The 106,936-nt window shown below is 50.6% G+C and overlaps 8 protein-coding genes across 13 annotated transcripts; 5 read left to right on the forward strand and 3 right to left on the reverse strand.

Annotated features, from left to right (window-relative positions):
- Nucleotides 1-12,578: 12,578 nt before the first annotated feature.
- On the forward strand, nt 12,579-28,182 carry CAMK1G (calcium/calmodulin dependent protein kinase IG). 2 transcript variants are annotated; one of them, XM_050326710.1, is made up of 13 exons: nt 12,579-13,092; nt 16,868-16,985; nt 19,538-19,666; nt 20,393-20,467; nt 21,128-21,266; nt 21,383-21,506; nt 22,041-22,116; nt 22,637-22,749; nt 23,988-24,066; nt 24,460-24,547; nt 25,553-25,974; nt 26,449-26,577; nt 27,566-28,182. In XM_050326710.1, exons 2-12 carry the CDS (start codon nt 16,894-16,896, stop codon nt 26,540-26,542), a joined length of 1,431 nt encoding a protein of 476 aa, XP_050182667.1. In that variant the 5' UTR covers nt 12,579-13,092; nt 16,868-16,893; the 3' UTR covers nt 26,543-26,577; nt 27,566-28,182. The 2 variants fall into 2 exon arrangements, with proteins under 2 accessions (XP_050182667.1, XP_050182668.1); XM_050326711.1 differs by lacking the exon at nt 12,579-13,092 and adding an exon at nt 13,783-13,900.
- A 224-nt stretch (nt 28,183-28,406) lies between these two features.
- LAMB3 (laminin subunit beta 3) lies at nt 28,407-52,611 on the reverse strand. Its single transcript, XM_050326690.1, has 22 exons — nt 52,563-52,611; nt 51,948-52,102; nt 43,251-43,365; nt 42,999-43,072; nt 42,357-42,539; nt 42,150-42,213; nt 41,669-41,844; nt 40,944-41,064; nt 40,436-40,624; nt 40,146-40,301; nt 39,391-39,587; nt 38,454-38,565; nt 37,642-38,014; nt 36,997-37,157; nt 35,815-36,023; nt 34,638-34,841; nt 33,831-33,975; nt 31,805-32,012; nt 30,668-30,809; nt 30,011-30,187; nt 29,375-29,528; nt 28,407-28,961 (listed from the first exon to the last, which is right to left on the reverse strand). The coding sequence occupies exons 1-22, from the start codon at nt 52,609-52,611 to the stop codon at nt 28,825-28,827; spliced, it is 3,501 nt and encodes a 1,166-aa protein (XP_050182647.1). The 3' UTR covers nt 28,407-28,824.
- A 10,884-nt stretch (nt 52,612-63,495) lies between these two features.
- On the forward strand, nt 63,496-64,491 carry G0S2 (G0/G1 switch 2). Its single transcript, XM_050326732.1, has 2 exons — nt 63,496-63,621; nt 63,855-64,491. The coding sequence occupies exon 2, from the start codon at nt 63,908-63,910 to the stop codon at nt 64,220-64,222; it is 315 nt and encodes a 104-aa protein (XP_050182689.1). The 5' UTR covers nt 63,496-63,621; nt 63,855-63,907; the 3' UTR covers nt 64,223-64,491.
- Nucleotides 64,492-70,396: 5,905 nt separating this feature from the next.
- Nucleotides 70,397-74,342, forward strand: LOC126645887 (11-beta-hydroxysteroid dehydrogenase 1-like). 2 transcript variants are annotated; one of them, XM_050326717.1, is made up of 7 exons: nt 70,397-70,541; nt 70,660-70,751; nt 71,351-71,481; nt 72,027-72,138; nt 72,758-72,943; nt 73,506-73,649; nt 73,933-74,342. In XM_050326717.1, the coding sequence occupies exons 2-7, from the start codon at nt 70,664-70,666 to the stop codon at nt 74,166-74,168; spliced, it is 897 nt and encodes a 298-aa protein (XP_050182674.1). In that variant the 5' UTR covers nt 70,397-70,541; nt 70,660-70,663; the 3' UTR covers nt 74,169-74,342. The 2 variants fall into 2 exon arrangements, with proteins under 2 accessions (XP_050182674.1, XP_050182676.1); XM_050326719.1 differs by having other exon boundaries at nt 71,351-71,466.
- A 1,383-nt stretch (nt 74,343-75,725) lies between these two features.
- LOC126645888 (11-beta-hydroxysteroid dehydrogenase 1-like) lies at nt 75,726-79,236 on the forward strand. Its single transcript, XM_050326720.1, has 6 exons — nt 75,726-75,921; nt 76,476-76,606; nt 77,132-77,243; nt 77,377-77,562; nt 78,034-78,177; nt 78,577-79,236. The coding sequence occupies exons 1-6, from the start codon at nt 75,834-75,836 to the stop codon at nt 78,792-78,794; spliced, it is 879 nt and encodes a 292-aa protein (XP_050182677.1). The 5' UTR covers nt 75,726-75,833; the 3' UTR covers nt 78,795-79,236.
- A 522-nt stretch (nt 79,237-79,758) lies between these two features.
- TRAF3IP3 (TRAF3 interacting protein 3) lies at nt 79,759-92,460 on the forward strand. Its single transcript, XM_050326733.1, has 17 exons — nt 79,759-79,878; nt 79,988-80,194; nt 81,340-81,654; nt 82,753-82,861; nt 83,300-83,357; nt 83,572-83,596; nt 84,205-84,238; nt 84,380-84,471; nt 86,658-86,729; nt 86,996-87,136; nt 87,919-88,056; nt 88,270-88,405; nt 89,148-89,210; nt 89,289-89,342; nt 89,880-90,034; nt 91,176-91,445; nt 91,847-92,460. Exons 3-17 carry the CDS (start codon nt 81,382-81,384, stop codon nt 91,928-91,930), a joined length of 1,704 nt encoding a protein of 567 aa, XP_050182690.1. The 5' UTR covers nt 79,759-79,878; nt 79,988-80,194; nt 81,340-81,381; the 3' UTR covers nt 91,931-92,460.
- A 78-nt stretch (nt 92,461-92,538) lies between these two features.
- On the reverse strand, nt 92,539-93,686 carry CUNH1orf74 (chromosome unknown C1orf74 homolog). Its single transcript, XM_050326680.1, has one exon. It carries the CDS (start codon nt 93,684-93,686, stop codon nt 92,853-92,855), a length of 834 nt encoding a protein of 277 aa, XP_050182637.1. The 3' UTR covers nt 92,539-92,852.
- Nucleotides 93,687-94,554: 868 nt separating this feature from the next.
- IRF6 (interferon regulatory factor 6) lies at nt 94,555-102,197 on the reverse strand. Of its 4 annotated transcripts, XM_050326706.1 has the most exons (9): nt 99,408-99,533; nt 99,177-99,318; nt 98,924-99,100; nt 97,836-98,040; nt 97,413-97,535; nt 97,163-97,309; nt 95,953-96,345; nt 95,482-95,600; nt 94,555-95,107 (listed from the first exon to the last, which is right to left on the reverse strand). In XM_050326706.1, exons 2-9 carry the CDS (start codon nt 99,249-99,251, stop codon nt 94,886-94,888), a joined length of 1,461 nt encoding a protein of 486 aa, XP_050182663.1. In that variant the 5' UTR covers nt 99,252-99,318; nt 99,408-99,533; the 3' UTR covers nt 94,555-94,885. The 4 variants fall into 4 exon arrangements, with proteins under 4 accessions (XP_050182663.1, XP_050182665.1, XP_050182664.1 ...); XM_050326708.1 differs by lacking the exons at nt 99,177-99,318; nt 99,408-99,533 and adding an exon at nt 102,177-102,197; XM_050326707.1 differs by lacking the exons at nt 99,177-99,318; nt 99,408-99,533 and adding an exon at nt 99,538-99,648.
- Between the last annotated feature and the right edge of the window lie 4,739 nt (nt 102,198-106,936).

The following is a 106,936-nucleotide window of genomic DNA, read 5'->3' on the forward strand; positions in this document are numbered from 1 at the left end:
AAGAAAACACCCAAAACACAGCACCCAGAACCCCCTGTTTTACAAGCATCTGATTCCACAACCTTTAATCCTTTCTGTCAGCCCTGCAAGATCAGGTATTAACATCTCTGTAACCTCTTGTACTAATTAAGATACCAGATCTTTGGTATTCACCTCTGCACCAGCTTCAAAGCCCAGCACTGACAGGTCACTGAAGTGGTTTTGTGCTCTTCAGTGAGCGGCCCTTGTAAAACAGAAATCATAATGAACACACCACAGGAAGCTTTAATAAACGTGATCAGCCATTATGAAATGATTGGGGCTAAAAAAATTTGAGTTCAGCTTTGGGAAATTCCCAGGTGGGAAGGTTTGTGCTATGGGAAGCAGCCCCTGGGACACTCTGTCCGGGATCTGTCCTTTCTACAAAGCCACATTTAAATGCCCCAGGCCTTTTTTCCTCCTCCCACGTGTGCCTAACAGTACAACCAACCTTCAAAGCAGCAGTGGCTTCTAGCAGAGCCTGAGAAGAGAAGCCAAAGCAGTCTGAGGTAATCACAGGAGCAGGGAGTCTTCTTTTCCAGAGCTGAAGGGGTTTTTAGGAGGATTTCACAGAGACACAGCCCGAGTGTTTTAGTATCAAACTCATTTCTCGCAGACTTTTGCAATGTTTCTCTGCTCCAAGAAGCTCTTTCTCCTCCCCCAGGGACCCCTCCTCACCCACCCACCAGAGCAGCAGCTCAACTCCCCCCAGACAGCCCCAGCTTTTGGGTTCAGGCAGCACTAACCAGGTCAGGAAGGTTTGACCCAGCTGGAGATGAGGTTTGAGCTTAAGGCACAGCCTGGGATACAGGATTGAGTCAAGTTTAAATCCTGCAAGCTGCTTAAGACTTAGTATTGCTATTTTTCGCTTGTCTGTACCCAGGCACCCTGCACTGGCCAGAGAGCAAGCACTTTCTCCTCTTGAAGTTTGAGAACCACATTTACAGGGAAAAGGAAGTATAAAAGATGCTTTTTTTCTGTATAAAAATCAACAACTCCCTGGACAAACATCTTGGGACACTGATGGGATACAGCAAAGACAAGAAGGAACATTTAGAGAGACAAGAGAAATAAGTAGTGGGTTCAACTGGCAGGAAGTGGAATGACTCAGGATTTCACTGAACAAAGATAAACCTCATTGCTTTGCAGTTTCTGTGGTAAAATGAAGCAATTTTGGGAAATAAGTCCCCATCCCACGGCCCCAGGATGAAACACAACAGGAAAAAATTCCCAGCTCCATCCCTTCTCCAGCTTCAAACAGAAGAGTCAGTAAATATGCAAAACATTGTGATGCAGAGAAAAAAACCAAAACAACCCAATCCTCTCTTCTTCTGCTTATTCACCCCAGCAAAAATGTTCGAGCAAATCTCTTCCAGACTTCCCCAAGCACACATTCAATCCAGAAAAAATGAAAAAGCAAAAAAACAAGGAAAAAAGTAAAAAAACCTCACATACCTTTCCTTGCTCAGCTTCTCCAGCCCTCCCTGGCTCCGAAAACTTTCATTTCTCTGGTGCTGCCCCCCCCACAGGCCCTAAATAGGGTTTGGTGCAGGTGTCACTGATGAACCTCATTATTGCACCAGAATTCACCTTTCTCCCATGATTCTGCACCTCCTTCACCTGCCCAGGGCAGCTGATTGCAATGAAATCATTTGGCCAGAGAGGTTCATGTCTTTGTTCTTTCTGTCCTTGCTCTGCCCTTGGCAAAGATGAAGAATTAAAAACCAACCAACCAACCAACCAATCAACCAAAAAAACCCAAAATGAAAAAAAAAAACCAAATACAAAAAACCCATCAAAAACCAAACCAAGAAAAAAAACCCACCCACACAGAAACAAAAAACCAAAGTAAAAAAAAAAACAACAAACCAAAGAACAAACAAACAAACAAAACCAAAGTAAAAACACAAACAAACAATCTAAAAAAACCAAACAAACCCCAAACCAAAATCCAAAAAATCCCCAACCCCAAACCACCACCAAAAAACAAACCCACCCAAAAAGGAACCCAGAAATTTCATTACTTTTCCAAACATCTCTACAGGATTTCTCTTCATGCTGGTCTCTCCCAAATTAACCTTTGAAAAGGTTTTTTTTATTGATCCAGTGTTCTGCAGACATTTACATTTCTTGGAGGGAGGAGACGCAGGGAAGAAAATTAAATTACTTTGCTTAGTGATCTTAATTATCTCAAATAATTATCTTCAGTCAGTTCTCAAACAAGAACTCTCTGGAGAACAGTGTATTTTAGTTTGGATAAAGGAAAAGGAATTGAGTCCAAAGGAATACATTTTGTAACTTATTTAGATATACCTAATTAACCATCTGAGTGAGGAATCCAATCAAAGCTTCTCCATTACACTTAATTATTAAAAGCCATTTAGGGGGAGAAAAACCAAAAGGAGGGATCTAAACCAGCTGTCTGTGACTCGAAGGATAATTTTAGCAAAAAACTGAAGAAATGGGTGACAGGAAATTCAGAATTAAAATATTTTTCATAAAATCTATTAATTTCCTAGCCAGGCCAGAAGAGTGTGAGGTGGGAAGCAGCTCAGAGGAGCTGGATTTCCCCCCAGCTGGGCAGAGCCTGTTTTCCTCTGCCCCTACTCTGCTTTAGCTTCTCACAAATTCATAAGGCAGGGGGAAATATTGCAATAAAGTAATGTAATGATATGTTTAATTTTAATTTTCACAAGGCCAACTAGAGATGGCACAAGGAGGAAAGGCCTCAAGCAGAAGGACGGAAGGTTTAGATTGAATATTAGGAATAAACTGTTCCCTGTGAGGGTGGGGAGGCCCTGGCACAGGTTGCCCAGAGAAGCTGTGGCTGCCCCATCCCTGGAAGTGTCCAAGGCCAGGATGGAATAACCTGGGTTAGTGGAAAGTGTCCCTGCCCAGGGGAGTGGGATGAGATCACCTAAACCTTCTCTCTTCCACTTTGAAGCCATTCCTGAAGCCATTCCCCTTTGTCCCATCACTACCTGCCCTTGCAAAAATCCCCTCTCCAGCAAGTTCTTTCCTCATCCAAAAGAAATTACAAGGCCCATATTTTAATTGCTGCTTTCCCAGGAAAAACTGTGTGAGGGGATTTGTGCAAACAGGGGGGATGTGCCTGACTTGGGGCCATTTGAGGCATTTCCACGTCTTCTGTCAGAATTGTGGAGAACTGAGACTAAGGGTCACCTTACACACTCCTCCAGCCCTCACTGAGGTGGCATCAATCTCTCCTATGAAATAAAATTAATAACTCAGTGCTCAGCATGCCAGTGAATGGTTACAACATACTCCAAGTCCTTCAGATGAGGAGTTAAACATTGTTTTCATGGAGCTGGGATAGTTCTCCACCACGGGCACTTTCTCTCCTGAATTTCCTTGTGCAGAGTTCAGCCTACTTTGTCAGCCCCCGAGGTAACTCAAGGACTTAAAAGCAGGGTGGTGTTTAAGGGTTCAATCAAAGCAAACAAACTGCTAAAAATAAATTGGCGTCCCATCTGTTGCCAGGCAGGGAATTCAGTCTCAACAGTCAGGGGAGGGGATGAAAGGCTGCAATAAACACCTTGAAATGGATATCTGAGAAATTCTGTGGCCTCGGGAAAACGGACTGATTTTCTCTCCCTTCTCCTTTAAGTCGTTTTTCCTAAGGGAAAAGAGTGAGTGTGGCTTTCTGCAGCGCAGGGGAGGGAGGCAAACAAACACTGAGCCTCAAAGATTAATAATGTTCAAATGAACTTTTGCTGATAAGCACGATTTCACTGGCAAAATGGGATGCACAGGGGGCTGTGGCAGGAAGGCAGGGCCAGCCCCTGCTCCCAGCAAGCAGCAGGTTGGAATCCCATTCCCACAGAACCCCAGGAAACTCTCCCACATCCTGCTCTCTGCCATTCTGTGGCAAAACCTTTGCTCAAGGAGTAAATATTTTGCAAACCAGCAGGATGTTTGTGGACTAGAAAGGCAGCAGAGCACACAGTCCCTGTGGAATTCCAATTCCCACGGGAAGAGGCAGGGAGCAGCATCACCCTGCACACCAGAGACACCCAGAGAGCAGTTTGCAGACGATCATCATCGAATCTGTCGCATCCAAAACACAACGAAAGGACAACTGAGAGGAAAGGGCAGCAATTAAAGGTCATCTGAAAGGGTGACACGTGAATTGTGTCATCCTGCTGCTGCTCAGCAGGACCAAAGCACTGGGAAATAAATCCCAGCATCCCAGGTGCCTCCTGGGCCTGGGGCACCCCGGTGCTGATAGAACTGTCCATTCGGGTTTCGTAAATTGAGTATGAAGTGGTTTGTGCTGAACGGAGTGAAAACACGATGAATAAATAGTTTTTGTGCTGCTGAGATGCCTGGATGTATCATTTGGGGATATCTCTGCAGATTTATGGAATCACAGCATGGTTTGGGCTGGAAGGGACCTTAAAGATCATCTCATTCCAGCCCCAGGGACACCTTCCACTAATTCATTAGTAAGTTCTGGAAACTGTCTTCTTTTTGGCCAGTGTCCCTCTTGTCCCCTGAGGAGTTGGCATCCACATCCTTCAGGATACTCATTTTTTGGCTCCTTACTCTGGCACAGATCTGCACTCATATATCATATGTGACTGGAGTTTTTTTTTTTTTTAAGAAGAGTAGGAAGGCAGTAGAAAATAATCAGGAAAAAATGCTGTGCTAGGAAGAATCTGGTAAACTGCTCCTTGCTGTTCATCTGCTTCTCTGTTAATTATCTGCAGAAAACACAAACATTTTAACCCAGTGAAACACCACGTGAGAATCATTTCCAGCATGCATTTGCTTCTACAGAGGCCTTTCTCTTCCAGAAGGACCACTGCTTCCTGAGATTTTGCCTGATTTTGCTGGCTGTGAATCCCAACCCTCCTTCCAGCTCCCATCCTGCCTGTCCTTTCACCTTTCTTCCTTTCCAGCACTGAGCAAATCCCCCACGTGCACATAGGAAATAAGACACCAAAAAAATTGATGCTTTAACAACCAAGTTTTCATTTTAAATCCACCTTCTCCTTGTCTGGTGTGCTGTGGTCACCTCAGACTACTCTTGTGGTTTCCCCCATATCCTCAGAGCTTTCATTGCCACTCGAGCCTTGAGATTATCAGGAGCCAGAAGCACGAAATGAAACTTTAGGATGCAAAACAACAAGGATCACAGCCAAGAAACCTATTTATTTAGGAGAACCAAACCAGCTGTTTGAACTCAGGAGAACCTCCAAGACCAAATGGAGCTCAGAACATGCAGATTGGTTTGAGCAGAAAGAAGCAAAGCCCGAAGTCCTCTCCGCGCTGTCTGTGAGCACAACTTGCATCTCCCCCAGCCTGTTGGTGCTCTAAATGCCAGCACAGGAGTCCTGAGCAGCAATTCACATAGGAATAACACCTCCAGGCCTCATTTTGCTCCTCCTAAGGCAGCCTCAGGGTGGTGTCACTCACACATCTTGCAGATTTTGGAGGGATGCTCAGGACACCCTGCTTTCCCCTCTGCCAACCTGCAAACAGACACCTGACAGCCATTTCTAGTTCTCCACCATATAAATAATGAATGGTTTCATAGTGGGAGGAATCAAATGGCACCAGATGACGCTCCTAATAAATCAGAGAAAGGCAGGTGGTCTCTTGTCTGGCGTCCTCAGAGCTGATGTGCAGCTTTATGAGGAGGGAGGTGGCTCTGGCACAAACCCCATCAATATAAAGCTCAGATGTTTGAAACTCTCACTCTTTCATGCTGGGTTTAAGCATTGTCATAATTCTGGTTTTATATGAAAAATCCTTGGCAGAGGGCTGGGCTAAGGAACACACCTGCACCACTCTGATTTTAGGGGCTGCTCATCACAATGTCACAGAATTCCAGGATGGTATGGGTTGGAAGCGACCTTAAAGCTCATCTCCATTCCACCCCCTGCCATGGGCAGGGACACCTTCCACCAGCCCAGGTTGCTCCAATCCCCATCCAGCCTGCCTTTGCCATTGATAAGGAAATGACTTTTTTGCTCCCAATTTCACTAAAAAAAAAAAAAGGGGATATTTGGGAGTGGGAAAAATCATCCCTGAAAATCACTTTCCTCCACTTCACCACCTCGGTAGCTTGACTTGTTTTTAGACCTTAATAATAAATAATCCCTTTCTTTACTCAGCTGTTCTGGCCTTAAACTGTAACATGCTTAGAAAACTTCTTTATTTTAGGGGGAAAGATAAAAAGAGATCCTATATCATCACACCATCTCTGTCACCCACATAGACAGAGCAGCTGAGAGGGACCAAGAGGTCACCTGAGGAGGAAAAAACCCATTATCTGCCACGTACATTGTCACATTTCACAGGAAGGAGGTGAGGAGGCTCTTTCTGACAAGAAGTGGTTTTGATTTAGTGCTGCTGTAACGATCTGCATGGTGTGCCTGGAGATGACAGAGTACCTGCAAGGGAGAACTGCCATCTCTTTAAACAAGACCAGAGAAAAGGTTATTTAAATAGGTTTGGATGTGTTCCCTGTGTCACAGCAGACACGTGAGCTGCCAGCAGCCATCCCACAGCGATTTTCAGGTGGTCAGAGAACACATTCTGAGGAATTACATCGAGCAGGATCCAGGCAGATGAAAATTTCACCCAGTGTCACCAAACTGGGGTAAATGTTGTGAAGAACAACCCCTTGGGAGGTGATCCTAAACATAAAGAATCACAGAGTGGTTTGGATGGGAAAGAAACTTAAAGATCATCCTGTTCTAACCCCCTGCCATGGGCAGGGACACCTTCCACTGTCCCAGGTGAGCCTTGGATACTTCCAGGGATGGGGCAGCCACATCTTCTCTGGACAGCCTGTGCCAGGGCCTCCCCACCCTCACAGGGAACAATTTCTTCCCAATATCTGACCTAAATTTCCCCTCTTTGAGTTTGAACCCATTCCTCCATGTCCTGTCCCTCCAGTTCCTGATGAACAGTCCCTCTCCATCTTCCCTGCAGCTCCTCCAGGTACTGGAAGGTGCTCTGAGATCTTCACATCTCTGATCCTGTCATGTGTAAGTGAGTCAAGTGAACACCTCCACATGCTGATGGGCAGCCAGGTCTTGTGGGAAACATGAGAGTGATGTCCCAGAGCTCCAATCCAGGCTAATGAAGTGCAGTTTACGATGTCAGGCAGATCCATCTTCTATCAGTACTCCCACACGCCGGGAGATGGACTCTGTGACTGCTCATGAAATGTTTTGTCATCTCACTTCCACTTTTCAGCAAGCTGATGAAAAAAAAGCACAAATCCCTCAGACATGTTGTCTTACCAGCTCCTGATATGTTTTGGCTACTTGCAGAGAGTAAGAGAAGTCTTTGGAGCAGATGTGAAATTCAGCTCTTGTTTGCTCGCTTGTCATCACTCAGAAAGCAAAACAAACACTCCTGCTCCTGCAAAAATTAGCCCTCGTGTCCCACTGCTCTGTGTGCTCACTCCATCTTCCCCAGGGGATGTTCCTTTCAGTCCTCTTCCCAAATTCTACAAAAACTGCTGGGAAGCACCAGAGAAGCAGCCACAGCGAGCCTGGGAAATGGTGTAAATCAATCTGCGTGGCAACCACGCCACAGATATCAACTCCTATAAAAGATACCACTCCTATAAAAGGTATCTAGAATGCCATCATCCCGTACCTGAGAGTGCCAGGAAAAACAACCTCCTAAACACTGATCTCTGCCCAGCGTGGTTGTCGATGTTTTCACTGTGTGAATTCCTCTGCCTGGCAACGGGGGTTTCACAGCCAAACCACCTACAAGCTGCAGATCACACACAAAAGCAGCCAGGATGTACCAGTTTATCACCCATTTGTTGGTGTTCAGACTTCCAGGGTATTTTTCACGTGCAAATGTGGGGCTGGTGTGGCAGGACTCCCATGGAATTCTTCACTGAAAGAGTGCTCAGGCACTGGAAGGGGTGGAGTCACCACCCTCTGGAAGTGTCCAAAAAAGCAAGGAGATGTTGCACTCAGTGGTGTGGTTTGGTGGGATTTGATTGAAGGTTGGACTTGCTGGTCTTGGAGTTTTCTTTTTTAACCTTAATGATTCTGTGATTCTCCAGCAGTCACATATGTGGTTTTCCAGCATCTTCTCCTTATCCTTGTCTGTCCTTCCCCGTGTTTAACCATCCTTGGATGCACCTCCAAGTGTTTTACTGTGTTCCCCAGACTTGCACAAAGCCAGAGTACAACTGACAACAGTAAGGGAAGGAATGAAAACCCAGGGAATCTGACCAGATCAGGAAGATAGTGTTGGTGTATCATTTACCAGAGGGTTTTTTTTTTTCCTCATGTTCCTGAGCGTGTAATCACAGATAAAACAGAAAAAGGAGATTTGAAGCTGCTATCTGGCCCAAGAGGAAAAAAAAATCTGAGCAGAAACACGAATAATCCCATATGAGACAAGCCCAGAAGAATCTAATTGGATTCTTTCTTAAGCTAAATTCCACAATACCATTATCTCTTTGATTATTTACTGCACACAAGTAATAAGCAGACAAAGAAAAATTGCTCCTGGTAAAGTCTTCCAGGCAGATGTCAGCATCCTGAAAGATTTCTTTTGCTGGAAATGCTGTAATAGGTTTGGGTTTTAAGAGCCATCACATGGTGTAAGAATAATGGTTCTGGAAATTCTGAATTCTAGTGCTCCTGGTTTTTTTCCCTGTAATAACTGATACATTTAACCTTCTTTCCATTGGGATTATGGAGCAGGGAAGTGCCCAGTTTCCCATTTAGAACAGGCACTTCACTGATGGCTTCTAGAGGATGCTGAAGCCCTGATTCCACCGTGGTCTGTGATCCCTGGCCCTGGATGAACATTCCAGGGCATCCCAAAGCCTGAGGATGGTGGTGGGAGCAGCCCCTGATGCAACCACAGCATTCCAGTGGCAGGAACAGGGAAAATAAAGTGTCACACAGACCTGGGCTGTCCTTGCCACCAGTTCTCTCCACTTTTCCAGCAAGGAATGGTCACTCCCTCCATGGTTCTCCAAAGGGATGAGCAGCCACAGCAGCAGCTGGAGGGGATGAACTTCCCAGGGCTTCCTTTGCACCGCAGATTCACAATTCCACATGTTTTCCTGAGCCTCCCCAGATGCACCAAATCAAGTTTTGCTCTTTACAGATGCATAATTAACCCCTTGAGTAAACATCTATTCAAACCTGTATAATCACTACTTAATTTTTCAAAAAAAGGCTGATGAAAGGGCCTTTTAGGTTCCTAATTGGTTGCTACTTCCTATTAGTCAGCTCTGAGCATGAACTATCAACATGGGAAATGCTCTGTGTGGACTGGGAATGCAAGGCTGGAATGCAAAATAGCCAAGGATCTGGGTGCAGGATCAAACACACCTCGTGTGGATTTGTGCAGTACAGATTAAATGGGATTCAAGCTGAAGAAATTCAATCCCAGACCCAAACCCTCCAAGTTTTGCCTTTAGGTCATGGGGTGGTTTTAGGTTTTGGGATGGTTGTTTGTACAGTGGGTTGGGACGTGTTTTCCATGAAAACAATGTCAGTACAAGAGATGTGCAAGTTGGAATTATATAGGAACAGATAACCAAGCTGTGCAGTAAATACACCACTGAACAGCTTAATTAGCAGTACATGCCCATCAGGAGCTAATTTCTTGATTCTTTACCATTTTAAAAGGAATGGTTACCACACAGTTCCCAGGATTATCATGACCAGGTTAACAGGAAGGCACAAAACCCGTGACTCAGTTCTTTGGGTAACTCAGTAACCAACTTAACTGCTTGATTTTTAAAAGTAAAGCCTGAAAAGAAGAGCAACTCTTCCCAGTTGGGACAATACAGACTGAAAGAACCAGCATCTAGACCCACATCAGCTCATCCCCAATCACACTATAAATGAAGGATCCTCCTTGCTTTACAGCATCCCTGGTTTAAAGCAACAAAGAAAATCAAATAATGCTTCCAGATTCCCCTTGGGAGGAATGTGTTATTGAATTGCACATTATTTCAAGGAGTTCACCTAGAACAACACCTTCCCTTGACCAAGCACTCAGAATCCCAGCTGCATTGCTCATATTTTTATGACTTTCCTTTAAATAAAGACTTTGCCTTATTTCTTTCCCTGTGCTCCAAAGGCCAGGTTGATCCATTGGCTGTGCTGCAGTGCTCTCTGCTGGCACCAGCCTGGGAGTTCCTGGGATGCTCCAGCTGAGCAAAGGCAGTGGCAAGGCTGTCCCACCCCCTGTCACAGAGTCACAGAATCACTGAATCCTTTAGGTTGGAAAAGACCTTTAGGAACATCGAGTCCAACCACTAACCCAGCGCTGCCAAGTCCACCAACAAACCACGTCCCCAAGTGCCACCTGGCATTGCCCTTCTGCTGCTGCCAGGCTCAAAGGTTACAGCCCATGAGTCAGGCTCCAGGAAAACCCAGGGATTACCAACACTGCTGCTTTCTATTTGCCTTCTGAGTTTGTATTTGCATTCAGGGTGTTGTGTCTCAAAACTTCTCTGTTTAAAAATCCCCTGTGCTTGAAAACCCTCTGGTCCTGCTGCTCTGTTTGCCCTTCTCACTGATAATCACAGAGTCACCCAAAGGGTTGGGTTGGAAGGGATATTAAAGATCATCTCAATCCACACCCTGCCATGGGTAGGGACACCTTCCACCAGCCCAGGTTGCTCTAAGTCCTGTCCAACTTGGCCTTGGACACTTCCAGGGATGGGGCAGCCACAGCTTCTCTGGGCAACCTGTGCCAGGGCCTCCCCACCCTCCCAAGGAGGAATTTCCTCCCGACATCTAATCTAAATCTCCACTCTGTCAGTTTAAAACCATTGTTCCTTGTCCTGTCACTAGTTACCTGTGCCAAAAGTCACTCTCCATCTTTTTTTGTGTCATATTCAGGAGGTATTTTCTTCTCTCATTCCTTGCCAAACCTCCCAGAAGTGTTTTGGGTTCCTTCTTCCCAGGGATGGGGAAAGCAGCGCCTTCCGAACCCCTCCGCGAAGGGGCCGCTGTGATCTGCGTGTTGTTGTGCTGTCGTTTCCATCCCACCTCCTCACTCTGATTCATGCCATTAAGACCTGGATCGCTGCTCCCTCTGAGTGCCTTTGGTTAATAACTGCTATTTTAACTGCTATTTTAACTGCTATTTTAACTCGAGCCCACGGAGAGCTCAGCACAGGTCCCTGAACTGAATCGCTGCTGTCCCAGATTTCCACCTGGCAAGGTCGAGAGCCACCACCTCCATCGATTCTTCCCTCAGCAAAGCACACAGAGGAGCCTTTCCCTCTTGCTCCTGCTGGTTGTTGGTGTTTTTCTCAGTGTGTCTCTGAAGGCCACGCTGAACGCTGGTGATGTTGCAGCTCTCACGTGCTGAAAAGCTCTGCTCTCCTTCCTTTTTTTGTTTTTTTTTTTTTTTTTTTATCAGGCAAGCTTCTTCCTGCTCAAACTGCCAGTCGCCCCCAGCACTGCCCTGCTGCAGTCACGCTCTTTCTGTGAGATTTATAACATGTTTACAGCAAGTTCTACAAGAGCAAGACAAGACATGGGCACCCACTCCTGTTTATCACAGCCACCTCCTCTTCAGCACATCTCAGCTCCAAGGACTGGAGTGGAGTCAGTGCTTCCCTTTTCTTCTCATTATCTCTGCCTTAAACTTCTCCAGAGCAACCACAGGATCACAAATCATGTCATGTTTTCATTTCCCCTCAATCACCCCACCAGTGAACCCAGCCTGGCTCAGTGCCCCCACCAGCAAGTGCTGCCCCATGACAAAAAAACAGGACCTGGGGTCAGACACAGCGTCACAGGGGAGATGGATGCTCTTGTGTCCCTGCCAGTTTGTGTTCCTTATTGGCATTCTGTTGCGAATTAGATCATAATGAACTCATATCAGTAAAGGACTTGTTGCTCCCCTCCTCTGCCTTCCCAATAAACCACCTCACAGCACACTGGGTTTGTCCCAGCAGTGGAACTGGTTCCCTTTACTCCAAAGGTACAGCTGAGGCCACACAATGGATTTCGAGGTAAAACCAATGCAAATCCCACCAAAAACCAGCACTAAAGAAAACCTGCACATTTCAAACCCACATCCAGAAATTCTGACCAAACCCCCTGACTCTGTGGAGTTCACAGAGTTGGAGCCTGGCCAAAAAAAGAAAAGAAGAATATCAAGCAGCCTTTGCCTTGGAACGAAGCTACGGAAGAAAAACATATTAAGAAAAAGGATGTGATTTTCTAGCATTGCCTCAGAGCTGATTTATTCCTGATATAAAACTAAACTTCGCAGTGATATGTACTTTTTTCATGCATTATTCTAGATGGCAGTGTAAATCAACCGAGAATGCAGTCAGTAAAGTTGTTATTGCCAGCTCTAAAAATCCTCCACTGTAGAAGAGATTCAAAGAATTATTAATATTTCCTATATTCATGTGTGCTGTGCTTGAGGAGGCACACACAGGGAGGACTTGAAAGCCAAAATAGAGCTATTGTAGGGGTGAAAATAGTCCAAAACTGGGGATGGAGATTAACCTCTGCTGTGATGATTTGTCCCCGTGGGTTTGTGCCATTTAAAAATGGTGAGGAGCATCCCTTTCCCAGTGCTGGAGCATCCTGGTGGGAAACCCCGTCCTGCTCCAGTCCCCACCGAACCCCCGATGTCACCCAAAGGAAAGCGGGGCGTTCTCCTAAACACCGAGAGCCATCCCTTTGATTAAGGGTAAATTAAATTTGCGTTCCGCCCGGGGGGATATTTCACCACCAGGCTCGGGCACTGCCGAGGAGCTGCTGCTGCTGCTGCTGCTGCTGCACCGCCTCTCCCGGCGGCAGGAGCGATTCCCGGTGGGAAGCTCTGGGGTTCCCGGGTCCCGCTGCCGCCGCTCACACCCCTCACACCCCTCACCGGCTCGCGGTGATTTCCTCGCGGGGAGGTGCTGCCTGGTTACCATCTCAGCAGCTCCATCATCATCATCATCATCATCATCATCATCATCTCCTCCTCCTCCTCCAGCCGGTGAGCCCCTGAGCGGGCTCTAAATCCCCGCAGACCGAGCCGGGCGGGAGCGGCGGCCGACAGGAGTTGCTTTGTTTGGTGCTGACTTGGGTAAGCAAAAAATTATTCTTTCCTTTGAGAGCCATTTGCTTTTCCTTTGCCTGCTCCGTGCGCCGAAGCAGGTGGGGGATTCCTGCTAACCTGCCCTTTTAAAGGTGAATTTTGCCGTGTTAACGGGGAGTTCTCCATCCAGCACTCGTGGTACGTTTGGGCAGTTTCACAGAAAGCTGCCTCTGGCATTTGACTTCCGAAGTGTTTTATGGAATCTGGAATATTTCTAATCAAATCTGAGCTTTTTGCCAGTGTCCATCTTTAACTACTGAGTTAAAACACTGTTTTCTGAATCGATGGAGTGTGGGGTGGGGGGAATAGAAGATGTTTGAGGTGGGTTTGTTTTTAATGGCGAGCTCGTGCTTCCAGTTTCTTGTTCTTTTGTCCCTGAACACAGAGGCTGCCCTGGCACTTCATTCATTCACATGCAGATTGCTTGCTTTTGTATATATATATATATTTTAAATCAAAGCCCTTTGAGTTTGTATTCTCCTTTTTTTTTTTTTCCCTGTAAACTTCTAATTCTAAAGACAAACCCATGAAAGCTGCATGTCTCTTCCCCCTCCACATGTAACTTTGTCACGAGACTATTAATCATGCCTTTCAATAATTTTGCTAATGCAGTACAGAATCCATTCAGAAGCAGTGTCTGCCTGCAGATGAATTTGCTACTGTGGAAGCAGAACAAATTTCTTCAGGAAATATTTAAGCAAGGTCATAATAACATTCATTACACTCTGGTGTGTCGTGCTGGATCAGAGTAGAGCAGCAGCCACGTTTGTTGACTTATGCATAGAAGAGCCCAAAGGTTAGACACTAATATAAATATTATTTCTGACTTTATTATATATATATATAAACTCATCAGATTGAAGCCCATGTGCTGCTTAATTTGTTATGATGGGGAAGAGGGAAGCTCATAAACAAATGAAAGCAATGTTATGTACTTAATTTTCAGCTCTAAAGGTCTTCACTTGCATTAGTTAATGAGCTTTGCAATCTTATTATGCAACCTTAACACTGATGTGATTGCACTGCCTAGAAGTGAAGGGGCAGATGGAGCAACACAGACCCAGGTTTAGAGCAGGTGTTTGAAATAGTGGGTATTTTGGGTGCACTTTGTGTGTGCATCCCACTTTTGGGGCTGGAATGCAGGGGCTGGAATGGCCCCTGAGCTGGGGGAAGTAAAGTTTCTTCAAGTAAGTGAGTAAATATCATAAATCCCATTTACCCTCGTGCTGTGTCCCAACACCAAGGAAGGGATTGGAAAGGTGAGGCCCTGGCACAGGTTGCCCAGAGAAGCTGTAGCTGCCCCAGCCCTGGAAGTGTCCAAGGCCAGGTTGGATGGGACTTGGAGCACCCTGGGCTAGTGGAAGGTGTCCCTGCCCGTGGCAGGGGGTGGAATGGGATGAGCTTTAAGTTTCCTTCCACCCCAAACCATTCTGGGATTCTGTGGTTGCTGGGCCAGAGCTTGAATAAATAACAAACCTCAGACAACAAATATATCAAACATTGCATTCTCACCAACTGCTGTGAAGTGCAACAGGTGACTTAACCAGACTGAGACACAAAGACAAGCTCCTGGAGCATCAGGGAAGTCACAGGTCTTTTAATCCCATAATCACAGGTGGATTGAGAGGTTGCTGTGTCCTGCCCCAAATCCCTTTGCAAATACTTTCCCTTGTATTAAAAGAGGGGAAAAAAACCCCACCACATTGAAAAGGATGTGATCCAATACAAGGAGGAAGGTGGGCAAGTGTTCACCACCCGAGCACATCACAGGATGGTTTGGGCTGCAAGGGACCTTAAACATCCCCCACTTCCACTCCCCACCCCGCCATATGCAGCTTTACATTTTAGGTAATTCAAACATTCCGTTATTTTGCTCTCAAAATAGCAGCTCTTACTCCCCTTCCCCGCAGAAAGGCGAGGGGAGGCAGGAAATGACTTGCTGATGATGGCACAGAACAACTGAGAGAGCAGGAAATCAGCTCCACGTGTCGGGAGTCAGAGCTGCTCATCCAGCCCGGCCCCAGCAAATGCCACACACGGAGTGACAGCAGGAGGAACTATAAGATGAGCAGATGATTCACAGGAGACTAAGGAAAACATGCTACTACCTTCCCTCAGAACCAAAAAGCCGTTTGGAAATTGAGGAACTTGTTGATTTCACGAGGAATTAAACAGGATGATAAGGGAGTGATGGCTTAAATGAGCAAATATTGGGCAAATTTGACACTTGGGCGTGAATTTACAGAGGCTCCCCTGTCATCTCCCATGGGGGGACACAGTCACCTCTGCCCAGCCCAGCCTCCCCACGAGGGGTTTCTCTGCCCTGTGCCCCTCCTGGGCTGCCCCACAGAGCTTGTGCCAACCAGGATGTGCTTCCATGCAGAGGCTGCACAGGAACAGAGCCCAAAATGCCATTTGTCCCCAGGGCCAGGCTGACCTACTTGGTTTTTTTCTTTTTTTCTTACTTCATATTCTTCGTTTGGCAGTAGTCTGGGAGAGAAATGGAGAGGTCATCTCAATTGTACCTGTCATTCAGCACCGCACTGCTATCCTGCATTTGATATTTATTTCAAGTGGATAAAACTCACCTTCCATCACCAGCTGAATGTCTCTGCCAGAAAATTCTCTTTTCTATGATATTCCAGATGTGTAGGTTAGGGATGGGTGGGTGACTGCAAAGAAAACATCGTTCAGGGCCTCAAGATAATTGGCAGAAGGGTTTCTGCTAATTGATCAGCATTGTTGTGAAGGACTTTTGACCTTCACTGATTCCAAACAACGAGATAGGGCTGGTTTTTATGGGGACTTATATTTCTAGGAGTTACACATGCATCAGAAACCAGAAGGTAAATAAAGGCCAAGTGCATGTGGCCTTTGGTGATTTTATGGACTCAAGCCTTCAACTGTTTACAATGGAGTCAATTTTGTTTTCAATAATGTTAAATTAACCTTTAAAAATTGTGTCAAGGAGCTGAAAACCCTGAAAACGTGCTAATTAAGGAGATAAAGTAGGTTCAGGAGGGATTCAATATCTAAGCTGCCTGTCATGACAAAAGATCCTTCAGCTTTTCCTTTGCTTTAATACTTCTGCCTTTCCCAAATGCTTATTTATCTGTGAAAGCTTCTGCTTTGTCTCCTGAAGGCTCAGCTGTGTCCCACAGCTTTTGGGCAGCCCTTCCTGCTCTGGGAATTGTGATGCTCCATGTCCCAGGGGATGTTCCCCACGCCCAGGATGCTGCTGGCATCAAGTTGGGGACGTTTTTAGTTAAAATTAGCCACTGTTCAGCAGGGCTTTTTTAGCCACTCAGTATGAAGCACAATATAAACATGTGTATTTGCCAACATGCTCTAAATGAGTACAGTGACAAGAGAGAATTACCATATGGTCACCAGCTCCTCCCCAGCTGATCCACTGTTACATCCCTAGGAGTGGGACACAGCATCAGGGACATGGGCAGCACCAACAGTTCATGGAACCACAGGATGTTTGGGGTTGGAAGGGACCTTAAAGATCATTTTGTTCCACCCCCTGCCATGGGCAGGGACACTTTCTACTTGACCAGGTTGCTCCAAGCTGGCCTTGGACACCTCCAGGGGTGGGGCAAGCTGTGAGCAGCAAGAGCAGCACAAAATCTGCCGTGCTGGAAAAGCCTGACTCCCCTGGCCCAGCAACCACCACTCACAGCATCCTGAGTCCAGCCTGTCCTTCACGTGAGCACATAGCCATATCAGTCACCTCTCCTCCTCCTCTTCTTCCTCACAGCCTTCCCTGCTTCCACTCTGGAGGAGATGGGTCGCATGGAAGAGGATGACAGCAGCTCCTGGAAGAAGCAGACGAGCAACATCCGAAAGACCTTCATTTTCATGGAGGCCCTGGGATCGTAAGTACCACAGCTGCTCCAGATCCTCCAGATCCCACCTGCCCAGCCCAGGGCAGTGACTTTCTTCCTGGCACTGGCTCCCTCTGGTCTCAGGCGAGCTGGGGGTGCCCATCCTGCAGCAGGGACGCTGCTGGTGCTCTGGTTCATGGCTCGTGTGTGCCACGAAGCACCAAAACACCTCCTTCCCCACCCAGCCCCAGGCACAGCTCCAGTTCTGCTCTGCCCTTCCCCTCTAAATCTACATGGAACCTTAGCTGAATAAGTTCTAGCTCCATTCCTGCTGCTCCAAGGCCTAGGGATGGCTCCAAGAGAGGAATATCACAACAAGTCATATATTTAGCTCAGAAACCCTGACTCAGTTGGGGGATGAAACAAAAACAAGGATGTTTGAGTCGTACAATCCTTCCCTGCGAGTTCACAGCTTAATTTGCCTATTCACGGAGATGAGACAAGAAAACATCTCCAAGGTAGTGGAGGAGGAATTGAATTACCTCCACCAGCGAGTTCTGTCATGGAAAAATGTTCTGTGACTTCAGAGCCCGCAACAAAGCTCCCAAAAAACAGCCACAGCAGAACTGGGTGACGTTTTAATTATGCCCCTCATCAGCCCCAGAAATCAGATAAATTATCCAGCAGCTTTCACTAAAGGAATGAGGTTAGAAAGAGCTTTGCTCTCTCCTAGCCAACTTGTTGATTCATCATTTTTTAATAAGGGGCATAATTATTATAAACTGTTTGGGACAGATATATAGAACAGATGCCCCAGCAGCTGATTTGTAGGTTGTTCGTTTCCTATTATCATGTTAATAGGAAAATTTAGCATTAGAAATGGAGATTTTTCCACATGCACTACTTCAGCTCCCTGAAGAAAATGAAATGCAGGTCTGGGACCTAAAACTACCTCAAAACTTGTTATCACCTTCCACCAGCATGCCCAGCTGCATTAGGGACCCTACAAGGATGTCCCTGCCTATCCCCCAGCAGCTCTCAGGAATGTGAAAGGCATATCCATGAAACAGCCTGCACAGTTTATGTGGATAAAAGGGCAAAAATGTGTAAAACGAGATGAAAGTCCCACCACCACCTGCTTTTTGGGCTGGAAGAGAGAAGACCATTACATATAATTTACTAAGTAAACCTGAGAGTTCATCTGTTGGGGTGGCTTCCCAAAAATCTATGGGGTGTTTTGTTGTTTGGGGGGTGTTTTGTTGGGTGATTTTAGTTTTTTTTCCCTTGCTAGGGACCAGTCCTGGCACAGCCCAGTACCTCAGGGTCTTGCACAGGCATTCCTTGTCAGTGGATTAAAGAGGACAAAGGACTTGTGCCCTGGTTTATAGGGTTTGCTGCAACAGCATCCCCACCAAAAGCTGCTTCCACAGCACTCACCTTCCTCTCCCTGCCCTCAGCTCCCTGCAGGGCTTTGCAGGCTCAGGGGCAAGTTCCATTTAATGGCCATCAATTAATCTGTTGCTCATTTGACGAGGATTATTGAGGACTGACCTGGCAAAATGTGCACTGTCACTACCCCGAGCCACGTGCCCGGCTCCCTAAGACAAACCTTTAACAGGATTGGGAGCTTTAGGCACGTTATAAATACCTGCTCAGGGCTGCACTGGGCTGAACCCTGAGCAGCAGTGTACAGGACACTCACTGTCACTTTGTCACTAAGGGTACACAGGTATCTGCAGTCTCTGCAGGCAGGAAAACACATCAGATGCTGAAGTAAAATATGAAAACTCATATATAACTCATAAATAACCCTGTTATTTTGCATTTTAGACATACAGAGGGTTGGGTGATGATAACACCCAAACTGCAACATCCCTGGGCTGCTTCCACTCAGCTTTCTCAGTCCTCAGGGCAGTGCTGAGCAGGGAAAGGGCAGGAACACCTAAACACTCTGGGGGTTTTGAGGAAATGTGATTTATATTGTGGAATTTGGCCCCATTAGAGCAGAGGCTGTTGGGATTTTCCCGCAGGGGTTTAACCCCAGCGAGCCCCCGAGCTCCAGACTGCTCTATTCTCAGGAAGGTTATGGATACAGCCCCTCCCTGAGCTTGGGCTTAGCCTGGGAAAATCCTCCCAGTCCCAAGGGATTCCAGTGCAAAGGTTCCTTGAAAGGCAGAGAGCTGTGAGCCCAGGGATGTGCTGAAAACCCTCTGTGCCCTCTGCCTCCCTGGAGCTCAAGTTCACCCACAGCCTGACCCTTCCAGGAGTAAAACACCTCAGTGTCTTCCCAGGCAGTCCTGAAGAAGCTGCTTTAATTTCAGCTTTTTTGCCCACTGCCTCAACACAGCTTCATGGTGAACAATGCAAAAATAACCTTTTCTCTACCAAGAAAACTTGGGGGTTTATCTCCACGTTGCATAATCTTGCCTTGATACCCTGAGTTTGGGGCTGCTGGAGACACAGTTGTAGCTTTATAATAGGCATCCACTTAGAGTTAAGTTACACCCACCTTGTTTTTTCTTGCTATTTCTTCTCTCTGTAAGTCCCCTCCCAGTTCACAGCAGCAGCCTCTACTGAAATACAACTTCTCCTCCTCTCTGCAGAGGTGCCTTCTCAGAAGTTTTCCTAGTGAAGCAGAAAAGCACTGGCAAGCTCTTTGCTCTGAAATGCATCAAGAAGTCTCCCCTCACCAGGGACAGCAGCTTGGAGAACGAAATAGCAGTGCTGAAAAAGTGAGTAGTGTTGTAGTGTAAAGTAGAACAAATGCCCTTTCCCAAGATCACAGGATATTTAGGGTTGGAAGGGACCTCTGGAGATCATCTGGCCCAACCTCCAAAAAGAAGTGTGGCTCTACTGCAAGAATAATATGAGGAAGTTAGTATTTATTTTTAAAGAATATATAAATATTACTGTGAATTAATAAATTAGTGAAGTTTCTTCTCTCATTGCTCAGCTAGGTTTGTAGCCCCCAACACAACCACACTGACCCAGAGCTGGGGAAGGAAATCATAGAATGGTTTGGGACGGGAAGGGACCTTAAAGCTCATCTCATTCCACTCCCTGCCATGGGCAGGGACACCTTCCACTAGCCCAGGTTGCTCCAAGCCCTGTCCAGCCTTGAACACTTCCAGAGATGGGGCATAACAGAAATAAATGAAGCAGAGCAGCAGACAGGGAAAGGGGAACCAGAGCAGATGCTTTTGCAGTCCAAGGGAATCTCCTGATGTAGATGTTTGAAAACAAAGGGTCTGGTCCCCAGCTGTTGGTGCCTGGTACTCATAAAAGAGCTGGTAGGGGCATCAATGGTCCTCTGCTACTCAGGGGAAGGGAGACCAGCCACGAAAACACCCCAGTGGACTTTCACTGGTGATTAAAGCAGGATGACTGAGGGGTTTTCTGCTTCGAAAGCCACTTCTGCCCTCACCAGGTTTGTTTCTGACCCACCTGTATCTTTGCAGAATAAAGCACGAAAACATCGTGACTTTAGAAGATATTTATGAGAGCACAACCCACTTCTACCTGGTCATGCAGCTGTAAGTATGAGCAGAGCCACTTCTCTGTGGGCCACAGAGGAACAAGAGTGGCAGGACCAGGGTGATGAATCGTATTTCCCACTGGAGCCCCTCACAGGGACCATCCAAACCCCCCTCACTGCGCGGTTGGAACCAACCTGGACACTTCTCCTGCTGGCTTGGCCCGCCCTCATTTTAGCAGCAAGTTTTCTAAACCACGATTTGGAGCTCTTTATGCAAATTAATTCATCACAGTTTAGCAGGGCAGAGACAGAAGTATTTCTAATTAAAGCTGTGAAGGGTTTCTAGAAATGAATATGGGCACCGTGTCAGCGGCAGAGAAACTGCTGTGAGCACCCAAATCTGAGCAAATTTAGCTAAAGGAAGCAAAAAAGCCATATAGACTTGTGTAGTGGAGCCTGGAGGTAAGGCTGGATGCCTCTGGCTCAGTCCTACCAGGACTTGCCTCATAACCTTACCTAAATTCCCCTGGTTCACCAGCACTCCTTACAGGAGCACCCATCAGCTCAACCTCACCAAAACTGCTGCCCAAGGAATGGTTCTGCTGTAGGTGGAGTTGTGAAAGGTCCAGAAAGTCAGCCTGCCTAACACAAAAGCACGATTCACTTTGGTGAAATTTTTTTTTCCAGTCATTTTCTTTCTCAATTGCCCTTTCCACAGGGTGTCTGGGGGAGAGCTGTTTGATCGAATTTTGGAGAGAGGTGTTTACACCGAGAAAGATGCAAGTCTGGTGATCCACCAGGTGCTGACAGCAGTGAAGTACCTGCACGAGAATGGAATCGTTCACCGAGACCTGAAGGTGAGACCTCCTGGAGCTGCCCCGGCTGCCAACTCTACCTGCTCTGCCCCAGGACTTCCTGCTCTCCCTTGCCATTTTCCTGCCACAGATTTCAACCTCTGGCCACTCTTTCACAGCCTGAAAACCTTCTTTACCTGACTCCCGAAGAGAACTCCAAAATCATGATCACGGATTTCGGCTTGTCTAAAATGGAGCAGAACGGCATCATGTCCACGGCCTGTGGGACTCCAGGATATGTGGGTAAGCCAAGGATCAGGAATGGGCTTGTTCTGGTGGATTGCCTGGGGGAAAAAGGCTGTGCATGAACAGTGCATTGCCTAGAAGAAAGGGGGGGAAAAAAATAAATACATAATTATGTGACTAACAACACGCTGCATGGACCACGCAAAGACTGGGCTAAAAGTGAGCGTGGAGAGTGAAAAATCTCAGCATGCTTAAAAATGCAAAGAAAAGGATAATTTTAAGAGCTCTATACTTATGGAGATATTATAAAAATAATTTAAATGCAGTGGGATTCTGTTAAGTGCCCAGCAGACTGCACTGCCTGGATCCACAGCTCCGGGGTGCAGGCAGAACTTGTGCAAGGTTTTTTCTACGTAATGGCATAAAATAGATACAAACAGCACAGACCAATTTAGCTGGTAAATGCTGCTGTTAGCAGCTGATCTCTGCACTGGCACCTCAGAGGCCAAGTGTGCCAGGAACTCCTGCTTTTCCCAATATTGGAGAGTTCATTGTTGCTCAGAGTTCCCGTGTGGTTTTGCTGTTCCGCAGCCCCCGAAGTCCTGGCCCAGAAGCCCTACAGCAAAGCCGTGGACTGCTGGTCCATTGGAGTCATCACTTACATCCTGTGAGTAGCAGCAAGCAGCATCCCACTTGTTTTTCCATGAGTTTCCCAGCTCCTCACTGCTCACCCGCCTCTGTGGAGCAGCAGCGTGAGCGGGGGCGAGGCCGGACCTCCCATTCCTGTGTGGAGCACAGGTTCACCAGGCACTGAAATGAAAGGCATGTGGGTAATCAAGTACAGGAGTGGAGATGAAAAGAATCACATTTTCTCCATAATGTGCCTCATCCTATGCTTTGTTTTTTTTTTTTTCAGTTGCCTACAAATACCATTCAATCTCCCCTGGTACTTTTTGTTTCGTTTCCTCCCACACCACTCAGCTCTGTACCAGCTGTGGCTTTGTCCTCTTGCTGCTGCAGAGAAGTTTTTAACTCCTTTCTGCAGCTTTACTGATACACTCAGCAGTGAGGGACAGGTGGATGGATAGAGCAGCCTCCTCTGTCACTCCTCACTCGTGTTGCTGGAGGAGCCTGTGCTGATGGGGGTGGTGGCATTGAGGGATCACTGGCTTTCTGCTCTGTTCCAGGCTCTGTGGGTATCCCCCTTTCTATGAAGAGACTGAATCCAAACTGTTTGAAAAGATCAAGGAAGGCTACTACGAGTTTGAGTCTCCGTTTTGGGATGATATCTCTGAGTCAGGTAAAGCTCTGGCACTGGGAAGCTCTGTGTTCCCTCCCACAAACTTCAATCCCAAACCCTGTGACCATGAGCCTGCACCAGCCAAGCCCCCACTCAGCCCCAAAACATTCTGTGCTTGACTTGGGAGGGGTGGGGAAGGATGAAGCGATGAACTGAGTCACCCTGACTTTCACAAGTGGATTAGTGAGCTCCAAGTGAGCTTAGATTTCCCTTGGGAGTGTTCAAGGCCAGAAGAAATCCTTCCCTGTGAGGGTGGGGAGGCCCTGGCACAGGTTGCCCAGAGAAGCTGTGGCTGCCCCATCCCTGGAAGTGTCCAAGGCCAGGTTGGACAGGGCTTGGAACACCCTGGGCTAGTGGAAGGTGTCCCTGCCCGTGGCAGGGGTGGAATGAGATGATCTTTAAGGTCCCTTCCCACCCAAACCATTCTATAATTCTGTAACAAGGGAAACTCCAGGGGGGTTTTCCCCTTTTTTTCATTTTTTTTTCCCCCTTGCTTTCCTTCCCAAGTGTCAGCTACCACTGGGTCCTTCCTCCAGACCAACCTGCTCAACTTGTGCACAGCTCACTACATCCAGCATCTTCACAGCATATTTTTAACATCAATCTTTTAGACACACAAACAGAACTAGTAGGGGGTTTGTTAGGATTTAATAACAAACACTGCAATCCTTCCTGCTTAAAAAAAAAAATGTAAGTGATGTAAGTGCTCTTTAGGGCAACTCCTAAATCCACTCAGTTTACTCTTAATGGCTTTTTGAGTTATTTTTTTCTAGCTGAACAGTGCAACTCAATTCACACATTCTGAGTTTTTGGTGCATCCCTAGTTAGTATTTTTTTCATCTGGAGCCCTTCACTACAAACATCTCCCTTTAATAGAGTTATCATAGAATTGTTAAGGTCGGAAAAGACCTCCAAGATCATCAAGTCCAACCTTGGACTGAATCCCATCATGCCCATTAAACCACATTGCAAAGTGCCACATCTACTCATTTTCTGAACACTTCCAGGGATGGTGATTCCACCACTTCCCTGCACAGCCTGTTCCAATACTGACCACTCTCTCAGTGAAGAAATTTTTTCCCTATATCCAACCTGAACCTCCCCTGGTCCAACAAACCCCTTCTCCTCAGGGCTGACCTCTGTGACGTTTACCCACCACATTTCCCACATCCCATTAGGACCACGCCTTGGAAGAAGGACAAAATAACCTTTTCCCTCTGCTTTTTTCTCCCCAACAGCCAAGGATTTCATCAGACATTTGCTGGAGAAGAACCCAGCTGTGAGGTTTACCTGTGAAGAAGCCCTGAGGCACCCATGGTGAGTGGATCCACCAGCCCCGTGCCCCCCTCCACGTGCTCCACAGAAGCTGAGAACAGGGGTGTCTCCCCACCCCCATTATTAACGTCACCATCTGCCTCCACACGGCCCTGGGTGTTCCTTTTTCGTGTGTGCAAAGAAAGAAAATGATGAATAATTAAAAGATGTGATTTGTGCATATTTGCCTCCGTAAACAGCGGCAAAGACGAAATCCCACCCTGAGCTCTTCCAGGCTTTGAAGTGTGTGTTTGCACTGCATTTCTGTTGCTGTTTTTCCTTTGGGTTTAATTATTGCTGATTGAACGTACAAAGCAGTGAGTTGCTTCCAGAGTGTGGAATGCCTTACAAATGCCATCTGCCTACGAGCCCGTTTTCTTCTCTCCCCATCTGCAGGATTAATGGAAATACAGCCCTTCACCGTGACATCTACCCATCTGTCAGTGCTCAGATTCAGAAAAACTTTGCAAAGAGCAAATGGAGGGTAAGTCATTGCTGCTGGGAGCCCAGAGCCATTTCCCTAACAAACCCCAGTTGCTGTCGTGCAGCAATAAGCAAAGCTTCAGCTGTGTGGGTAAGCACCCAAGAGCTGGGATCCTCCACAACTGTATCCTCCAGATTTTAAATTGTGTGCAGTTATTGTTTATTGGGTGTTTGGAGCAGTACTTCCTGCTGCAAAAAGTGCTGGTGGGTTCACCACAAACATTCATGCTGTAGTGGCCTCACCAAGAAAGCAAAGGGGAGCATCATAAAATCATAGAATGGTTTGGGTTGGAAGGGAACTTAAAAGTCATCTTGTTCCACTCCCTGCCATGGGCAGGGACACCTTCCACTAGCCCAGGCTGCTCCAAGCCCTGTCCAACCTGGCCTTGGACACTTCCAGGGATGGGGCAGCCACAGCTTCTATGGGCAACCTGTGCCAGGGCCTCCCCACCCTCACAGGGAAGAATTCCTTCCCAATGTCTAACCTAAATTCACCCTCTTTCAATTTGAGCCCATTACTCCTTGTCCCCTCACTTATTGCCTTTATACTGAGGGAGTGAAATTGGTGCTCCATCAGCAGATCTTTTTGGCAGCTTAATTCAGCTTTCCCTCCTTTCAGCCTTGAAGATAAATTGGTACTTCAGTTTACATCAAGAGTTTTAGCCAATGTAGCTGGAGAGAGGGATGTCACAGGCACCATGTGCATGACAGCATTTTAAACAGCTACAGTCACAATTCAGCTCCGGTCTCCATTTCACACTGCGGGGTAATTTACAGCTGTTCCCCCACCCTCCCTGTGTGGAAGCAGTTGTAAACTCTGAAAGCATCAGCAGTTTGTGGAAAAAAAAAGGTGGTGTTTATGCACGTCCCACTTGCCACACGTTGTGCTGACAGCGCTGACCCACCCAGTGCCACACAATCATCACCTCGGGGTGGGCAATCTGTCTGTCTCACCCAGCCTGGCACCATCAGGGGCTCACCAGGGTGGTTTTGCCTCCTTCCCCAGCAAGCCTTCAACGCTGCAGCCGTCGTGCACCACATGAGGAAGCTCCACATGAACGGCCACGCGGCGGCCGAGAGCCCCGGCCCCGTCACGCCGGCCCCCACGCCCAGCACGCCCTTGGTGGCCACCCAGCCAGCAGCTCCAGGTGAAGACAAGGACACACCACTGCCTCAGGTCCCCACGCAGGGCTGTGCAAACCCTCCTGCTCAGCCGGAGGAAGGCACGGGAGCGGGAGAGGAGGAGCTGGAAAGCCCCCCGGAGAAGGGAGCGCTGCCCGCGGGCAGCAGCCTGGTCCTGCCCGACAACAACCACAGCCCTCCCAGCAGGACCTCCTGTGGCTGCAGCCCAGCCTGCGTGGGGCACGAGAAGACAAAGGCATCCTTCTGCTCCGAGCCAGTGCTGCTTAAGAAACCTTCCAAGTCCCAGTAGGTATCCAAGCCCTTAGACAGAACTTCCAACAAATGACACGGGAATAGTCGCCCCTTGGAAGGGGTGGCCTGGCACGTGGGTTGCCAGGTGGAGGTAGAAAGGGAGGAACAAGCAAATGCTTTGGCTGGCTGGAAGCTGTGCCCAGCCTTCTGTGTGTGTATGAGCAGGGGGTGAGGCAGGTGCCAGGGCTGTGGGGCACAGCTCGCTCTGAGCCAAGGCTCTGCTGCCTCACACCATGGACTGGAGCACATTTGTCCTCCAGAAACCGAAATGCCCAGTGATTAAAGCTGCTGGTGCCACTTACTGGGCTGGTGCTGAGTGACCAGACCCTGCAGTGACTCCACTCTCTGTTCCTGGCACTGATGTCCTGTATATTAACAACACAATTTCAATTCCCCTCCAGAATGATTGTAAATGTTGCTGTTTATCTCTTTTCCTCTTTCTGTTCCAATTGTTCCATTCCCAACCAGTCATTTCAAAACAGAAGTTCTTGTTCCAATGAAGACCAGTAAACACTCCTCTCACTGTGGCACTGGGCAAACTGGAGTTTGTTTGATCATGTGATGGAGGCAGCTGCTGGGCTCTCCACATCACCAGTGGTAAGTGCTCTGCAATCCAATCACCCGCTGCTTTTAATTAATCCCATTAGGGCATGAAAAAGGGAAAGGCACAAATAGCAAAGTGATTGTACATGAAATCAATGAACTCACCGGGTTTTTTTTTTTGCAACAGAAAAAGCCTTTCACTAAAGCACCTTTCAAGGAATGAGTCATCTCTCAGCTTCCATTAAGGCCAGTCCAGTGACTCTGAATCCAACTCCTGCATTACAACAGGGTTGCCCAGGAACATGGCAGAGGAAGCCAAGCATGGGCTTGTCATATCAAACTCTACAATTATTCCAAGCTACTCACTGGGAAACACAGTGATCCAAACAGCTCTGGCAGCTGGGATCAGGGTTTTTCAGTTGTGACCATGAGCAAAGGGCTGATAAGAGGCTGCTGGTCCAGGGCTGGTCACAGGCAGGATGTCTCTGTGGCCTGAAGGGCCGTTCCCTTTCCCAGATTTCGTCCAGGCAGGTCTAAGTGTCTTTGTCAGCAGAGAGCAGAGCATGGAAATGCTCAATTTGTAGGCGAGCAGTGTAAAATAATGAATGTTTCATCCTGTTTAACCATAGCTTGGATAAATTCTGTTATCACATTGTATGTGAGCAGTAAGAAGCACTGCTATTAGATCCTGCACTAAAGAATGTTCCCCAAAGGTGAGCACCTGCTGGCAGAGCTCTCCTCAAAAGCTACATCAAGTGAGCTCTCCCTTCTCATCTCCTGTGACAGTCTCTGCTGATGAGATCGTGTGGACTGCAAGGTACAAAGGATTAACAGCAGAGACAAACGCATGTCAGATCCACTAGAGGCTCCAAGAAGGTTCATTCCAGTGATCAGTCGTGTAACAACCCTTTATAACTGAGCACACAAAGGGATCTAAGCTGCTCCCAACCCCTGTGCTACTGCTCATTAACAGCACGTTCTGCAGGCAGCAGTCCAGTGAAACAAAGTTCAATCCTCAACTGAGATTCTCTCTCTCTTGCAGAAACAGAAGGGCTGTTTTACTCTTTTCTGCACTTCAAAGCCAGACATCACCAGTGCAAGCAAGAAAGGAGGCTGTGTCCCACCAGTAGCTCTCACAAAGCAGTGACCAGCTGGGGACAGCAGCACATGAGTCCCAGGAATCCATCACTGCAGTGACCTCGGGGTGTTTCTGGATCATTAAGAGCTGGGAGAAGGCAAAGGAAAGGCTCAGGGTCCTGCTGGCATATCCAGTGTATATTATCCATATGGCATCGCTCATGCTACAGGCTTTTGTTTTCCTGTTTAGTTGTCCAAGGCAGAAGTGCACTGCACAACACCAACCCTCCAAACCAAAGCCATGCAGAGCTTTACCCAGTGGCAGGTCAGTTATTTTTACAGTCCTCACCCTCTCCACTCCTTGGGGTTTGGTTAGCCCCAGGCTTTGGCACTCTGGAGTTCAGCATCCCCCAGCTGCCCACTCAGGCTGCTCAGCTCCCACCGCAGCTACAAAAGGAGAGACAACCTGCTAGAAACCTCCACGTGTCTGATCATAACACAGCAAGGTCTGAATCCCCTGCTTGTGAGCCTGTAATTGCACAATAAATACTTGCTTAATAAAGCTGAGTTTTGTTTTGTAAAGTGCCTCTTGGTCGTTCATAGAAACCTGATGTGGAAATGGTCTGTCAAGTCCCTGCTAAAGCATTCCCTGTGTATCCACAGACCTGCTCCCGCTGGTGTTTTCTGGCAAAGTGTTACAACATGGGCAGATTGTGACAGAAAATCGAGCAAGGCAGTTTGAGTTGTGCAGAGGGAGATAAAATTCTCCATTTTTGCAATCTGGTTATTTGAAGAAAGATCTCTGATGGAAGCGCTGGAGCCATGGCAAGTTTGAAGGATTAAAAGGAAAAACATGCTTTAAAAAGACCCCACATGGCAGTTTTAATTTGAACAGTGACATTCAGCCTAAAGAGCTTGAACTGGCTAAAACAAGAAAAAACATTGCTTGGTTTATAAACCCATCTGGAAATAACCACTTGGGGATGTTTTTATTTGTCACAGGAGACTGATGTCTCTCCCCCTTTTTTCCTCCAACCACTGGGCAGCTTCAGCCAATCCAACCTTCTCCATGGGGTTGCTCCTTTGGTTCAGTGCAGCTCTTTTCCAGAGGTACAGAAACTTAATTTGCTAAAAATAGAGATACTGAGCCGGAAAATGGGAATAAATAGAGCAGTCAGTGTCTGCAGAGGAGGCAGGCAGTGCCTCTGGGGTGTGGTGGCTCTCTCAGGAGCAGCTATCGTAGTATGAGACTTTCTTTTTGATGGCATTTCGGATCTTTGTCACCTGGTCCTCCAGCCCCGACAGCCTGGACCACTTGGACATCAAAGCCTTGTTGCTGTCCTGGATTTCTGTCTCTAAAGCTGAGGAGAGAGAGCAGGGAAGGGTTATGTGATGGTGGTTGGGCTCCCTCCTGCACAGCTCCGCTGGGGTGAGAAAAACCAACATCCTGCATTCCCCTCTTCTCTCCCTCCAAACAACCCCACAACATGATTGCTCCCAACAAAGCTGTCAGTTTGGAAGGCTTAAAAAGGGAAGTGAGTGTGTGAAGGAAAATGGAGCCACACTGGCACTGCAGGCAGGGATTCCCCTTCCATGGTGCCCCCCTGGAAAATTCCAAATTTAAGGGCACAGCACCATCAGATACAGCCCAAATCCCACCATCTCACTGCCAAAAGTACGTTGCCCTCCTCATAATGTCTTTCCCTCACACCATGGGAGTCCAAGAGCTCTTCCCCAGTGCATGAGATTGTTACTTGGAGTTCAGAAGTCTTACTTTCCATCCTGAGCATGATGCCCAAGGTTTCCTCAAACAGAGCCCGTGCCTCCTGGCCTATGCTCTGCACTCTGCTGCCCTGCTCTCCCAGTGCTGGGCTCTGCTCCATCCTGCTCTTCAGCTCAGAGTACATTTGCTTCACTTGTTCAAAAGCCTGTGGAAAAGCAAATAAACAGTGCAAGCAGGATCACTCAGACTGTGGAGAAAGGGTTTTTCCAGTCTTCAATCTTGTTGAAATGTTAAATGGATACTACACTGGGGCTTTGTCCCTGATATCGTGCAAACGTGTCACAGCCTCTACTGATGAGATTGTATGAACAGAAGAGACGAACGTTAAGTCAGATCTACCACAGGCTCCAAAAATCTCCATTCGTGACGCACTCAAAGGCTGACTGACAGCTCAACAAGCTGCTCTGCCTCAGGCAGGGCATACAGCAGAAATAAGTTTCCAGCAAAGGGCATCAGGATTGGGAAAGCTCCCGGAAAAACTCAGCAGTGGGACCGACACCGCAGCTGATTAACAAGAAGCGGCGCCCCAGCACACAAGCAGTGACCTGAGCATCATCTTGTGCAGAGCCACAGCTGGCTGGGCTGGCTGGGGAGGGGAGCACAGCTGTGGCAGCCCCGGGGTGGTACCTGCTGGGCACTCCTGGCCTGCTGCCCCGCTGTCTCGGCCGTGTCCCGCGTGTCCGTGGCGCGCAGGCGGTTCTGGTCGGCCCCGCGCTGCAGCCGCTCCAGCCGCTCCCCCAGCCCGTCCAGCTGCGCCCCGATGGCAGCCACGTTCTTCTGGGCTGGGCCGAGGACTGCCTCGATCTGGAAGGTAACAAGGAAGCCACTTTCAGCCCCTGCTCCTCGTGGGTTTTTCCTCTGTGACGGGCACAGCGCAGCCGTGGAGGTTCGCTGGTTCGAACTGTGGGGTTCCCAGGAGATTTCTGTCCACACAAGGGTTGGTGCTGGATGGCTCTGGTGAATTTGGCTCCACTTCAGGTCACCTACAGTGAACCTTAAACCCCTTGCCTGGCTCTGTCTTGGAATGGCGACAGTGGAAGCACGAACCAGGCCTTGCATTCCATCTGTGCTGTGCTCCCTGTGCAGCCAAGAATCCAGCAGGGACCACGACTGGAGTCTGGAGAAGCACACCAGCGAGGCACACTTTCACAGCCAAAGCTTCCCCAGATCCCACTTCCCTGCTGCTCTGGCTCAGGACTCTTAAAAGTGGCCTCTACAAGGACTCTCCAGTTCCAAAGGAGGGGTGAGCAGGGCACGGGAGCGTTACTGGGAGGCATCACTTACCTCATCAACGCGCTCCCGGATGAAGCGAAGGGAAGAGCCGGAGCCCCTGATGGCTCCCTGGGCCTCCAGGAGCATCGTGTTTGCCTGCTGCAGGTTCCCCACCACCTCCTCCACGCTGCCCTCCACAGCATTTGCCCGGTTCCTGGGGAAATGTGGGAAGAGCAGGGGCTGAGTGTAGGTAACTGCAGCTCAGGAATGCAGAGGTAAAATGAGGAAGCTTGAGAAGCAAGACAGGATTGCTACTGAGAAGGTTGTAATCTCCCTCCCCCAAAAGCCACGAAGCCACACGTCTGGACTCCTGCAGGTTTCCCCTTAGAGGAGCCTTAGTTCCACTTCACAGCCCCAGGACAGAGGAGACAAACTGAGAAGGGGAGAGAAACCCCTTCCTTCAAGCTGGTCAGAAACATTTATTTAGTAGGTGGTGCATGAAAAAGTATCGAAGGGAAAGTAATAACCACTGAACCAGCTTCAGTGAATCCTTTTCTGCTCTGCAGTGGGACTGTTCAGGATGGGTGGCAGAGCTCTCCATAGAAAACCAGACTCCCCTGTCTCATCACTTCCAGCAGGTTAAGCAGGTGTCAGACACTGTCAAGGAGTTTACAGACTCATCCCATTAACCTTCTCGCTGGGATATTGCTGCAAGTCAACACGTGACAAAGCAGATGCTCCAAATTTGCAAGGACACTCTGTAATTACTTTTTAAGGGACCATGGAATAATCCTCCCAACTTTCACCCAGAAAACAAATAGCCCATTTAATCTCCTCGTGCTCTCTTGTGCAATTAGGATGTAGGTCACCAATATCAAGGAACACCAGGGTAACCCTGTCATCTCCCAGCATAGAGATAAGAGAAAAGCCTCCATTACTTTGGATAAAACCCTTCTCGTTCTGCTATCTACAACAGGATCTATTCTTGGCAGCCAGATTTATTTGCACCAGGACTCCAGGGAGGTGTCTAGAGATTGCAGACTCATTCTTTTAGGCTCTGCATGGACACAGAATACCAAGGCCTAAAACTTCAGATTGTGCAAGTCAGTACAGCTCAGGCAGAGTGGGATTTCAACCCAGCTGAGAACCACCACGTTCACTCCAGCTGAGTGACCCTCAGCTGCCAAAGGCCCTTGAACCCCAACCCACCTGGCCTGTTCTGCCTCCTGCTGAAGCTGCTTGGCCTTGGCAATGTCCTCAGCTGTCTGGGCAAGGATGTCCTCGGGGCACTGCAGCTGAGTGGCCAACTTCTGGATCTCGGTCATTTTTCTCAGGACTGCAGCAGCATCCGTGGGGAGACGCAGGGAGAGAACTGACTCACTGATTTCCTGGATAGCAGCAGGATCCGTGTCCTTGTCTGCAGAGCAGACAGACAGCCCCCATCAGGAATGGGAGAGGAGAAAGTGGGAATGCAAATGCAAGGCAGGAGGAGGGCAGACATGTGGCCGTGCACGCTCTCACACACACAGCCTCCTCATTTCAGACCCTGCCACCATCCACCCTGGAATCATCTCCTGGAATCCAACGTACTTCTCATTCACACCAGTGAAACCTTCAGGAAAGGACTGCAGTGATACCTTTAATTTGGCAACGAGAACACCATGGCTAAACCCAGAGCACAGTCAGGCAGATCTCACTGAGCAGATGAGGGTGTGTTTCAAGACAAGCCTTTTTTACTTCACAAATAAAAGTTAATGCATCAGAAGCAGGCAGAGCCCAAGGGACATTAGCCCAGCGATTAGCTCAGAAATATCTTCACTCATCATTAACCCCAGGCAGCACCAAATGACCTGATTTTCTTATTCAGCTAATGCTCATGAGGCTCATTATGTTATTACAATCTGTCTGCAAACAATAAGTCATCCCATCGGTTTGTAGGACAACAAGGAATCCTCATCTGATTAACAGTCTCCTCCAGAGAAGGGTCAGCTGTCTGTCTGGTAAGTGAGTGTGGCCAGAAAACATCTCTGCATTGGGTCACTGCTGGCTGCAGATCCTCAGACAACACCAGCCATGGGGACAGGTTTGTCTTCCAGCCCCAGAGATGGCACAGAGCAGCACTCAGAGGGAGCTGCTGTCTGTGCTACAAAGAAAATGCCATCTCCTCCACGGCTTTCCACTTCTGCCAACTCACAGGTCACCTTTCCAGAGGTGATATTTGAGAGCAGTTCCTGTGAGGATGTTGGAAGCCTCTCCCTGAAGCCCCACTCACAGCAGGTCAAGGCTGTGTGGTATCTCCTGCCCCATGGACCCCACAGGTGGTCCCCAAATGCCTCTGTAAGGAAGCAGGCAGGGTGACAGCCCAGCAAATCGACACAGATAAGAGCTGGGATTGTCTGACCTTCATCTGAACAGCAGGGTTGAGCCTGAGCAAGTCAATGGGCCAAATTACAACTGCTGGTGAAGTCACAGCCTTTGGGTACTGCTGCAATTTCTCTGTTTGCAGAAAACACCGTCCCAGCCAACCTTGCTGCCTCAGAGGACGTGTGTGTTACCTTTGCTATGTAAATACCCAGATAAACTGGATATCCAAGAGCTTAACTGGGTTGAGCCAACCAGCTGCTTCCCTCTCCTATGTGCTCTCATACAGAGTACCAGCAGGGCAGTGATTGTCCCCCTGTGCTCACACCTCAAATCCTGTGTCCAGTTCCAGGCCCATCACTGCAAGAAAGGCATGGAGGGGCTGGAGCGTGTCCAGAGAAGGGAAGGGAGCTGGGGAAGGGTCTGGACAGTCAGTCCTATGAGGAGCAGCTGAGGGAGCTGGGGGGGCTCAGCCTGGAGAAAAGGAGGCTCAGGGGGGACCTTCTCACTCAATGCAACTCCCTGACAGGAGGGGGGAACCTGGGGGGGCTTGGGCTCTGCTCCCAGGGAACAAGGGACAGGAGGAGAGGAAACGGCCTCAAGCTGTACCAGGAGAGGGCAGCGAGGAATTGTCATCATGGAAAAAGTGGTCAGGCCCTGGAAGGAGCTGCCCAAGGAGGTGGTGGCTCCCCATCCCTGGAGCTGTCCAAGGAAGGCCTGGATGACAAGGTGGGGATCAGCTCTTGGAGGTCTTTTCCCACCTTAATGACTCTGTGATTCCACCATAACTCTAAGAACTAGTGTTCTCCATGAACAAACCAACACCCATCCAGCCCCCCTCAGATCCCCCAGGCTTTACAGGTGGCAGAGCTACCTGACAAGAAGTCTCGAACCCTCTGGATGAACTGCCGGATGCGCCGCACGTCCCCTTCCATCTGGGTCCTGGTCACACCCAGCTGCTCCACCAGGCGCCGAGCGTTGCTCTGGATCTGGCTTGCAGACATCTCTGTTGTTTTAATCTGCAAACAACAACAACAACAATGGCCTGATGGAGCCACTTCTTCTTGACCTGGGTCCCCCACAGCCCTGCCTCGACTCCGAGTGAACTGAGAAAGGCACTTGGAAATGACGCTGTTCCGTGTTCTTAATGTGCCGGAGCTTCTAAGGGACTGGAAATGTTTCAGACTGAGGGTTGGACTTGCAAAGGAAGCTCTCAAAGAGGAACAGCACGATCTAGCTTTTAAAACACACGTTTGAAATGGATTTTGAATGACTTTGAAAACTCACTTTATCTTTGCAAGCCACAGAAAAGAAGCTGCGAGAGCACTTAACACATGAACTCTAGCAGAGAGCACCAAATGCTGGAGCAGATACACCTGCAGAATCAGTTTTCCACATTCCCACCCCTTTTTCCACACTAATCCCAAACCAGGAGGAAGACAGGCTTCCTTGGGACGTTTCCAGAGCCTCTCACACCTTCAGGTCTGTGGCTTCTGCGCTGGGGGAGGCAGGACCCACGTGTGCAGCAGGGAGCCTCCTGCTCAAAAATTCCTGAATTTCTGAAGCTGCCCAAGGGATCAAGCCTCAAATAGAGTTTGATGTGGGGTTTTTGTCACTCTCTCCACAGCTGTTCCCCACCAAGGGTCCGAGCAGAGGGACAGGCAGTGCTGCCCACACTCACCAGCTGTGCCGTCTCGCGGAGCCGGGTGCTCAGGCTGCCGAATTCCCTGGATGCTTCCCCAGCTGCAGCCAGGGCCCCACTGGCCAGAGGGAAGATGCCATGGCAGGGCTGGCCAGGTCTGCAGGCAGAGCTGTTGTCCCGTGGGCAGAGCAGCCCCTCGCAGTGAGTGGGTGTGCAGGTCTGCACTCGGAACCCACCACAAACCTGGGGAGGGGAGAACAGCCGGGCAGGAGGGATCCCACCTGGGCAGGAGGGATCCCAGCTGGGCAGGAGGGATCCCACCTGGCTAGGAGGGATCCCAGTGCCCTCAGAGGGGGAACCCAGCACATCACAGGGGCCACCCAGCACATCACAGGGGCCAAAGGTTTGACAGAACTACACACATGCACAGCAGTGCTAAATGCCCACACCTGAGCCAGCAACGCCAGCTCAGCATCTCCTCCCTGCCCCAAACTGGAGCAGGAGTAGGAGCAAAGCAGGAGTTAAACCCCAGTGGCTCACAAGGAGTAACAGAGCAGGTCTGCATGGAGCAAACACCTCAGCAAAACACACTGTCCCACCTGCACAGTTTGCTTTGGGAGAGAGAACTGGATGAGAAGCCCCAGCCCTCCTGCCTGGACATCAGTAGTTTTAATTGCATGGCACCTTCTAGAGTTACCCCCCAAAAAAAACCACACTGCAGCAGAGGCACGGGCAGACCCAGAGCCAGACTGGTGGCTCAGGAATGTGTTGGTGGCCTGAAAAGCAGAGAGGGGAGGCTGGTGGTCTCCACAGCAACCATGCATTAGGAGACGTGGAAATGGATCTCCATGGCAATAACAAAGCAGTGAAGGAGAAATAAGAGAGACCTCATCCAGAAATTAAGTGGGTCTTTGAGATACAAGAACTGACACATGAGAGAGTCCCTGGAGAAAAAAAACACATGGTTGGGAGGGGGTGGTGGGCAATATTTTGGTATCAATGATCCCCAGGCAGGGGATGCTCAGCCAATTCTCCACTGATGCCCACAGCAGCAGGTTGCTTTGATGCCATTTCTGACTCTGCCCTGCCCTGCTGGACTGTTTGAGGAAAGACACACAACTGCAGGATGAGGTTTTGGCCTCCTGAGCACTCCCAGGCCCTCTGAAAACCAGGTAAACGCAGCTGGGAGGTCGGAAAACCACTTTGCATCTTTTACCTTGTTTATGACAGGGGTCAGGTTGGGGGATGAGGCCATCTCTCCCTGCAGGGTCAGCAGCCTGGAGGTGGTCCCTTCAAGCCCCCCCTCCAGCCCCTCGGCGCTCCTGCGGCTCTCCCGGGCCTCAGCCAGCAGCCCAGAGGCACTGGTGACCAGTCTGCTGGCATTGCTGGAGGTCTGGTAAGCAGATCGGATGGTCTTGAAGGCTCCTGCAGGAATCAGAGCCCAAAATGACACAAAGTGACTCATAAATGCAGCACAGCTACCTCGGGGAAGGCGCTGGCTCTCCCCTGCGAGTGGATGTGTGCGGGGAGGAGCGGGATGCAGCCGGAGTGATTAGTCACCAAGGCACCACCAAAAAGCTGCTTTAATTTCCAAATGCCTTTCAGCCGTTCCTCCGGTGAGCCAGAGGTCTCCTGAAGGGCTGAACTGCGAGCTGGACTTGAAAGATTAAAAGAAAACTGAAGCAAGATGACGTGCACGTGCTGACCCGGGGCTTTGGCGGGGGCAGGACAGTTTTCAGAGCCTTTTCTCTGGTTCCTGAGCAGCCCCACCATTCCTGGAAGGATGGTGGTCAGAACATGGAGCTCTGAGCCCTGCATGGATGGGGAGGTGCAGAGTGGACCTGTTCCAGCAGTGGCCACTCACCAGAGCTGGCACATCCTCAGCCAGCTGAGAGTGGAGGGGACAGGAATGAGACCCTTGGAGAGCAGGGGCTGTAGCAGAATCTCACGGCAGCCAAACCCAGCATCGCCACAGGCCTTAATTAGCTCTTCTCCCAAGTGCCTGACAGCCGCCTGGCTCTCCTCCCCACCCCTCCATCCCTTCCATCTGTGCACAACCCTCATTATCAGCTGCCTCACGGGTGTGGGGATGCTCTCCCAGCAGGGTCCCCACCTCTTCCCACTGCTCCCCAGCAGTGCAGCTTGTGCTGGTGAAGAGCATGGACACAGAGTGAGCTGCCCAGCCTCAAAAGACTGGAGCAAACACCCCAGTAGTGTGAAATCCCAGGTCATGGACCAGAGGCTGGGTGGAGGGAGATCTATGTGCTGCTCCAAAGCTGACAGCCAGTTAAAAACTCCATTACTCGTTCACATGGCCGGTGGGAAACCACCAGGCACAGTCACGTTGAGGTAGATTAATAGCTGCAAATTAAGAGGTATTAAAGCTGCAGATCTGTACCTGACAGGTCTGTGCTGAGGCTGGTTTCAAACTGGGTCTTCTTGCTCTGATACTGGGAGTTAGTGAGCAGCAAGCTGCTGTTGAGGGCTTCCAGCTCCCTCGAGAGGGAGGCGGTGTCATCCAGAAAACGAAAGTCAGGATTGATGCCTCGCAGCTGCTCTCTGGGAGGGAGAAAAAGCAGAAAATGTGAGTTCAAGTGGAGGGCAAAGCACCTGCAGACAGAGAGAAGGGCTGAGCAGGGCCATCTGTGCTGGGGCACTGCCAAGTGGCATTTCTGAGCCCAGACACGGCCAAGGACACGCCAAAGGTGGCAGAGAGCAGGGCTGGGCTGCAGCTGCCCCACACCAGAGTCATGCCCATGCAGGGACCAGGCATGCTGGCTGTGCCCTGGGAATGCCAACCACCCACAGCCTGCCCACCCACCAGCCTCCTGCCTTGGTGGCATGCTGCACAGGACAGGCACACGTGGCAGGGCTGTTCTCCCGCATCCCCGCTCACCTCGTGAGCAGAGCAGGGTATTTCAGGTGCAGGAAACCAAAGCAGGACACGTGCAAGCGGCTCAGGGTGGCAAGAGAAGAGAGAAAAATGCCAGCATCTCCTCCTGGCTAAGGAGGACGGGTCAGGGATGCAGACACCGCCCCTCACCTGACGGCAGCCAGCGTGTTGCCCACCTGGGCCAGGCCCTGCTCTGTCACAGAGGAGTGGCCAAGGATTCCCTGTGCCTGCTGCACGTTCCCCTCGGCCTGGGCGAGGCGGGGGCCGAGGTGGGACCCCCCGCTCCCGACGGGCAGCCGGGAGGTGGAGTTGCCGAGCCCGGCCTGGCGCAGGCGCAGGCGCTGGATGTCCCCGTCGTGGGTCTGGAAGCAGGGGTGGCACAGCTGGCACTCGGGGTAGGTGCTGCAGTGGCCCCGCTGGCACTGGTCGCAGCGGTGGCCGGTGACCCCCGGGCGGCAGAGGCACTGCCCCGTGGCCTTGTCACAGCCCGCCCTCTCCGTGCCCTGGAAGTCGCAGTCGCACTCTGGGGGATGGAGAAGCGGAGAGGTGAAGTTTCCCCCCTGAACGTGGTGAAAAAGTTGTATTGATACAAAACCAGCCCCTGTCAATGGGGTGCCAACCCAGCCTGACGTCCGTGCCCGCCCGTCAGCTCCTGCGGCATCTGGGACAAAAGTGGCAGGGGAATGGAAGGAGCACCCAAGTCCAGGAGCTTCCCCAGCCCTTGACCCTGCAGGGCCAGACCAGAGTGGTCCAGGAGCTCACCCAGGGCTGCTGGGAGGGGACTGGTGGATACCTGGAGATGAGGGTGAACCAGGAGGCTGTTCCAGAGAGCAAAACCTCTCTTGCAAAACAGCATGGGAACGTGGATGTCAGGATATAGGCTAGGTGCTCTTTTTCCCAGATAATCCATGATTTCCCAGTGCAAGAAAACATGGAGCCAAACCAAAACAGGTGGTCTCTACCTGTGCAGCCCCCCCGGGCGTCTCTGTAGTGCCTGTCTGGGCACAGCTGCTCCTGCATGGCCGAGCACGTCCGTCCTGTGAACCCTTCTCTGCACGGACACTGCCCTGAGAACTGAGGACAGAGACACATCAGGGACACCCATCCCTCCAGGGAAAACTCTCCCTCAGCTGCTCTTCACCACTAAAACCAGCTCATGGACCACCTTCTCCACTCAGCCTGTGCCCCAGGGCATAGCCATACTGCTTGTGTCAGGCTGCAGGCTCAGCCCCGGGGGTGCAAACAGGCTCCAAACAGCCCAAGCACTGCAAGGAGAGTGTTAAGCTTTGTTTCAGAAACAAAGCAATCGCCCACAAGCAGCTGCTTTGCCGTCTCAGGTCTCCTCCCCTCACTGAGCTTGTTTGGGACCTATCTTTGGCTCTTAGAATTTGTCATGTGCTTGGGTTTTTTTTACATTTGACTTTAATTTTCCCAGTTGCCTCTTAAGCCTGAAGTGACACACATTGACAAATGAGGATAATTAACTTCCCTTGCCTGTATGAAGCTGTCTTATTAGGACTTCCTTGCTAAATATCAGGCTTGTTAAAATGACTTAATCTTGCCTTGATAATTACCACCTTCTTTCATTTTCCTGAGTAGTCTGTCATGTGTTTTCTAGGAAAGGGGAAAAGGAAAATAAGGGTGGGATGCACAGTGCTTTTTGTGAAGGCTCCCACGGATGGGATGGGACAAAGGAGCCACCCAACAGATGAGTTTGATGCTCTGAGACATCCCCAGTGTGGTGCTGCCCAGCAGGGACATGGAGCCATCGGCCAGGGCAGCCCCTCACAGCAGCATTTGTGGGGTTGGGAGAAGGAGAAAGAGAGCAAGCTCAGGGAAATGAGAAAGAAATACTGCTGAAGGCAGTGGAGCCAGCCCTCAGGGTGGGCAGGGGGGTACCTGGTTGCAGTGGGGGCTGTGGGAGCCGCGGGGGTGGCAGTCACAGGGCCGGCAGCCCTGCCCGCTGCCCATGTCCCAGTGCTCGGCCGCGCACTGGTCGCAGTCGTTGCCCACCACGTTGGGCAAACAGAAGCACCTCCCGGTCTCATCATCACAGGGCACGTCCTGCCGTGTTCCCAGAGCGTTGCAGGTGCATCCTGAAACAAGGAGGGGGTTGTGAAAAATGGGTGCAGAGCGCTAGCCTGGCTTCCCATGAAGTCGGGCTCACCCAGAGGTGAGCTCTCCCCTCTCCCCCTTCATACCTGAGCTCAAGAGACCTGCACCCCTGCCCTAACATCACCCTTCAAGTGCTGCAGCAGGAATTGGACCCTGAGTGGGCTCAGCATACCCCCAGCCCAGCAGGACACCCAGCACTGACCTGACCCACAGCCCCCTCCTGCTGCATGCACCCCTACATGGTATCATCTCCCGCATCCCCTGCAGCTCCCTGAGCCCTGCACGGCCAGGGAGGTGCTCAGGATACAGCTGAACACGCCCCCCAAACTCCACTTTCCCCATGCTTTTTGCCACATTTACACCTAAGACAGGTCACAGCTTGAGCAAGGAGGTTTTATAAACCTTTGCAAAACGGGGCTTTGGCTTGAAAACCCCAAACCAAAGCTGGGCAGGACTCTGGTGCCTTTCAGAGCCACTGAGGGCGCAGAGGTGGAGTGGGAGCACCCCGGGAGGCAGGAGGTGTCTCAGGGGGTACTCACTGCGGCACCCCAAGGGGTTGGGGTTGGCCAGCTGGGTGAAGCCTGGTTTGCAGAGGTGGCAGCGATCCCCCTGCACGTTCTCCTTGCAGACACAGCGCCCTGTCAGCGGGTCACAGGCAGAGCCCGGCACGGTGCCATCGGGGTCACACTCACAGGCTGGGAAAGGGGAGGAAACATCACAGCTGAGGGATGACAGGGGGCTGGAGAAGGTGGACACATCACAGTTGAGGGGTGACAGGGGGCTGGGGAGGTGGCTGTAGGGGGGCTAGAGGGTGTAACTGTGCACTCACGCAGACAGGCTTCAGGGTGGGTGAGATCCTGCTGCTGGTTGCGGAAATAGTTGGGTTTGCAGCGCTCACAGTTGTTGCCTTCAGTGTTGTGCTGGCAGTCGTCACACACCCCCCCGCTGGCCCCTCCAGTGGCCCGGTACAGCTCGGGGTCGAAGTGGCACGAGGCCGAGTGACCATTGCAGTCGCACCCTTGAAAAAAACCCCAAGGAGTTGGAGCTGTCACCGTGTAAACCCCTCCAGCAGCAGCAGCTGCGGCACTAGAGGGTGCCCGAGGCTCCTGTGTGACACGGTGACACCCGTTAACCAGCCCAGCATCAAAGTGGCACCAGTGCCTGAGCACTGGTGCAGCCCCTGAGCGGCATCGCCCGGAGCAAAGCCCGGCGTGCCAACCTGCCAGGGGCAGCCCTGTTACCATCCAGCCCCACGAAGCATCCCAGGAGAAAGTCTCAGAGCTCGCTCCTGCTCAAGGCTGGGGTGGATTTAAGAGAGGGAAAGGCCTGGAACATACTCTGGCACTCGTGGGGATCGTGGTCCTCGGCGGGTGCCCAGGGCCGGGCGTTGTAGAGGTCGGCGCAGCGCTCGCAGTGGGGACCGGCCGTGTTGTGCTGGCACACACAGTGCCCATGGACCTGCTGCAGAGACACTGGGTCACCCCTCCTGGCTGCCAGTGGCTCAGCTCAGAGTCCTCATCCTCCTGGCCTGCTCCTGCCCCCATTCCCTTAGCAGGGATGAATCTCCAGCACCCGGGACAGGCTGTTCCTCACTCACTCCCACCACCCCTGTCACCCACCTGAGAGCAACCCAAGCCTAATCTCGGGACGAGAAAATCCCACAGCAGCCAACAGCCTTGCACTGGCAAATCCTCCTGGGCATGCAGGAGCCTGCTGAAACCACCTGTGTGGCCCCCACCCTGCTGAGTGCTGGCAGGAGCAGTTCCCCCAGAGCCAGAGTTCCCACTGACACTGAGCTTTGTCTCTCCTTAAAAAGCCCCTCCACCTTCTTCCCGACACAAAATAGGGCTACAGGGGAGGAGTAGCACAGGCTGCTGTCCCACAGCCATCACCCCACTGCTGCAGGCTAAACAGGGCACTGTTTCCCTCAATTATGAGCATTAAAAAGCCTCCCCTGCCCCGATTTCTGGTCATGCCAGCCAAGGTCTCCCAAGGAGCGTTCTGGGCACGTGGCAGAGCCTGATGCTATGGAGCTTGTGTCTTGGCTTTTCCCGAGGCTCACCGTGGGGTGCTGGCCTCCAGAAGGGGCACAGCGGTCGGCGTGTCCGTGGCAGAAGCAGCTCCCCATCACCCTCATCTCTGTCACGGCGTAGAAGGTGCTGGGGGAGTGGTACCCCTGGCGTGGGATGTGCGGCAGCCCCGTGAAGTTGATCCGCAGGTTCGTGAACCGCCCCAGCTCTGTTGGGGAGCGGGGACAGGGGTGAGGGGACAGCAGGTACCCAGGTACCTGCAGGTAGTCAGGTGCTGCAGAAGCACTTTGCAGCTCATGTGGAGGCTTGGAGCAAGACAAGGAGGCACTGGCACGAGGGGCAGAAGCTGAGCCTTCAGGAAAGGCCAAATGCTGCTCCTTGGTACCCCAGAGGCACCAAGACAGCAGCTCAAGCTCCTGCTCCCCTGGGGTTACCCCAGCTCCTGTAGGAAGAACCACAAGGTGCCTCATTCCCCTCTCCCTTTCTCAGATATGAAAGAGGATGGTCACTCACTATCAACAGCCTGGCTGTAGGAGGTGCTGATTGTAGATGCCAGGTCTTGGACACTGAATGTCACCTTAGAAGGAAAAAAAAAGTACTGGATGGTCTGTGGGCTCCATCCTTCAGGTGTAGAAGACTTCCAGGCCACCACGTATCCCTTCAGTGTTGCCCAGGCCTCCCACTCCAAACCCAGGGCCACAGAACCCCCCCAAACCCTACCTTGCCCCCCTGCATGGGGTGCCCCTGCAGGGGCTGGCACCGAGTGTCCTGCCAGCTCTCGGGGGAGCCCCGTGGCACGTGGGGGAAGGCGGTGGCACAGTCAGAGGCCAGGTACTGGTACACCTGCCAGGTCCTGCCGTGGTCGGTGGAGCGCTCAATCAGCATCGCAGCGGGAAGAGGAGACTGCAGGGCAGGGAGAGAGGCACATCTGTCACAGGCACACCACAGCCAGCTCCTGCCCTGGCACTGCCTGTCCCTCCTCCACCTCCCTCCAGGCTCCGGTCTCTGTAGGCTGATGGACTAATACCCTTCCCTGCAGGTTGCCAACAACTTTTGGGATCCCTCCACCTCGGCCAGCCCTGCTGCAGCCACAAAGCACACATCTGAAAGGAGACTTGTTCAGCAGGCTTTCATGGGATGGGAGCCCCCCACCCTGCTCTGCCCCTCCCAGTGGAATGGAATTCCCAGTTGTCATGGGCAAAACAGGGGAAAAAGTGGGGCAGGGACCCTGGCATGCTTCCTGTCGGGAGCCTGAAGGAAGCACCGAGATCCCCGCGGTCACAGGGAGCCAGCAGGGCCCACCCAGAGCCATCTGCAGCCTCCTGGGGAGCAGAGATGCTGCACACAGACACAAACACTCACCCTGAAGAGCAGCACAACACTGCCCAGCTGGAAGGTCTGGTCCAGGTCCAGCTGCAGAGAAACGCGCTCGGCACCTGCGGGCACAGAGAGGCGGCTTCAGAGGGGCACACTGGGGGCTTCGGGAGGATAAACCACTTTGCTGCCCGAGCCAAGCTGGTTATTCCCTTCTTTCCTTCCCATCTGCTGAATTCAACACCTTCTACCTCTTCCCCTCAGGCTGGTTATTGCCTTTGGGGTACCCCAAAGACTCACCGTTCTGGGATTGCCACCAGCGCGCGTGTCCGGCCGAGGACAGGACATTGGCCACCCGGTGGCCGTTGTAGGTGTGTGGCAAACGGGAGTCACACCTGCAGCATTTCATGCTCCACTGGAAGACAAAGGACAGGTGGAAGTGACCATCCCAGTCTGGTTGGAGGGAAAGACCTCGGAGACGAGTGGTCCAAGTGGAGTTCGGGCTCGACCAGGAGCAAATGGCACCAGTAAAGCTGGTTTGTAGAGAGCTGAAGGGCTGCAGGACTGACCACACACAGGACTCAAATGCTCCCCTTCCCACCTCGTTGAAAACCACAGCTTCTGGGTTTATGGACTAATTAGTAAAACCAAAACGCTTTCTCCTAAACCAGATTTTTGGCAAACCAGCAAAAATGCCTTTTTTTTAAGCACCCGGCCCCGTTTTCCACAATGCCAGCACTTGACAGAAAGTTCTTTGCAGCTTTTCAGGACTAGTTTGCCTTTTCCACACAGCCCAGGGAGCAGTTTGGGTGAACAGAAAGGCCTTTCTCTCTCCTCCAAAAGCTCCAGGCGATGCTCAACCCCCCCGCCCCCCGAGCTCTCCCCGGGGAGCAGAATGGGAGCAAACAGCTCAGGGGGTGAGAAGTCAGGGGGTGGGAAGTCGAGTGGCCCAAAGTTCAGCCCTTCACTTGAGCAAGTAATTGAAGGAGCAAAAGGAGGTGTAGCCCAGGCAATGTGGGGCCGGGAGAAAACGGCCCCCGGGGGAGCAAACAAATACTGCAAGTCTGAATAACCAAGCAACGCTCCTGCAACCACTACCACGGGGGTTGACGGGTTGGTGCAGCTCATGAGCAGGCTCAGGAATGAGTAGAAAGCAGCAGGAAAGAGGTTGAGCAAGAGAGGGGGAGAAGGAAAGGCTTGGCCACTGGCCAAGGGGAAAGGCAGGCACAGGGTGGGCGAGCAGGTTGGGTGAGGACCACCTCGAAATGGGAGGGAGACACCCAAGTGAGGCCAAGGTGGGGAAGGGCAGGTCCCAGGGGGGTGGTAAATGAGCAGATGATGCCAGAGGGTACAGCAGCATCCCATGGGGAACATCCAAAAGCACTGGGAGTGGAACAAACGCCAGGGACTGCAGAGGCCACTGCGGGGGAGAAGCTGCCGCTCAAGGCTCAAAAGGAAGGGCTCAGCATCTACAGCCTGGTGAGAAACAGGTTGCCCAGAGAAGCTGTGGCTGCCCCATCCCTGGAAGTGTCCAAGGCCAGGTTGGACAGGGCTTGGAGCAACCTGGGCTAGTTGAAGATGTCCCTGCCCATGGCAGGGGGTGGAATGAGATGAGCTTTAGGGTCCCTTCCAACCTAAACCATTCTTTAATCCTAAAATACCAGTGGCCTGAGCAGTGAAGCAGACTCCCAAATGGAGCAGTGGGACACACATGTCCCACTGACACATCCCAGAGCCTGAGGAACTGGGGAAGGTGGAGCACAGTGTTTGCCAGTGAAGGCAGGAGCTGGTCTCGATGGCTCAGGGCAGGACAGCTCAGAAAGTTCATCCTGGGAGGAAAGAGGGATGAAGAAGGGCAGAGGAGCAGAGTGTGGCTGGCACAGGCACAGCTGGCACGGGGCAGGCAATGAGATACCCTGCTGCAAGGGCTGGCAGTCACTGCAGTGGCATTAGGTAACACCAGAGGCACAGGCATGTTTGGGACCCCAGTGATGGGATCAGCTTTCAGTGACTGAGCAGGGACATCAAGTGACAAGTGACAAATAGCACTTTACAGCCACCTCTGTGCTTAAACCTCCTGTCTGATACTTGAAACAAATGAGCCAGTTCCAACCAAAACACTAAAAAACGTGTTCTGGGGTCAGGAGGGGCCAGTGCCCACAAGGGCAGCTGGAGGTGACATTCAGGGCCACAACAGCATCAGGATTACTGATTTCCCCTCTAAAAATTGATTTATGGTTTACACCTATTGCCTCACTCCTGAAACAGGCTCAGCTAAGCCAGTCTCTTATTTTTACAATAAAGGACTTGGCTTCATAAGAACCTTTTTTTTTTTTTTCCCAACACTTTAAAACTTATGGAAAATCAATGACACATTTTGTCCAGAATCACATTTTTGCTTGCTCTCCCACAAAACTACCCAAGGAGGAGGGTGGCCTTGATCAGAAGGCACCAGCTGGTACCACAGCAGCTGCAAAGCCACCCAGAGGTGCTTGGGCAGCAGGGAGAGATGTGGGCTCACACCCTGGGCTGGTTTTAATCCCTAACAAAGCCCAGACCTGACTCTGCTCTGTCCCAAACCTGGGAACCTTTCCTCAGCTGGGTGGATTATGAGGAGAGATGCTCACTTTAAACTGATCTGTTTCCACACTATTTTCCCCAATCTTTACATTCTCTGTCTATAAACGTCCCAGAACAGGAGTTGTATAACCACAATATTTATAACAATATCGCAAAGCAAGCAAACAGAGAAATCAAAATATATCATCTTGCGATTTCCCTGGCTCTACCAACTCCTCCTGGCTCTGCCAGTGAGAATCACAAATAATTCAATCAGGTCTAGGCAGAAGAACTCATTTCAGATAATAACCACCAGCAGCAAGTTGTCAGGAGCTGCAGGAATTATCCACAGAAATAATCTACTGAACAATTGCCAACAGTGATTAAACTTCACACCAGTTGTGACTGTGCCTAGCAAAGGGGAAAGGAAGGTTTTCCGCAAGGGGAAAGGTTAATCTCGGCTAAATTATTCATTAGGAGTGATTCGTGCATACTTATTGGATCGTTCACCCAGCCACAGACACCAGTGCTCTCTAGTAGCTACTCTGCAGCTGCAACCTCACTTAAAATGCGGTGCTGAGTAAAAATGAAGCTTAAACTGTGTGAGACAGACCCTTCCCAGGCAGCCTGGGGCTGTGCTGCATGCAAAAATCTTCTATTTTTCTCCTTTTTTTTTTTTTTTTCTTTTTCTCAGCTTTTTAAGTAAGGCTAAAATTAACACTGGAAGCAAAATTCATTTCACGTCCTCGGAGCAAATTGTGAAAGCCCTGGATTGCACAACAGGAGGGTTTGCTCTTCCCGACGGTGCCTATGTGTCTCAAAGTTCCTCGGGACAGAGGGAATTACCAAAAATGACAGTCCAGAGCCGGGCTGAGGGGAGATTTTACCAGGCACAGACCTTCCTCCAGCTCTCTCCTTTTTTTACCAGGCTCAGCAGATCCCTCGGAGCTGGGCCAGGAATAGACAAAGGACAGTGAAGAGGTCTGGGTTTAAAGTGGGTCACCAACCCCTGGGGCATCCCTGGCTCTCCAGCACGTCCTCCCCTCCCTGCCAGGCAGAGGCTGTGTGGGAGGAGGTGTGGGATGGGGGCTGGAAAGGACATCAGGAAGGTAAAAGAGGTTGTAGTTCTGCAGGGAAAGCGTTAACAGACCTCTGTGCCCCCAGGCTACTCCGAAAAGTCACCAAAAATATGAGTTGTGGAGGTTCTGAGATTAAGGGAAATTCATTCCAGACTCCTGAATGATAATTCACAACACAGTCATTTCAGAGGAAAAGCCAGAGTGCTGGGAATAAACAGACTCATGTCTTAGAAATAACGGAGAAGGGAAAAAAATCCCCTCAGAACAACCACCAGCTACTGTAAAAATACCCATATATGACACACTTCTGCAGGGTTTTGCTGCTCTCCTCCTGCTCTGACCTCGTGAACCAGCTCCTGACAGCCTCTCCTGCTCCCCTGCTCACGCAGGGACTGCAAACCTCAAACGATTTTAAGCTGATGGACTCTGACCAAAGTAATTTAAGGAGCTGCCATTTTTAATGTGAGCAGAGAGCCCTCGAAATGCAACCTCCTGGCAGAGGAGCACAACCCCAAAATAAACCGAGCTTATTCATCAGCAAAAATGGGAAGCTGCTGCTCTCCAGTCATGAAACAGAGACCTTTCATAGCTGTGGAGACCTCGGTGGTCCCACATTTGAGCCAGCTGCAGGGAGAGCACTGTGTCAGTGCTGCTGGCACAGCCTCCCCCAAGGGAGCCCTGTGTGCTCTTACACAACTGATATTCTATAGGGACAGTAATTCCTGGTCCAAGTTTATTTTGGGACCAGCTGGAAAGCAGTGGGAATTTATACATATGCAGAGAGAGATTAAAGGTTATTAAAAACTAGGGTGGGCAGCGATGAGAAGTTACCTGGGGAATAAAGGCACCTGCAAAGCCAAGTTGTGTAATTCTCTGTTCCAACCCATTTTCCTGTCCTGTTAGCTGCAGGACAGGGCTATGCCAGGCTCGTGGAGCAGGGCTCGTGCCTGTGAAGTCATCTATACATTTTCCATGGGAAAAGGCAGTAGAAGTTACCCACAGCTGTGTCATCATGGCTAAACTTCCCAGTGAACAACTGGGATTTGCTAAACTGGACTGGCTTTCCATTTTGAAACACAGCTATACACCATGGAATCTCCTGAGTTGGAAGGGCCCCACAAGGATCATCGAGCCCAGCTCCTGGTCCTACACAGGACAGCCCCAAAATCCCACCATGTACCCGTGGTTCTCTTAACCAGAGCACTGATGTCGCATCCTTGCTTGGCCTGTTGGAAATGACACTGAAAATGAGCTCCAGGGTTAAGCTCAAAACACAAATAGAGGGCTGTCTCCCACCACGTGTGTCAGTTTGCAGTCAAATGGCAAGAAAAAAAGGGTACAGAGAAGGGAGGAGGGGAAAAAATAATGAAAAATAGGCTTTTTCTTCTGCACATCCACTGCAGGTAGGGACATATCCCTGCAGCAAAGAGCAGGGTGTGTCTGAATGCCTGAGTGAGATAAGCACTGAGCAGCAACATGTGGTTGCTGTATCACCCTCAACAGGTCGGGAATACAAATTATTCAGTGCAAACCCCTGACTTGGCGAGGAAGAACCCAAAAGTGGAAGCCCTGCTTTGGTCACGTCCTGTCATGGTTATTTCACGATTTTGTGGGTGCGTTTTTCTGCATAAAAAGCTCGAGCCTGACTGATGATGTGGGTCTGGAAAGCAAGTGAGCTGGGAGGCACAGCTTTCCAGCCTCCTCCTCCCCTGTTCCAACATGCCAAGGGCCTGCTGGAGCACCCAGGAAGCCTTGGCTGGACACCCAGCTCCCTGACTGACTCATGCAGGTGGGCAAAGCAGATGGAAGCCTCAGACAGCAGCAGCACAGCAGGCAGAAGCATTAGTCTGGCACTTACTCTCCCTCCCAGACATTGGCCTGTATTTTTGGAAGCAGCCAAGCAGGAGCTGGTGCTGAGGCACCAGAGATGCTGCAGCCCAGCCCTGCCAGGCAGCTGCGACCATCCATCAGCAGAGGAACCCCCTCTGATGTGCCAGGAGCTCCAGCTGGCTCACATTTCCCTCCCCCTGGCTCATGGAAGGATCAGGCTTCTCTGGTAGCTCTCAATTCCCACCTGGATGGCTCGGTGTCACCACGACACAAGGGGTGGTAAAGGTGACTTCCCACCCTTCACATCCACCAAGTGCCCAGGAAGAGCAGCTGAGAGGAGGCTGAAAATCCTGGTCCTTGTGCCAACAGCTTTTAACACTCAAAGTCTCCCAGGGTTGGGGTGTGAGGACCCACACAGCTGTCACACACCCCCTCTCTGCTGTAGGATGCAACACAAGCACAGGGACACACAGCTCTGCTCCTCTCCTGCCTGTCTGGGAAAAGGTTTCACAAGGATGTGAAAGGTGCTTGGGGTGCTCTTCTAAACTAATAAAGCAACCAGAAAAATCTGTGGCTACTTTCTAGCTGTGAATATGTCTAAGCAAAAGCACTGCGTGACCCTGGAGGAAAGAAACCCTCTCCCTGCAGAGAAGGGCTGATCTTTGCTGGGTTTGAACATGGCACAGGACAGGTCCCACTGCTTCCAGCAGCAGAGCAAGGGGCCACAGGCAGGCACAGCCCTCATGCTGTCACTTGGAAGGGCCAGGCCAGGCCAGGGGACTTGGGATTTGATAGTCCATGTGAAAGCCACAGTGTGCCCTCCCTAGGCTGGAGTCAGCCAGTGGGAGCTACTCTGTACTCCTATCACAGTGCTATGCGTGTGTTTATATTTACATCTGTATAATATGTATATTTACATATATATTATATCTTTTCAAAGGAAGAGATGTGTTAACTCAGCCTTGAATCACGCCCCAGTCCATCAGAGTCTTTCCAGAGAATCTTTCCATCAGTCTTTCACATGGAGCCTTTCCTCTCCAACTCCAAATCCAGGCTCGCTTGTTTTCCTGTTTTATTTTCAGTTTCCCTCTTGCTTTCCCTTTATCTGCTGACTCTACCAGCCATTTCCCAAGCACTGAGTGATTTCCAAGCCTCACCATTGGCCTGCCTGGTTTCCACCCCCCACCACTTCCCTGGTCACCACCACAGTCCCCTGTGCTATAAATGGCAACGCTGAGTGTCCCTCCTGGATTTCACTAGACCGAGCCTGCAGCCAAGGAGTGGAGCAATCAGGAGTGCAAAGTATAAAGGTTAGAGGGATCTGGAGCTGGGGCAGACAATGGAGCAGAGGCTGAAGTTGATAAGTGACCCACCAGAGTTGCAAAAGAGGGCTCTGGGGCCAGCAGGGAGCAGACGGGCAGCACTGACCAGCTGGCACCAGGGAGAGCAACCCCTCGTCCCATGCCCTCTGCTGAGATTGCAAAACCACCTCCAAATCTGGCAAAAAAAAAAGCCCAAACCCCAAGAGCAAGGCTTGTAACCAAAAAAGAGTCGCAAGAGTCTATAAATTGAACATTTTATGGGACAGGAATAGGAAAATTGGGTTCAGCGGATCAAGTTTTGCTTAAATTAGGGAAGCAGAGGAAGGGAGGGAAAAGTTGGGAAATGCTGATTCCACCAAGATAAGAGCTGGTCTAATCAAAACTCCATTGGCCATTACAGTTGCAGAACAGGAATCAGGGAATTCGCTAGGAGTAACTCTGCATCTTACATTTTAATAAAGGAAATATGTAAGGAAGCAAAGGCCCCATTCCCAAAGCTAGAACTGGAGAATCCAACTCAAAATATCAGTGTTAATTGTCCCATGTCCCTTTTAACCCTGATTCTTGTAAGGCAAGGGACAAGGAATATGAAAAGTGAATAGTTTAGGGATTTCTAGACTAGAAGAGACTGCAGTAAATTTGCTCCCTGCCCTCCTCCACAGCACCACAGTGAGCCCTCACTCACTAATTCTGCACACAATGGATCATTTCTGCTCCAGAAATACCAGAGACATCAGAGAGGTGTCCAGTCTCCACTTCAAAAGATTACAAATTATGCAGCTGATCACAACTGGTGCCCTTCAGAGTGACCTCTCAAAGTCACTGCCAAAAGTCAGTGTTAAGTGGAGATTTTACAGCACATTTATGTAGTTTCCCTCATCTATTAACAGAAATTGGGAAGAAAAAGATCATTAAGTCAAAGCAGAAATTATTGATTCCTTCTCCCCGTCCACAGGCCACAGCAGCCACGGGAAGCAGCAGGGGTTTGCTTGAGAGGAGAACAATCAGCCCTGATCCCTGGGAGTAGCAAAACAGCTCCAAAAAAAAAAGTGAGTGGGAGCCTGAATAGAGGAAATTCCTGACTGTGACTGTCAGCCTGGAAAAGGAGCTGACAGAGGAGAGATGCTGCAGCCAGCCCAGCATCCCGGAGGATGTGATGCTCACACCCCTTTGGGCCAGGGAGCTGCCTCCTCCCTGAGCTCACAGAGTGGAAAGCTCTCCAGCCCAGAGAACACCACTGGCTCCACCACAAATCCACTTACTGCCACGTCTTGGCCTTCAGTTTGAAGAGGAATTAAAACCAGAGGAAGGCTGACTCACTCGAGCTGGATTTCACCGCAGAAAACAGCCTGGCTGGAGGGGTGCTATTTGCTTTCCTCTGGAGCATCTCCTCCAAGACCCTTTCTGCCTGTCCTGCACTGAACTCCCTCCCTTTGGAGCTCCTCCCACAGCAGTTATGGAGTTAACAGCAGGCACAGAAAGGCTTTAGGAAGTGCTCACACCAGGGACATCACCCCTGCAGTTTTCAGCTCTGTGCTCAGGCAGATTTATCCTTAAACTCCCCCTCTGATTTGGTGGCAGCTTCGGGGAATCTGCAGCTGCCTGAAGCCTCATCTCCCCCAGCACGACCTCCTGCCCCCACACAAGCAGCATGATTGAAAACATTTGTTCAGAGTTCAGCAGCTTTTCCAAGTCTTTGGGAAAGACCTGAAACGTTCCCGGTTTTGACAAGTGAAATACGAGTTTAGCTCATAACTAAAACGTCCAGAGATAGGAGAGTTTGGGATATTTTGGATGCAAAAAGCTTCTGTTTTGCCTTCAGTGCTTTGTGGCAGAGCTTTGCTGCCCTTTCCCTGACTCTTCCTTCACGGTCAGCTTCTCTTCTCATCTGTGGGGATGGTAGAGAAGGGCTCAAGGGGACACTGCAGTGCAAAGACCCAGCATGTTTGGAGAGGGGACAAATCATAAAATCCCAGAACATTTTGGCTTGGAAGGGACCTCAGAGCTCATCTCATTCCAACCCTCTGCCACAGGGACACTTTCCACTAGACCAGGTTTCTCTGAGATCCATCCTGCCTGGGTTGGGGGACGGGTCAAACACATCCCTGCAGGACAGGGGGGAGGAAGGCTGGGCTGGGTAAAAAAGGCATTTGCATCCCTGCAGGAGGTTCAGGGCTGTGCAGGGGGGAGGTGGCAGGTGGGGGTACCTCTCCATGGGGTGTGCAGTACGTCTCAGGCCTGCTGAGGCCGCAGGTGGAGGAGGCTGTCAGGTGGTGGGCTCGTCCCAGCAGCAGGTCTCCAGAAGGGGGGTAGCAGGCTCCCTGGGAACAGGCTTGCTGTGCATCCAGCAGCTGTGGGGCAGCTGGAACGGCAGGAAAACAGGATTAGGGGCTGTGCCAGGGTGGCACACAGAAAACAATCTGCTGTTTCCTACAACAGAGCAACAAGGACGTGCTTGGGGCAACCTACCCCATGCATCTGCCAATGAGAAGGAAGGTTATTTTGCCCCTAAATTGCTTTTATTTTAAATATGAAAAAGGCACTTTTAAAGTGTTTTGTGCTAGCAGTTATTTCTCACACTCTGCTTTGCCCTGACCCCGGTGTTTGGGCTGCTCAGTGCCCTGCCCATCATCCTGCCCAGCCCTGGTTGGTGTCCCCTGTTCATGCAGCTCAGCCTTTTGCCAAACACCAGCACTGTTATCAAACCCCAGTCTCCTGCTGCTGCCACAACACTGCTACTAATACAAAGCTTACATTAGCAGTGTTTCTATTTAGTCAGCGTGCCCCATGTCCTTTTAATAACTCTGCATGGTGAGCCTTACCCAGCAGGACAAATAATGCCCACGGCCAAAGCTGGCAGCGAGACTCCATCGGGCCACGGACACACCTAGGGAGGAATTCACAGTGTGAGTGAAAATGAGCAGAAAATGCCAGTCAAAAGCTCAGCCCATGTCCTTCACCTTCCTGCTCAGTTTACCGGGAGATGATTTTAATCGATCCACACAGAATAACGTGGGTGAAAAATCAAGAATCGTGAAGAGGAAAATCAGGTTGTGTTAGTTTACAACGTCCAAAGAGCCGCAGTTTCTCATCCGGCTCGCAAAGAGCACACGGGATTGTCCCAAAGTCTGTCAGAGATTCCCCTCTTCCCCAAAAGCTATCTTTGGATCTTTGTGTTATTGCTGAGGTGAACCACAGGTACCAAACAGGCTCCTTGCTCTCAGCAGTGATTCCTGACTGCCCAGTTCCCCATGGACATGGGGAAGCCACAGCCGCTGGCACCACGATCAGCAGCGACCAGGGATCAGTGCCGATGCCGGGTGGGAATGCACGGCTAGAAGGGATGCTCCGAGGGGTGTGCACACACACACACATCCCCCACACAGCCCCCAGCCACCCCGTCCCAGGCACACTGCACTTTCTGTTCCTCAGCCCCACCTTTTGCCTGCGTTTCCAGAATCAACTCCAGATCAAAACTCGTCACGCGACAGCCCAAAGGTCCCATCTCATGAAATGAAGAAACCCATAAAAATCAACCGAGAGTATCTCCCACGGAGCCCAGGGAAGGAAGAGCTGCCAGCACACCCCCAAGAGCCGGAAACCTCACCTGCCCTCCTCCCTGTGGGAGCAGGAGCGCTGTCCCTGTCCCCGCAGTGTCCCCGCAGTGTCCCCTGTTCACAGGGAGCGCTCCCTCCCCCTGCACCGCTCGGCAACCACAGGAACCCTCTGAGCTCCGGCTCCCTCCTCCCTGGCTTTTAACAGGCAGCTGCCTCACCTGGGAGAGAAGGTGCCCGTGGGTGCAGTGATGATAAAGGCAGTGATTCAGGGATCCCCAGACATCCCCACCCTGTTACCGCATAACTCACGGCAGCCCCGAGACGGGCACAGCGCACGCAGAAATCACTCCTGGGGAGGGTGAGGGCACCCTGGACCAGCTGCTCTGCGGGCAGGCAGCAAGTGAGAGCCCATCTGTAATTCACCTCAGCTCCCCTGGAGCCGGCGTGGACCAAATCAGCTTGAAAACAGCTCCCTCAAGAGCTGCTGCCATCGGGTGATTCCCTGGGACGTTCACCCGCCCTCTCCGACAGGTTTATTGTGTTTCGCTTCACAGTGACAAGGCAGTGCCACTATCAGCACCTCAGCTTGATCCTTTAAAGCCCAATTCGGGATGTCCACGTGAGTTATAATCACACTGTGTGTCCACATGTCAGACTTCCAGCCCAAAGGCGACCTGGGCTGTACAGGCAGAGTCCCCCCTCCTGCCTGCGGCACCAGAATTCCTCAAGACACAAAATCACCCAAGATAAGCTCCGGAGTTATCTAATAAACACAATCCTGCGAACTCACCGGCTGTGAAAAGAGTCAGAGAGTCACATTTTTTAAGAACCATGGTTCTTGTTTGAGTTCCAGCCCCATGCCCAGCTGATGAGGAGCCCTTCTCCCCTGCTTCACACCTAATTCAGAGTTCTCTTTCACTCCCCACCTTTCAGTGGTCACTGACGCTTTACAAGAGTATATATGGAAACAGTTTCATAACTTTATTTTTTTACTGTGGCAGCAAAGTAACAAACCTTTAAGTAATATGCCTAAACTAAAAAGTGTCCCCCCCTCAATCCATTGCTCCCCTGCACCACTTACACACCACATTTCACCTAAACTGCGGGTTTTCATCCTCAAACAGACTTTCATAGAGTCTTTCGCACTGTTTTTACTGAAATGTCCCCAAAATCACGTCCTCTCCCATACTGGTGAGGGGCTCAGCAGGCCACTCCAGATCCCTCCTCCAGTTCCTCTGCTGTTCGTGCCACCTACCTCCCCATCCCCACGCTGAGCGACACAGGCACGTGCAAGCTGAGGGCTGGAAGCTCAGAGAAAGGGGATAGAGCTGGGGGGAGGAGAAAAAAAAAATACCGTCCCTCAGGCTATAAGAGTGTGAAAGCCGGGCACGGCTTCCTCCTGGCTGAGGTGTGCCCAGCCTGGGCGTGCCCGCCCCTCCCCAGCTCCTGCTCAGCAATGCGGTAACGCCACATTCCTCCTCCTGCAGCCTCCTCCCCAGCTCAGCTGGCGGCAAAAAAAAAGGAAGCGAGGAGGAACGTTGGAATGTTTTAAAGCGGAACGGAGAGGGGAGAGGGGCCACGAGCTGCCCGCACAGGTGTGTCAAACCCCGCAGTGGAGCCTCGCGTGGTAAAAGTGCTGCCACCCGATCCCAGACTCCGTGAGAAATCCCATCAAACCTCCTCCCCCGGTAGAGTGACTCTCCGAGAAGGCAAAGGAGAGGAAGGCCTGACCAGTCTGAGTTTCTACAAGGCTGCTGGTGATGCTGGATGTGGCCAAACATCCCCTGCAGGTTACCCATTCTGCCTGGTTTAAAGCCATGCCCTAAAGCACTGGCAGTCAACCAGGAGGCTGAAGTCTTGGAAAGGCTGTAAATGCCATCTATTGATCCCTCCTGACCCCATTATTATGCTCTGAGAAAGTGATGCTCCACTTGATATTAGTGTAAAGCTCAGGATGTTGCAATTCTGTGACATCAACAAGGGTAGGATTGGAAAACACTACCTGGGCCACAAGCTATTTGACTAAACTATCCAAAATACCTTGATCTGTCCTTTCCTCCTTCCCCCAGGCTTACCAAAGCAAGGTTAAACCTGGAATTTCAGGCCCTACAAGTCAGAACAAGAACAAAAGCAATTATGGCTTGGGTACTGCAGATCAATAAAAGCAGGAAAGTTAAAAATCAGCTGTGCACAGGTTGGTGCTCAGGGGAAGCATGGCTGGGGCAGGGGGGCCCTGACAGCCCTGTGTCCCTGATGGGAGATTGAGGCTGGAATGCTGCTCCAGGCTGTTCCTGTCCACATTACCATGGACAGTGTTGTCCTGAGTACCAGGGAGTGAATGCCCATCAAGATAGTGGAGCTGGCTGGATACACAGGAGACAATGGTAAAAATACACCACAAAAAATAAAATATAAGCATTGGAACAGTCTGGGATGAGTGGGAGGGACAAGAGAGATGCTCACAGGACTCCCAGTGCTTCCTCAGTTCAGCCTGTGCTAACCTGCGACGAGCCATGTCAGAGCCCACAAACCTCCCAGGGCTGGGCCAGACATTCCCTGGAAAACAAATAATGTCAGCTCCTGCAGGAAATCATGCTCTGAGTCATGGGACATACCCTGCCCAGACATGGTGTTAGGGGCCACTGCTCTGCTGGAAGCACCTTCTCCAAGACAAGATCAGCAGCAGCTCCCGCTCCCCACCTCAGTCCCGCAGCTGCTGCCTCCTCCTGCTCTGCAGTGTTCACGTGAGGGGGATAATCCCAGCTCCTGCTCTGTGGTGTGCACATGTGTGACCTGCCAAGCAGGTTCTCTATCCCATCCCAGCTCGTCAGAGGCAGAAAAGCTCCACCTCAGATCATCCTGTACCTGTGCAATGGGCATCACCAGAGCTTAGTGCCAGCAGTGGTCTGGCAGGGACACTCTTCAGAGGACACACTGGCAGCAACCAAGGTTTTAAGTTTCAAGTGGAAAGAAATCACAGCATCTGGCAGAAAAATGCATCACAGCCAGCTATTTAAAAGCTAATCTCCCTCTAAAAACGTGTGAGGGTGCAGAACAGCCCTGCCAGCTGGGGACACGTGTGTCACCCGGTGTCACAAGGTCACACTCTGCCATAATACCAGACTAATACCTGCCCAGCCTCTGCTTTTAGAATTAGAGTCTTCAGCTGGCCAGGCAGCCTGAGCAGAGAGATTCCCCACACTCTTTCCAGGCATCAGGGATGGAGCAGGGGGAGCTGTGGGGGAGGAAGGAACTGGGGGTTCCCCATCCCCTGCAGCTCCCCGGGTGTTGCACCCGGGGTGACCTCAGTACCAAACACCCAGGTGGTGGCAGCCAAGGTGGAAAAGGATGTGACTCCTGCATGAGTAGCTTTGTTTTCCTTCCTCCCATCTGACATTACTTTCTGTTCAGTTAAAGGCACATGACTACTTTAGTCCCTTGGGAGCTTCTCCAAGGAAACCATCCGAGATCAGCAGCTTTTGATTCATTGTCAGGTGTGATACCAGTTAGTCAGCACTGACCAGTCTGGAATGGTCATATTTGATTGGTTTTTAACTTCTCTCTCTCTGGAGTTCAGATGAACACAAAAGAAGCTGAAAATCAGAGGCAGAGCACTGCATAAAGAACACTTAATCCCCTGAAATGCAAAACCTCCATTGAGGAAAAAGGATGGATTGAGGATGGATTTATAGCTCAAGCATAAAAAAACTGAACAGTACTTAATGCTGCTGTTACATTTTTCATTAAAGGATTAAGAAATGCCTGAAACACAATTCCTGAAAGAACATTCAAATGGAAAAAAAATCAGGCAGAAGGATGATTTGTTTGGTGATGCTGAGCAGCAGGTTGGCACAGGGCAGGGCAGACTCCAAACTCCCAGTCCCCTCCAGTCCCTGATTTCCCAGAGCTGGGATAAAACCTGATGTCATTAGACCAGGTACAACCTGTCTGTGTCCTGTCAGGTGCCTGCAAACCTTCATGGGAGAAACCTGGAATGGGGTACAGGACCTGGAGCCAGAAGCACTGAAGTTGCATGGGAAGGGGGAAACTTGGGAAGGTTTTTCCAGGGGTAAGAAATGCTTATAACTTTTGTTGTAACTTTTTGACAACTCTCTCAATTGCAAGACTACTGATATCAGCAATAAAAAAGGTTTTTCTTTACCTAGTCTTTTTATTTCTCACCTTAATTAAAACCTGACCATGAAACAACCTCCTCACTCCAGCACAGATGATTTAAAACACTGACTTTACTAATTATCATGATTTCTTTTAAAAACATTTCAGGAATTTCTAATGAATTCCAGTTCAACCTGCTCTGAAAGCACATAAAACCTTGAACTCAAGCCCAACTGACCTACTTTAGGTTTAAATTCAAATAACCCTTGGGAGCTGGTTCCAAAGTGCTGCAGCCCTTTGACCCATCCTGCTGCTGCCTCCCTTTGCAGCCCTGGGGGCGGGCATGAGCTGTCCTGCCATGCAATCAGAATGTCCCGAGCTGGAAGGGACCCACAAGGATCATCAAGTCACTCCTGGTCCTGCACAGACACCCCAAAATCCTACCCTGTCCCTGAGAGCATTGTCCAAACATTCCTGACTCGTGCTGGGTCAGCACAGGATCCCCCATGGAGCTGGAGGGTCTGTGGCCCCCAGCCCAGCCCTCCCCAGGCACACAGTGACAGGGTGCAGAGCTGGCAGTGCCAGGGGCTGGGCTGCCTGCCTGCTTTCCACCAGGAGCTTGATAAAGTTATCCTTGCAGGGGGAGAACACCGTTATTTTTGTCACGTCCCTGTTTTCTAAACGGGAAAATATTCCATTAGGAAAGCATTCCAGCTCCCCTCTGGAGGATTTCGGAGCAAACAATGGAATGAAGGGGTCTCTGTGTCCCTGCTGCCAGCCCAAAGCACAGCACAGCCAGCACATCAACCTCAGGAAGTTTGAACTAATGGGTCATTTAGGAGCCTCTGTTAAGCCGTGGATCCTCCCTGACACCGCAGGGGTGACTGAAGTGAAGGACACGCTATTTTCTGCTCCTGGTTGCCAGCTCCTTCCTCCCCCACCAAGCTGCTGGAATTAAAACAAGGCACTCGCTGTGCACGGGGCTCCACTCGCTGGAATCCAAACAAGGCACTGGCTGTGCACAAGCTCTGACCTGCTCAGGTAAAACACAGTGCTCTGTCCCACCTTTGCTCCCCTCCCTGGTTGGTGCATCAGCCCCTCGTCCCAGACCACCCTGTGGAGCTCGGGCTCGTCACAGCCAAAGTCCAGCAGTGCCTGACCCTTGCCCACACGCAGACATGTGGAAGATGAGGCAACACACCTTTCCAGCTCAGCTGTGCTCCCACCAAGACCACTGAGATGCCACATTTTGGGAGGTGACGACAAGAGGCAAAGGTCAGCTCAGCGTTTTGTCTCCAGTTCCCCCCCCCACGACTCAGCAAAACCCCAGAGTCACACCCTGGGCTGGTGGGAAGGGACCTCAGGTGGCCATCAAGGCCAGGGTGTCACTTGGGGTGGACTAGGTCAGGGTGGGCCCCTAGACTCAGAATTCTTGCACAAAAGCACTGTGCTAATGGTGTTTGAATGTCTTCCTCCAAGGTAGATAATATTAGGTGAAGAAAAACAAAATTTGGATTCAGAATTTGGGTTGAGACAAGAGAACAGGGCCAGGCTGGCTGGAAGAGCACCTGGGGGCAAACCCACACGGCAGCATCAGGCACCAAGCACCAGAATCCCTGTGGCTGTTCCTCTGTGACATCTCCAGGGCAGCTTTCACTCTGTGCAGATGCCACAGCACAGCAGGTCCCCAGAGCTGAGCCACGTGGCCACATCCCACCCCACACCAACCTACCTTCCCTCTGTGCCCGTCACAGCCCATGGGGAGGCTCCTCTCTGCCAAGCAGGCACACAGTGTTTCACTACAGTGGGACCTAGCAGGGCAAAGAAACCAAAACTGTATTATTTTCTTCATTTTTAATAGGGACAGATCCTTATTTATGCTTGCTGGGCTTTGGGGTTTTCTCTTTCTTTTCACATCCCTCTTTCTCTCAAGTGTTTCAGGGTGGCAACGCCTACAGCACATTTGTGCCTGGGCACATCAGCCACCCTGCAGATCCCTTGGAGCTTCATATGGGGATGTTCTGGCAGCAGGAGCTGCTCCCTTTCCCTCCCAGCCCCTCTCCTGGCAGATCTCCTGCCCCCCGAGCCCACAGCACGCACCCGCGGCGTGCCCAGCGCCTGCCGTGCCCCTGCCCTGCCAGCTGCCCGTGGCCACAGTGCCAGCACAGAGCTGTGTGACAGACAAGGGACATGGTTGAAACAGGAGCTGAGCCACCTGAAACCTCTCCCAGAGCTGGGAATGCTCCCAGCTCCTCTCCTCCTGCACGTCCACCCACAGCCAGGGCAGAGCTGCCGGCGCTCCCGTCCCCCAAGAGCATCACCAAGGTTATCCCAGTGCAAAATGAGCCACACCAGGAAGGGAGTTGTTACATTTGGGCTGCTGCAGGCAGAGACACCCAGGTGACACAGCACAGCATCACCTGCACCCTCCAGAGCAATCCCAAAGCAGCTCTTCCCAGGCTCGGGGCTGTGGGTGAGCTCAGGGGTGCCAAGCCAGCAAGGGGAGCTGGGCTGTGGAGCATCATCTCCCCAGCCCTCACACATCTCGGCCTCCCCTGTCCAGCAACAGCTGGGTTAAGCCTCAGGTGCTTACCCTGCTTTGGAAATTCAGGCAGAGCCCTTCCTCCAGATGACGTCCAACTCGTGCAGTTCTCCCAGCCACAAAGCCTGGTTTAAGTTGCGATTAAACCCGACAACCTCCTTGTGCAGACTCTCCTAAATAAGATTGGGAACAGCTAAAATTAGTCTAATTTAGTTTAGTCATTAATCCTTTTATCCACACTTAATCCAATTTAAGTGTCCGCACAGTGAGCTCGCACAGACCTCGTCGCTGAAATTTAAAACAAAATTGAATTAAATATTGTTTAATTAAATTAACACTATCTGAGTGCTGCTGTAAGAGGTGTTTGCCACAGATGATTATCAGCTGCTTGGTTAATGCTCAAAGTTATCCTGAGCTCTGTGCTCTCCCCACAGCTCAGTACTTTGGGATTGCATGGACATCTCCACTGGCATTTAATGAATAAAAACACCCTTCCTAGCCCTCAGGTTGGGAAAGAGACTTTCAAACACAAGGTTCAGGAGGCAAATAGAACCCTGCCTGAAAAAAAATAATTAAAAAAAGCAAACAAAAACCCTTTTTTAGGTGAAATGTCACGATTCCAACACTTCACGCTGACCTTTGTTTCTGGGACTGGGACAACCCAGACACCGGAGTTGAGCAGTGTCGGGACAGCTCCCACCTCTCATCTCTTGGAGCTGGGAGGAGACAGCACACCTTACCCCCCAAAAAAAAGAACAGTAACCTTGAACTTTCCCTGTCTAATTGCTGTCTCCTCCAGCTATCTTCTCTGCAATGGTCATTTTCCTAAGCGTTACAGAAGAGAACAAAACCACAGCCCAAACGCAGGAATCAGCTGCAAACTTGGTTGCCAAGTTGGCAGAGGAGATAAGGACCTTTTATTTCAAGAAAAAAAAAAAAACAACCCAGACGCTGAGGAGGGAAAGACAAGTCTTTAGCAACTTTTACAGCCAGTCTTGCAATGCAATTTCCTAAGCACATTCAAAACTCGTAAAAAAGAAAAAAAAAAAAAAAAAAGCCCAAATTTTCACCAGCAGCGTTTCCTCAGAGCTCTCTGCTCGCTGTGGGGGTGGGGGGAAGCCTCCAGCCTCCCTCGGACGTGCGGGATGTGAGGAGCTGGGGCTGACTCACTGCTGCACACACATACCCATGGCACAGCTCAGCAAGGAAGGAAGGGAAAGGGAAAAACCCACCAAACTGAAGGACTGTGTCCCTTTTTGAGGCAGGTCAGCACTGCCCACACCCCCACGGGGCAGGGAATCAAGGGTTGTGTGGACATCAAAGCCTTGGGAAGTGGCGAGGAAGGCAGCTTGATCCTCACCTAGTTGGGAACTGTGATCCCAACACAGGCCAGACATTAAGCTGGTTTTAATTGTAGAATCAGAGAACAGTTCAGGCTGGCAGGAACCCTAAAGTTCACCAAATCCAACCCTTACGAGCCACTTGGGTTGTTTTAGGGCAGAATTGGGGCAATATCACCCCGTGAGGCAGCTTTTCAGAAAGGAAGGTGTTCAAATCCTCAGGCAAAAGGCATCTGACTAAATAACACTCCTTCCAGCAATTCCTGTGTCCCTCAGAGCTCTGTTCAGCCACTTTCTCAGACTCAAGAGACAAACCAGTGCTCAGCCTCAGCACCAGTGATGCTGCAGGGGCAGGAAGGGGAAACACGGCACCAGCCACTCACATCACGAGTTATTCACGTCACAGACAGGTTTCCTCTGTGTGGGCTGAGATAAAACCCAGCTCAGAGTTATCAAACCCACGTTCCCTGTGCCACAGGCCCTCTTTTCCATTCCCTGGTTTGAGGACAAGCCCCCTTTGGCTCCAGCTTGCTTTGGGGGCTGCCTGCCCACCCCTTTGAGCTGCACCTCACCAGGGTTTGCAAACACCCCCCAGGAGATGCAGCCTCCTTTAGAGCATCCTTGGAAGGCTCCCTCTGAGCTTTCCCTCTTTTCACATGCACCAACTTCTCCCTAAAATTGCTGCTATCCCATCAGCTCATATTTTAATTTCTATATGCTGTCCTGGCAGAGCAATTCCCATCACCTCAGCCAGAAATCTGTCCAGTGTCCCACCATCTGCTCTGTGAAATCAGAAGCTGTAAATCCCAACAACTTCTTGTGGCTTTAGCAACTCCCTAAGGTCAGCAGCTGCTGAGATGTGTATGGAATATATATGATTGTCCAGCCAGAGCAGTACCTGAGCAGGGATGCAGCCTGCAGTGGGAGCAGATGATGATGGTGGTGATGCAATGTGCTGGGAGGGATTGATGCAACACTCCTGGCTGCAGTCCAGGGAAGCAGTGTGACAGCACGGCCTCCTGCTTCTCCCCAAAATGGAAACAGCCCCGTTCTTCAGCTGAATCACAAGGAGTGACACAACAGAGTGTTACAGAGTTCCAGCACCAAGTGTAGGAAAAGTGAAAAAGAGGGTTTTAACGGGTTGATGTAACTTTTACTAACTCAGGAGATTCCAATTGTTGCTATTTCTAAGAAATAAGGTGCTGTCACACACTGCAGCCATCACCTGCTAATGGCTGTCTTTGCCAGCAACCACCTGTAGAAACCTTTAATAAACTCCTTTGCTGTCCTTCCATATGGCATTTTTTAATCCTTTTCACCCCAAGAATAAAGAGTGAGGCAGAGACATCCATTTTGCTGAACTGACTGCACAGACCCAAGCCCCAGATCCAAACACTGCCATATTTTAGGATCTCAGGACACAGACCCTCTCTCACTCACTCCCAGGCACCAGCTCAATAAAGCTTCTATTATCATATTAAATATTTCTTGCAGAAGCAGCTACGGAGCTGGACAGCAAGTGAGACAACAGAAACAGATACCTGGTGCTGGAATTAGACTTTGGGATGATTATATTTTTTGGAGGGGGGAGGAGGGATATCAACAAGTTTTATGAAAGAGAAAAAGGAGGAATAGAAGGAGAAATAGAGGGAGATAGAGAGGGAGAAGGTAAAAAGAAGGTAAAATAGAAGGAGAAGGTAGCAAGAAGAAAACATAGAAGAAGGTAAAAAGAAAATAAACAGGAGAAGGGTAAAAAGAAGAAGAAATACAAGGTAAAAAGAAAAAATAGAGGAGAAGGTAAGAAGAAGGAAAAATAGAAGGAGAAGGTAGCAAGAAGAAAAAATAGAAGATAAAAAGAAGAATAAAAGGAGAAGGTAAACCAAAGAAAGTATAGAAGGTAAAAAGAAAACATAGGAGAAGGTAAAAAGAAGGAAAAGATAGAAGAAATTGAAAAGAGAAAGGAGGAAAAAATAAATCCAAATAAATAAAAACAAATAAACAAACGAGGCAAAATAAGAACCAGGAGAAGAAAAAAAAAAAAAAAGAAGAGGTTGGGTGGGTTTTTTTTCCCCCCCGTCTGGCCGGATTAAGGGCAGGCTCTGCCAAGCGGCGGCGGGGGGGGTGGCCCGTGCTCGGGGCACGATGCCCGCCCCGCCCGGCCCCGCCCGCCCCACGGGCGATATAAGGCGGCGGCGGGTGCGGGCACAGCAGCTGCCGAGCGGAGCGGCCCCCGCAGCCCAGAACAGCCCGGCCCCGCAGCCAAAAACCACCGCAGCGCTCACCACCCTCACCGCAGCCGGCCCTGCAGCAGCGCCGCCGCCTCCGGGTAAGGGGGAGCGAGGGGATGCCACGGGGAATGGGATGCGGGTGGGATGCGGTGATCCGCCTGGATCCCAACCCCCGGTCAGGGTCTGCTCGATGCGTTTCCCTGCAGCGAACCTTCAGCAAAAATCCAAAATCCTCCACTAAAATCAGCGCGGAGCTCGGGCTGCCCGGAGGGGAGGGCTCTGACACTGCAGCAGCTGGATTTAACTAACGCCCTTCTCTCTTCTCTTGCAGAACTGACATCTAAATCTGCTGCTGCTGCAAAAAAAACCCCAAAACCACAAAAAATGGAAACCATGCATGAGCTGATCCCCTTCGCCAAAGAAATGCTCAGCCAGAAGCCCAACAGGAAGATGGTCAAGCTGTACATGCTGGGCAGCGTGCTGGCCTTCTTTGGGGTGGTCATCGGGCTGGTGGAGACCGTCTGCAGCCCCTTCAGCTCCCAGGGCAGGCTAGAGGACGAGGAGGAGGAGAAGAAGAAGAAACCTGCCCCGACACGAGAGCAAAGGCTCCCCCAGAAACAGGAGGATTTGATCCTGGAAAAGAGCACGAAGCCGGGGGCGGTGCAGAGGGCCCTGGTGACCAGACAGCACGCGTCGTAGAGCCCCGCCGAGGAGCTGCCTGCTGAGCAACCGAGCACAGAGACTCTGCTGCCCCGTCCTCCCTGGTGGTGGTTCCAGCACGAAGAGAGAAGGCTTGGCCGAAGGAGACTCGAGGAGAAGAGAAGGGTTTTATTTGCTGCTGTGCAGCAGTGGGAAAAAATACCTTTTGTTGGTATAAACCTGTGCCAAGATGCACAGCATGGTTTCTTATTTTTATTACGGATGCGTTTTACACCATTTTGCAAGATCAATAAATATTTTATATGGCACCCAGTGCTCTCTTGCTGCGTTTATTTTTCTCTTTTACTGGTTTTACTCACTTCTGGCTCCTTTCAGGAGGTAGCTGGGGGTACTCTCTGGTACCCAGAGAGTAGTGAAGGGGCTGTACTCTCTCTATAAAGCCCCCCAGTGAGGCTGCTCTGGGGCCAAGAGGGTCAGTGTGTCTGTACTCCTGGCAGCTGCTCCCTTCCAAAATGGGCCAGCTGGGGAGGAGGTGGCATTTGTGTCACATGGGTGACAAACATGCCCCAAGCTGGAGGTGGGGTTGAACTTTAGGGGGTTATTTGGGTTCATTGGCACAGTTTCATGTCTCTGTCATGGCCATGGGTTACAGAACTGTTTAAAAATCAACCATGGACCCTCTGTCCTTGCCTTGACAATTCTCCACCTGGCTACAGCTGCTGCACAGCAAAAAACTTTAAAAATCTCTTCTACCATTGCTGAGATCCTTCACAAACCCACCACAGACATGTAACTGTGCAGAGTAATATCGGATTCCAGTATTACAGGGGTGTCAGAGGTGGAAAAATTGAAGCATGGAGGTGGCACAGGCAGTCTGGAGGGTGTGGAAATAGAGTTACAAGCTTCAGGCTGTACCCAGGGGCACTGCCAGAATCATTAGAGGACTTTCACCCATTTAAAAAAATCTTTCTGGGCTCAGCAAGAATCTGTTGCATTCAGGACTATGTCATGTTAGTCAAATAAAGCCCCCAGACAGACACAGCTGACTGATCCCGACCACACTTGGGAAGGGAAGGAGGGGAAACAATCCCTGCCAGTCACAGCCAGGGCAGAAAATCCCTCTTGGTCTGCTCAAAGAGACACCAGCAGGGCAGAGGTAGGAGCCAGGCTACACACCTTGCACAGGGACTGGGAGACCTGCCAGGAATGTGCCATTCTCTGGCAAAAAGCCAAACAATTGATCCAAACAGCAGATCCCAGAAGGTTTTAAAATGCTGCCCCACACCGGAGCTGCACGAGTCAAGATCAGCATCTGAAAATTCCAGAGCACAGATGAAGTTTGCCCTCACAATTTCATAATAGTACCCCACAGTTCATTTTGTTGACCATTACTTGTGTTTTTTTAAAAAAAAACAACACAACAAACAACAAACAATAAAAGCACATTGCAGACGAGGAGTCCTATCCAGTCTCTGCACTAAAACTCTGCTCAAGCTTTCAGTCGAGTTTAAAGTACCTTTTCCTCAGTTAAAATTAAGGTTTTAAATAAAATTATCTTTGAGAAGTACTTTATTTAGTCCATAGCCAAGCCTTTGGACTCTGGCAAGGTTAAACAATCCAAGCCCCCATTGATAGCAATGGAAGAATTGAGGTCTTAAGAGAGCCATCTGCTGAGGAGGGTCCATCATCCTCCCCTACCTGCCAATTCCAGCTTTAAGGAGGTTATATGTTTGGAGCCCAGCCCCAGGGATAGGGAAGGCTGTCCTGGTATTCTCTGTGTCACACTTGGTGCATGGACAGAGCAGGGACCTGGATGTCTGTGGCTGCATCAGGCATGAAAGTGTTCCCAGCTCTGATCAGCCAGAGCTGAACACTTAAACGGATTAAACCAAGATGACAATCACATCTCTGTCCAAGGAAACTGTTAATCCCACATCACTTCCCAGGATTAGTGCCACTCTACAAGTCACAGGTGTCTCATCGTGCCCTGTGGGGAAGGGGAATTTTGAAAATGAGGAGATGGAGCTGGTCTCAAGCAGTCCAGCCTGGGAGTCCAAAGGTGACCAGGGGAGCTCCAGGTGAGCTGGGTTTGGACCTGGGTTTGTCTTCACACCACAGACGTGGCCTCGTCACACTGTGCCATGCCCTGCTGCCCACACCTCCTCTCCACAGTGATCCAGTCACGAGGCTCAGGGGCTTAAAGCAAAGAGATTTGTGAGCCAGTCAAAATAGCTCCTCCTAAGGCAGCTAACGGGATTAGACAGATAAACCACGGCCTGCGCCGGCAGCTCGGGACCCACCTCGGGAACATCATATCCTGCCACGACAGCCTCCTGCCTCCTGACGTCCTGCAAGCTCAGAGGTTGTTTCTGGACACACATCACCCTGAAAGGCCAGCCTGGGAGGTCATCCCTGCGTGTTAGCACTTCCTCAGGGGATTGCACTGCCCTTGGACGGGGCTGGCTCTCTGCAGAGCGCTGAATTCGACAATCATTAATAGCCAACTTCACCAGAGTGGCCATAAAAAGGGTTATTTGAACCACACAATAAATTCCGTGTGCACAGAGGCTTTGTAACCCCCTTTAACATCACTTTAACGATGATGGATGGCAGGCTTGCCACATGCAGCAGATTAAAAGCCTTCAGCAAACTTCCCCACCCTTAAACCACGACACGACCCTCCCATCCAGCCTATTTTCCCATCCCTACCAAGTCTGTATTCCCACTCCAGGTAAACTGCAGCAAAGCCTGGCCAACACAAGTGCCACAAATAACAGCAAACAGCATCCCCCACCACCACCTGCAATGGAGCAAACAATCATTCCCATGAATTGCAAAGGCAAATTTTAATTATAAGTACTGGGACAGACCAGACAGCAACCAGATGGAATGAGACATGCAGACAGTACTGGTGAGGACACCTCAGGCAAGCTACTGTGTAGAAGCAGACAGAGCATTTAAGGCTAAGCTAAACTCAGGCCCTGAGGGATAAACTCCTGAGGACAGCCACACATCACCCCAGGGCTGAGTTGCATTGCTGAGTTTGCACGAGGCTGATTTCTGTTGTTCTCTCTGAGACTTGTTTGTATCTAATTTACTCCAACCTGTGAACGTGACATTTTCCTGGTACGTGAAGTTCCCGGGAAAACTGAGGCTGGCACGAGATCTGGGGAGTGTTTGTCTGTACCCATCCTGCAGCATCTCCTCAAAGATCCTATTTCAGCTTGGAGCTGTTCTCCAGACCTTCACCACATGGAGCTGAAGGCCACCCAGCCCCACTCACACATCAACCACTTCAAAGGCATGAGCTGAATGTCTTCAGAGAGCCCTCACTCTCTATTTGTAGTTTGGATAGTGGATATTTCAAGAGCTGCCAGGCTAAATTTAGGGGTGCAGATAAGCATATCAGCCTCAGGCACCCAACATCAAGGGCACTGGGAACATGGACAGTGGCCAAGACTCAAAGCAGCCACAGCTCAAACCATCAAATAGCAAGGCAGCAATTCCTGATTTGGTCACACAGGGAAAAAACCCATTAATTTAGCACTTATAAATGACTTAAACATCACAGTATTTTCTCTAAACCACCAGTGTGTAGAAATACGATGTCAAACCAAACCCATCCTACAATCAACTCAAGTCTTTCTTGGAATCTGAGTGCATTTTTCTGGAGAAAGGTGCACTGTGACAGTGATGGGGTTTGCAGGATGTGCCCAAGAGCCACAATAAGGTGACATGAAGCTGTGTCAAAACCCACAGGCATCTCTCATGGCCCAACAGCATCGTGATGTCATGCAGTCTAGTGCAAGGATAACGATGGCAACGCTTTATAACATGATAGTCCTGTCTGGAAAGAACATATTTAGAGCTGTGTTCCTGGTAAAGGATGCTGGGAGAGCTGGGTATGAAAAATCAAGTTTAAATATCCACGAGATAAACGAAAGCAAGAGGAGAAAGAAGAAAAAAATAAAGAGGAAAATCCTCTGCATTTAACCAAGACTTGACCATCAGTTGAAAAAAGCCAAATATCACTCAAAAGAGGGGGGAAAAAAGAAACAGTATTCAAATTCCTGCTGAGTTTGCTCAAGTCTTTGAGCTGCCTGCACAAACCTGCCTGAGCCTCAGCCTTGCTCTGGAACGTGCTCCCTCCAGGGGCTCCCCAAGCTCCCCTCTCCCAGTTTGCTGTCAGAACAAGTTTCCTTCACAGATTCGTTTCCTCCAAGAACCTCCCGTGTGTAGAGAGGGCAGCACCACGCTGAGCATCACCCCTTGGAAAACACAGCTCCCACCAGACAGGGACACAGAAGGGACTTGCAGTGGGGTGAATACATCCAGGATAATCCGGGTGAAGCTGTTTCAGAAGCCACAGAGCTCCCTCTCACCGGATCAGGGCCAGGCACAGCCCTGGGCTCCCCTCTCCGAGGTCTGGACCAGCTGAGAGGAGAAAACCTTTCTCCGTCATTGCCTTTCCCTTCCCTCACTCCCCGCCCCCAGGAAAAAGCCAAAAACAAGTTCTTAAGTTGCACACGGGAAAACAAGCCCAGAAAAAGCTGCGAGTGGGAGTGAGGAGCAGCAGCAGCACCCTGGAAGGGACGGGTGGCCCAGAGCAAACCCCACGTGGGCAGCGAAGCGTGGCCGGATCCGACAGCTCCTGCCACAGCCCCCAGCCCTCCTGGGGACCACCCCAGCTTCATTTCCACACACTGAACTGCACATGAACTGCTTATAAAAGAAAATTTGCATAAGTTTCGTCCAAAACATTCAGTGTTTCTGTCCTTTATTATCAGCTACTTGGTAAAAACCCAACTCAACCCCATGAACTGCCGTTACCACCAGCAAGGCGAGCGCAGTGTTGGCTCCAGAATCGCCCCCTGCCTCCATCCCCACATCTCCTGGTGCTGATGCAAAGCAAAGAGCATGATACCTTCCTGTCATGCTTGCAGATAGTGCACAAAGGTTGCTGGTTAATTGCTTTAGTGCAGTAACCTAATGCTGGTAATAAACCAAACTATCTAAAAAGAGCCTCTCTCCCTGCACAGACAAGATCAGCTGAGATATGGTTAATTACTTCACTGTTGGATTGCAAGCCAAGGAATTAAATGGTTGCCCCGTGACTGTGACCCAAGTTCAAAGCAAAGGGAGGCAGGAAAAGGCAGTGAGTGCACTGGTGTTATCTGACCAAGTGTGGGCTGAGTGCTTCTTATCACAGGGAAAGTTGAGACTGAATTAGAAAGGCAGAAGAGAAAAAAATAACCTGTAAAGCAGTAGCAAGGCCAGAGAGCTCCACTGCCCTAACAGGTACACCACTGAATTAAAGCATCTTTATTTTGAAGATGCAAATTAAATAATTCCTTCAGATTGCTTTGAAAGGGAAAACCATGGAGATGTTCCCAGGAAATCAGACCTTGGAGCAGCCCTTGTCCTGCAGATCACAGAATTCACAAAACCATTTAGGTTGGAAAGGGCCTCTACCATCAAGTCCAACCTTGAACTGATTTCCACCTGCAAACACATCCTTCCCCTGGCAGAGAAGGTCAAGGATCCAGCAGGACAGTTCCAGGAGCACACAGAGCTCCCACAGCACATCCTCACCCCACAGCAGCTGCTGGGACTGTGCAGTGAAGATCCCAGCACCAGACCAAAGCTGGAACATTTATATTCACTTAAAGACAGAACAGAGCTTGTACAAAACTCAAAGCAGGAACCACAGCAGAGAGGTTGTGCAGAAAACACATTCAAAGTTTCACTGCAAACCTCCCTGTGTTCAGAGGACCCCTTGGAGCTGGGCTGGCTGCACCCTGGTGACGGGTTCAGCTCAATCCCTGCTCCCTCATCTGCTCCCAGATGGATAAAAAAAAAAAAAAAATTAGATGAAAAACTAAACCCTGCCCCAGCAAAGCATTTCTGGAGCTGTTTTGGAGCCTGATGTGCTGCCGGACCCCTGCTGCTCAGCTTTGGGCACAGAGCAGTGACACCCTGTGGAGCACAGGGACATTCTTTACGTGTCCCCCCATGGCATAGCAGGACCCCCAGTCGCTCTCCCAGTGCCAGACCCGGGTCACATCCACACACAGTGCCAGCAGGAATAAAGAAGGATGTTTAACCACCTGCACTGGGCTCCCTCTGATGTTCTCCAAGTGAAACTTGACGCTGCTCAGCAAAGACACACCTCTTCCAGGGTGTTGTGCAAAATTCTGCATTTTAACGTAGGACAGGAAATATGAAAAGAGCCGGGCAGAACCCAAACAGCCCCGCTGGCCAGGCCGAGCAGCAGGGAGCAAATCAAAGGCTTGGCTCCTCTCATCCATCCACCCGTGATTTTCCAGGGCTTTGGAAGCCGCAGCTCCTCCGCTAACAGGTTTTTTAAGGATTCTCATCGCTGCTTCCCTCTGGAGCAGCTCTGCAGAGGGATTTTTTTTTTTGTTGTTGTCGTTGTTCCTTCCTTTTCTCTCATGCTGTGTTTCCTCACTCCACAGTGGGATGGGTCGGTTGCAAAAGATTCTCATTCCCTTGCTGGGATTGGTTTTGGCCTTCTGGTTTTATTCTGCGAGGGAGAATTTCAAACCGGGTGAGTATCCGAAGCGACTCTGCCTTTAAATTCAAAATATGAGAAGCCACATTTGAGTGCTTTGCATAGAAACCATTCAGAGCTCGGACCAAGCCAAGCCCGAGCGTTTGTGAGGTGGCTGATAGCAGAAAGTTGCTTTAGCAAAGATTTAAAATCCAACTGAGCAAGGAATACTCAGAAATACTTCCCGAGGGAGCAGGTGAGGGGCTGAGGGGGAGAGGGCTCTGAATGCTCCATTTCCCAGTGTGCAGCAGCAGAATTTATAAATAGGACTTTTAAAATAATGGATTTTAAGTTCAGAGACTGCACTTAGTGGGTGATTTTTACTACAGAATAGTAGGGGTGCTGATAAGTTGCGTCCTGACTCGTGGAAAAAGCTGCTGAAAGAGTCAAGTGCTGTCCCTGTGTCGCTGCATTCCATGAGGAGCTGCAGCAGCTGCACAGCTTTTTCCTGATGCTGGATGCTTTGCACTTACAAGCTCATTTACCTGCCAGTTAACTGCTTGTTCTGAAGGGTGTTATGGGATTTTTTTAGTTTTAGGGTTGTTTTTTTTCTAACAGCATCGGGATAAATTAAATGCCTGTGCCTCGGTCCCCAGAGATGCTGAAGGGGAAGCGGGTGATCGTGACGGGAGCCAGCACTGGAATTGGGGAGCAGATTGCCTACCACCTGGCACGGATGGGATCCCACATCCTGATCACGGCACGGACAGAGGCCAAGCTCCAGAAAGTAAATGGCAAAGCGGGCACTCTCACATGCATGTTCACAGCAGGGCACACACGCCAGGGCTGATCTCACACCACAGGTACATCCACCATGCAGGAACATCCACACAGGTAATTGCCACAGCACAGATCCCAGTTGGGAATGGTGACACTCACAGGTAGGCACCCCTGGGCTCCTGCATGCACAGAAATCCCTCTCCTGCAGACACACACACACACACCCTGCAGAACGTGTTATAAGGTTTGAACTTATGTACACACATCCCCACACACACACCACCCACCCTCATTCCACTGCAGTGATATCCAAGCTCCTGCTCTCCCCACACACATGCAATTCCAGACTGAACGGCTGGAGAGCCAGACTGCCTGGGGTGCAGGAATAATTTCCCGGGCTCCCTTTGAAGCTTAGAAGGCTCCAAACACGCTCCCAAACCGCTGTTTTAAGGTGGGGAGACATCACAGGGAGCCCAGACACCCACGTTTGGTGCCACCTCGGGCTGGCAGGGCAGGGGGAGGCACGTTCCTGACGGGCTGTGTTGGTGGCAGGTGGTGGAGCGGTGCCTGGAGCTGGGAGCAGCCTCGGCGCGGTACGTCAGCGGCACCATGGAGGACATGGCCTTCGCCCAGCACGTGGTGAGGGAGGCAGAGGCCTCACTGGGTATGTCTACAGATTGCCCTCCACGAGTGCCAGAAGAACAGGGCATCTCATCCCTGCCAGGTTTATTGCCAAAAAAAAAAAAAAAAAAGCTGGAGAGGTGGTGCGAGACAGGAGAAATTTCCCCCTGGCTCTACCCCCTGCCTGGCTTCCCCACTGCCCCTCAAACTGAACTGCACTCTCATTTTCAGCCCTGTGCCCTCATGACATTCCTGCTGCAGGGCCACGATCCTGGATTTCATCACCCAGGGGCTGGAGTGCCCCATCAGCCCCTCGGCAGCCCCGGTATCGCGGTCACGGGTCACAGCCGTGGAAATGCACGGCTCCAGCTCCATGTGGAGCGGTCCCTTCTCCCTCCCAGGGCCCACACACACAGCTGGGGGTGATCTCCCTTGTGGCGTGGTATTTGTGTTTTGAACCAAAAAGAAATATATCACAGCAGAGGTTTTACTGGCAGCCACCATCTGGAGTATATCCCTGCCCCAGAGACAACGGGCCACAGCTCTGACCCAAAAACCTGATTTCTTCTGATTACACTTATTCTGCTCCCAGGAAAGGCTGTTTTGCTGGTTGTAGCCCTCTCCCCACCTCCAGGCACTAACACCCTTTCCTCTGCTCGCAGGAGGCCTGGACATGCTCATTCTTAACCATGTTGGTGCTTCATACTTTGGTTTTTTTGATGGGGATGTTGAGCACGTAAGAAAGCTCCTGGAAATCAACTTCCTCAGCTATGTGGCCATGACCACATCAGCCCTGCCCATGCTGAAGGAGAGTGAGGGCAGCATTGTAGTGGTTTCATCCATGGCAGGTGAGTGGGGAGTGAGGTAGGTGACATGGGATTCACCCAAAAGACACCGTGAGCTGATTTTCATAAGTAGCACACAGGTATCCTAAAAGAGACACAATTGCTTAACACTCCAAAAAAACCCCCACACTAAAAACACCTCAGCACCAAATCCAGGTTATTTTGGGATTTTCTTGATGGAATTTGTTTCCTGCTCAATCCAATCGCCTCAGTTTGCTTTTTGACCAGCCTTGCAACTAAACCCCAGAGCTGGTGTGCTGGACAGTGTTCTGGTCATCACCTTAGCCCAGGATCCAGGGACAGGAGTTGAAACTTTGCTCCATCCCTCCTCACTGAGGGCTTTGTGGTTACTTTGGATTGCTTATGCCCTCAGCAGAGACATGAGCCCTGGTGTTGGGCATAAGACCTTAAAAGAGCTGGAAGCCAACAGGAATATTTGTAACGCTGCTGTTCAGGTGCCAGGATGACATTTCACTAACAGTAAACTTCCCTTGGGGAAAACACTCTCTCTGATGAAGGGCAGAGCAGCTTCCAGTGCTGTAACAGAACTTAACTCTGTGTCCAGGTAAAGTTGGCTTTCCCTTTACTGTCCCCTACTCTGCGACCAAGTTCGCCCTGGATGGATTTTTCAGCTCCCTGAGGCAGGAATTCACCATTCAGAGCATTAATATTTCCATCACACTCTGCATCCTGGGCTTCATTGATACTGGTAAGTTGTGTTGTTGGATGCACCGGTAAGGAGTGGAGCATCATCATCTCAGCCCCCTCTGCGTATCCCTCATCCCCTCTCTGAGCCCCTCGGGGTCCCCACCCACCCCTAAGCCTCATCGTGCCCCTGGGAGTCCCCACTCTCCCCTCTATGTGCCCCTCCTCTCTGTACCCCTCATCCCTTCTATGCGCTCCCCTACTCTCCCCTCATCCCCCCCGTGTCTCCCACGTGTCCGCCCCTCCCTCCGTGCCCCCGCACCGCCGCCCTGACCCCCTCCCCGCAGACCGCGCTGTCCGCGCTGCCGGGGCGGTGCTGCGGGAGCTGCCGGCGCCGCGGGACGAGTGCGCGCTGGAGATCCTGAAAGGGGCCGCGCTGCGCCGCCGGGAGCTCTACTACCGCTACAGCTCCACCCGCCTGCCGCTGCTGCTCCGGGACTGCGCCGCAGAGCTCCTCGACTACCTGGTGAGGAGCCGCTACCGCCTGCCCGGCACCCCCGGCACCCCCAGCCCTGCCCTCTGAGCCGCGGGGGTACCGCGGAGGCTCGGCCCGGGCACCCCCGTCCACCGCCCCGCCGGTTTGCGATGCGCTGGCGGCACCCGGAGGGGCGAGGGAGGTCTCGCAGCCCTGCCTGCTCGCTCCCCCCTATCCCCAGCAAACCTAATTATTGAGCTAATTATTAAATAAAATGTACTAACCGGACAGCTTCGTGCGTTTATCGCTTTTCTCTGCCGCCAGCTGGCGCGGCTCTCTACCGACTTGGAGGTTTCAATCGTGGCAATAATCCTTCATTATTTCGGTTTTTTGGGGATATTTCAGCCTGTTTGTTAGCTTATAGGCCAATTTCATAGAACTATAGAATCACAGAATGGCTGTGGGTTGGAAGGGACCTTAAAGATGATGTAATTCCATCCCCCTGCCATGGGTAGGGACACCTTCCACCTCAGCCCAGGTTGCTCCAAGCCCCATCCAACCCAGCCCTGGACACTTCCAGGGATGGGGCAGCCACAGCTTCTCTGGGCAACCTGTGCCAGGGCCTCCCCACCCTCACAGGGAACAATTTATTCCTAATACCCAACCTAAATCTATCCTTCTTTGGCTTAAAGCCACTCACTCCCCATTCCCCATTAAATGCACGTTTTTACTCCAAACAAATCTTCCCAAACTGCCAGGCAGTTTCCTACACAGACATTCTAACTGGAAAACACCTAGATGTGGGGCAGTGGGAGGAGCCCATGCTGAATGCAAACCCAAGCCCACAGTGAGCTCCACACCACTTCCACTACTTGATCAATTTATACCTCCCATGGTTCTGGCCATTCCTGCACCAACTGTTACCTCTCCTAGGACAAAACCTCCCCACACTGCCTGCACAAACCAGCTCACACAGAGCAGGTTTTGCCCTTTAAACTTCCCCTTTCAGACAATTACTTACAAACCCATTCTCCATATGCCCAGGCAGATGCTGAGCAGTGAGATTCAGAAAGCTGTGAAAGCTGAAGGGTTTTCTTATTCATCCACTTGGCTCTTTTGCTGCCTTTTATAATCCACAGATTCCTCAAGAGTGCAACTTTTTAGGTGTAAGAGTCACCCAACAAACTGTCAGTATTGTACCAATGGTGATATCATGGAGGATAAGCCAGAAACATCAATACTGGTTGAAAAAGGCAAATTTTCCAGCCCTGTTCTATCCAGATATTTCTGTGAACCTGTACCACAGTGATACTGCTGATAAATAAATCCTTGTAGCAACCAGTGAGGAAGGGAAGTGTTGCTTCTGTTTTAGAAGCGGAGGGGGAAGGATGTCTATCCATCCCCCCCTTTTCTCTGGAGGGGACACAGGTGTCCCAGCCCCAAAAGCAACCACCAAACAACACACCCACCACTCCATAGAGCGAGAAACTGTTCAGTGCCTTCCCTTGAACGCTCTCAAAAAGCACACCTGAAACTTCTGGCAGGCCAAGGGTGCAAAGGGACAGCCTAAAGTCCAAAGCCACACACCCTTCATTAGGTTAATGTTTGCTAAATCACGGGCAGAGCAACGAAAAGGTCTAGCAGATACCAGCAGACTTACGCAAGACAGGAACCAGCTCAAACCCTCCCAGCCCCATCTGCAACCTGCAGACACCTCCAGGGGCCAGAGCTGTGGGGTTTGTCTCACTCCTGCCTTTGTTTTTTTGCAGAGGGATGGGTTTGCTCCTGAAGATTTTCATCCCCTTGCTGGGAGCAGCACTGGCCTTTTATTTTTATTCAGCGCCTCCGGGTTTCAGTGAAGGTAAGTCATGGGAAATGCAACTGCAGGGAGGCTGTGCCAGTGTGGCAGAGCGTGCCATGCCGAGGGGCACAGGCCACTTGAAAGGCCTTTTGGAGCACAGCCAGAGAAGCCAAAGTGTGGGAGGGCTGAGGATTGGGAGGGGAAGGGAGGGCAGGGCAGGCAGCCCCCCCGCGCAAGGGGTCAGAGCACAGGAAAAACTCCCGGGGTTACTCTGGCTCTGCTGGGACACGCAGTGCGTGCGACCTCTGTAAATGACTGACTCGGGAAGCGTGCACTTTCCCACTTCAACCCTTCTATTAGTCAGCTCTCGCCGCTCCCAGGCCAGGCTGGGTGCGGAGCTCGAGCCTCGCATGTGCTCCCCACCAAGCCGGGATGAAGGACCGGGTTCCAGCGGGGTCTGGCGAGGGTTGCACCCCGCGGTGGGGCCGTGCTGCTGCCGGCAGCTCCTGCGCCCCAAGGCGAGGGACGGCAGCGCCAGAGAGGAGCCACAGTGCCCACGTGTGGAGAGACAACGGGGGCTGTGCCGGCTCTGAGCTCCGCGCCCTCCTCTGCAGAGATGCTCCGGGGGAAAAGGGTGATCGTGACGGGAGCCAGCAGCGGCATCGGGGAGCAGATGGCCTATCACCTGGCACGCATGGAGACACACCTCCTGCTCACGGCACGGACTGAGGCCAAGCTGCAGAAAGTAAATGGCAAGCAGAGCCGGGATGGGTGCGGATACCCACGTGGGAATAGCAGAGACCCTCCAGACCCACCCCAGTGTATCATGTTCTAACACACACACACGCACATAGACCACCTCAAAAAAATGCATTTTCAATGCTGACAGCACAGCATTTCCTTCTCTGCAGCCTCTAGCTGGGAATTCTGACCTCCACCACCATGGACAAGGCCTGCTCAAGACCCTGTCTGATCAACCCTCACCCTTTCTCCAATTCTGAGCTGGTTTTGCATCCGGTATAAAACAGAATCAAAATGCTGCCATTAAGCAATCGTATCCCTGTTTATAAATACTACATATTTGGCTCAGATATGCTGTCATTCAAGTCTGCAGACAGAAAAGTTTTCCAAGCAACATGTCTCTTCCCGTAAAGGGAGCAGGGTTTCCAGCAGGACAGGGAGATGTTGCTGAGGCAGCAACAGCCTGGGATGTTGGGAGGGGCTCTGTGAAGGTGAGTCCATGCCAACACCATTCCCACTGTCCCCACAGGTGGTGGAGCGATGCCTGGAGCTGGGAGCTGCCTCCGCCCGCTACATCAGCGGCTCCATGGAGGACCCCTCGTTCCCTGAGGTGGTGGTGAGGGAGGCTGAGAACACCTGGGGTAGGTGCTGTGGAGCTGCCCCTCCTCACTGCCCAGCACATCCCATGCTACACTTTGGGGCCCATTTCAACCCCCAGGAAGCTGCTGTGTCGGGAGGTGCCTGTTGCTGATGGCAAACACGCTCTGCCTGCAGGCGGCCTGGACATGCTGATCCTGAACCACATCGGTCAGTCCGACTTCAACTACTTCGATGGGAACGTTGGGCAAATACGAAGGATCATGGAGACCAACTTCCTGAGCTACGTGGCCATGACCACCTCAGCCCTGTCCATGCTGAAGGAGAGCGAGGGCAGCATCGTGGTGGTCTCATCCATGGCAGGTGAGCACACAAGGGGCCTCTCCCTGCAAGGGATCCCTGCTGTGACAGAATAAGGCAGAGAGCCACCCACTTGGAGTCAGGGTCAGCCAGACCTGGATTCTGGATGCACAATTCAAGTCCTCTGGGAGATTTATAGCTTATATTTTGTCCTTTTAGTCACCCACTAATCACCTTCATGCATAGCACTGCAGTTGTTTTGCATGCAGGGCCACATATTACACATGCATTTGCTGTATGTGGGTATCTCTTCCTGAATACAGGAACAGTATCACCCACAACAGAAGGTACTTCATGCCATATGTTACATTTTAAACATTCCTGCATTTGTTTATTTCCCTCAAGCACTCATGACAGTTTACTCCATCATCTAAATGACAATAATGTAGTTCCTTGAAGGGCAAGAGGAAGGGAGAGCTGTGCAGCCTGGTGCCTGCCCAGTACACGAACCCCAACGTTGTGTCTCTGCTCCAGGTAAAACTGGCTCCCCATTTGCTGCTTCCTATTCCGCAACCAAGTTCGCCTTAGATGGCTTTTTCAGCTCCTTGAGACACGAATTCGTCATGGACAAGGTCAACGTTTCCATCACACTCTGCATCCTGGGCTACATCAACACAGGTGAGCTCAGCACCACTGGGGCCTCCTGACAGAGCCAAGCTGAGCCCACCCTCTGGCTCCAGGCTGCTTTGCCACCACTGCTGGACCCTCTGCCTGCATTGTCTGTCCAATGGTGGGAGCAGGACCCCAACTCTTTAAAAAGCATGGTCTGAGACTTTCGACTCTGCTGTCCTTGCAGGGGAGGTGGAGATTCCACCCTGTGGTCACTCAAGAGGTGGAAAGGAATGGGAAGGGTGTAGCTATAATTGTTATTTTAACTGTCCCAAGCCTTCTTAAGTAGGTCTGATCCCCAGAGTTTGTCAGCTGGAGAATTCTCCAGACATCCTGACAGGTGCCTGTGACAGCCCCTCCCTCTGACCTCACTTCTCCTTCCCCTCCCTGTGCTTCCCACCTTTCCAGAGAGTGCTGTGCAAGCGGTCTCGCACGTTATCCGGGACAAACCAGCGCCCAAGGAGGAGTGTGCCCTGGAGATCGTCAAGGCTGGAGCCCTGAGGCAGCGGGAGCTGCACTACCCACCCTGGGTGGGCGCCGTCCTCCTCCTGCGCGACATCGCCCCAGAATTCCTCGACTCCACCATCAGGAGCAACTACCGCGTGGAAAACCTCAAAAGAACGTAGTCACCAGGGGACAACAAGGGTGCCAGGGCACCTTGGGCTGGGCAGCAGGGGTTTGGGTGTTAATCCAGCTGCTTGGCTGCCCTTTTCCACACCTCCTGGGCAGCCCGTGCTGACACACCCCGGCAACTCACGACAGGACGCTCCAAAAGTCCGTAAGGCGGCAAGAAAATGCCCTTTTTAGTAATGAACTCCTGCAACGGGATTTTTCCAACCAAGAGCACTTCAGGGAAGTCCTGCAGCAGGATCTGCTGCCAGTGTCCTGCTCAACCTCCAGAAACTCCATGGAAAGCCACCACGGCAGAGGCAGCAAGTGCCACAGGTCATGAGCCAGAACAGGGATTTGGGCCAAGCAGCACAAACCACCCAAAGCCACAAGAACCAGCAAATTTTTTGTATCCCTTCTAGGTTGGTCTTTGTAAAAATAAATCCTACGTTACTATGAGATCTCTACAGTTTCCTTGTGTTCCTTTTCCACGTGCACAGGCACAGAGCCCTTATCAGCACCCAGCTGGCTAAACCCACCTCCTCCCGATTTGCATTAACAAAGCTTTCGCTCCTCTAAAGACCTTAATGAATTTCTGCCATTCCTGAGCTCTCCTCAGCTGCCAAAACACGCTTTTTTTCTCCCCCCCCCTCCCTCCTTTCCAATCTGCAAAAACCCTTAAAATAATAGCATTACTGTACTTCCCTAAGTCTGGATTTCTCTACCCCAGAGCAGCTCGGGGAAACCCAGTCACCGAGTGCCACGAGCAGTTCCATGAGCCAGCGCTCAACCCCTGCATGCTGGAGACCAGCAGATGGCCCAAAAGATAATTGTGGGGTCTGCTCAGAGAAAAGCTGGAGAGAGTTTGGGCTCCCAAGATAACCCAAGGGCCCCTGTGTCCCACGAGCCAGGCTGTGAGCAGTGACAGGAACCGGGGCTCGGCTGCAGCTGCAACGTTTCCTGTTTTACAGAGTGAAAAAAGAGAGTGAGGGCAGAAAATGAGGTGGTTGGCACGAAGATGGCAGTTGGAGCGTGTTCATGCCTGATAACACCCTGCCCCTGCACAGCAGCCCAGGGGTAGGACAGGACCCCTTGGGCCAGGTAAGTGTTGGAGCACCCACAGCACCGGGGCCGGTGAGGACTGGAGGGGAGCAGAGACTGAAAGCAGCAACATGCACCTTCTTTCCTCTTTTTTTCACCCCACTTTCAGCCTCCACAACTTGCACCGGGAAGCTGTAACATGAACCAGCAAGAAGCACCTTTTTTTTTTCCTGGTTTCCCTTGAAGCAAGAAGTGTAACAGCTTGGAAAGCACAGATAAAGGACATGTTTAATTAGAGAGGGTGATTTGGGGTAACAGAAGGAGGAAACAGAGTGTTAGCCTGTCAAGAAGGCCTCAGCAGTTTGCTCAGCTCGGGGTGAGTAATGGACTGTGTATTTCTTTGAGCTTTACCTTGCTTTAAAGGGCATTTTTGGTTAAATGAGGCTATTCCAGCCCTGGGACAGGCTGGGCAGCCCAGAGGCAGTGCAGGTGGGAAAGGGGCTGAGCTATTCCTGATGGGAGGAGATGGATGAGTGCAGACTGGGCAGGACATTTAACTGAACCTTTCCTAAAACTCAGCAAAATCAGTTGAAAAACGCTCACCACTCGGAGCAGTGCCCTGGCTGGGGCTTGTGAGCACCTGACCACCCAAAAACAATGTGCTCCTTCCAAAGGAAGCCCCTACAGTCAAATATGGCAACAGGAATGAGCTTTGAGCACTCCAAAGTGAACACAAGGCCGATTAAAAGAATTACAGAGCAGATTTCAATGCAGACTCAAACGCACGGAAGTATTTTACGTGTAAATGGGACTTACTAGTTCCCATTTTTTTCCCCACCATTAGACTCAATAACTTCCTAATTGCTTGAGAGAGAATGAGACCAGTGAAGTTTTCATGGTTTTTGTTTCATACTGAAGAACATTTAACCTGAATTTTCAGATACTAAAATTCCTCTTTTTTTTGTTTGGGTAGTTCTTGCTCAGCTTTCCCTTTAACTGATGCAGAGGCAAAGACTCAGAATCCAATTAGGAATAACACAGTGGTGACTTGCAACTGTGCAGAGAGGTCATGAGGAGGGAGGAGGTTCCATACCCACATCCTGTGCACACATGTAGACAGTGCAACAGTGCTGGAATGGAGGATCTCCTCCTTTGGCCATGCCACTGCCTGGTTTGGGCCCCAAATTCCCCAGAGATGGGGCAGAATTCATGCCTGAGGCAAACTAAGAGCGTGGACCCCCAGTCTTTGAGCACGGCTTAACAATTAATTAATCCCAAGGAATAATGATTGGTCTCTACACTTGTATGTGCTTAGGACTGTGCCCTCTTGTCCTGCTGCTGGTTGCCTGGGAGAAGAGCCTGATACCCATCCATCTACACCCTCCTGCCAGGGATTCATAGAGGTTCCTCTCCAGCAACATTTACATCCACTGTCTGAGGACTCCAGAACCAAACACCTCACACTTATCACTAAATCTTAGAATCAACTAGTTTTGACTCAAATGGTGTCTTTTCCCTCAGTTTCAGCCAGGACAGAGGACCACAGGGAGGTGAGAGCCCAGGATGATCAGCCAGCCCGGGGGGGCCCGGCCGCGGCGCTCGGGCGAGAGCTACGAGGAGAAGTGCGAGCGGCGCCACGAGATCAGGGAGAACCTGCGGAGGAGGAACAACCTGACCACCTGCCGGCACCTGCCCAGGGGAGCAGAGCAGCCACTCCAGAGCCCACGCCAAAGGGAGTTCCTGAGGAGGAGAAACCTGGCAAGCGAGGTGGGAAGGGCACCCCCGAGGCAGGAGCCTGAGGCGCAAACCCCATCGGACTCCTCGGTCCTGCTCCAGGTAACACCTGCCCCTGGGGCACAGCTCAGCACCCACTGGAACACCAGGATCCAAATCACAGTGCCAGCCAAACAGTGAGATTTGTACAGACAGAAGCACGTATTTCCTCATGCCCTGCAGAGTCAGGTGTGGGCACACATTGTCACCCCCCTGAGTTCCCCTCTCCTGTTTTATGAACCCCTGAACCAGACATTTTCTGCCATTCCTCCGAGCACAACCCCACATCCCGGCTGCCAGGCTACAGGTTTGCACTTACACAGGTTATTTTAGCCTTGCTAAGCGAGCTCCAAGCACCTGGGTTGCCTCCAGTCACCTCTGCTGTTGGCAGGAAGGGTGGAGGGATCAGGAGACTCCCTGGCACTCGCTGCCTGCCCTGTGCTGCACAGCTGACAGTGACCCAGAGGGCTCTGTCTCGAACAACATCTGTGGCAGGTTGCAAAACACCCCAGTCAGAACCAAACAGATTTCCTTCTAAACTTCTATCCGTGTAAAATGAACCATTCTCTGGCAGGCTGAGTTCATCCCCGGGGGCTTCACAAACTCACTTGAGCCCAGACAAACACGAGGTGACTTAGACGGGCACACCCTCAAACTTCCTAGCAATTACCAGCCTCCTGCTGCCATTTGGTTCATCAGGTTCAGTCACAGGAATCTGGAACAGGCATTTACACGCTCACAGGGCCTCCTCTATTTACTCCTGCAGAGATATCAAGGCTCCAGCCCTGGGAGAAGCCAGTGCACAACTGGCACCTCTGCTCCAAGGCAGCCAAATGGCAGCAGAGACCCAAACCAGGACCCATTTCCCTGCCACCCAAAGTCCTCACCTTTACCAAAAAGATCTCAAGACACTTAGAGGGGATTCCTTGTCCTGTTCTGGCGTTGCCACTCCCCCCACCCCAGCAGCCAGCTGGTTTTTCGCCCACTTCCCCACAAAGCTCTGGAGCTGCTGCAGCCAAAGCAGCAGATCCTTGTGGATTTGCCATGGTTTCTTGGTGCTCTTCACCCAGTCACCACTGCTACAAAGCCTGACCAGGCCTTAACCCCTTCCCCTCAGCCTGTTTTGCAGAGACACTGCCTCAAGCTGCCCTCTCATTCCAGGACCCGTGGAGCTGCCCCACATCACCCCCTGCACAGTCTCTGCTCTGCCTCAGCATCCCCCTTGGCATCCCTGCAGAAACCATTCCTGGGCAAAGTGTGAACACCCAAGGTAGGTGAGGGGTGCTCAGCTTTCCCAGCACAGCAGCATCCACATCTCCACCATCAAACTCCTTGGGATGAGCTGGTGGCTCCCCTCCAGCCCCAGCTCCCCAGCCAGGTTTGACCATCCTAGTGTGAGCTTCCCCTGAACACTGCAAGGAATTAGGAATATTTTTCCCATGGAGGGATAAACCAGCCCACAGCTTAACCCCCAGTGCTGCCGAGCAGATGCTCTGCCCTACAGCTTCCCTATCAGTGTCCCAACATCATCCAGGGCTCTGGGGACTGACTTCACTGCAGGATTACTCAACTTCTACTTCTCTGCCCATCAGAGCAGGACATTTCTTTGCCTTTTGTCCCTGTTGAGTTGTCACTGGACACTAAAAGACAAAGTTCCTGGCCCCTCAGACAGGGGGATCATTCACATCCTTTCACTCTGCATTCCTAGGAACACAGACCCTTGCAAGCCCACGAGAAGGAGTGAAAGACTCGAGCCAGCAGACAGAGTAAGTTGGTCCTGCCCTCCCTCCCTGGGCTGTGAATTCAGATCCCACAGGGCAGCAGCTTCCCAAGCCCAAAATTCTCCCCCTCAAAGAGGCACAAGCTTTTGCTGCACAAAACCTCAGCTTGGGTGGGGGTGACAGAGGGTGTCCAGCACCACAGGTGGCTGCAGACCCCCAGCACACACCTCAGTAACACACTTTGTTTTTTTTATTTCAGCTGTGGAGCAGCAGTTTTTAATAAGGTAAGCAAAACAGTTTTCCAAGTGGCTTTCAGCTGAAGAAGGGAATATTTAGAGGGGATATAAGGAAGAAATTTTGTTACTCTAAGGGTGGGGAGGCCCTGGCACAGGTTGCCCAGAGAGGCTGTGGTTGCCCCATCCCTGAAAGTGTCCAAGGCCAGGCTGGATGGGGCTTGGAGCAACCTGGGCTAGTGGGAGGGGTGGAATGACATCATCTTTAAGGTCCCTGCCAACCCAAGCCATTCCATGAATTTCTGACTGGGACACTGAGTGGTGCTAAATTTCTCTGTTTTCCGAAGTTGTGACACTCCTGCTATAGGAAAGGCACTGCTGTCCCATGGATTTCTGCTCTTCTCACTCAGCACCTGCCCTGATGTCACACAGTGCATGGCAAAAGTGCCCCATCTCCAATACAACCAGTGGTTGTAAAAGTATTTTCATTTCCCTGGAAAAAACCCCACGCAAACAAACCCCAGCAGGCTCTCCCCCACCATGCAAATATAGGTTGTTAATTCACTTTATTTCAAAATATTTAGATTATGCACCCAGATCATTAAGTGTTTATAAACTGATCTAATCCTATTTTTAACCATCTGCCCTTTCCCCTACAGGAAATGATGCAGCTGTCCAACTACCTGAAGGTGGGTACCAAACAGTGTTCAGCACCCACTGGGAAAGCTGGTTTTCATCAAGAATAATACTTTAAAAATATCATTATTATTATTATTATTATTATTAAATGAAGGGGTTTTACATGCCCAATTTTAACTCCCTTCCCCACAGGAGGCTCTGCACGGGAGCTGCTGCTCAAGCAGAAGATGATGATTTTGCAGGAGCTTTTCTCCACACTGCTGGAAGCCTCAGAGAAATCCTGGCAGGTAACAGAACACCCCAAAAAAACGCATCTTGTGTAATATATTAAGCTTTTCTACAGGATTAATTTAATTTCTAGTTCATTGTGCAACTAAAAAAAAAAAAAAAGTGGTTTGAAAGTTCTGTTGGGGTAGAAAAGCCAGCGATTGGGTGAGAGGGCACGGAAACCTTGTGTTAGACATCCTGTGGTTTTGAAGCTTCCTCCTTCATTTGCTTCTTCAAATATAACATGAGCAGGAAAAAAACACCCTGCCACACTCTGCAGGAAGTAGCCATGAAACCTCAGGTTAGAAACAGGTGGGTGCTCTTTGCTGCTCCTTGTCCCTGCTGCCGAAAGAGAGGCTTTGCTGCTGCCTCCTTGCACCCCAGCTTTTCATCAGCCTAAAAATTATTTACTGGGTGCTGGAGCCAGTGGTGCTGCTTGGAGGGGATTCCTGGAGCCACATGAGGGGCTTTCTCCAGGGGATGCTGGCAAAGGGAGGGGTGGAGAGGTCCTACCCCATAACACTGCTGTGCAAACTGATGGTTGGCTGCCCCTTTTCCAGCTGAGGTGCCAAACACTCGTTGCAGCAGCTTTTTAATCTTCCCTAGTTATTTTGAGTTTCAAAGAACACACATGAAATGATATTGGAGCTCCTGGAATGGCCAGAGAGTTCATTTCTGAGGTGCTGCTCGTGTTCCTGGGTGCTTCTGGCTTGGTGGAGCAGGTGAACACATTCTGCAGGAGGATGGGGGTGGCAAACTCAAGGGGTAAAGCATTTGGTGACTCCTTCCCCCTCCCACGATTCCACTTCTAGGTTAGAGAGCTCTTCCTACCCCAGGTGTGTGCCTTAAATCCCCCCATCTGCTGCAAAACTCAACAGATGAGGGATGCTAAGACATGGTTATGACTATCAAGAGGAATTCATTTTAAGCTATTCTCTTCTTAAAAGAAAATTGCTGCTTTAATGTATTTTTCTCCCCTTCCTGGCATTTGAAGCTGAACCTGATTTTTGGAAATACCACAGAACTCTGCAGAGTTTAAGCTCTTTGCCATTTCCAGCACATCACTGCTGCTATATGGAATGATTTTTCCAGCACGAGCATCGTGCTTGGGCAAACTGGAAGCTTTCCAGAAACAGCATTTATTATTATAACCTTCCACCAGCTATCTAAAATGACTAAGGGAAGCAGTATCAGAGAATTCCCCAATCACAGGACAACCAAAGCACTGCAGCTGTCAGCCAAAGGCAGTTTAAAATACTTAAATGGTACTTAAATGACAGCAGTAGAGTCTGAGATTTGGAGCTGCTTGTTCAGGTAACCTCAGACTCTGAAAAAACAGGGCTGTAGAAGTACAAAAAAAAATATTTTTTTTTGAGTGTATTTTGAGCACATTAGCCCTATTCCTCAACCCTGCCTGGCTTATAGGAGGTGACTTGGGGCTCTCTTGATGATGGGGGCTGTAGGGTTCTGTACAAATTTAAACAGTGCCAAGACACCAGGGAATCTGGTTTTGCTTGGGTCTAACAGCTATTCCTGTAACATCAAGGGGTTTCTTTTCAGAGGTGTGACTTCAAAGAGCAGTGAGGATACTGATGTTCTCAGCACTGGTGGTAGAGAAAACAGCCTATGTGATCTCTTTGCTGGAAATTTCATCCGAATTTGCATCACTCTGGTTTCACAAAGCCCAAGCAGCCTGACTAACACCGAGAGGAGATGGTGATAACAAGCAAAATGAATCATCACTGCTGCCCTCTATCCCCCTGCCCAACTGCAAGATGTTGCAACACAGGCCCGACCTATTTTCTAAGGGAACCAGCAAGTCAGGACTGTCACACCAGCTGGAGCTTTAGGAAGGGAGGGACCACGAGCCAGGGAACAAGGCTCTGCACAGGGACCCTTCCAGACTCAAATCCCCTCCCTCTTAATTTATAATTTCACTGCCAGCACCTGCACTCAGTAACCAGTGAAACTGCCTCAGCACAGTTTTTCAACCCATAAAACTTTTGTTTCCCCCATATCCCATTTATCTGGAGATCACAAAGGTTCACCTGAACTTCAGCACTGAAGAGGACTCTGAACCAATACAGCCACAATATTACAGATGAAGGGAAAAAATGAATCAAAACACAAACTAACAAAAGATTAGGGACATATTGAGTGGTTCCTGGTTTCACATGTCAGTTCAATTGTGATTTTTTTTACCCAGGGTCAGCTGAATGAAGACAAACTGAAGTGTAAACTAAGGGCCCTTGAAAATCAGCTGCAGGCTTGCACCCAGGTAATGTCTGAGTCACTGAGAAACACAGAGGGGGAAGAAAGGCATGGAAACCAAACATCAAACCATGTAATTGGGTCGGGTCTCAGCTTCCAGATCAATCAGATTAGATATGTATCCAAAAAGGATTTTTCCTCTTTGCTGAAGCAATGCTCCACAGCAAATCAGCAGTAGCATTTACACACTCTGGATTTGCTAATCTTTAGGTTTGACAAGGTTAGGAATCTGTCAGGGAAGACCCTTCAAGCACTTTATTTCTCCCTTTAAAGAGCTACTCCAAGGAGTGTGTGAAGAAGATCCTGATAGAGATGGAGGACCAGAAGCAGACCTACGAGCAGAAGGCAAAAGAGGCTCTTCAGAAGATGCTGGAGGACAAGCTCCAAACAGAGCAGCAGCTGCAAAACTCTCAGGTGAGGAACATGTTTTACACCTGGCTTGGCTTCAATTTAGTGCAGCCATGACAAACAAAACACATGTCAGGGGAAAAGGTGATGACAGGCTTATCCTTAGCAACAAAGATGCAAAAATATGATGTTTCAGCTACTGAGTAAAGCCCAAATCAGCTTAATGCTTTGACATGTGCTCACTGTGTGAGCTGCACACCAAGTTGTTAAAACCAGCTCACAGCTGGGGAAATGTACTGCTCTTTGTCAGCTTAAATTGTAATCCCTTCTCCTCCACCATCCCTTTGTCCCATTCCCTGCTCTGCACACACAAAGGACAACGAGCCACACACACAGAGACATCCAGGGCATGAGGACACCAGAGATGCTTAGATGCTTTTTCTGGAGTCGCTCTTTTATATGAAAATAGATGGTTCCCCCCTCCACTTCCCAAGAGGCAGTAGTTTTCTTTAACCCACAGGATAACTGGTATTTGCAGAAAAACAAGTAAATCTTATGCCAAGTACTACCAGGCTTCTCAAGCCTGCTGGGAGCATGGGAATTAGCGTTCCACAGGGAACACTCTGCCCATGTTTGCTCTGTCCATCAGATGGCATCAGCCCCACACAGGTTATTGTATATATATATGTGTGTGTGTGTGTGTGTATATATATATATATATCCCTGGTGCTGCAGGAGGCAGCACTGCCCCAGCACAGCCCAGCTGATGGCATCCAGGCCAGCCTGCCACCATCCCACCCCAAGCTGTGGGTCCCAAACCACTCATGGGTCCTTGCTTTCTTCCCTAGAGGAGCTTGGCAGCGACCAGAGAGGACCTTGCCTTCTGGAAAGAGCATGACAATGCTCTCAAAGCCGAACTGACCAAGGTGACCACGGCCCACACCGAGCTCAAAACCAGCTTCCACAGCTTACAGAGTGAGCTGCAGGTACGTTGATTGCCTGCAGGAACAGCCTCCACACGGGAGTTCATGCTGGGTCACCCAGAGAAGCTGTGGCTGCCCCGTCCTTGAAGTGTTCAAGGACAGGTCAGACAGGGGTTGGAGCAACCTGGGCTAGTGGAAGGTGGCAGGGGGGTGGAACAAGATGAGCTTTAAGGTCTTTCCATCCCAACCCACCCCATGATTCTGTCCTGGCCGCAGAGAGCAGAGGCACAGAACGAGGAGCTGCACCGGGCGCTGCAGAGCCTGCGGAGCGAACACACCGCGCTCCACCTGAGAGCCACTGCCCTGAGCCAGGACAACGACCTCAAGGCCCAGCACATCACTGCCATCGAAGGTATTGTGTGCAGGGAATTAGTGCCAAATCTGTCCTCTGAAAAAAGCAGAGAATATGAGGAAAGTACTCTTGAAACTCTGGTCCTTAAAGCCACGCACAAGACTCGCTCGTTTTCAATGTGCTGTACACCTCAAAAGCTCCTGATTTCCAGAGGGCCCCTAAAGCTATTTCCAACTAGATTAAACGACTTCAGAGAAGTCAAGTGACTTTGCTAGAAGAAAGGATGGCCTGGCAGACCTGAAAAAAATAAAAAAAAAAAAATCAAAGCTGAGCTCTCAGCTTTGATGAGGACCTTGCATCCTTCCAGACCCATCAAACACAGCAATGCAGTGCCTGTTACTGTCTGAGGTGCTGCTTGTGGTGGATATTACCAGCCTATAAATATCAGCTAACAGTGTCCTAGACCACTGATTTGGATAGAGACAAGCAGACTTCATGTGGCTATTTTAAAATAGAATTAAGAAAGAGCAAATGGGTGGCAGCTCTAATTTCATAATAAGTCCCAGACAAACAGCTTTAAAATAAACCATAAATTAGTAGAATGTAAGGCACACTGGAAAAAGCTGCCAAAACCAAAAGGGCAATTAACAGCTAAAAATCACATCCCTTCAGAGAAGAAAGTTTAGTGTAGCCAACAATTATCTGCTCCACTTTACACACGTGGAGAATGGGAAAGTCGCCAGTCTTGCATAAAGACACAGAGATTTACACCAGCCTTGATTTCCCTCTGTCATTATTTCAGATAAACTGCAAAAAGAGCAAAAGCAGAAGGTAATGCTGGAGGCAACAGTCAGCCACTTGCACAGTGAGTAACACAGAGAGGCACAAGGTAAGAGGCCTTTGTAGGTGCTGTGAACAATAATGTGGCTTTCTGGGTTCACAGACTTGATCCAGAACAACCAACAGACGAGCCAGGAGGTGGCGGTGCAGAGGAAAGGTCAGCAAACTTTGTAAGCCCCAGCTAGCACTCACTTGGACACAAGGATGTTAGTCCTGGCTCTAGGGGAAGTCTACACTGGTTTAGAATAAAGGATTATTTTAGAGCTGCACAAAACGAGTTATTATATTTTGCTAGTTAACATTAAAACAGAAATGTATTTATGATGGCAAACATATTTAAAATAAACGGATTTCATTGCAAATTCTACTTCAGCGGCTATGCCATTTTTTTCCCCCCAAACAAAACACATTCCAGTTTATAATTGCAGTTACAGCTGTACTTGGAAAAAAAAAAAGTAATAAAATGCATTTTAAATCTTCCTCCCCTCCATTTCTGGCAACTACTTAGAAAGATTGCTCTAAATATTATTAACATGTAGCTACAGCAGAGACAGGCCTGTGATAATGATAACGAACTGAGCTTCTGCTGTGTGTGTAACACATAAATATTATCCTTAAACTGCTGAGTAATCAAGATGTAAAGCAAACACAGAGCCTGGACCTGTTTCTCATCAGCAGCCTGACTGTTTTCTAGACCAGGTTTTCACCACCCAGACCCCACCTCTCACTCCTGCCAAGGAAAACCAAAACACTCTGTTAGAGCACCCTGAGGAGGAGGAGGAGGGAGAAGAAAGTCTGAAGGATGAGATGCAGAAAAGGACATCCCAGCTCACAGCAAAGGAGAACGAGGTGAGGAAATCACTGAGTTGTTGCTGGTTTAACAGCTCCAGCAGCAACACAACACACCAAAGGTCCTAGAGGTAACCTCAACTTGGTGTCCCCTGTAAGGATTCTCCCTGCTGAATTTTTATCCTGATACCAGCCTTGCCTAAATCTCCAGTAAAGCACCTCCATGGAAGGACAAGGTACCAGCAGCCCTTGGCTGTAGCAGCAGAGCCCTCTCCATACAAACATTTCTGTTGCCAAAGGTGAGAGTTTCAAAAACCTCACAGGAAATAGCCACTTTAAGGACCAAAATGTTAAACACAAATGAAGGAGAGGAGGAAAAGAAAAGGCTTGCAATAATAACAACAATAATAAAAATCACAGACAGGTTCTGCCAAACAAAAGCACTGCCCTTGCCACTGGGCTGCAAAAAAAATCCAAGCCTTTCCAACCTTTTACACACTCCTTTCCATCAACCCATCCTTCTACCAACTAACAGCCCCACAATTCTTACAGCAGTGTTCAGACAGCAAGGATTTATCAAAAAAGGACTTGTAAAAAATAGCTTATAACTTACTGTAGCAGAGCTGAGAGCCACACAGGAGAAGAGCTTGTCATGCCAGACCATAATGGGGAGAAAAGCAGCACCACCAACTATCACCCAGCATGCCCTGGGGAAGGGTTTATAAAGCACAATCACAGTAAGAGGGAACAGCTGGGGAGAGGGTCCAGCTGCCCCCTCTTTGGCTCCTGAAGCCTCTGGGCAGCTCCTTCCACAGCTGCTGCCAATGCTCTGCTCATCAGAATGGCAACAGGGTCTTGTGCCATGGGCACTTCAGGAAAGGGCCCTCCTTGGGTTTTGGGGTTGTGCAGCACAACCAAGCTGCCTGCCCCATGTGTCCAACATCTCAGAGGGTTTAAAGGACTCTGGGATTACTGTCAGGGTCGGTGGAGTGCAGAATGAATTTCAGAATGAGAGGCAAACCCTGACAGGAGTTTGCACTCCCTGTCTTCTTCCCGGTCATAAAAATCGCTATCCCTCCTTTGTCCCGTGGGACGTGAAGGTTGGCAGCAAAGCCAAGCAGGTCACGGGGTGGTGACAGACTGGGCACTGCCTCCACCACCACATTCCCAGTAACCCCGAGCTCTGCTCTGTTCCCTGCAGGTGCTCACGGACACACAGGCAGCAGGAGCCAGACCCCCCCGTCCGGGCGGTGCCCGCGCGCGGGTGAAGCGCTGCAGCCTCTGCGGGGGCCCTGCCAGGCTGCCTGGGTACAAAAGGGAGGGGACCCCCGGTAACACCCCCTTGCTGTGCTTGCAGTGCTGGGAGCTGCGCTCGGAGCTGGAGGCCCTGAGCGAGGAGTACCACTCGTGCCTGACCAGGCTGCGCCAGTGCCGGGACGAGCTGAACCGCTCCCACAGCCAGCAGGCCAAGGTGGGAGCCCCCGACCCCAAATCCCAGGGCTGCACATCAGCTTGGGAAAAACCCCCTCAGTGTGGAAAGATCAGTGACGTGTTAGCTGAGGGGTGAGATGAGAAGTTTCTTCTCCGGCAACGGGACCTGAGGGAATGGCCTGGAGTTGTGTCAGGGCAGGGTTAGGTTGGGCATTAGGAAAAGGTTCGTCCCCCAGAGGGTGGTTGGGCACTGAACAGGCTCCCCAGGGCAGTGGGCACAGCTCCAAGCCTGACAGAGCTCAGGAAGCATTTAGATGATACCCTCAGACACGTTGGGGATGGTTCTGTGCAAGGCCAGGAGTTGGACTCGATGATCCCTGTGGTCGCTTCCAACTCGGCACATTCTGCGAAATTCCTACCAACACTTGCTTCTCCCCACAGAGGCAGCATTGTCACTGGATCCCCCTCCTGCTGGCACTCACAGCAGTGGCCATTGCCACCTTTCTGGCAAGTTACAGACCGTGAAGAGCCTCCTTGATGACTGACTTTACTGCTGGAACTGACTGTGCTTCCCCAAAAGTCACGACCTCGCCGCAGTGCACTATCTGCTGTTTTGTACCTGCGTGTTTGGTTCATATCCTGAGCTGGTCTCACTCCAGACAAACTCCCAATAAATGCTGGAATATCAACCCCTTCCCTCAGGTCCTTTGGTTATTCTGTTCCAGCTGAAGGTTGCACTGCCCTGTCCCCCATGGCACTGAAGGACAAAGCCACTCTGGTCATCAGTGACAGGTCTCACACAGGGAGAGAGGGACAGGGCATCCCACGCCCTCGGGATCCAGCCTCCCTGCCTTTTTTGCCCCCAAAATTCTCTTCCTCTATTTACTGTCCCTCTCTACTTGTACCTGACAATGAAACCTGGCTCAGGGAGGCTCTTTAGCACAATCCCCTTGTTTTCCCCCCCATTCCTGTTTTGAGCAATTTTTCCACCTCCCATCCACCAGGCCCTGGCAGGTTTTACAGAACTTGACCCTCACTCATGCAGAGGCTCAGCTACAACCCAGTGCATGACACCACCTCATATGAGCAGTAAACACAACATGGAGCCTCCAATAAACTTCACAAATTCAAAGTACTGTGGTGTTCAAAGTTTTTATTCACCCTCAGCTGCTCACAGCAAATAAATACACCCTTACAGGGCATGAATCTGCAGGCAGGACTGAGGCTGCAGAGCAGCTGTGAGCACACACATCCACATACGTGTCTTCTTTCAAGTGCATGTATTTGTTTTGCCACTGTCCCGTGAGGTCGGGAGCCTGAAACTGTCACAATTCAGCCTTCGGTGCTCAGGGGCCAAGAGATGCAGTGGATCATGTACAGAGGAACTGGATCTTTTGTCTTGGTCCCCAACATAGGGAAGGCCAAAAAGTCCGAGTTTGCTCATGTTTTACAAGGCAACTGCTGGAAGAGTCACGACCTCGCTGGAAATGCAGAGATCCACAAAGTCACTCTGTGCACTGAATGCCTCCTTCAGCTCATCACACCAGGCATCCAGCACCTCGCCCAGCTCCGTGCAGAGGCTCTCTGGGATGCTGAAGGAGTAAATCTGGACCGTCAGACCGTCCTTTATCCTGGGGCAGGAGGCCTGGACCGTGAACACCCTCAGCGGTGTCAGCGCCAGGCAGTTCTCGGTGCCCTCCTCCCTGGAGAAGGTGTACACTGCGGGGTACCCCAGCAGCACCCCAACCACGGTGCACAGGTTCCAGTCCTGGGGCACAACCTCGCTGCAGGACACCGGCCCGGCGCTGGCGGCCTCAGCATCCCGCAGGTGGCTCAGGAGGGAGGCGAGGTGGCCCCTGATGGCCTCAGCCTCCGCCGCCCCGCAGAGCGCCGGGCATCTCCTCCCGGCGGAGACATCCACGAAGGGCGCGGGGCGGGCGCGGAGCATCCCCTCCAGCCTCCCGCGGGCCAGCGGCGGGTGCAGCAGCAGCAATGCCGAGCCCTCCACGCCCAGCACGTGGATGCGGCGCGGGGCCAGCCCCGCAGCCCGCAGCCCGCCCAGGTACCGCCGCAGCTCGGCGGGGCCCGCGGGCCCGCACTCCCAGAGCAGCGCCGGCTTCAGCCCCGCCGCCACCGCCAGCACCTCCCCGGCCGCATGCAGGGCACGGGCAGCCGGCAGCCGCCGCCGCCGCGCCGCCCTCGGCCCGCTCCGTGTCCCCAGAGCATCCCGCGCCGCCGCCACCAGCAGCGCGGGGGACAGAGCGGGGCTCCCCGGGGCCATGGGGACACCGCGGGCACCGGCGGTTCCGGGGAGGAGCTCACCGAGCACGGCCCCGCTCCCCGGGGCGGAGCTCACCGAGCACGGCCCCCCTTCCTCGGGGCGGGTCTGACCGAGCACGGCCCCCCTTCCTCGGGGCGGGTCTGACCGAGCACGGCCCCCCTTCCTCGGGGCGGGTCTGACCGAGCACGGCCCCCCTTCCTCGGGGCAGGTCTGACCGAGCACGGCCCCCCTTCCTCGGGGCGGGTCTGACCGAGCACGGCCCCCCTTCCTCGGGGCGGGTCTGACCGAGCACGGCCCCCCTTCCTCGGGGCGGGTCTGACCGAGCACGGCCCCCCTTCCTCGGGGCGGGTCTGACCAAGCACGGCCCCGGTCCCGCCCGGCCCCGGGCGGAGCGACCTTCCCGGGCGGAGCCGTGGACAAGGAAAAGGCTGTTTGGGGAGCAGAAAGCTCAGAGCTCGGGGAGGGAAAGGCACGGACAGAGGGCAGCGCAGAGGGGTGATGTGATATTACAGCTTCACAGAACCACAGAATGGTTGGGGTCTTTCCCAGAGCCTCCTCTTCTCCAGGTGGCTTCTCGGAGTTTGCAGAGGTGTTGTTTTTTTTAAAGACAAATTCCTGTGTCACCTGCTCCAGGTGACCCTGCCTTGGCAGGGGTGTAGGACTGGATGAGCCCCAGAGGTCCTTTCCAACCCTAACAGCTCTGTGATGTATGCATTTACGTTGCCTGCATATACACCCCTACATCCACCCCTATAAAAAAAGCACAGTAGAGGAAGAAGCATCAGCAGCCCAGCTTGCTGCTACAGCCCAGTTAAAGAGAAAAAAACTAGACAAGGTGATATTCTCAAGGCAGTTTTAATAGAGCAGATTATTTTATCTTCCCCCCTCTAATGATCAAGTGCTTATATACAATGTATCAATAGCAGATTAAAAAAAATATTACAGAATTGAAAATCTGATTTATACACTGGGGTTGCTTAAGCAAAACAGCTGAAAAGGGTGAAGGAGTCAGAAGCATTCCTGTAAACCCCTCAGTTTAAAGGCTTCCAGAACAAAAAGCACCTAGGAAATTATGGAATCAGATGGCCAGATTTACAGATTTTATTTATTCAGGTTCAGGCAAGGCACTGGTTAAGAAACACTTTTCTATATGTACAACGGAAAGAAACCCCCAGGGTGGGGCAAAGCCAGGGGTTATGTCACTGTGCCGGGAGCGGCTGTGCCATGTGCAGGGGGGGTGCCTGCATGGGCCACCCCTCCTGGTGGTTCTGCAGCAGCCTGTAGAGCTGCTTCAGGTGGGCCACGATGTTGTCCTTGATGTCAGGGGTGGAGATCTGCAGCCTCACGCTGCCGCTGTCGAAGGAGCGCGTGAAGTCACCCGAGAACATCTCGTAGATCATCCGGGCCACAACGGGGATGACCTGTTTGAGAAGGAGTCATTTGTTTCAGGCCGGTGGCACACAGAATAACCCTGTTGTTTTGCAGGAAGCCCCCTGTTCTGGATGCAGGGGATGGTTTCCACAATAATCTAAAGAGCACTCACAGACTTATTCTATCCAACACATGTAATGTTTGTATCAGCTCTCCCCAAATCCACAAGCCCTTACTGGGGTTTTCCCAGTGTCAGAAGCCACAAGTCTCCAGTATCCATGGGCACTGATCCAGAACCAACTCACCAAACCCAACAAGGCTGGCACAGAATCAAGTAGGTTAGAAAAGATCCTCTGAGATCCTCGAGTCCAACCTGTGACCAAACACCACTTTGTATGTGTCACCTCAGAGACTCAGCTCCTACCTGCACCACAATCAGCTTCCTCTCCCTGGGCTTGCCATCGGGCCACTCTTCTCCAAAACAGAAGTAGATCTCATAGGGTGGCTGTTTCTCAATTTGTCCTTTCTGATGGGCAATCAGCTCTGGGAAGAAAAGCAGAATGCTGCAGGGTTGTCCTCTGCCAGTTAGAAACATCACATCCCACCTCACTGTATCATCCCAGGTCTTGCCTACACACTGTCCTTTGCCACCTCTTACACACACACACACACAATTACATATTATTTCTTGCACCCAGAGAGCTCTCTTTAAAAGCAAGGTCCTCCAATGTCTTTCAGAGCATTAAATGAGTTTACATTCCCTTTCTTCTGGCCCCAACCCACACTCCATACACAAACAAAATAAACAATGTACCCAGACCAACCCTTTCCAACAGTGCCACCGAGTGCCCAGATCAGCACCCGAAGCTATTCCCCAGAAGCAGAAGTTACCTACCGCTCAGGAATGTTTCCAGGCAGAAGAGTTTGACTTTCTTCTGCCTCTCAATCAGGTTTGGTGTGGTGGAGGAAGGCGCACAGGGCCCCGACCAGTACACCTTGCACTGGCAGAGCCGCACGGCGTAGATGGCGTGGCCGCTGACCTCCAGGATCAGGCCCCTGTCCATAACATCCAGCAGCCGACTCGTGAAGATCTTCTGCTTTTCGTTGGTGATTTGCTCTGTTCCTGGAAACTTCACTTGCTCCAAACTGATGGGCCCAAAGAGCTCCTCCTGGTCTGGCATAGGGCCCAGCTCTCCATAGAACAGTCTGCATCCCTGAGGGTTGCTCACGGTCGTCGTGGGTCCAGTCTCCTTCCCTCGATACTCAAACTTGATTTCTAGGTCTGTCACTGAGAGAGAAACTGTCACTGTGGCTTGTCCCACATGTTCAGCATCAGCAGCAGAGACACACCATGGAACCACAGAATCACAGAAATCCTCAAATGGTTTGGGTTGGAAGGGACCTTAAAGATCATCTCATTCCAGCCCCTGCCTTGGGCAGGGACACCTTCCACTAGCCTAGGTTGCTCCAAGCCCTGTCCAACCTGGCCTTGGACACTTCCAGGGATGGAGCAGCCACAGCTTCTCTAGGAAACCTGTGCCAGGGCCTCCCCACCCTCACAGGGAGGAATTTATTCCCAATATCCAGTCTAAACCTGCTCTTTTTCAGTTTGAAGCCATTCCCCCTTGTCCTGCCACTACATGTCCTTATGAAAAGTCCCTCTCTTTCTTGCAGGCTTCCTTCAGGTACTGGAAGGCCACAATTAGGTCACCCCAAAGCCTTCTCTTCTCCAGGCTGAACAACCCCAATTCCCTCAGCCTTTCCCCACAGCAGAGCTGCTCCATCCCTCTCATCAACTTGGTGTCTCCTCTGGACCTGCTCCAACAGCTCCACGTCCTTGCTGTGCTGTTGTTCCCCAAGAGCTGGAGGCAGCTCTGCAGGTGAGGTCTCACCTGAGTGGGGCAGAGGGGCAGAATCCCCCCTCCCCTGCTGCCCAGGACAGGGTTGGCTTTCTGGACTGTAACAATCCACTCTACAGTCACAGGAACGTTCAAACTCTACACAGTTGTTCCAAACAAGCAAACAGCCACAGGGAAAAAAAGTCAACCACTGGGGTTTTTTTAAAGCACAGTGGCAGAAGCAGTATGGCAAACCCACACACATACTTGGCAGAGAGCTGATCCAGAGCTCAGGGCTGCTGAAGAAGTCGTGCTGCAGCGCAGTTGGGGGCATTTCCATATCCAGAGGTTCATTCTTTGGCCACACAGCTTCAGGGCTGCAGTTTTCTGCAGTGCCTGGAGCCATTGGAGATTCTAAAAAAAGGCAGCAGTTCTTCAGTAAACCAAGATCTTACTTCAAGCATGCACCAATTTACAAATAAATAGCTTCAATAGTACATTAGTCTGTGCCACCAACCATTGATATTAAGAAATGGAAATGTCTCTTGAATAGGGACGTGTTGAGATTGATTCAATTCTTCCTCTTCTTCATCATCAAGATCATTATCCTTTTCATCCCACGGAGCTGAGCCAGTGGAACCTGAAAGCAAGCACATTCTTGTGGGTGGATGGTCAATGTGAAACACTGTGATGCACTTCTTGAAAAAAACAATAAAATCTTCATATTGGTTGTGCACAACATTGGATAATTATTTGCCTCTTTTTCAAATATGAGTAAAAGCACAAATGTGATCTGTACAACATTATATTTTCAGTTTAATAAATAAACATAAACATGGCAGCTGCTCTCTGCTGCACACCAAGGCAGCTGGAGAGTTAATGCACAGAGGGAAAGGAATTGTTGGACAAATGCCTGCTCAGGAACCAGCAGGGCCCTCACCTGGATTAATGATTGATCCCTGGGACTGCGGGATGTCGCACACCTCATAAATTTTAATGGGGTTCATGGGCACCTCCTTGGTGCCATCGTACATCAAATTGAATTCCCGGCTTTTGTTAAGTGCACATCGGAGCTGGGCTTTCCACTTTGCAGGGTCTGGCTCATCCACTCCTTCCTGGTACTTCCCTGTTTCCACGGCCCATGCCTGGGGACAAAGTACACAGAGCTCAGTCCAGCCCTCTGCACAGAGCAGCTTTTATCAAGCTTCCACACAAATTCACTGCAAAATCCTTCTCCTGCAGAAGTCTTAACCAGAGCTCTTCTGTTCAGCAAAACAGAAATTCCCTCTTTAGTAGCTTTTGCCATTAAAAGAAGGGGGAGGAAAAAAAAACCCACCAAAAAAAAAAAGGTGGAAATCCAAATTTCAAAAAATCATAAGCAACTCTGAACATGCAAAGCACAAACTGTAGAGGATCATGCCCAGAGTTTTTCTAGGTCTCTCAGGTTCAATAGCAGAAGTCATTTGGAGCTATACCCTGTGCAGGAGGAATGGACTTGTTAAAATGAAGTGAAAGGGAAGCCACAGACATCCAGTGGCTCCCTCACCTCAAAAATCAGACTATCAGCCCAAGATCCCTCCGAGACAGAGGCCAGAAATTCCTCAAAGGAGTGCAGGGAGTTATAATGAATCCCCTGGGATAAGAATATTAGGGGCAGCAGCGATGAGTGCTTGTGATGAGCTTGTGGTGGGACCTCTTCAGATTCACGTAACAGCACTTAATGGTTTGGTGCCGAGAGCAAGGCAGCTCCCACAGCCCAAAGCGAGCAGATGATTCAAGGAGCAGCAATCTTCCAGAGCCCACGGCTCAGACACCACCTGGCCTTTGGTGGTTGGAAAGGGTTAAAGAACTCAACACCGACTCAGGCAGTGCCAAGCCTGGCATCCAGGTGCACAAAGTGGCTTTTCTGAGGTCAGATAAATAGGGCAAAATGTGCCTGGGAGCAGCTCCCGGGCCAACAATCCGCCCCTCTGTCCCTGTTTCAGAGCTGTGGTGCCCCCTACCACCCTGAGCTCTGCCCTGCCTCACCTTGAAGATGGTGTTCTCCTCCTCGTGCTGGGGGCTGTGCCGGGTCGCGTGTTTCCAGGGGATCTGGAACCGCTTCGCTTCCCGGTTGAGCCAGATGAGGCCGGGGTACATCCCGCTGTCCACCTGGGCCACCAGCCACGGCTTCAGGCGCACCCTGCGCGGGTGCAGCGCCATGGTCTGCAAGAGACAGGGAGCAATAAAACCACACGCCCACTGCTGCAGGTCAGTCAGGACCCAAACGCTTTAAAACGACCTGAACTCGTTTAAGGAGAAAAACGCTGCACTGCCGCTGTTGTTTTTCGTGTTGCTGCACACTGAAACCACCCATTCAGACTCAGCTGGGCGACTCCTCTGCCAGCAGGAGTTACACACACATCACCGAGCGGGGAGCAGGACTGTTACAAGGACAACAATTCGCTATTAAATCTCCCAGAGCGCGTTATTCGCGTCCGCTGAGCGCGCGGAGGGCGAGCCCCGAGCGAACCTGAGCCGGAGATAAAGCCACGAACAAGCCACAGCAAGAACAGGCAGCAGAGTTTCCAAAGCCTCAGCAAAGGGGCCGGATCTGATCTCGTGCTCCTTCAGACCTGCCATCGAGGAGGAGAAAAACTCACACTGTGCTGTGCTGAACGAGAGGCTTTAGCCCAGCTGGGCTGGAGGGGGCTGTTTTATCCCAGAGACAGAAGTTCCTCTCAGAGTCACTTTATGGCTTTTTCACGAATGCCCTGAACGCAGCATAATCATTGGCAAACACCACTGACCTGTAATAACCAGGATGTTTATCCAGAAGGACATGAACTGCAGGTCTGCCCTGCACTCCTGCTAAAAATCGAGTGCTGTTTACTTAATGTTTTCGTTTAAGTAGCCCCGTGTTGCCGATACAGTTGCAGCCAACCAACAATATTTTCCTTGTGTAGAACAAAGCCAAACAAACAAAATTAACGCCTGTCCCTCTGCAAGGCCAGGAAACATTCAATCTTTAAATTTTGGAAGGGAACTTCTACGTGTGTTTAGAAGCTGCATCGCCCATATTCATTAGTAAATCTTGAAACAGAGGTGAGAAGTTACAAATATTCCCATTAATAAAAGCAGTTACAGGTTAAGTAAAACCTTTGCCATAAGCCCTGAACACTGCTGCAGGAGTTGCAAAATAGGTCTAATAGCAGAGATGGAGAAGATTAAAAAAAATCCTATCCAAGAACTAGTCTAGGAACAGGTTTTATTTGTTCAAATACCTGTAGATCCTATTCAGATGCAAGCACTCACACAAAATTAATCCAAACACAATTTAGTCTATCTGTTAAACAAAGAAAATATTCAGCTTCAACTGCAAATCATCTTTGAATAATAGTCTGAAAATGTGTGGGCACATTAGCGGAGTGTTTCCCAGGAGCTGCAAAGGATCAGGAAGCAATCACCAAAATTATTCCATGCTCCTGAAACTCTGCTGTGTTAGTTCTCCGTGTCAGAAGTGCCCTGAGAATTAAACTTGCAGCAGCGTGTTTGCAAAGACACAAAGTCCAGGTTAATCCTGGACTTGGAATTGAGAGCAAAACCAAGTATGGATTTCTCTTGGGAGAAAAAAAAGTGACATTTTAACAAAAAATCCTTCCTAAGGCTCATTTCCACCACCCCTTTCACACTGCACTTTACAAGCAGTCCCTTCTAACAACAAACACCGCATACACACACATTTGCAAGGTCAGCAGTAAATTCAAACCCACAGAACAGGGAGAGAAATTAGTGCCCACCTCACACCAGATGAGTCGGGTCCCGTGGGCTGGGCTCGGATTGTCAGACAGCGTCTGTCAATACCCGGCTTGACAATGCTTTATGACCTTTTATCACCAATGACTTGTTGACACAATAACCGAGAGCAAATCAACTTGAATCCCATTGCTGGGCCCAGACGGTGAGTCAGCCCCTTACAACCTTCAACTTCGATCTGAGGGGGTTCCTGTAATTCCAGAGACTCCGGGAATGTCTTCTCACTATTCCTGGGATTTGCCAAGGGAGGTTTGGCCCTCACTCCAGACCCTCCAGTTCGCTTCATTCCCACTCAATCTGGGTGGTGTGTGGGGATAATTAGCACATCCCTGCGCTGCTAATGCACGGTCAGCAATGTAATTATTCCCTCTACCCTAACTATTATTTAATAAGTCTGACACTCCTTGGAGAGGAGACAGTCACCCCGACAAGAGCAACTCGAGCAAACATCCTGCAGCCACTTTCCCGGAGCTGCAGAGGAGTGACCAAGGTCAGGGACAGCCCTGGTCAGCTGTGGTGACTCTCAGGGCCCTGGAGTGGGGCCAGAGAGCCCAAAAACACACGGTGCACCAGGAAAACGTGGCCTGAAGCCTGGCTCAGCTGTGCTGCACAGATGCTTTCACTCTCTGCCTGCCCTTCCAAATATATTCAGTGTTCCTGCTCCACCTCGTCCATTAAGTCCCTGAAGGAGGAAAGGTCTTCTCTGGGTTCGACACCTCAGATCCCGTTCCTTGCTTGCTGCCTTTGATTACATCACCCTGTATTTCATGGCTCTGTATCCATCTTTACAAAGGCAAACGTTCCCACAGAGAAACTGAATTTCCATCTGACACTTAATCACCTCCCTGCACCGGAACCCCGAGCTCCCACATTTGCAGAGATTTCATTTTCTCCCATCCACAACGCTCTCCCCACCCGAACACGGTGAACTCTCACAACTCCCAGTCACGATTAACTCTCACAATTCCCCCTCATGACGAATTCTCACAATTCCCAACCTGGAAACCTCAGCCCCTTGCCACGGCCCGGCAGCCCAAAAAGTTGGAAGGGCCACGAGTTGTGAACAGCGTTGGTTCCTGGGGTGATAACAGCGGTGGCTAAAGCGGGTGGGGGGCAAACACCACCCCTGCCCTAACTTTAGGCCTCGCTCTGCCCCGACTTGAAAGGCGTAGCCCGGGGCTAGCACAGCCCAACCCGCGGCGCAGATGGGGAAGGGAGCCATAAATTGCCATTTTCAGGGGGCTCTGCCCTCCCGGCTGCCCAGGGAGCCGCACAACCCCTCCCCTGGCACCACCACCGCCCATCCCGCCGGGACCGGGGCGCTCCCGCCGAGCTTTCATCCCACGGAGCCCCTTCGCGTCCTGTTGGCTTTTTTTCCCCCAACCCAAACCCTTCATCCCCGGTCCCCGCTCCGCCCGGGAGCTGCGCGAAGGGCGGATCCCGCGGCCGCTCCCGTCCCGCCGCATCCCCTCCCGGCGCGACCCACCCGCTCCGTCCGTCCGTCCGTCCGTCCAGTCCGTCCGTCCGTCCGTCTGTCTGTCCGTCGGCGGGTCGGGGAGCGGCTCCGCGCCCGCGGGAGCTCTGGGGCCGCCCCGCGGGGCCCGCGCGTGGGCTCGGGGAGCGCGGCGGCCGCGCACACTCCGCGCCCGCCCCGCCCCGCCCTCACCTGCCCAGGTGCGCCCGGCGCAGCCGCGACACCCGCCCCGCCCACGGGCACGCAGGGGTGGGGAGGGGATGGGAGGTGGGTAAGCAAGGACCCCCAAAAAAAAAAAAAACCACGACTTTTTACAGAGACCTTTTTTGCTTCAAAATGGGATGTTTAGGGGAAAAAAGTTTCATTTTATACCGGATTTCCCCCCCCCTTTAAAATGGAATATTTAGGGAAATAAGTTTCCTCTTAAATGGAATTTGTAGGAAGCAAAATTTCCTTTTAAAACTTTTTTTTTTTTTTTAATGGATATCTAGGAAGGAAAATTTTCTTTTAAAAGTCCCCTCACTTTTTAAATGGAATATGTAGGAATTAAAATTTCCTTTTAAAACTTTCCCCCCCCTCTTTTAAATGGAATATTTAGGAAGTAAAATTTCCTTTTAAATGGGATATACATATATATTTTTTTCCCTTTTAAACTGAATATTTAGTAAATAAAACTTCTTTTTAGATGGGAAATACTTCTTTCTTTTAGAATGGAATATTTAGGAACTAAAATTTCCTTTTAAATGGGATATAGATGTCTTTTTTTTTTTCTTTTACATTGAATATCTAGGAAAGAAAATTTCTTTTAAAATGGGATAATTTTTTTTTCTTTTCAAATTGAACATTTAGGAAAGCAAATTTCCTTCTAAAGGGAATATATTTTTTCATTTCAAATTAAATATTTAGGATATAAAATTTCCTATCAAATGAGGTATATTTTCCCCTTGTAAATTGCATATTTAGGAATGAAAATTATCTTTTAAATGAGATATTTTTTCCTTTTAAATGGAATATTTGGGAAAGAAAATTTCCTTTTAAATTTGACTTTTTTTTTCTTGTTTAAATGGAATATCTTGGAAAGGAAACAAAACACTTCTGTTAGGGTTTTTTGGGAGGGTTTTTTTTTTTTTTTTGCCAGTTGAAGCATATTCTGCCAAGTTACAGAATAACAGAATCATTGAAGTTGGAAAAGCCCTCTAAGATCATCCAGTCCAACCATTAACCCAGCACTGCTGCCCCACCACTAAACCACGTCCCTCAGCACCACATCCACGTGTTTCTTGAACTCTTCCAGGGCCTGTGACTCCACCACTCCTCTGGCTCTTCCATTCCAGTGCTTGACCATCCTTTCAGTGAAGGAATTTTTCCCTGTTATCCAACCTAAACCCCTCTTGTCCTAAATGGATCCACAGAGACCCATGAATTTAAAAACTAAAGTCATCTCTGATGAACACAAAGCCACAGAATGCAGGTGTTTTTTTTTTTCTGGAAAGCATAAAAACATCCCTCTTTCCCACCTCCATCCCCACTCTGGGATCACACCTACCCCTGGGAAGGGGCTCAGCAGCATCTCCCCTGGTCCCTCCGAAGTCTCCCACCCTGCAGCCTCACATCTGATTTATTTTCCTCGTAGGTGGAGGGCTGTGACTCAGTGGTGAATCTTAGTTTCAAGGATCACACAAGGCTTTATAATTTGGTTTCAATGAACCAGAAAAAAAAAGTAAAAAAAAAAAAAAAATTGGGAATTTCCCTTCTCCTTCCCATTGTGATCACTACAGAGAGTCCTGCCTTTGGAAAGGCTGACTTACCTCCACAGCTCAATCCTGAGCCAAGGAACTCTGTGAGATTTTGGAAATCTTCACACCTAGAGAAAGCAATTCAACGTTTTTCTTGGAAAGTTTGCCTTGTGAGATGCCAAGTGCAAGTTAAATATCTCAGGCTTCATTCACTGGGCACGGAGTGCCACTCAGGGGCAAGGTTAGCAGGAGTCTGTCAGCACATAATCCAACCCTTCTGCCAATAAACAGGAGACAAAAGGTGACACTGAAAATGGGGGGTGAGATGGTTGGTTGTACTTCACTTTAATATGCAAACCAAGGGACACTGCATTACACCTCTAATGCAATAATACATATATTACATCCACCCTGGTGTTGTTCCTGCTATATAAAACCATGCAAGGGGACAGACAATCTTGGGAGCAACTGGGAAGAGACGCAGGGAGGTGTTGGGCTGAACTCCCAGCCAAACTAGGAAGGATCTTTTGATCTCTCCTCAGATGGCTCAGCACAAAAGCTGCTGTTCATCCTCCCCGCATTCCTGCTGTCCACGCCTCCCTCCTGCCTGGAGACAACGGGCACATCTAAGGATGCTTCAGGTTTGCTTTGTTTGTGGTTGGATGCTCGGGGAGCTTTGGGAATGACACCAGCAGTGATGCTGCTCCCTGTCCTGCACTCCCTGGCTGGCTGTGAGGAGTGGTGGGAGCTGCCCTGGGCACAGTTTTGCTCTTTCTGGGCCCACCAGAAGGGCAGTTGAGATGCTCAACCTACAGGAGGGGTCTTGGGACACGTCAGGGCTGGGGGATTTAAAATAATGGAGCAACGTGGCAAAACAACCAGGGGAGGACTCCTCCAGCTTGGGAAGAAGGTGTCATTTTGCCTCCAGTTTGCCTGAAGTTGGTCCCCTCATTCCTGCCAGCACTCTGCTGCCTCTGTTCCAGCCTCCCAAGCAGCAGCAGATGCCAAACAAATGAGTCTTCCCAGCCCTCTGCAGGGCTTGGTGGTTTTTTTTTTTCCCCTCTTGAGTTTCTCCCAGCCTCTGCTGAAGCGTGTGGCAGCATGTTTGCTACTGAGCTGACGGGAAATAAGCTGCCTTTTTTCCATGCTCTTGGCTGGGAAACTCCACAGCTTTGGAGCTGTATAGGTAATAATCTTGGGATAACTCATTAGGCAGGCCACGTAATCAGATGTTACCTGTTTGTAAGTAATCATCCAAAGTGTTGATTCTGACACAGCACACAGAGCATTGATCCTATTCCTTCAGGCAGCCAAAAAGCACCAAACTCTTCATTGTAGCATTTTCTGGCTGAGAGACCCTTCCAGTGCAGTCTGCAGAGCACACACCACGAGAGGACGTGCAGAGGAATTCCCATACCAGCAGCTATAGGATTTGCTTTATTTCAGTGCCAAATCAGCATCACTGCTTTTATCAGCACGACTGTATGTCGTGGTACCTGCAGGAGCAGCAGTCAGGCTTTGCAAGCCATGCCTCCTGCAGCCCCTCTTGTTCCTCGCCCGGAGAAGGCTGCAGTCATCAAAACAAAAGAGGAGCCATTTTCTCTCCTGGGAACAGATCACCGAGTTCCCACGAGGCAAAACAAAATTATGCAACGAGAGAGAGAGAGAGAGAGAGAGCCGAGGCAAAACCGTCCTGGGCATGTGGAGTCTTGTCGTGTGCTCTGAGCACTCGCATTCCAGCAGGCAGGAGGGCAGCACGAAATGGTGGGAGGCTCCACACAGGAGCATCCAAAACTCCCCCAGGTGTGCAGGAGAAGAGATGAGTCCTCCCCAGCCCTGTCCTGGCAGCACCTCTGTGGCCTGGGAGCTGTTTGTGACCCTGGGAGAACCCATGTCCTCACCAGGTGCTACCCGTGAGATGACTCAAAAAATTACATAAAATAATTTATAAACACCACCATGCCTGCCACAGGCTTGTTTCCAGTGGGTCTAGTTAAGAGGAAAACACTGGGGGATGGATTTACTATTATTTTTCCTGATTTTTCCTCAAGCTGCTCTGCTGTGGAAAAGAAATCTCAGAGTCAGGGCCTGAAGTTTGGCTGAAGCATTTACAAAAGGAAGGACTGAGTTCATTAAATGTGTTGAATTCTTCTAGGTGTGAGGGTAGAAACACAGGATTCCTCCAAATTATTAATAAAAGTATTTTAGTTCAAATAGGATAGTCTTTCTGGCAACTTCTCTGGCCCTTCCCATGCATGGGATGCTTCTGCTCAACTGTCTTATATCCTCTTCTTGCTTTTCTCTTCACTGAAACCATGCAAGGCCTGGGTTCACTTAAATGTAAAAATGTAAAAGTGTGAAGTTGTGCTCTACATGTAAAAGAGTAAAGTTATACTACACTCTGGATTTGCAGGCATATCCCTGATGGAATACAGATGGAATATCACTGATGGGTTACTCAGAGATGTGAGTGGACTCAGAGCAAACCCTGTTCCTACAGTGCAGCATGAATGGCTCTGCTGTTCTGCAATATCAAATTTTAGCCTGGTTCTTAGCCAGTATTCTTCCTTGTGAGAGACAAAGCCAAGCAAAAAAAACCAAAAAAACAAAGATCCAAAAAAGAAGTGAGCAGCTTAAATCCTTCAGGGCCTCAGCATTAGAATAAGAGAGTCCATTGTTTCCTATTAATGCTGCTCCAATCCTCTTAATAAAGATAACAGGCTGGCTCGGACACATTTATAGCTACAGGTCATTCTTTCCAGCTGACACAGATAATGGTTGGACTCAGAACCATCTGATGGGGGTAAAAGCTGATGGCTCCTGTAAGAAAAGGAATGAGGAGTGGGTTGTGTGAAGAGAGAGGAGGGTTTGAGCTGTGGCTGTTGCTGAGCAGGCAGAGGTCAGGGTGTATCTGTAATAAAAGCAATAAGCAAAGTTCAGTGGGAAGGGGGAACTGGAGTGTTTCCATGGATAAAGGCACTGAGGAGGGAAAGGGGATAAGGGAGAACTCTTTTATAAAACAGGGAAATAAACTGT

The sequence above is a fragment of the Myiozetetes cayanensis genome, unplaced genomic scaffold, assembly GCF_022539395.1.
Source record: "Myiozetetes cayanensis isolate MyiCay16 unplaced genomic scaffold, myiCay2020 scf32, whole genome shotgun sequence".
NCBI lineage: Eukaryota > Metazoa > Chordata > Aves > Passeriformes > Tyrannidae > Myiozetetes > Myiozetetes cayanensis.

Bases quoted from the DNA above. Each gene is read 5' to 3' on its own strand.
- CAMK1G (XM_050326710.1), top strand. From the start codon at position 16,894: ATGGGTCGCATGGAAGAGGATGACAGCAGCTCCTGGAAGAAGCAGACG. The intron at 21,507-22,040 runs GTAAGCCAAGGA...GCTGTTCCGCAG, and splicing joins TGGGACTCCAGGATATGTGG to CCCCCGAAGTCCTGGCCCAG. The intron at 24,067-24,459 runs GTGAGTGGATCC...CCCCATCTGCAG, and splicing joins GAAGCCCTGAGGCACCCATG to GATTAATGGAAATACAGCCC.
- LAMB3 (XM_050326690.1), bottom strand. From the start codon at position 52,611: ATGGAGTCTCGCTGCCAGCTTTGGCCGTGGGCATTATTTGTCCTGCTG. The intron at 38,015-38,453 runs GTAGAGACCACC...TCCATCCCCCAG, and splicing joins CGCCCGGGGGGGCTGCACAG to AGTGCGACTGCGACTTCCAG. The intron at 29,529-30,010 runs GTACCACCCCGG...GCTTTTCCACAG, and splicing joins AGGCCAGGAGTGCCCAGCAG to GCTTTTGAACAAGTGAAGCA.
- G0S2 (XM_050326732.1), top strand. From the start codon at position 63,908: ATGGAAACCATGCATGAGCTGATCCCCTTCGCCAAAGAAATGCTCAGC.
- LOC126645887 (XM_050326717.1), top strand. From the start codon at position 70,664: ATGGGTCGGTTGCAAAAGATTCTCATTCCCTTGCTGGGATTGGTTTTG. The intron at 71,482-72,026 runs GTAAATGGCAAA...TGTTGGTGGCAG, and splicing joins CAGAGGCCAAGCTCCAGAAA to GTGGTGGAGCGGTGCCTGGA. The intron at 72,944-73,505 runs GTGAGTGGGGAG...CTCTGTGTCCAG, and splicing joins AGTGGTTTCATCCATGGCAG to GTAAAGTTGGCTTTCCCTTT.
- LOC126645888 (XM_050326720.1), top strand. From the start codon at position 75,834: ATGGGTTTGCTCCTGAAGATTTTCATCCCCTTGCTGGGAGCAGCACTG. The intron at 77,563-78,033 runs GTGAGCACACAA...TCTCTGCTCCAG, and splicing joins GGTGGTCTCATCCATGGCAG to GTAAAACTGGCTCCCCATTT. The intron at 78,178-78,576 runs GTGAGCTCAGCA...CCACCTTTCCAG, and splicing joins CCTGGGCTACATCAACACAG to AGAGTGCTGTGCAAGCGGTC.
- TRAF3IP3 (XM_050326733.1), top strand. From the start codon at position 81,382: ATGATCAGCCAGCCCGGGGGGGCCCGGCCGCGGCGCTCGGGCGAGAGC. The intron at 83,597-84,204 runs GTAAGCAAAACA...TTTCCCCTACAG, and splicing joins GAGCAGCAGTTTTTAATAAG to GAAATGATGCAGCTGTCCAA. The intron at 87,137-87,918 runs GTGAGGAACATG...TTTCTTCCCTAG, and splicing joins AGCAGCTGCAAAACTCTCAG to AGGAGCTTGGCAGCGACCAG.
- CUNH1orf74 (XM_050326680.1), bottom strand. From the start codon at position 93,686: ATGGCCCCGGGGAGCCCCGCTCTGTCCCCCGCGCTGCTGGTGGCGGCG.
- IRF6 (XM_050326706.1), bottom strand. From the start codon at position 99,251: ATGGGTGGTTTCAGTGTGCAGCAACACGAAAAACAACAGCGGCAGTGC. The intron at 97,536-97,835 runs GTGAGGGCCCTG...GCTTGCTTTCAG, and splicing joins GGGATCAATCATTAATCCAG to GTTCCACTGGCTCAGCTCCG. The intron at 95,601-95,952 runs GTAGGTAACTTC...TTTTCTTCCCAG, and splicing joins CCTGGAAACATTCCTGAGCG to AGCTGATTGCCCATCAGAAA.